The sequence below is a fragment of the Electrona antarctica genome (genome assembly GCF_951216825.1).
Source record: "Electrona antarctica genome assembly, chromosome: 23".
NCBI lineage: Eukaryota > Metazoa > Chordata > Actinopteri > Myctophiformes > Myctophidae > Electrona > Electrona antarctica.
In genome coordinates, this window is record NC_136804.1 from 25,763,017 (window position 1) to 25,884,912 (window position 121,896).

The 121,896-nt window shown below is 43.4% G+C and overlaps 5 protein-coding genes across 11 annotated transcripts; 1 reads left to right on the top strand and 4 right to left on the bottom strand.

The window, feature by feature from the left end:
• Positions 1–49,494: 49,494 nt before the first annotated feature.
• Positions 49,495–53,497, bottom strand: LOC306916438 (uncharacterized protein). Its single transcript, XM_079494286.1, has 5 exons — positions 52,918–53,497; positions 52,090–52,261; positions 51,136–51,259; positions 49,935–50,082; positions 49,495–49,688 (listed from the first exon to the last, which is right to left on the bottom strand). Exons 1-5 carry the CDS (start codon positions 53,289–53,291, stop codon positions 49,535–49,537), a joined length of 972 nt encoding a protein of 323 aa, XP_079350412.1. The 5' UTR covers positions 53,292–53,497; the 3' UTR covers positions 49,495–49,534.
• A 230-nt stretch (positions 53,498–53,727) lies between these two features.
• LOC306916840 (dynamin-1-like protein) lies at positions 53,728–72,570 on the bottom strand. Of its 5 annotated transcripts, XM_079494902.1 has the most exons (19): positions 72,387–72,570; positions 70,708–70,849; positions 69,116–69,162; positions 68,876–68,947; positions 68,505–68,591; positions 67,459–67,621; positions 66,675–66,795; positions 66,116–66,247; positions 64,350–64,556; positions 63,337–63,457; positions 62,231–62,386; positions 61,225–61,314; positions 60,637–60,729; positions 59,422–59,466; positions 58,850–58,930; positions 55,895–56,011; positions 55,485–55,594; positions 54,938–55,097; positions 53,728–54,463 (listed from the first exon to the last, which is right to left on the bottom strand). In XM_079494902.1, exons 1-19 carry the CDS (start codon positions 72,486–72,488, stop codon positions 54,407–54,409), a joined length of 2,103 nt encoding a protein of 700 aa, XP_079351028.1. In that variant the 5' UTR covers positions 72,489–72,570; the 3' UTR covers positions 53,728–54,406. The 5 variants fall into 5 exon arrangements, with proteins under 5 accessions (XP_079351028.1, XP_079351024.1, XP_079351025.1 ...); XM_079494898.1 differs by lacking the exon at positions 58,850–58,930; XM_079494899.1 differs by lacking the exons at positions 53,728–54,463; positions 54,938–55,097; positions 55,485–55,594; positions 55,895–56,011 and adding an exon at positions 56,018–56,160.
• Positions 72,571–73,340: 770 nt separating this feature from the next.
• On the top strand, positions 73,341–76,023 carry stmp1 (short transmembrane mitochondrial protein 1). Of its 2 annotated transcripts, XM_079494922.1 has the most exons (4): positions 73,341–73,614; positions 73,795–73,848; positions 75,569–75,688; positions 75,767–76,023. In XM_079494922.1, exons 1-3 carry the CDS (start codon positions 73,600–73,602, stop codon positions 75,638–75,640), a joined length of 141 nt encoding a protein of 46 aa, XP_079351048.1. In that variant the 5' UTR covers positions 73,341–73,599; the 3' UTR covers positions 75,641–75,688; positions 75,767–76,023. The 2 variants fall into 2 exon arrangements, with proteins under 2 accessions (XP_079351048.1, XP_079351047.1); XM_079494921.1 differs by having other exon boundaries at positions 75,569–76,023.
• smkr1 (small lysine rich protein 1) lies at positions 75,705–80,084 on the bottom strand (the record flags this gene model as incomplete). Its single annotated transcript, XM_079494752.1, has 2 exons — positions 75,705–77,017; positions 80,028–80,084. 2 exons carry the CDS (start codon positions 80,082–80,084, stop codon positions 76,715–76,717), a joined length of 360 nt encoding a protein of 119 aa, XP_079350878.1. The 3' UTR covers positions 75,705–76,714.
• dhx57 (DEAH (Asp-Glu-Ala-Asp/His) box polypeptide 57) lies at positions 79,409–99,033 on the bottom strand. 2 transcript variants are annotated; one of them, XM_079494890.1, is made up of 25 exons: positions 98,816–99,033; positions 98,437–98,628; positions 97,615–98,149; positions 96,527–96,789; positions 95,133–95,245; positions 94,147–94,346; positions 93,527–93,648; positions 92,533–92,728; positions 91,697–91,821; positions 90,644–90,777; positions 90,475–90,529; positions 90,121–90,338; positions 89,218–89,334; positions 88,277–88,373; positions 87,259–87,432; positions 86,223–86,423; positions 85,511–85,787; positions 85,265–85,360; positions 85,085–85,168; positions 84,311–84,448; positions 84,117–84,191; positions 83,374–83,508; positions 82,786–82,986; positions 81,633–81,791; positions 79,409–81,590 (listed from the first exon to the last, which is right to left on the bottom strand). In XM_079494890.1, the coding sequence occupies exons 1-24, from the start codon at positions 98,923–98,925 to the stop codon at positions 81,648–81,650; spliced, it is 4,002 nt and encodes a 1,333-aa protein (XP_079351016.1). In that variant the 5' UTR covers positions 98,926–99,033; the 3' UTR covers positions 79,409–81,590; positions 81,633–81,647. The 2 variants fall into 2 exon arrangements, with proteins under 2 accessions (XP_079351016.1, XP_079351015.1); XM_079494889.1 differs by having other exon boundaries at positions 79,409–81,791.
• Positions 99,034–121,896: the final 22,863 nt, after the last annotated feature.

Below are 121,896 nucleotides of genomic sequence, written 5' to 3' on the forward strand. Positions count from 1 at the left end.
AGTGGCGCAGTGTGTTAGAACGCTCCCACATTATCGGGAGATGGTGAGTTCAAACCCCACTCAAGTTTTTACTTTCAAGACCGATTTCAGAAGAAGAAAACCAACAAAAAAGCAGTGTGAATTGTCTGGAACCAGTGGCGCAGTGTGTTAGGACGCTGCCACATGATCGGGAGATGGTGAGTTCAAACCCCACTCAAGTTTTTACTTTCAAGACCGATTTCAGAAGAAGAAAACCAACAAAAAAGCAGTTGAGTTGTCTGAAACCAGTGGCGCAGTGTGTTAGGACTCTGCCACATGATCCGGAGATGGTGAGTTCAAACCCCACTCAAGTCTTTACTTTCAAGACCGATTTCAGAAGAAGAAAACCAACGACCTATCAACCAACACATTCAAAGGCATATCAATCCCATTAATCCATTTTCTTATCAAGTTGAAGGCATCCCGGATTTTGTTGAGGGTGGGTTGGGTGTTTCACGGTTTCTCATCAACTCCATGTTAAATCACACAATTACCCCCCAACGGACACTAGCCCTAACCCTAACCCTAACCCTAACCCTAACCCTAGTTGTTACCAGATTGGTTACCATATGGTACCAGAACAAAACAAACAAGAAAGCAGTATGAATTGTCTGGAACCAGTGGCGCAGTGTGTTAGAACGCTGCCACATGATCGGGAGATGGTGAGTTCAAACCCCACTCAAGTCTTTACTTTAGAGGCCGATTTCAGAAGAAGAAAACCAACAAAAAAGCAGTGTGAGTTGTCTGGAACCAGTGTCGCAGTGTGTTAGAACACTCCCACATGACCTGGAGATGGTGAGTTCAAACCCCACTGAAGTCATTACTTTCAAGACCGATTTCAGAAGAAGAAAACCAACGACCTATCAACCAACACATTCAAAGGCATATCAATCCCATTAATCCGTTTTCTTATCAAGTTGAAGGCATCCCGGATTTTGTTGAGGGTGGGTTGGGTGTTTCACGGTTTCTCATCAACTCCATGTTAAATCACCCAATTACCCGCCAACGGACACTAGCCCTAACCCTAGTTGTCTGTTACCAGATTGGTTACCATATGGTACCAGAACAAAACAAACAAGAAAGTGTTAGAACGCTCCCACATTATCGGGAGATGGTGAGTTCAAACCCCACTCGTTTTTACTTTCAAGACCGATTTCAGAAGAAGAAAACCAACAAAAAAAATGTGTGAATTGTCTGGAACCAGTGGCGCAGTGTGTTAGGACGCTGCCACATGATCGGGAGATGGTGAGTTCAAACCCCACTCAAGTTTTTACTTTCAAGACCGATTTCAGAAGAAGAAAACCAACAAAAAAGCAGTTGAGTTGTCTGAAACCAGTGGCGCAGTGTGTTAGGACACTGCCACATGAGCCGGAGATGGTGAGTTCAAACCCCACTCAAGTCTTTACTTTCAAGACCGATTTCAGAAGAAGAAAACCAACAAAAAAGCAGTTGAGTTGTCTGAAACCAGTGGCGCAGTGTGTTAGGACACTGCCACATGATCCGGAGATGGTGAGTTCAAACCCCACTCAAGTCTTTACTTTCAAGACCGATTTCAGAAGAAGAAAACCAACGACCTATCAACCAAAACATTCAAAGGCATATCAATCCCATTAATCCATTTTCTTATCAAGTTGAAGGCATCCCGGATTTTGTTGAGGGTGGGTTGGGTGTTTCACGGTTTCTCATCAACTCCATGTTAAATCACACAATTACCCCCCAACGGACACTAGCCCTAACCCTAACCCTAACCCTAACCCTAACCCTAGTTACCAGATTGGTTACCATATGGTACCAGAACAAAACAAACAAGAAAGCAGTATGAATTGTCTGGAACCAGTGGCGCAGTGTGTTAGAACGCTGCCACATGATCGGGAGATGGTGAGTTCAAACCCCACTCAAGTCTTTACTTTAGAGGCCGATTTCAGAAGAAGAAAACCAACAAAAAAGCAGTGTGAGTTGTCTGGAACCAGTGTCGCAGTGTGTTAGAACGCTCCCACATGACCTGGAGATGGTGAGTTCAAACCCCACTCAAGTCTTTACTTTGACGACCGATTTCAGAAGAAGAAAACCAACAAAAAAGCAGTTGATTTGTCTGGAACCAGTGGTGCAGTGTGTTAGAACGCTGCCACATGATCAGGAGATGGTGAGTTCAAACCCCACTCAAGTTTTTACTTTCAAGACCGATTTCAGAAGAAGAAAACCAACAAAAAGCACTTTAGTTGTCTGGAACCAGTGGCGCAGTGTGTTAGGACACTGTCACATGATATGGAGATGGTGAGTTCAAACCCCACTGAAGTCATTACTTTCAAGACCGATTTCAGAAGAAGAAAACCAACGACCTATCAACCAACACATTCAAAGGCATATCAATCCCATTAATCCGTTTTCTTATCAAGTTGAAGGCATCCCGGATTTTGTTGAGGGTGGGTTGGGTGTTTCACGGTTTCTCATCAACTCCATGTTAAATCACCCAATTACCCGCCAACGGACACTAGCCCTAACCCTAGTTGTGTTACCAGATTGGTTACCATATGGTACCAGAACAAAACAAACAAGAAAGCAGTGGGAATTGTCTGGAACCAGTGGCGCAGTGTGTTAGAACGCTCCCACATTATCGGGAGATGGTGAGTTCAAACCCCACTCAAGTTTTTACTTTCAAGACCGATTTCAGAAGAAGAAAACCAACAAAAAAAATGTGTGAATTGTCTGGAACCAGTGGCGCAGTGTGTTAGGACGCTGCCACATGATCGGGAGATGGTGAGTTCAAACCCCACTCAAGTTTTTACTTTCAAGACCGATTTCAGAAGAAGAAAACCAACAAAAAAGCAGTTGAGTTGTCTGAAACCAGTGGCGCAGTGTGTTAGGACACTGCCACATGATCCGGAGATGGTGAGTTCAAACCCCACTCAAGTCTTTACTTTCAAAACCGATTTCAGAAGAAGAAAACCAACAAAAAAGCAGTTGAGTTGTCTGAAACCAGTGGCGCAGTGTGTTAGGACACTGCCACATGATCCGGAGATGGTCGGTTCAAACCCCACTCAAGTTCAAACAAAAAAATAAAGTTCCAGGGTGCAATCCCACCCCAGTATTTACTGTGACACTTTGCTTTCCACACTCACATCAAGTAGCACAGAAAAGCTGTGTTGTAGTAACCATCAGTTAGCTCAGTGTGATGAGAGACTGTCCTTTGGAGCCACAGGTCCAGGTTTCAAATCCCACATTAGTCATAATTGTGACACTTTGCTTTGCACACTGATTTCCAGAAGGACAACTTTAAAGCAGCCCAGAAATTCACCATGATTGTGTGCCGGTAAGTGGCCCAGCGGATAAGTCAGATGATATCCGTAGTATACCTAGTAGAAGTGTGCCGGTTCAAACCCGACATACTCCTAGTAGGCAGTGATGGTTCAAATCACTGACACCTAGAGTAGGAGTGGCCCAGTGGATAAATCAGATGATATCCGTAGAATACCTAGTAGAAGTATGCCGGCCGACATACTCCTAGTAGGATGGTGCTAGTTCAAATCACCAACACCTACAGTAAGTAGGAGTGTGTGCAGTTAAGTGGCCTGGTGGATAAATCAGATAATATCCATAGAATACCTAGTAGAAGTCTGCCGGTTCAAACCCGACATAGGATGGTGCTGGTTCAAATCACCATCACCTAGTAGGTAGGACTGTGTGCCGTTAATTGGCCCGGTGGATGAATCAGATAATATCCGTAGAATACCTTGTGGGATGGTGCTGGTTCAAATCACCATCACCTAGAGTAGGTAGGACCGTGTGCCGTTAATTGGCCCGGTGGATAAATCAGATAATATCCGTAGAATACCTAGTGGGATGGTGCTGGTTAAAATCACCATCACATAGAGTAGGTAGAACTGTGTGCCGTTAATTGGCCCGGTGGATAAATCAGATAATAGCTGTAGAATACCTAGTAGGATGGTGCTGGTTCAAATCACCATCACCTAGAGTAGGTAGGTGGTCAGGTAAGAGTATGTAGGGGCAGAGTAGGTTGAGGTGTAGATAGGGGGAGAGTAGGCGAGGGTTGGTCAGTTAGGGGGAGGAGTAGGTGAGGGGGGTAAGGTAGGGGGAGATTAGGCAAGGGGGGGGCAGTCGAGGTGGAGAGTAGGCGAGGGGGGGGGCAGGCAGGGGAAGAGTAGGTGAGGGGGTGGCAGGCAGGGGGAGAGTAGGTGAGGGGGGCCAGGCAGGGGGAGAGTAGGTGAGGGGGGCCAGGCAGGGGGAGAGTAGGAGAGGAGGGGTGGCAGGCAGGGGGAGAGTAGGTGAGGGGGGCCAGGCAGGGGGAGAGTAGGAGAGGAGGGAGGCCAGGCAAGGGAAGAGTAGGAGAGGGGGGAGGCCAGGTGGGGGGAGAGTAGGTGAGGGGGGCCAGGCAGGGGGAGAGTAGGGGAAGGCCAGGCAGAGGAAGAGTAGGCGAGGGGGGCCAGGCAGGGGGAGAGTAGGAGAGGAGGGAGGCCAGGCAGGCGGAGAGTAGAAGAGGGGAAGGCCAGGCAGAGGAAGAGTAGGCGAGTGGGGCCAGTAGGAGAGGAGGGATGCCAGGAAGGGGTCTTCCTGACTTCTTAAGTTAAAACAAATCTTTTTTTATAAAGATTTTATTATAATGTTTTTATTTTTTCTAAAATTATTTATAAAAAAATAATAGGAAGAGCCCCCCTGCCTACTCTCCCCCTGCCTGGTCTCCCCCCTCTCCTACTCTACCCCTGCCTGGCCTCCCTCCTACTCTCCCCTGGCCTCCCTCCTCTCCTACTCTCCCCCTGCCTGGCCTCCCCCTCTCCTACTCTCCCCCTGCCTGGCCTCCCCCCTCTCCCCCTGCCTGGCCTCCACCCTCTCCCCTGCCTGGCCTCCCCCCCTTCCTGGCCTCCCTCCTCTCCTACTCTCCCCTGGCCTCCCTCCTCTCCTACTCTCCTACTCTCCCCCTGCCTGGCCTCCCCCCTCACCTACTATCCCCCTTCCTGGCCTCTCCCCTCTCATACTCTCCCCCTGCCTGGCCTCCCTCCTCTCCTACTCTCCCCCTGCCTGCCACCCCCTCGCCTACTCTCCCCCTGCCTGCCACCCCCTCTTCCCCTGCCTGGCCCCCCCCTCGCCTACTCTCCACCTCGCCTGAACCAGCACCATCCCACTAGGTATTCTACGGATATTATCTGATTTAACCACCGGGCCAATTAACGGCACACAGTCCTACCTACTCTAGGTGATGGTGATTTGAACCAGCACCATCCCACTAGGTATTCTACGGATATTATCTGATTTAACCACCGGGCCAATTAACTGCACACGGTCCTACCTACTCTAGGTGATGGTGATTTGAACCAGCACCATCCTATGTCGGGTTTGAACCGGCAGACTTCTACTAGGTATTCTATGGATATTATCTGATTTATCCACCAGGCCCCTTAACTGCACACACTCCTACTTACTGTAGGTGTTGGTGATGGTGATTTGAACTAGCACCATCCTAGTAGGAGTATGTCGGCCGGCATACTACTACTAGGTATTCTATGGATATCATCTGATTTATCCACAGGGCCACTCCTACTCTAGGTGTCAGTGATTTGAACCATCACCGCCTACTAGGAGTATGTCGGGTTTGAACCGGCACACTTCTACTAGGTATACTACGGATATCATCTGACTTATCCGCTGGGCCACTTACCGGCACACAATCATGGTGAATTTCTGGGCTGCTTTAAAGTTGTCCTTCAGGAAATCAATGTGCAAAGCAAAGTGTCACAGTTTTGCCTAATGTGGGATTTGAACCCTGGACCTGTGGCTCCCAAGGACAGCCTCTCATCACACTGAGCTAACTGATGGTTACTACAACACAGCTTTTCTGTGCTACTTGATGTGAGTGTGGAAAGCAAAGTGTCACAGTAAAGACTGGGGTGGGATTGCACCCTGGACCTTTATTTTTTTGTTTGAACTTGAGTGGGGTTTGAACCCACCATCTCCTGATCATGTGGCAGCGTCCTAACACATTGAGCCACTTGGTCCAGACAATTCACACTGCTTTTTTGTTGGTTTTCTTCTTCTGAAATCGGTCCTGAAAGTAAAGACTTGAGTGGGGTTTGAACTCACCATCTCCCGATCATGTGGCAGCGTCCTAACACACTGCGCCACTGGTTCCAGACAATTCAACTGCTTTTTTTTGGGTTTTCTTCTTCAGAAATCGGTCTTGAAAGTAAAGACTTGCGTGGGGTTTGAACTCACAAACTCCCGATCATGTGGCAGCGTCCTAACACACTGCACCACTGGTTCCAGACAATTCAACTGCTTTTTTGTTGGTTTTCTTCTTCTGAAATCGGTCTTGAAAGTAAAGACTTGAGTGGGGTTTGAACTCACCATCTCCCGATCATGTGGGAGCCTTCTAACACACTGCTCCACTGGTTCAAGATAATTCACACTGCTTCTGTGTTGCTTTTCTTCTTCTGAAATCGGTCTTGAAAGTAAAGACTTGAGTGGAGTTTGAACTCACCATCTCCCGATCATGTGGCAGCGTTCTAACACACTGCGCCACTGGTTCCAGACAATTCACCCTGCTTTTGTTTTGCTTTTCTTCTTCTGAAATCGGTCTTGAAAGTAAAGACTTGAGTGGGGTTTGAACTCACCATCTCCCGATCATGTGGCAGAGTTCTAACACACTGCGCCACTGGTTCCAGACAATTCACCCTGCTTTTGTTTTGCTTTTCTTCTTCTGAAATCGGTCTTGAAAGTAAAGACTTGAGTGGGGTTTGAACTCACCATCTCCCGATCATGTGGCAGCGTTCTAACACACTGCGCCACTGGTTCCAGACAATTCACACTGCTTTCTTGTTTGTTTTGTTCTGGTACTATATGGTAACCAATCTGGTACCAGACAACTAGGGTTAGGGTTAGGGTTAGGGTTAGGGTTAGGGTTAGGGTTAGGGTTATGGCTAGTGTCCGTTGGGGGGTAATTGGGTGATTTAACATGGAGTTGATGAGAAACCGTGAAACACCCAACCCACCCTCAACAAAATCCGGGATGCCTTCAACTTGATAAGAAAACGGATTAATGGGATTGATATGCCTTTGAATGTGTTGGTTGATAGGTCGTTGGTTTTCTTCTTCTGAAATCGGTCTTGAAAGTAAAGACTTGAGTGGGGTTTGAACTCACCATCTCCCGATCATGTGGGAGCCTTCTAACACACTGCTCCACTGGTTCAAGATAATTCACACTGCTTCTGTGTTGCTTTTCTTCTTCTGAAATCGGTCTTGAAAGTAAAGACTTGAGTGGAGTTTGAACTCACCATCTCCCGATCATGTGGCAGCGTTCTAACACACTGCGCCACTGGTTCCAGACAATTCACCCTGCTTTTGTTTTGCTTTTCTTCTTCTGAAATCGGTCTTGAAAGTAAAGACTTGAGTGGGGTTTGAACTCACCATCTCCCGATCATGTGGCAGAGTTCTAACACACTGCGCCACTGGTTCCAGACAATTCACCCTGCTTTTGTTTTGCTTTTCTTCTTCTGAAATCGGTCTTGAAAGTAAAGACTTGAGTGGGGTTTGAACTCACCATCTCCCGATCATGTGGCAGCGTTCTAACACACTGCGCCACTGGTTCCAGACAATTCACACTGCTTTCTTGTTTGTTTTGTTCTGGTACTATATGGTAACCAATCTGGTACCAGACAACTAGGGTTAGGGTTAGGGTTAGGGTTAGGGTTAGGGTTAGGGTTATGGCTAGTGTCCGTTGGGGGGTAATTGGGTGATTTAACATGGAGTTGATGAGAAACCGTGAAACACCCAACCCACCCTCAACAAAATCCGGGATGCCTTCAACTTGATAAGAAAACGGATTAATGGGATTGATATGCCTTTGAATGTGTTGGTTGATAGGTCGTTGGTTTTCTTCTTCTGAAATCGGTCTTGAAAGTAAAGACTTGAGTGGGGTTTGAACTCACCTTCTCCCAATCATGTGGCAGTGTCCTAACCGACTGCGCCACTGGTTCCAGACAATTCAACTGCTTTTTTGTTGGTTTTCTTCTTCTGAAATCGGTCTTGAAAGTAAAGACTTGAGTGGGATTTGAACGCACCATCTCCCGATCATGTGGGAGCGTTCTAGCCCACTGCTCCACTGGTTCAAGATAATTCACAGTGCTTTTGTGTTGCTTTTCTTCTTCTGAAATGAAAGGAAACGGTTAACAATCAGTAGTGCAAAAAAACCAAAGGCATAATCAGACTTAAGCCGCGTTAACACCAAGGAAGCTAGAAGCACCTTCTTGCTTCGTGCTCATGTTATCTCTATGTATACCAGCTTTTTCGTTTTGAAGCTTGGAATGAACAGCTTTTTTTTGCGTGCTTTTTTTCTCCTGAAAACTCAACTTTGACGCAGCTTTTAAAAGCTGGGTTTTGGCTTCGAGTTTTCACATTTTTCAAATCTGAACAAAAAAAAGGAAAAAAATTGCAAATTTCTGTTTGCTGGACTCAAACAGAATTATACTAAGGCACCACCATTTTTGTGATTTTTCGTTTAGTGTTTTCCCATTTTTCAATTCTGAACAAAAAAAGGAAAAAAATAGCAATTTTCTTTTTGCTGGATTAAATTGAACAAACATACTTATACTAAGGTCCCTTGACCAGTTTTTGTGATTTTTCACAATTAAACGAACAAAAATCACAAATATGTTTTTTATATGTTGGATTCAGATTCAAATAAGGCAATTATACTAAGGTCCCCTGACCCCCATGGCCTCGGACGGCATACTATAGCATGCCGTTTTTCATCATTTTTGAGGATTTGAAAAAAAAGACGAAAATCACTCCGAGACCATGGGCTATAGTCCATTGTCTCGAGTGATTTTCGTCTTTTTTTCAAATCCTCAAAAATGTAGAAAAACGGCATGCTATAGTATGCCGTCTGAGATGGGCTACAGCCCATGGTCAAAAATGATGAAAAACGAGGATTTGAAAATAAGACGAAAATCACTCCGAGACCATGGGCTATAGTCCATTGTCTTGAGTGATTTTCGTCTTTTTTTCAAATCCTCAAAAATGATGAAAAACACCATGCTATAGTATGCCGTCTGAGATGGGCTACAGCCCATGGTCAAAAATGATGAAAAACACGCTTTTTCGTCACGCTTTTCCGTCACGCTTTTCCAACACGCTTTTCCCCACACACCCCTATACAGTTTTTTTCAGGCTGCTGCCCTCGGGGAAGAGGTACCAGAGTATCAAAGCTAACACAAGCAGACTGAAGAACAGTTTTTTTCAGGCTGCTGCCCTCGGGGAAGAGGTACCAGAGTATCAAAGCCAACACAAGCAGACACTTAAAAGCACTAAAGACACCTTTGATGCACAGCACCATTCAAATGCTCTGTACATGATCCCAAGGCCCCATTTGAAAAGTGACACCAAGAAGAACAACTTACAACCTAAGAATCACTGAGAGCTCAGTGGCACCCTTGTTAAGATGACGTCCCTGTGAGCCAGAGGTTGTGAGTTCAAATCCAGCTGAGTTCCTCCTACTTTCACTCTGCAGCATGTTTTGGAGAATAACATCCAGAAGAGAACTGGAAAGAGATGGAAAGCTGAGGAGATTCTCAGAGAGCATGGTGGCACTCTGTGATAAGCTGCTGTCTATGTGAGCCACAGGTTGTGGGTTCAAGTTCAGCCCATTGCCGTCAGACGGCATACTATAGCATGCCATTTTTCAGGCAAACATGTCCACCGTAAGATGAACCTAAATAGGTTTGAATGGGGTTTCTAGGTGTAAGTATGTAGGACTAGTAGCATGCCAAAGTTTGTGCTATTGCCATTGAGAATGCATTGGGCGTTTAAGTTAAATAACTCAGAAACTACAAAACATTTCAAAGTAAAAAGTTCCAGCATGTGTCTCCACAGTAAGCTGAATTTTAAAACGTGTGAATGGAGTTTCTAGGTGAAAGTGATTTTGACGTGCCACTATCTGCCATTATAAATTTCTCACATTTAAAGCACTATATTTCTAAAACTATGAAACATTTCAAAGATTCCTTTTCAGGCAAACATGTCCACCGTAAGATGAACCTAAATAGGTTTGAATGGGGATTCTAGGTGTAAGTATGTAGGACTAGTAGCATGCCAAAGTTATAATTTTTTTCGGACGGCATACTATAGCATGTCGTTTTTCGTGATTTTGGACTTTTTGAAAAAAATATGAAAATCATGAAAAAACGACATACTATAGTTCATGGCTTCGGACGGCATATGATAGCATGTCGTTTTTCATGATTTTGGAGGATTTGAAAAAAAGATGAAAATCACTCAGAGACCATGGGCTATAGTCCATTGTCTTGAGTGATTTTCGTCTTTTTTTCAAATCCTGAAAAATGATGAAAAACAGCATGCTATAGTATGCCGTCTGAGATGGGCTACAGCCCATGGTCAAAAATGATGAAAAACGAGGATTTGAAAATAAGACGAAAATCACTCCGAGACCATGGGCTATAGTCCATTGTCTTGAGTGATTTTCGTCTTTTTTTCAAATCCTCAAAAATGATGAAAAACAGCTGAATTATAAAACGTGTGAATGGAGTTTCTAGGTGAAAGTGATTTTTACGTGCCACTATCTGCCATTATACATTTCTCACATTTAAAGCACTATATTTCTAAAACTATGAAACGTTTCAAAGATTCCTTTTCAGGCAAACATGTCCACCGTAAGATGAACCTAAATAGGTTTGAATGGGGATTCTAGGTGTAAGTATGTAGGACTAGTAGCATGCCAAAGTTATAATTTTTTTCGGACGGCATACTATAGCATGTCGTTTTTCGTGATTTTGGACTATTTGAAAAAAATATGAAAATCATGAAAAAACGACATACTATAGTTCATGGCTTCGGACGGCATATGATAGCATGTCGTTTTTCATGATTTTGGAGGATTTGAAAAAAAGATGAAAATCACTCCGAGACCATGGGCTATAGTCCATTGTCTTGAGTGATTTTCGTCTTTTTTTCAAATCCTCAAAAATGATGAAAAACAGCATGCTATAGTATGCCGTCTGAGATGGGCTACAGCCCATGGTCAAAAATGATGAAAAACGAGGATTTGAAAATAAGACGAAAATCACTCCGAGACCATGGGCTATAGTCCATTGTCTTGAGTGATTTTCGTCTTTTTTTCAAATCCTCAAAAAAGATGAAAAACAGCATGCTATAGTATGCCGTCTGAGATGGGCTACAGCCCATGGTCAAAAATTATGAAAAACGAGGATTTGAAAATAAGACGAAAATCACTCCGAGACCATGGGCTATAGTCCATTGTCTTGAGTGATTTTCGTCTTTTTTTCAAATCCTCAAAAAAGATGAAAAACAGCATGCTATAGTATGCCGTCTGAGATGGGCTACAGCCCATGGTCAAAAATTATGAAAAACGAGGATTTGAAAATAAGACGAAAATCACTCCGAGACCATGGGCTATAGTCCATTGTCTCGAGTGATTTTCGTCTTTTTTTCAAATCCTCAAAAATGATGAAAAACAGCATGCTATAGTATGCCGTCTGAGATGGGCTACAGCCCATGGTCAAAAATGATGAAAAACGTGGATTTGAAAATAAGACGAAAATCACTCCGAGAACATGGGCTATAGTCCATTGTCTTGAGTGATTTTCGTCTTTTTTCAAATCCTCAAAAATGATGAAAAAACGGCATGCTATAGTATGCCGTCTCTCTCTCTCTTTCTCTGCGTCACTCTCTCTGCGTCACTCTCTCTGCGTCACTGTCTCTGCGTCACTCTCTCTGCGTCACTGTCTCTGCATCACTGTGACGCAGAGACAGAGACCATGGGCTATAGCCCATGGCCTCGGACGGCATACTATAGCATGCCGTTTTTCATCATTTTTGAGGATTTGAAAAAAAGACTAAAATCACTCCGAGACCATGGGCTATAGTCCATTGTCTTGAGTGATTTTCGTCTTTTTTTCAAATCCTCAAAGATGATGAAAAACAGCATACTATAGTATACCGTCTGAGATGGGGTACAGCCCATGGTCAAAAATGATGAAAAACGAGGATTTGAAAAAAAGACTAAAATCACTCCGAGACCATGGGCTATAGTCCATTGTCTTGAGTGATTTTCGTCTTTTTTTCAAATCCTCAAAAATGATGAAAAACAGCATGCTATAGTATGCCGTCTGAGATGGGCTACAGCCCATGGTCAAAAATGATGAAAAACGAGGATTTGAAAAAAAGACAAAAATCACTCCGAGACCATGGGCTATAGTCCATTGTCTCGAGTGATTTTCATCTTTTTTCAAATCCTCAAAAATGATGAAAAACAGCATGCTATAGTATACCGTCTGAGATGGGGTACAGCCCATGGACAAAAATGATGAAAAACGAGGATTTGAAAAAAAGACAAAAATCTCTCCGAGACCATGGGCTATAGTCCATTGTCTTGAGTGATTTTCGTCTTTTTTTCAAATCCTCAAAAATGATGAAAAACAGCATGCTATAGTATGCCGTCTGAGATGGGCTACAGCCCATGGTCAAAAATGATGAAAAACGAGGATTTGAAAATAAGACGAAAATCACTCCGAGACCATGGGCTATAGTCCATTGTCTCGAGTGATTTTCGTCTTTTTTTCAAATCCTCAAAAATGATGACAAACAGCATGCTATAGTATACCGTCTGAGATGGGGTACAGCCCATGGACAAAAATGATGAAAAACGAGGATTTGAAAAAAAGACAAAAATCACTCCGAGACCATGGGCTATAGTCCATTGTCTTGAGTGATTTTCGTCTTTTTTTCAAATCCTCAAAAATGATGAAAAACACCATGCTATAGTATGCCGTCTGAGATGGGCTACAGCCCATGGTCAAAAATGATGAAAAACACGCTTTTTCGTCACGCTTTTCCGTCACGCTTTTCCAACACGCTTTTCCCCACACACCCCTATACAGTTTTTTTCAGGCTGCTGCCCTCGGGGAAGAGGTACCAGAGTATCAAAGCTAACACAAGCAGACTGAAGAACAGTTTTTTTCAGGCTGCTGCCCTCGGGGAAGAGGTACCAGAGTATCAAAGCCAACACAAGCAGACACTTAAAAGCACTAAAGACACCTTTGATGCACAGCACCATTCAAATGCTCTGTACATGATCCCAAGGCCCCATTTGAAAAGTGACACCAAGAAGAACAACTTACAACCTAAGAATCACTGAGAGCTCAGTGGCACCCTTGTTAAGATGACGTCCCTGTGAGCCAGAGGTTGTGAGTTCAAATCCAGCTGAGTTCCTCCTACTTTCACTCTGCAGCATGTTTTGGAGAATAACATCCAGAAGAGAACTGGAAAGAGATGGAAAGCTGAGGAGATTCTCAGAGAGCATGGTGGCACTCTGTGATAAGCTGCTGTCTATGTGAGCCACAGGTTGTGGGTTCAAGTTCAGCCCATTGCCGTCAGACGGCATACTATAGCATGCCATTTTTCAGGCAAACATGTCCACCGTAAGATGAACCTAAATAGGTTTGAATGGGGTTTCTAGGTGTAAGTATGTAGGACTAGTAGCATGCCAAAGTTTGTGCTATTGCCATTGAGAATGCATTGGGCGTTTAAGTTAAATAACTCAGAAACTACAAAACATTTCAAAGTAAAAAGTTCCAGCATGTGTCTCCACAGTAAGCTGAATTTTAAAACGTGTGAATGGAGTTTCTAGGTGAAAGTGATTTTGACGTGCCACTATCTGCCATTATAAATTTCTCACATTTAAAGCACTATATTTCTAAAACTATGAAACATTTCAAAGATTCCTTTTCAGGCAAACATGTCCACCGTAAGATGAACCTAAATAGGTTTGAATGGGGATTCTAGGTGTAAGTATGTAGGACTAGTAGCATGCCAAAGTTATAATTTTTTTCGGACGGCATACTATAGCATGTCGTTTTTCGTGATTTTGGACTTTTTGAAAAAAATATGAAAATCATGAAAAAACGACATACTATAGTTCATGGCTTCGGACGGCATATGATAGCATGTCGTTTTTCATGATTTTGGAGGATTTGAAAAAAAGATGAAAATCACTCAGAGACCATGGGCTATAGTCCATTGTCTTGAGTGATTTTCGTCTTTTTTTCAAATCCTGAAAAATGATGAAAAACAGCATGCTATAGTATGCCGTCTGAGATGGGCTACAGCCCATGGTCAAAAATGATGAAAAACGAGGATTTGAAAATAAGACGAAAATCACTCCGAGACCATGGGCTATAGTCCATTGTCTTGAGTGATTTTCGTCTTTTTTTCAAATCCTCAAAAATGATGAAAAACAGCTGAATTATAAAACGTGTGAATGGAGTTTCTAGGTGAAAGTGATTTTTACGTGCCACTATCTGCCATTATACATTTCTCACATTTAAAGCACTATATTTCTAAAACTATGAAACGTTTCAAAGATTCCTTTTCAGGCAAACATGTCCACCGTAAGATGAACCTAAATAGGTTTGAATGGGGATTCTAGGTGTAAGTATGTAGGACTAGTAGCATGCCAAAGTTATAATTTTTTTCGGACGGCATACTATAGCATGTCGTTTTTCGTGATTTTGGACTATTTGAAAAAAATATGAAAATCATGAAAAAACGACATACTATAGTTCATGGCTTCGGACGGCATATGATAGCATGTCGTTTTTCATGATTTTGGAGGATTTGAAAAAAAGATGAAAATCACTCCGAGACCATGGGCTATAGTCCATTGTCTTGAGTGATTTTCGTCTTTTTTTCAAATCCTCAAAAATGATGAAAAACAGCATGCTATAGTATGCCGTCTGAGATGGGCTACAGCCCATGGTCAAAAATGATGAAAAACGAGGATTTGAAAATAAGACGAAAATCACTCCGAGACCATGGGCTATAGTCCATTGTCTTGAGTGATTTTCGTCTTTTTTTCAAATCCTCAAAAAAGATGAAAAACAGCATGCTATAGTATGCCGTCTGAGATGGGCTACAGCCCATGGTCAAAAATTATGAAAAACGAGGATTTGAAAATAAGACGAAAATCACTCCGAGACCATGGGCTATAGTCCATTGTCTTGAGTGATTTTCGTCTTTTTTTCAAATCCTCAAAAAAGATGAAAAACAGCATGCTATAGTATGCCGTCTGAGATGGGCTACAGCCCATGGTCAAAAATTATGAAAAACGAGGATTTGAAAATAAGACGAAAATCACTCCGAGACCATGGGCTATAGTCCATTGTCTCGAGTGATTTTCGTCTTTTTTTCAAATCCTCAAAAATGATGAAAAACAGCATGCTATAGTATGCCGTCTGAGATGGGCTACAGCCCATGGTCAAAAATGATGAAAAACGTGGATTTGAAAATAAGACGAAAATCACTCCGAGAACATGGGCTATAGTCCATTGTCTTGAGTGATTTTCGTCTTTTTTCAAATCCTCAAAAATGATGAAAAAACGGCATGCTATAGTATGCCGTCTCTCTCTCTCTTTCTCTGCGTCACTCTCTCTGCGTCACTCTCTCTGCGTCACTGTCTCTGCGTCACTCTCTCTGCGTCACTGTCTCTGCATCACTGTGACGCAGAGACAGAGACCATGGGCTATAGCCCATGGCCTCGGACGGCATACTATAGCATGCCGTTTTTCATCATTTTTGAGGATTTGAAAAAAAGACTAAAATCACTCCGAGACCATGGGCTATAGTCCATTGTCTTGAGTGATTTTCGTCTTTTTTTCAAATCCTCAAAGATGATGAAAAACAGCATACTATAGTATACCGTCTGAGATGGGGTACAGCCCATGGTCAAAAATGATGAAAAACGAGGATTTGAAAAAAAGACTAAAATCACTCCGAGACCATGGGCTATAGTCCATTGTCTTGAGTGATTTTCGTCTTTTTTTCAAATCCTCAAAAATGATGAAAAACAGCATGCTATAGTATGCCGTCTGAGATGGGCTACAGCCCATGGTCAAAAATGATGAAAAACGAGGATTTGAAAAAAAGACAAAAATCACTCCGAGACCATGGGCTATAGTCCATTGTCTCGAGTGATTTTCATCTTTTTTCAAATCCTCAAAAATGATGAAAAACAGCATGCTATAGTATACCGTCTGAGATGGGGTACAGCCCATGGACAAAAATGATGAAAAACGAGGATTTGAAAAAAAGACAAAAATCTCTCCGAGACCATGGGCTATAGTCCATTGTCTTGAGTGATTTTCGTCTTTTTTTCAAATCCTCAAAAATGATGAAAAACAGCATGCTATAGTATGCCGTCTGAGATGGGCTACAGCCCATGGTCAAAAATGATGAAAAACGAGGATTTGAAAATAAGACGAAAATCACTCCGAGACCATGGGCTATAGTCCATTGTCTCGAGTGATTTTCGTCTTTTTTTCAAATCCTCAAAAATGATGACAAACAGCATGCTATAGTATACCGTCTGAGATGGGGTACAGCCCATGGACAAAAATGATGAAAAACGAGGATTTGAAAAAAAGACAAAAATCACTCCGAGACCATGGGCTATTGTCTTGAGTGATTTTCGTCTTTTTTTCAAATCCTCAAAAATGATGAAAAACAGCATGCTATAGTATGCCGTCTGAGATGGGCTACAGCCCATGGTCAAAAATGATGAAAAACGAGGATTTGAAAAAAAGACGAAAATCACTCCGAGACCATGGGCTATAGTCCATTGTCTTGAGTGATTTTCGTCTTTTTTTTAAATCCTCAAAAATGATGAAAAACAGCATGCTATAGTATGCCGTCTGAGATGGGCTACAGCCCATGGTCAAAAATGATGAAAAACGAGGATTTGAAAAAAAGACAAAAATCACTCCGAGACCATGGGCTATAGTCCATTGTCTTGAGTGATTTTCGTCTTTTTTTCAAATCCTCAAAAATGATGAAAAACAGCATGCTATAGTATGCCGTCTGAGATGGGCTAGATGGGTGAGTTCAAAGTAACCCCACTCAAGTTTATACTTTCAAGACCGATTTCAGAAGAAGAAAACCAACAAAAAAGCACTTTAGTTGTCTGGAACCAGTGGCGCAGTGTGTTAGGACGCTGTCACATGATCGGGAGATGGTGAGTTCAAACCCCACTCAAGTCATTACTTTCAAGACCGATTTCAGAAGAAGAAAACCAACACATTCAAAGGCATATCAATCCCATTAATCCGTTTTCTTATCAAGTTGAAGGCATCCCGGATTTTGTTGAGGGTGGGTTGGGTGTTTCACGGTTTCTCATCAACTCCATGTTAAATCACCCAATTACCCGCCAACGGACACTAGCCCTAACCCTAGTTGTCTGTTACCAGATTGGTTACCATATGGTACCAGAACAAAACAAACAAGAAAGCAGTGGGAATTTTCTGGAACCAGTGGCGCAGTGTGTTAGAACGCTCCCACATTATCGGGAGATGGTGAGTTCAAACCCCACTCAAGTTTTTACTTTCAAGACCGATTTCAGAAGAAGAAAACCAACAAAAAAGCAGTGTGAATTGTCTGGAACCAGTGGCGCAGTGTGTTAGGACGCTGCCACATGATCGGGAGATGGTGAGTTCAAACCCCACTCAAGTTTTTACTTTCAAGACCGATTTCAGAAGAAGAAAACCAACAAAAAAGCAGTTGAGTTGTCTGAAACCAGTGGCGCAGTGTGTTAGGACTCTGCCACATGATCCGGAGATGGTGAGTTCAAACCCCACTCAAGTCTTTACTTTCAAGACCGATTTCAGAAGAAGAAAACCAACGACCTATCAACCAACACATTCAAAGGCATATCAATCCCATTAATCCATTTTCTTATCAAGTTGAAGGCATCCCGGATTTTGTTGAGGGTGGGTTGGGTGTTTCACGGTTTCTCATCAACTCCATGTTAAATCACACAATTACCCCCCAACGGACACTAGCCCTAACCCTAACCCTAACCCTAACCCTAACCCTAACCCTAGTTGTTACCAGATTGGTTACCATATGGTACCAGAACAAAACAAACAAGAAAGCAGTATGAATTGTCTGGAACCAGTGGCGCAGTGTGTTAGAACGCTGCCACATGATCGGGAGATGGTGAGTTCAAACCCCACTCAAGTCTTTACTTTAGAGGCCGATTTCAGAAGAAGAAAACCAACAAAAAAGCAGTGTGAGTTGTCTGGAACCAGTGTCGCAGTGTGTTAGAACGCTCCCACATGACCTGGAGATGGTGAGTTCAAACCCCACTGAAGTCATTACTTTCAAGACCGATTTCAGAAGAAGAAAACCAACAAAAAAGCAGTTGATTTGTCTGGAACCAGTGGTGCAGTGTGTTAGAACGCTGCCACATGATCAGGAGATGGTGAGTTCAAACCCCACTCAAGTTTTTACTTTCAAGACCGATTTCAGAAGAAGAAAACCAACAAAAAGCACTTTAGTTGTCTGGAACCAGTGGCGCAGTGTGTTAGGACACTGTCACATGATCGGGAGATGGTGAGTTCAAACCCCACTGAAGTCATTACTTTCAAGACCGATTTCAGAAGAAGAAAACCAACACATTCAAAGGCATATCAATCCCATTAATCCGTTTTCTTATCAAGTTGAAGGCATCCCGGATTTTGTTGAGGGTGGGTTGGGTGTTTCACGGTTTCTCATCAACTCCATGTTAAATCACCCAATTACCCGCCAACGGACACTAGCCCTAACCCTAGTTGTTACCAGATTGGTTACCATATGGTACCAAAACAAAACAAACAAGAAAGCAGTGGGAATTGTCTGGAACCAGTGGCGCAGTGTGTTAGAACGCTCCCACATTATCGGGAGATGGTGAGTTCAAACCCCACTCAAGTTTTTACTTTCAAGACCGATTTCAGAAGAAGAAAACCAACAAAAAAAATGTGTGAATTGTCTGGAACCAGTGGCGCAGTGTGTTAGGACGCTGCCACATGATCGGGAGATGGTGAGTTCAAACCCCACTCAAGTTTTTACTTTCAAGACCGATTTCAGAAGAAGAAAACCAACAAAAAAGCAGTTGAGTTCTCTGAAACCAGTGGCGCAGTGTGTTAGGACACTGCCACATGATCCGGAGATGGTGAGTTCAAACCCCACTCAAGTCTTTACTTTCAAAAACGATTTCAGAAGAAGAAAACCAACAAAAAAGCAGCTGAGTTGTCTGAAACCAGTGGCGCAGTGTGTTAGGACACTGCCACATGATCCGGAGATGGTGGGTTCAAACCCCACTCAAGTTCAAACAAAAAAATAAAGTTCCAGGGTGCAATCCCACCCCAGTATTTACTGTGACACTTTGCTTTCCACACTCACATCAAGTAGCACAGAAAAGCTGTGTTGTAGTAACCATCAGTTAGCTCAGTGTGATGAGAGACTGTCCTTGGGAGCCACAGGTCCAGGGTTCAAATCCCACATTAGTCATAATTGTGACACTTTGCTTTGCACACTGATTTCCAGAAGGACAACTTTAAAGCAGCCCAGAAATTCACCATGATTGTGTGCCGGTAAGTGGCCCAGCGGATAAGTCAGATGATATCCGTAGTATACCTAGTAGAAGTGTGCCGGTTCAAACCCGACATACTCCTAGTAGGCAGTGATGGTTCAAATCACTGACACCTAGAGTAGGAGTGGCCCAGTGGATAAATCAGATGATATCCGTAGAATACCTAGTAGAAGTATGCCGGCCGACATACTCCTAGTAGGATGGTGCTAGTTCAAATCACCAACACCTACAGTAAGTAGGAGTGTGTGCAGTTAAGTGGCCTGGTGGATAAATCAGATAATATCCATAGAATACCTAGTAGAAGTCTGCCGGTTCAAACCCGACATAGGATGGTGCTGGTTCAAATCACCATCACCTAGTAGGTAGGACTGTGTGCCGTTAATTGGCCCGGTGGATGAATCAGATAATATCCGTAGAATACCTTGTGGGATGGTGCTGGTTCAAATCACCATCACCTAGAGTAGGTAGGACCGTGTGCCGTTAATTGGCCCGGTGGATAAATCAGATAATATCCGTAGAATACCTAGTGGGATGGTGCTGGTTAAAATCACCATCACATAGAGTAGGTAGAACCGTGTGCCGTTAATTGGCCCGGTGGATAAATCAGAGAATACCTAGTAGGATGGTGCTGGTTCAAATCACCATCACCTAGAGTAGGTAGGTGGTCAGGTAAGAGTATGTAGGGGCAGAGTAGGTTGAGGTGTAGATAGGGGGAGAGTAGGCGAGGGTTGGTCAGTTAGGGGGAGGAGTAGGTGAGGGGGGTAAGGTAGGGGGAGATTAGGCAAGGGGGGGGCAGTCGAGGTGGAGAGTAGGCGAGGGGGGGGCCAGGCAGGGGAAGAGTAGGTGAGGGGGTGGCAGGCAGGGGGAGAGTAGGTGAGGGGGGCCAGGCAGGGGGAGAGTAGGAGAGGAGGGGTGGCAGGCAGGGGGAGAGTAGGTGAGGGGGGCCAGGCAGGGGGAGGGAGGCCAGGCAAGGGAAGAGTAGGAGAGGGGGGAGGCCAGGTGGGGGGAGAGTAGTTGAGGGGGGCCAGGCAGGGGGAGAGTAGGCAAGGGGGGCCAGGCAGGGGGAGAGTAGGAGAGGAGGGAGGCCAGGCAGGGGGAGAGTAGAAGAGGGGAAGGCCAGGCGAGTGGGGCCAGTAGGAGAGGAGGGATGCCAGGAAGGGGTCTTCCTGACTTCTTAAGTTAAAACAAATCTTTTTTTATAAAGATTTTATTATAATGTTTTTATTTTTTCTAAAATTATTTATAAAAAAATAATAGGAAGAGCCCCCCTGCCTACTCTCCCCCTGCCTGGCCTCCCCCCTCTCCTACCCCTGCCTGGCCTCCCCCCTCTCCCCTGCCTGGCCTCGCCCCCTTCCTGGCCTCCCTCCTCTCCTACTCTCCCCTGGCCTCCCTCCTCTCCTACTCTCCTACTCTCCCCCTGCCTGGCCTCCCCCCTCACCTACTATCCCCCTTCCTGGCCTCTCCCCTCTCATACTCTCCCCCTGCCTGGCCTCCCTCCTCTCCTACTCTCCCCCTGCCTGCCAACCCCTCGCCTACTCTCCCCCTGCCTGCCACCCCCCTCTTCCCCTGCCTGGCCCCCCCCCTCGCCTACTCTCCACCTCACCTGAACCAGCACCATCCCACTAGGTATTCTACGGATATTATCTGATTTAACCACCGGGCCAATTAACGGCACACAGTCCTACCTACTCTAGGTGATGGTGATTTGAACCAGCACCATCCCACTAGGTATTCTACGGATATTATCTGATTTAACCACCGGGCCAATTAACGGCACACAGTCCTACCTACTCTAGGTGATGGTGATTTGAACCAGCACCATCCCACTAGGTATTCTACGGATATTATCTGATTTAACCACCGGGCCAATTAACTGCACACGGTCCTACCTACTCTAGGTGATGGTGATTTGAACCAGCACCATCCTATGTCAGGTTTGAACCGGCAGACTTCTACTAGGTATTCTATGGATATTATCTGATTTATCCACCAGGCCCCTTAACTGCACACACTCCTACTTACTGTAGGTGTTGGTGATTTGAACTAGCACCATCCTAGTAGGAGTATGTCGGCCGGCATACTACTACTAGGTATTTTATGGATATCATCTGATTTATCCACAGGGCCACTCCTACTCTAGGTGTCAGTGATTTGAACCATCACCGCCTACTAGGAGTATGTCGGGTTTGAACCGGCACACTTCTACTAGGTATACTACGGATATCATCTGACTTATCCGCTGGGCCACTTACCGGCACACAATCATGGTGAATTTCTGGGCTGCTTTAAAGTTGTCCTTCAGGAAATCAATGTGCAAAGCAAAGTGTCACAGTTTTGCCTAATGTGGGATTTGAACCCTGGACCTGTGGCTCCCAAGGACAGCCTCTCATCACACTGAGCTAACTGATGGTTACTACAACACAGCTTTTCTGTGCTACTTGATGTGAGTGTGGAAAGCAAAGTGTCACAGTAAAGACTGGGGTGGGATTGCACCCTGGACATTTATTTTTTTGTTTGAACTTGAGTGGGGTTTGAACCCACCATCTCCTGATCATGTGGCAGCGTCCTAACACATTGAGCCACTTGGTCCAGACAATTCACACTGCTTTTTTGTTGGTTTTCTTCTTCTGAAATCGGTCTTGAAAGTAAAGACTTGAGTGGGGTTTGAACTCACCATCTCCCGATCATGTGGCAGCGTCCTAACACACTGCGCCACTGGTTCCAGACAATTCAACTGCTTTTTTTTGGGTTTTCTTCTTCAGAAATCGGTCTTGAAAGTAAAGACTTGCGTGGGGTTTGAACTCACAAACTCCCGATCATGTGGCAGCGTCCTAACACACTGCACCACTGGTTCCAGACAATTCAACTGCTTTTTTGTTGGTTTTCTTCTTCTGAAATCGGTCTTGAAAGTAAAGACTTGAGTGGGGTTTGAACTCACCACCTCCCGATCATTTGGCATCGTCCTAACCCACTGCGCCACTGGTTCCAGACAATTCAACTGCTTTTTTGTTGGTTTTCTTCTTCTGAAATCGGTCTTGAAAGTAAAGACTTGAGTGGGGTTTGAACTCACCATCTCCCGATCATGTGGGAGCCTTCTAACACACTGCTCCACTGGTTCAAGATAATTCACACTGCTTCTGTGTTGCTTTTCTTCTTCTGAAATCGGTCTTGAAAGTAAAGACTTGAGTGGAGTTTGAACTCACCATCTCCCGATCATGTGGCAGCGTTCTAACACACTGCGCCACTGGTTCCAGACAATTCACGCTGCTTTTGTTTTGCTTTTCTTCTTCTGAAATCGGTCTTGAAAGTAAAGACTTGAGTGGGGTTTGAACTCACCATCTCCCGATCATGTGGCAGCGTTCTAACACACTGCGCCACTGGTTCCAGACAATTCACCCTGCTTTTGTTTTGCTTTTCTTCTTCTGAAATCGGTCTTGAAAGTAAAAACTTGAGTGGGGTTTGAACTCACCATCTCCCGATCATGTGGCAGCGTTCTAACACACTGCGCCACTGGTTCCAGACAATTCACACTGCTTTCTTGTTTGTTTTGTTCTGGTACTATATGGTAACCAATCTGGTACCAGACAACTAGGGTTAGGGTTAGGGTTAGGGTTAGGGTTAGGGTTATGGCTAGTGTCCGTTGGGGGGTAATTGGGTGATTTAACATGGAGTTGATGAGAAACCGTGAAACACCCAACCCACCCTCAACAAAATCCGGGATGCCTTCAACTTGATAAGAAAACGGATTAATGGGATTGATATGCCTTTGAATGTGTTGGTTGATAGGTCGTTGGTTTTCTTCTTCTGAAATCGGTCTTGAAAGTAAAGACTTGAGTGGGGTTTGAACTCACCTTCTCCCAATCATGTGGCAGTGTCCTAACCGACTGCGCCACTGGTTCCAGACAATTCAACTGCTTTTTTGTTGGTTTTCTTCTTCTGAAATCGGTCTTGAAAGTAAAGACTTGAGTGGGATTTGAACGCACCATCTCCCGATCATGTGGGAGCGTTCTAACACACTGCGCCACTGGTTCCAGACAATTCACACTGCTTTCTTGTTTGTTTTGTTCTGGTACTATATGGTAACCAATCTGGTAACAGACAACTAGGGTTAGGGTTAGGGTTAGGGTTAGGGTTAGGGTTAGGGTTAGGGTTATGGCTAGTGTCCGTTGGGGGGTAATTGGGTGATTTAACATGGAGTTGATGAGAAACCGTGAAACACCCAACCCACCCTCAACAAAATCCGGGATGCCTTCAACTTGATAAGAAAACGGATTAATGGGATTGATATGCCTTTGAATGTGTTGGTTGATAGGTCGTTGGTTTTCTTCTTCTGAAATCGGTCTTGAAAGTAAAGACTTGAGTGGGGTTTGAACTCACCATCTCCCGATCATGTGGCAGTGTCCTAACACACTGCGCCACTGGTTCCAGACAATTCAACTGCTTTTTTGTTGGTTTTCTTCTTCTGAAATCGGTCTTGAAAGTAAAGACTTGAGTGGGATTTGAACGCACCATCTCCCGATCATGTGGGAGCGTTCTAACACACTGCGCCACTGGTTCCAGACAATTCACACTGCTTTCTTGTTTGTTTTGTTCTGGTACTATATGGTAACCAATCTGGTACCAGACAACTAGGGTTAGGGTTAGGGTTAGGGTTATGGCTAGTGTCCGTTGGGGGGTAATTGGGTGATTTAACATGGAGTTGATGAGAAACCGTGAAACACCCAACCCACCCTCAACAAAATCCGGGATGCCTTCAACTTGATAAGAAAGCGGATTAATGGGATTGATATGCCTTTGAATGTGTTGGTTGATAGGTCATTGGTTTTCTTCTTCTGAAATCGGTCTTGAAAGTAATGACTTGAGTGGGGTTTGAACTCACCATCTCCCGATCATGTGACAGCGTCCTAACACACTGCGCCACTGGTTCCAGACAATTCACACTGCTTTCTTGTTTGTTTTGTTCTGGTACCATATGGTAACCAATCTGGTACCAGACAACTATGGTTAGGGTTAGGGTTAGGGTTAGGGTTAGGGTTAGGGTTAGGTGATGGACAAGATGGAAGTGATGATGAATGATAATTTTAACTGACAAGAAAGGAAACGGTTAACAATCAGTAGTGCAAAAAAACCAAAGGCATAATCAGACTTAAGCCGCGTTAACACCAAGGAAGCTAGAAGCACCTTCTTGCTTCGTGCTCATGTTATCTCTATGTATACCAGCTTTTTCGTTTTGAAGCTTGGAATGAACAGCTTTTTTTTGCGTGCTTTTTTTCTCCTGAAAACTCAACTTTGACGCAGCTTTTAAAAGCTGGGTTTTGGCTTCGAGTTTTCACATTTTTCAAATCTGAACAAAAAAAAGGAAAAAAATTGCAAATTTCTGTTTGCTGGACTCAAACAGAATTATACTAAGGCACCACCATTTTTGTGATTTTTCGTTTAGTGTTTTCCCATTTTTCAATTCTGAACAAAAAAAGGAAAAAAATAGCAATTTTCTTTTTGCTGGATTAAATTGAACAAACATACTTATACTAAGGTCCCTTGACCAGTTTTTGTGATTTTTCACAATTAAACGAACAAAAATCACAAATATGTTTTTTATATGTTGGATTCAGATTCAAATAAGGCAATTATACTAAGGTCCCCTGACCCCCATGGCCTCGGACGGCATACTATAGCATGCCGTTTTTCATCATTTTTGAGGATTTGAAAAAAAAGACGAAAATCACTCCGAGACCATGGGCTATAGTCCATTGTCTCGAGTGATTTTCGTCTTTTTTTCAAATCCTCAAAAATGTAGAAAAACGGCATGCTATAGTATGCCGTCTGAGATGGGCTACAGCCCATGGTCAAAAATGATGAAAAACGAGGATTTGAAAATAAGACGAAAATCACTCCGAGACCATGGGCTATAGTCCATTGTCTTGAGTGATTTTCGTCTTTTTTTCAAATCCTCAAAAATGATGAAAAACACCATGCTATAGTATGCCGTCTGAGATGGGCTACAGCCCATGGTCAAAAATGATGAAAAACACGCTTTTTCGTCACGCTTTTCCGTCACGCTTTTCCAACACGCTTTTCCCCACACACCCCTATACAGTTTTTTTCAGGCTGCTGCCCTCGGGGAAGAGGTACCAGAGTATCAAAGCTAACACAAGCAGACTGAAGAACAGTTTTTTTCAGGCTGCTGCCCTCGGGGAAGAGGTACCAGAGTATCAAAGCCAACACAAGCAGACACTTAAAAGCACTAAAGACACCTTTGATGCACAGCACCATTCAAATGCTCTGTACATGATCCCAAGGCCCCATTTGAAAAGTGACACCAAGAAGAACAACTTACAACCTAAGAATCACTGAGAGCTCAGTGGCACCCTTGTTAAGATGACGTCCCTGTGAGCCAGAGGTTGTGAGTTCAAATCCAGCTGAGTTCCTCCTACTTTCACTCTGCAGCATGTTTTGGAGAATAACATCCAGAAGAGAACTGGAAAGAGATGGAAAGCTGAGGAGATTCTCAGAGAGCATGGTGGCACTCTGTGATAAGCTGCTGTCTATGTGAGCCACAGGTTGTGGGTTCAAGTTCAGCCCATTGCCGTCAGACGGCATACTATAGCATGCCATTTTTCAGGCAAACATGTCCACCGTAAGATGAACCTAAATAGGTTTGAATGGGGTTTCTAGGTGTAAGTATGTAGGACTAGTAGCATGCCAAAGTTTGTGCTATTGCCATTGAGAATGCATTGGGCGTTTAAGTTAAATAACTCAGAAACTACAAAACATTTCAAAGTAAAAAGTTCCAGCATGTGTCTCCACAGTAAGCTGAATTTTAAAACGTGTGAATGGAGTTTCTAGGTGAAAGTGATTTTGATGTGCCACTATCTGCCATTATAAATTTCTCACATTTAAAGCACTATATTTCTAAAACTATGAAACATTTCAAAGATTCCTTTTCAGGCAAACATGTCCACCGTAAGATGAACCTAAATAGGTTTGAATGGGGATTCTAGGTGTAAGTATGTAGGACTAGTAGCATGCCAAAGTTATAATTTTTTTCGGACGGCATACTATAGCATGTCGTTTTTCGTGATTTTGGACTTTTTGAAAAAAATATGAAAATCATGAAAAAACGACATACTATAGTTCATGGCTTCGGACGGCATATGATAGCATGTCGTTTTTCATGATTTTGGAGGATTTGAAAAAAAGATGAAAATCACTCAGAGACCATGGGCTATAGTCCATTGTCTTGAGTGATTTTCGTCTTTTTTTCAAATCCTCAAAAATGATGAAAAACAGCATGCTATAGTATGCCGTCTGAGATGGGCTACAGCCCATGGTCAAAAATGATGAAAAACGAGGATTTGAAAATAAGACGAAAATCACTCCGAGACCATGGGCTATAGTCCATTGTCTTGAGTGATTTTCGTCTTTTTTTCAAATCCTCAAAAATGATGAAAAACAGCTGAATTATAAAACGTGTGAATGGAGTTTCTAGGTGAAAGTGATTTTTACGTGCCACTATCTGCCATTATACATTTCTCACATTTAAAGCACTATATTTCTAAAACTATGTAACATTTCAAAGATTCCTTTTCAGGCAAACATGTCCACCGTAAGATGAACCTAAATAGGTTTGAATGGGGATTCTAGGTGTAAGTATGTAGGACTAGTAGCATGCCAAAGTTATAATTTTTTTCGGACGGCATACTATAGCATGTCGTTTTTCGTGATTTTGGACTATTTGAAAAAAATATGAAAATCATGAAAAAACGACATACTATAGTTCATGGCTTCGGACGGCATATGATAGCATGTCGTTTTTCATGATTTTGGAGGATTTGAAAAAAAGATGAAAATCACTCCGAGACCATGGGCTATAGTCCATTGTCTTGAGTGATTTTCGTCTTTTTTTCAAATCCTCAAAAATGATGAAAAACAGCATGCTATAGTATGCCGTCTGAGATGGGCTACAGCCCATGGTCAAAAATGATGAAAAACGAGGATTTGAAAATAAGACGAAAATCACTCCGAGACCATGGGCTATAGTCCATTGTCTTGAGTGATTTTCGTCTTTTTTTCAAATCCTCAAAAAAGATGAAAAACAGCATGCTATAGTATGCCGTCTGAGATGGGCTACAGCCCATGGTCAAAAATTATGAAAAACGAGGATTTGAAAATAAGACGAAAATCACTCCGAGACCATGGGCTATAGTCCATTGTCTCGAGTGATTTTCGTCTTTTTTTCAAATCCTCAAAAATGATGAAAAACAGCATGCTATAGTATGCCGTCTGAGATGGGCTACAGCCCATGGTCAAAAATGATGAAAAACGTGGATTTGAAAATAAGACGAAAATCACTCCGAGAACATGGGCTATAGTCCATTGTCTTGAGTGATTTTCGTCTTTTTTCAAATCCTCAAAAATGATGAAAAAACGGCATGCTATAGTATGCCGTCTCTCTCTCTCTTTCTCTGCGTCACTCTCTCTGCGTCACTCTCTCTGCGTCACTGTCTCTGCGTCACTCTCTCTGCGTCACTGTCTCTGCATCACTGTGACGCAGAGACAGAGACCATGGGCTATAGCCCATGGCCTCGGACGGCATACTATAGCATGCCGTTTTTCATCATTTTTGAGGATTTGAAAAAAAGACTAAAATCACTCCGAGACCATGGGCTATAGTCCATTGTCTTGAGTGATTTTCGTCTTTTTTTCAAATCCTCAAAGATGATGAAAAACAGCATACTATAGTATACCGTCTGAGATGGGGTACAGCCCATGGTCAAAAATGATGAAAAACGAGGATTTGAAAAAAAGACTAAAATCACTCCGAGACCATGGGCTATAGTCCATTGTCTTGAGTGATTTTCGTCTTTTTTTCAAATCCTCAAAAATGATGAAAAACAGCATGCTATAGTATGCCGTCTGAGATGGGCTACAGCCCATGGTCAAAAATGATGAAAAACGAGGATTTGAAAAAAAGACAAAAATCACTCCGAGACCATGGGCTATAGTCCATTGTCTCGAGTGATTTTCATCTTTTTTCAAATCCTCAAAAATGATGAAAAACAGCATGCTATAGTATACCGTCTGAGATGGGGTACAGCCCATGGACAAAAATGATGAAAAACGAGGATTTGAAAAAAAGACAAAAATCTCTCCGAGACCATGGGCTATAGTCCATTGTCTTGAGTGATTTTCGTCTTTTTTTCAAATCCTCAAAAATGATGAAAAACAGCATGCTATAGTATGCCGTCTGAGATGGGCTACAGCCCATGGTCAAAAATGATGAAAAACGAGGATTTGAAAATAAGACGAAAATCACTCCGAGACCATGGGCTATAGTCCATTGGCTCGAGTGATTTTCGTCTTTTTTTCAAATCCTCAAAAATGATGACAAACAGCATGCTATAGTATACCGTCTGAGATGGGGTACAGCCCATGGACAAAAATGATGAAAAACGAGGATTTGAAAAAAAGACAAAAATCACTCCGAGACCATGGGCTATTGTCTTGAGTGATTTTCGTCTTTTTTTCAAATCCTCAAAAATGATGAAAAACAGCATGCTATAGTATGCCGTCTGAGATGGGCTACAGCCCATGGTCAAAAATGATGAAAAACGAGGATTTGAAAAAAAGACGAAAATCACTCCGAGACCATGGGCTATAGTCCATTGTCTTGAGTGATTTTCGTCTTTTTTTTAAATCCTCAAAAATGATGAAAAACAGCATGCTATAGTATGCCGTCTGAGATGGGCTACAGCCCATGGTCAAAAATGATGAAAAACGAGGATTTGAAAAAAAGACAAAAATCACTCCGAGACCATGGGCTATAGTCCATTGTCTTGAGTGATTTTCGTCTTTTTTTCAAATCCTCAAAAATGATGAAAAACAGCATGCTATAGTATGCCGTCTGAGATGGGCTAGATGGGTGAGTTCAAAGTAACCCCACTCAAGTTTTTACTTTCAAGACCGATTTCAGAAGAAGAAAACCAACAAAAAAGCACTTTAGTTGTCTGGAACCAGTGGCGCAGTGTGTTAGGACGCTGTCACATGATCGGGAGATGGTGAGTTCAAACCCCACTCAAGTCATTACTTTCAAGACCGATTTCAGAAGAAGAAAACCAACACATTCAAAGGCATATCAATCCCATTAATCCGTTTTCTTATCAAGTTGAAGGCATCCCGGATTTTGTTGAGGGTGGGTTGGGTGTTTCACGGTTTCTCATCAACTCCATGTTAAATCACCCAATTACCCGCCAACGGACACTAGCCCTAACCCTAGTTGTCTGTTACCAGATTGGTTACCATATGGTACCAGAACAAAACAAACAAGAAAGCAGTGGGAATTTTCTGGAACCAGTGGCGCAGTGTGTTAGAACGCTCCCACATTATCGGGAGATGGTGAGTTCAAACCCCACTCAAGTTTTTACTTTCAAGACCGATTTCAGAAGAAGAAAACCAACAAAAAAGCAGTGTGAATTGTCTGGAACCAGTGGCGCAGTGTGTTAGGACGCTGCCACATGATCGGGAGATGGTGAGTTCAAACCCCACTCAAGTTTTTACTTTCAAGACCGATTTCAGAAGAAGAAAACCAACAAAAAAGCAGTTGAGTTGTCTGAAACCAGTGGCGCAGTGTGTTAGGACTCTGCCACATGATCCGGAGATGGTGAGTTCAAACCCCACTCAAGTCTTTACTTTCAAGACCGATTTCAGAAGAAGAAAACCAACGACCTATCAACCAACACATTCAAAGGCATATCAATCCCATTAATCCATTTTCTTATCAAGTTGAAGGCATCCCGGATTTTGTTGAGGGTGGGTTGGGTGTTTCACGGTTTCTCATCAACTCCATGTTAAATCACACAATTACCCCCCAACGGACACTAGCCCTAACCCTAACCCTAACCCTAACCCTAACCCTAACCCTAGTTACCAGATTGGTTACCATATGGTACCAGAACAAAACAAACAAGAAAGCAGTATGAATTGTCTGGAACCAGTGGCGCAGTGTGTTAGAACGCTGCCACATGATCGGGAGATGGTGAGTTCAAACCCCACTCAAGTCTTTACTTTAGAGGCCGATTTCAGAAGAAGAAAACCAACAAAAAAGCAGTGTGAGTTGTCTGGAACCAGTGTCGCAGTGTGTTAGAACGCTCCCACATGACCTGGAGATGGTGAGTTCAAACCCCACTGAAGTCATTACTTTCAAGACCGATTTCAGAAGAAGAAAACCAACGACCTATCAACCAACACATTCAAAGGCATATCAATCCCATTAATCCGTTTTCTTATCAAGTTGAAGGCATCCCGGATTTTGTTGAGGGTGGGTTGGGTGTTTCACGGTTTCTCATCAACTCCATGTTAAATCACCCAATTACCCGCCAACGGACACTAGCCCTAACCCTAGTTGTCTGTTACCAGATTCGTTACCATATGGTACCAGAACAAAACAAACAAGAAAGTGTTAGAACGCTCCCACATTATCGGGAGATGGTGAGTTCAAACCCCACTCAAGTTTTTACTTTCAAGACCGATTTCAGAAGAAGAAAACCAACAAAAAAAATGTGTGAATTGTCTGGAACCAGTGGCGCAGTGTGTTAGGATGCTGCCACATGATCGGGAGATGGAGAGTTCAAACCCCACTCAAGTTTTTACTTTCAAGACCGATTTCAGAAGAAGAAAACCAACAAAAAAGCAGTTGAGTTGTCTGAAACCAGTGGCGCAGTGTGTTAGGACACTGCCACATGATCCGGAGATGGTGAGTTCTAACCCCACTCAAGTCTTTACTTTCAAGACCGATTTCAGAAGAAGAAAACCAACAAAAAAGCAGTTGAGTTGTCTGAAACCAGTGGCGCAGTGTGTTAGGACACTGCCACATGATCCAGAGATGGTGAGTTCAAACCCCACTCAAGTCTTTACTTTCAAGACCGATTTCAGAAGAAGAAAACCAACGACCTATCAACCAAAACATTCAAAGGCATATCAATCCCATTAATCCATTTTCTTATCAAGTTGAAGGCATCCCGGATTTTGTTGAGGGTGGGTTGGGTGTTTCACGGTTTCTCATCAACTCCATGTTAAATCACACAATTACCCCCCAACGGACACTAGCCCTAACCCTAACCCTAACCCTAACCCTAACCCTAGTTGTTACCAGATTGGTTACCATATGGTACCAGAACAAAACAAACAAGAAAGCAGTATGAATTGTCTGGAACCAGTGTCGCAGTGTGTTAGAACGCTCCCACATGACCTGGAGATGGTGAGTTCAAACCCCACTCAAGTCTTTACTTTCAAGACCGATTTCAGAAGAAGAAAACCAACAAAAAAGCAGTTGATTTGTCTGGAACCAGTGGTGCAGTGTGTTAGAACGCTGCCACATGATCAGGAGATGGTGAGTTCAAACCCCACTCAAGTTTTTACTTTCAAGACCGATTTCAGAAGAAGAAAACCAACAAAAAGCACTTTAGTTGTCTGGAACCAGTGGCGCAGTGTGTTAGGACACTGTCACATGATCGGGAGATGGTGAGTTCAAACCCCACTGAAGTCATTACTTTCAAGACCGATTTCAGAAGAAGAAAACCAACACATTCAAAGGCATATCAATCCCATTAATCCGTTTTCTTATCAAGTTGAAGGCATCCCGGATTTTGTTGAGGGTGGGTTGGGTGTTTCACGGTTTCTCATCAACTCCATGTTAAATCACCCAATTACCCGCCAACGGACACTAGCCCTAACCCTAGTTGTTACCAGATTGGTTACCATATGGTACCAAAACAAAACAAACAAGAAAGCAGTGGGAATTGTCTGGAACCAGTGGCGCAGTGTGTTAGAACGCTCCCACATTATCGGGAGATGGTGAGTTCAAACCCCACTCAAGTTTTTACTTTCAAGACCGATTTCAGAAGAAGAAAACCAACAAAAAAAATGTGTGAATTGTCTGGAACCAGTGGCGCAGTGTGTTAGGACGCTGCCACATGATCGGGAGATGGTGAGTTCAAACCCCACTCAAGTTTTTACTTTCAAGACCGATTTCAGAAGAAGAAAACCAACAAAAAAGCAGTTGAGTTGTCTGAAACCAGTGGCGCAGTGTGTTAGGACACTGCCACATGATCCGGAGATGGTGAGTTCAAACCCCACTCAAGTCTTTACTTTCAAAAACGATTTCAGAAGAAGAAAACCAACAAAAAAGCAGCTGAGTTGTCTGAAACCAGTGGCGCAGTGTGTTAGGACACTGCCACATGATCCGGAGATGGTGGGTTCAAACCCCACTCAAGTTCAAACAAAAAAATAAAGTTCCAGGGTGCAATCCCACCCCAGTATTTACTGTGACACTTTGCTTTCCACACTCACATCAAGTAGCACAGAAAAGCTGTGTTGTAGTAACCATCAGTTAGCTCAGTGTGATGAGAGACTGTCCTTGGGAGCCACAGGTCCAGGGTTCAAATCCCACATTAGTCATAATTGTGACACTTTGCTTTGCACACTGATTTCCAGAAGGACAACTTTAAAGCAGCCCAGAAATTCACCATGATTGTGTGCCGGTAAGTGGCCCAGCGGATAAGTCAGATGATATCCGTAGTATACCTAGTAGAAGTGTGCCGGTTCAAACCCGACATACTCCTAGTAGGCAGTGATGGTTCAAATCACTGACACCTAGAGTAGGAGTGGCCCAGTGGATAAATCAGATGATATCTGTAGAATACCTAGTAGAAGTATGCCGGCCGACATACTCCTAGTAGGATGGTGCTAGTTCAAATCACCAACACCTACAGTAAGTAGGAGTGTGTGCAGTTAAGTGGCCTGGTGGATAAATCAGATAATATCCATAGAATACCTAGTAGAAGTCTGCCGGTTCAAACCCGACATAGGATGGTGCTGGTTCAAATCACCATCACCTAGTAGGTAGGACTGTGTGCCGTTAATTGGCCCGGTGGATGAATCAGATAATATCCGTAGAATACCTTGTGGGATGGTGCTGGTTCAAATCACCATCACCTAGAGTAGGTAGGACCGTGTGCCGTTAATTGGCCCGGTGGATAAATCAGATAATATCCGTAGAATACCTAGTGGGATGGTGCTGGTTAAAATCACCATCACATAGAGTAGGTAGAACCGTGTGCCGTTAATTGGCCCGGTGGATAAATCAGATAATAGCTGTAGAATACCTAGTAGGATGGTGCTGGTTCAAATCACCATCACCTAGAGTAGGTAGGTGGTCAGGTAAGAGTATGTAGGGGCAGAGTAGGTTGAGGTGTAGATAGGGGGAGAGTAGGCGAGGGTTGGTCAGTTAGGGGGAGGAGTAGGTGAGGGGGGTAAGGTAGGGGGAGATTAGGCAAGGGGGGGGCAGTCGAGGTGGAGAGTAGGCGAGGGGGGGGCCAGGCAGGGGAAGAGTAGGTGAGGGGGTGGCAGGCAGGGGGAGAGTAGGTGAGGGGGGCCAGGCAGGGGGAGAGTAGGAGAGGAGGGGTGGCAGGCAGGGGGAGAGTAGGTGAGGGGGGCCAGGCAGGGGGAGGGAGGCCAGGCAAGGGAAGAGTAGGAGAGGGGGGAGGCCAGGTGGGGGGAGAGTAGGTGAGGGGGGCCAGGCAGGGGGATAGTAGGCGAGGGGGGCCAGGCAGGGGGAGAGTAGGAGAGGAGGGAGGCCAGGCAGGGGGAGAGTAGAAGAGGGGAAGGCCAGGCGAGTGGGGCCAGTAGGAGAGGAGGGATGCCAGGAAGGGGTCTTCCTGACTTCTTAAGTTAAAACAAATCTTTTTTTATAAAGATTTTATTATAATGTTTTTATTTTTTCTAAAATTATTTATAAAAAAGATAATAGGAAGAGCCCCCCTGCCTACTCTCCCCCTGCCTGGCCTCCCTCCTCTCCTACTCTCCCCCTGCCTGGCCTCCCCCTCTCCTACTCTCCCCGGCCTCCCCCCTCTCCCCTGCCTGGCCTCGCCCCCTTCCTGGCCTCCCTCCTCTCCTACTCTCCCCTGGCCTCCCTCCTCTCCTACTCTCCCCCTGCCTGGCCTCCCCCCTCACCTACTATCCCCCTTCCTGGCCTCTCCCCTCTCATACTCTCCCCCTGCCTGGCCTCCCTCCTCTCCTACTCTCCCCCTGCCTGCCAACCCCTCGCCTACTCTCCCCCTGCCTGCCACCCCCTCTTCCCCTGCCTGGCCCCCCCCTCGCCTACTCTCCACCTCGCCTGAACCAGCACCATCCCACTAGGTATTCTACGGATATTATCTGATTTAACCACCGGGCCAATTAACGGCACACAGTCCTACCTACTCTAGGTGATGGTGATTTGAACCAGCACCATCCCACTAGGTATTCTACGGATATTATCTGATTTAACCACCGGGCCAATTAACTGCACACGGTCCTACCTACTCTAGGTGATGGTGATTTGAACCAGCACCATCCTATGTCGGGTTTGAACCGGCAGACTTCTACTAGGTATTCTATGGATATTATCTGATTTATCCACCAGGCCCCTTAACTGCACACACTCCTACTTACTGTAGGTGTTGGTGATTTGAACTAGCACCATCCTAGTAGGAGTATGTCGGCCGGCATACTACTACTAGGTATTTTATGGATATCATCTGATTTATCCACAGGGCCACTCCTACTCTAGGTGTCAGTGATTTGAACCATCACCGCCTACTAGGAGTATGTCGGGTTTGAACCGGCACACTTCTACTAGGTATACTACGGATATCATCTGACTTATCCGCTGGGCCACTTACCGGCACACAATCATGGTGAATTTCTGGGCTGCTTTAAAGTTGTCCTTCAGGAAATCAATGTGCAAAGCAAAGTGTCACAGTTTTGCCTAATGTGGGATTTGAACCCTGGACCTGTGGCTCCCAAGGACAGCCTCTCATCACACTGAGCTAACTGATGGTTACTACAACACAGCTTTTCTGTGCTACTTGATGTGAGTGTGGAAAGCAAAGTGTCACAGTAAAGACTGGGGTGGGATTGCACCCTGGACCTTTATTTTTTTGTTTGAACTTGAGTGGGGTTTGAACCCACCATCTCCTGATCATGTGGCAGCGTCCTAACACATTGAGCCACTTGGTCCAGACAATTCACACTGCTTTTTTGTTGGTTTTCTTCTTCTGAAATCGGTCTTGAAAGTAAAGACTTGAGTGGGGTTTGAACTCACCATCTCCCGATCATGTGGCAGCGTCCTAACACACTGCGCCACTGGTTCCAGACAATTCAACTGCTTTTTTTTGGGTTTTCTTCTTCAGAAATCGGTCTTGAAAGTAAAGACTTGCGTGGGGTTTGAACTCACAAACTCCCGATCATGTGGCAGCGTCCTAACACACTGCACCACTGGTTCCAGACAATTCAACTGCTTTTTTGTTGGTTTTCTTCTTCTGAAATCGGTCTTGAAAGTAAAGACTTGAGTGGGGTTTGAACTCACCACCTCCCGATCATTTGGCATCATCCTAACCCACTGCGCCACTGGTTCCAGACAATTCAACTGCTTTTTTGTTGGTTTTCTTCTTCTGAAATCGGTCTTGAAAGTAAAGACTTGAGTGGGGTTTGAACTCACCATCTCCCGATTATGTGGGAGCCTTCTAACACACTGCTCCACGATAATTCACACTGCTTCTGTGTTGCTTTTCTTCTTCTGAAATCGGTCTTGAAAGTAAAGACTTGAGTGGAGTTTGAACTCACCATCTCCCGATCATGTGGCAGCGTTCTAACACACTGCGCCACTGGTTCCATACAATTCACCCTGCTTTTGTTTTGCTTTTCTTCTTCTGAAATCGGTCTTGAAAGTAAAGACTTGAGTGGGGTTTGAACTCACCATCTCCCGATCATGTGGCAGCGTTCTAACACACTGCGCCACTGGTTCCAGACAATTCACCCTGCTTTTGTTTTGCTTTTCTTCTTCTGAAATCGGTCTTGAAAGTAAAGACTTGAGTGGGGTTTGAACTCACCATCTCCCGATCATGTGGCAGCGTTCTAACACACTGCGCCACTGGTTCCAGACAATTCACACTGCTTTCTTGTTTGTTTTGTTCTGGTACTATATGGTAACCAATCTGGTACCAGACAACTAGGGTTAGGGTTAGGGTTAGGGTTAGGGTTAGGGTTAGGGTTATGGCTAGTGTCCGTTGGGGGGTAATTGGGTGATTTAACATGGAGTTGATGAGAAACCGTGAAACACCCAACCCACCCTCAACAAAATCCGGGATGCCTTCAACTTGATAAGAAAACGGATTAATGGGATTGATATGCCTTTGAATGTGTTGGTTGATAGGTCATTGGTTTTCTTCTTCTGAAATCGGTCTTGAAAGTAAAGACTTGAGTGGGGTTTGAACTCACCTTCTCCCAATCATGTGGCAGTGTCCTAACCGACTGCGCCACTGGTTCCAGACAATTCAACTGCTTTTTTGTTGGTTTTCTTCTTCTGAAATCGGTCTTGAAAGTAAAGACTTGAGTGGGATTTGAACGCACCATCTCCCGATCATGTGGGAGCGTTCTAACACACTGCGCCACTGGTTCCAGACAATTCACACTGCTTTCTTGTTTGTTTTGTTCTGGTACTATATGGTAACCAATCTGGTAACAGACAACTAGGGTTAGGGTTAGGGTTAGGGTTAGGGTTAGGGTTATGGCTAGTGTCCGTTGGGGGGTAATTGGGTGATTTAACATGGAGTTGATGAGAAACCGTGAAACACCCAACCCACCCTCAACAAAATCCGGGATGCCTTCAACTTGATAAGAAAACGGATTAATGGGATTGATATGCCTTTGAATGTGTTGGTTGATAGGTCGTTGGTTTTCTTCTTCTGAAATCGGTCTTGAAAGTAAAGACTTGAGTGGGGTTTGAACTCACCATCTCCCGATCATGTGGCAGTGTCCTAACACACTGCGCCACTGGTTCCAGACAATTCAACTGCTTTTTTGTTGGTTTTCTTCTTCTTAAATCGGTCTTGAAAGTAAAGACTTGAGTGGGATTTGAACGCACCATCTCCCGATCATGTGGGAGCGTTCTAACACACTGCGCCACTGGTTCCAGACAATTCACACTGCTTTCTTGTTTGTTTTGTTCTGGTACTATATGGTAACCAATCTGGTACCAGACAACTAGGGTTAGGGTTAGGGTTAGGGTTATGGCTAGTGTCCGTTGGGGGGTAATTGGGTGATTTAACATGGAGTTGATGAGAAACCGTGAAACACCCAACCCACCCTCAACAAAATCCGGGATGCCTTCAACTTGATAAGAAAACGGATTAATGGGATTGATATGCCTTTGAATGTGTTGGTTGATAGGTCATTGGTTTTCTTCTTCTGAAATCGGTCTTGAAAGTAATGACTTGAGTGGGGTTTGAACTCACCATCTCCCGATCATGTGACAGCGTCCTAACACACTGCGCCACTGGTTCCAGACAATTCACACTGCTTTCTTGTTTGTTTTGTTCTGGTACCATATGGTAACCAATCTGGTACCAGACAACTATGGTTAGGGTTAGGGTTAGGGTTAGGTGATGGACAAGATGGAAGTGATGATGAATGATAATTTTAACTGACAAGAAAGGAAACGGTTAACAATCAGTAGTGCAAAAAAAAAAGGCATAATCAGACTTAAGCCGCGTTAACACCAAGGAAGCTAGAAGCACCTTCTTGCTTCGTGCTCATGTTATCTCTATGTATACCAGCTTTTTCGTTTTGAAGCTTGGAATGAACAGCTTTTTTTTTGCGTGCTTTTTTTCTCCTGAAAACTCAACTTTGACGCAGCTTTTAAAAGCTGGGTTTTGGCTTCGAGTTTTCACATTTTTCAAATCTGAACAAAAAAAAGGAAAAAAATTGCAAATTTCTGTTTGCTGGACTCAAACAGAATTATACTAAGGCACCACCATTTTTGTGATTTTTCGTTTAGTGTTTTCCCATTTTTCAATTCTGAACAAAAAAAGGAAAAAAATAGCAATTTTCTTTTTGCTGGATTAAATTGAACAAACATACTTATACTAAGGTCCCTTGACCAGTTTTTGTGATTTTTCACAATTAAACGAACAAAAATCACAAATATGTTTTGTATATGTTGGATTCAGATTCAAATAAGGCAATTATACTAAGGTCCCCTGACCCCCATGGCCTCGGACGGCATACTATAGCATGCCGTTTTTCATCATTTTTGAGGATTTGAAAAAAAAGACGAAAATCACTCCGAGACCATGGGCTATAGTCCATTGTCTCGAGTGATTTTCGTCTTTTTTTCAAATCCTCAAAAATGATGAAAAACACCATGCTATAGTATGCCGTCTGAGATGGGCTACAGCCCATGGTCAAAAATGATGAAAAACACGCTTTTTCGTCACGCTTTTCCGTCACGCTTTTCCAACACGCTTTTCCCCACACACCCCTATACAGTTTTTTTCAGGCTGCTGCCCTCGGGGAAGAGGTACCAGAGTATCAAAGCTAACACAAGCAGACTGAAGAACAGTTTTTTTCAGGCTGCTGCCCTCGGGGAAGAGGTACCAGAGTATCAAAGCCAACACAAGCAGACACTTAAAAGCACTAAAGACACCTTTGATGCACAGCACCATTCAAATGCTCTGTACATGATCCCAAGGCCCCATTTGAAAAGTGACACCAAGAAGAACAACTTACAACCTAAGAATCACTGAGAGCTCAGTGGCACCCTTGTTAAGATGACGTCCCTGTGAGCCAGAGGTTGTGAGTTCAAATCCAGCTGAGTTCCTCCTACTTTCACTCTGCAGCATGTTTTGGAGAATAACATCCAGAAGAGAACTGGAAAGAGATGGAAAGCTGAGGAGATTCTCAGAGAGCATGGTGGCACTCTGTGATAAGCTGCTGTCTATGTGAGCCACAGGTTGTGGGTTCAAGTTCAGCCCATTGCCGTCAGACGGCATACTATAGCATGCCATTTTTCAGGCAAACATGTCCACCGTAAGATGAACCTAAATAGGTTTGAATGGGGTTTCTAGGTGTAAGTATGTAGGACTAGTAGCATGCCAAAGTTTGTGCTATTGCCATTGAGAATGCATTGGGCGTTTAAGTTAAATAACTCAGAAACTACAAAACATTTCAAAGTAAAAAGTTCCAGCATGTGTCTCCACAGTAAGCTGAATTTTAAAACGTGTGAATGGAGTTTCTAGGTGAAAGTGATTTTGACGTGCCACTATCTGCCATTATAAATTTCTCACATTTAAAGCACTATATTTCTAAAACTATGAAACATTTCAAAGATTCCTTTTCAGGCAAACATGTCCACCGTAAGATGAACCTAAATAGGTTTGAATGGGGATTCTAGGTGTAAGTATGTAGGACTAGTAGCATGCCAAAGTTATAATTCTTTTCGGACGGCATACTATAGCGTGTCGTTTTTCGTGATTTTGGACTTTTTGAAAAAAATATGAAAATCATGAAAAAACGACATACTATAGTTCATGGCTTCGGACGGCATATGATAGCATGTCGTTTTTCATGATTTTGGAGGATTTGAAAAAAAGATGAAAATCACTCAGAGACCATGGGCTATAGTCCATTGTCTTGAGTGATTTTCGTCTTTTTTTCAAATCCTGAAAAATGATGAAAAACAGCATGCTATAGTATGCCGTCTGAGATGGGCTACAGCCCATGGTCAAAAATGATGAAAAACGAGGATTTGAAAATAAGACGAAAATCACTCCGAGACCATGGGCTATAGTCCATTGTCTTGAGTGATTTTCGTCTTTTTTTCAAATCCTCAAAAATGATGAAAAACAGCTGAATTATAAAACGTGTGAATGGAGTTTCTAGGTGAAAGTGATTTTTACGTGCCACTATCTGCCATTATACATTTCTCACATTTAAAGCACTATATTTCTAAAACTATGAAACATTTCAAAGATTCCTTTTCAGGCAAACATGTCCACCGTAAGATGAACCTAAATAGGTTTGAATGGGGATTCTAGGTGTAAGTATGTAGGACTAGTAGCATGCCAAAGTTATAATTTTTTTCGGACGGCATACTATAGCATGTCGTTTTTCGTGATTTTGGACTATTTGAAAAAAATATGAAAATCATGAAAAAACGACATACTATAGTTCATGGCTTCGGACGGCATATGATAGCATGTCGTTTTTCATGATTTTGGAGGATTTGAAAAAAAGATGAAAATCACTCCGAGACCATGGGCTATAGTCCATTGTCTTGAGTGATTTTCGTCTTTTTTTCAAATCCTCAAAAATGATGAAAAACAGCATGCTATAGTATGCCGTCTGAGATGGGCTACAGCCCATGGTCAAAAATGATGAAAAACGAGGATTTGAAAATAAGACGAAAATCACTCCGAGACCATGGGCTATAGTCCATTGTCTCGAGTGATTTTCGTCTTTTTTTCAAATCCTCAAAAATGATGAAAAACAGCATGCTATAGTATGCCGTCTGAGATGGGCTACAGCCCATGGTCAAAAATGATGAAAAACGTGGATTTGAAAATAAGACGAAAATCACTCCGAGAACATGGGCTATAGTCCATTGTCTTGAGTGATTTTCGTCTTTTTTCAAATCCTCAAAAATGATGAAAAAACGGCATGCTATAGTATGCCGTCTCTCTCTCTCTTTCTCTGCGTCACTCTCTCTGCGTCACTCTCTCTGCGTCACTGTCTCTGCGTCACTCTCTCTGCGTCACTGTCTCTGCATCACTGTGACGCAGAGACAGAGACCATGGGCTATAGCCCATGGCCTCGGACGGCATACTATAGCATGCCGTTTTTCATCATTTTTGAGGATTTGAAAAAAAGACTAAAATCACTCCGAGACCATGGGCTATAGTCCATTGTCTTGAGTGATTTTCGTCTTTTTTTCAAATCCTCAAAGATGATGAAAAACAGCATACTATAGTATACCGTCTGAGATGGGGTACAGCCCATGGTCAAAAATGATGAAAAACGAGGATTTGAAAAAAAGACTAAAATCACTCCGAGACCATGGGCTATAGTCCATGGTCTTGGAGTGATTTTCGTCTTTTTTTCCCAAATCCTCAAAAACCACCATGCTCTCTGAGAATCTCCTCAGCTTTCCATCTCTTTCCAGTGTCCTTCTGAACGCCCAATGCATAGCACAAACTTTGGCATGCTACTAGTCCTACATACTTACACTTAGAAACCCCATTCAAACCTATTTAGGTTCATCTTACGGTGGACATGTTTGCCTGAAAAGGAATATTTGAAATGTTTTATAGTTTTAGAAATAACGAGGATTTGAAAAAAAGACGAAAATCACTCAGAGACCATGAGCTATAGTCCATGGTCTCGGAGTGATTTTCGTCTTTTTCTCAAATCCTCAAAAATGATGAAAAACGGCATGCTATTGTATGCCGGTGGACATGTTTGCCTGAAAAGGAATCTTTGAAATGTTTTATAGTTTTAGAAATAACGAGGATTTGAAAAAAAGACGAAAATCACTCAGAGACCATGGGTATAGTCCATGGTCTCGGAGTGATTTTCGTCTTTTTCTCAAATCCTCAAAAATGATGAAAAACGGCATGCTATAGTATGCCGTCCGAGACCATGGGCTATAGTCCATGGTCTCGGAGTGATTTTTGTCTTTTTTTCAAATCCTCAAAAATGATGAAAAACGACATGCTATAGTATGCCGTCCGAGACCATGGGTATAGTCCATGGTCTCGGAGTGATTTTCGTCTTTTTTTCAAATCCTCAAAAATGATGAAAAACGGCATGCTATAGTATGCCGTCCGAGACCATGGGCTATAGTCCATGGTCTTGGAGTGATTTTCGTCTTTTTCTTTCCAAATCCTCAAAAATGATGAAAAACGACATGCTATAGTATGCCGTCCGAGACCATGGGTATAGTCCATGGTCTCGGAGTGATTTTCGTCTTTTTTTCAAATCCTCAAAAATGATGAAAAACGGCATGCTATAGTATGCCATCCGAGACCATGGGCTATAGTCCATGGTCTTGGAGTGATTTTCGTCTTTTTCTTTCCAAATCCTCAAAAACCTCAAAAAGAGTGCCACCATGCTCTCTGAGAATCTCCTCAGCTTTCCATCTCTTTCCAGTGTCCTTCTGAACGCCCAATAGCACAAACTTTGGCATGCTACTAGTCCTACATACTTACACCTAGAAACCCCATTCAAACCTATTTAGGTTCATCTTACGGTGGACATGTTTGCCTGAAAAGGAATCTTTGAAATGTTTCATAGTTTTAGAAATATAGTGCTTTCAAATTTGAGAAATGTATAATGGGGCCCAATGGCAGCTCTATGGCACATCAAAAAATCACTTTCACCTAGAAGCTCCAGTCACACTTCAGCTTACTGTGGAGACACATTATAAAATAGCTCAAGGCTGTATTGCTGATTACTTAGGTTAGGACCCCCGCAGTGGTGTCCGGTTAGAACTTAAACCAGGATGCTTTGACTTCTGCCTTCTCCCTGAAGCCGACCCTCTATATATTCTCCGACCAGGCTTGTCACGATGACTAAGCCAGTTAGATCTATCCATATATGGTTCTATCCATATATGGTTCTACCATATCTATCGATATCAGCACTAGGTCGGCTCGGGCCCAAATATAGGGATTGTCATACTAAACATGTCATATATCATATAGCCCAACGTCCTAGTCAGAGTCTTCGTTACAGCCACCCCAGATTTCACGTTGAAATCTATACCGCATCCAGAAGACTCAGACAATTGTCCTTTCTTTCGGCTAGGTTCTAACAGGCCAGGCCTGGTAGTTATCCAGCAAGGGAGGCTCTCGAAGATGTTAATCTCTCTCCATTAGTCTGCTGACGATCTGTGTATGCTCACAATCCAAGCTATTTGGCGATCAATGCTCCCTCAATATTATTGACTTGGTTTGGCTGTACGGCAGGAGATACCTCGGAAGATACAGCCACCCCGTGCAAAACGTGAAGATCTCTCATGATTCTGATACGCAACTCTTCAGGTTGACCCCTCAATCCGACCTGCTTGGCAACTGTGTGTAACAAAATGGTTCGCCCCGAACCATCATCCAGAACTGCATATACTTCCATTACTTTGCCACAATTGCAAATTAGAACTTTGCACACCTTTAACATGACATTTCTCCCTTTAGGCGGTGGATAGCCCACATGCAAGGACTCTCCTGCTATAGTCAAGATTGCTGGCTGCGGTAATTCTTCTTGTAAATCCTGTCCCGTCTCGATCTTAGGTGTCCTAGGGTTCCGCAAAGGTTCATCTGCTCTCCGGTTCAACCGGGTCCGGCTCCTATTAATACTGTGAAGAGCCAGAGGGTGCCTTCCACCACATTTCACTCCTAGTCTGTAGTTTACAGTTCCTTGCCTGCATGACGACGTCCATTGCTGATAACACAGCTTCATCTGTCATATCAAATCTCGTTTCGCCATTAAACTCAGTCGTTTGAACCTGCCGCATACCCCAAGATGGTGTGTGCCGCTATTACAGTACTGACATACGGCTTCTTGCCGTCTTGCTGGTTACTTGGTGTACGATCGGCAGAATTGGGTGCTACTACCGTACCATGCATGATGACTGTTCGTCTCCGGTTATGCTCATGGTCATTTCTGCAAGAGTGACCGTCCAGCCTCCTTGCTGGACTACTTCGGTCCCTATGAACCTGGACTTCTGGTCTGTCAGCTTGCACTTTCATCTCGATATCCTATCAGTGAACGAAGCCTCTGCCGTCCTCCGACTGCTCCAACATCTATGGGAGGGTTGATATAGCTCCGATGCCCTTGCATCATCATGCTGTCCAGACAATGCTCTCATGATATCCACCAGAAGCTCTAGGTGAAAGCCTTCGTTACACGATGACACATGAAGCTCTAGGTGAAAGCCTTCGTTCATTGCCACCCCCAGATTTCCCATGGAAATCTGTACCATATCAAGAAGGCTTGAACAGTAGACCCCTCAGGCCACCCCAATACGAGCATACTGAGGCTTGAACAGCAAACGTCAGCCATTCAAGCCACCCCATTGAGGGCGTCCAAGCTTCGCGCTTTCTTCCTTTGATGTTACGGTGGGTCATAAAAACCTCAAGATCAAATCACATGCCACCCATGAAGGGCGTTCCCTGTCAATGGTTGCTCTCTCTCCTGTACATCACCAGTGCTCTGCACATCACCAGTGCTCTCTCTTTCCTGCACATCACCAGTGCTCTGCACATCACCAGTGCTCTCTCTTACCTGCACATCACCAGTGCTCTCTCTTTCCTGCACATCACCAGTGCTCTCTGACTCTAAGGGCCGGGGAGGTCTCACGGCTCCGAGATTCTGGCATCCAGATTCTGGTAACTGGGTGGGTCTCACAGCTTCGAGACGCTGCTGCTCACCTATGGAGCAGCCAGGACCGACAGAGCGTTCATGCTCTGACGGCGACAACTGGGTGGGTCTCACAGCTTCGAGACGCTGCTGCTCACCTAAGGAGCAGCCAGGACCGCCAGAGCGTGGCTCTATTGGCAACAGAGTGGATCTCACAGCTTCGAGACGCTGCTGCTCACCTAAGGAGCAGCCAGGACTGCCAGAGCGTTCATGCTCTGGCGGCAACAGAGTGGATCTCACAACTTCGAGATACTGCTGCTCACCTGCGGAGCAGCCAGGACTGCCAGAGTGTTCAGACTCTGGCAGCAACTGGGTTACCATCTGGTTAGAATCTTGCCACTGAGTCAGGGGTTGGCTACTCAAGGTATATGGGTTGTAGAGAGCACTGGTGATGTGCAGAGTACTGGTGATGTGCAGGAGAGAGAGCACTGGTGATGTGCAGAGCACTGGTGATGTGCAGGAGAGAGAGAGAGAGAGCACTGGATATGATCACCTCCCTGAAAGTAGCCAGGGTTGAAGTGATGGCGTCGTGTTGTAGACGCCAGGGTCGAAGTGGTGGCGTGGTGTTGTAGACGCCAGGGTTGAAGTGGTGGCGTGGTCTTGTAGACGCCAGGGTCGAAGTGGTGGCGTGGTCTTGTAGACGCCAGGGTTGAAGTGATGGCGTGGTGTTGTAGACGCCAGGGTTGAAGTGATGGCGTCGTGTTGTAGACGCCAGGGTTGAAGTGATGGCGTCGTGTTGTAGAAGCCTGGGTCCGAAGTTGTGGACCACCTTTGATACGGTCAAGAGGGCGTTACTTCAAACTGGAACTGCATGGATTGGCTGACTCTGACCCATTGACAGGGAACGCCCTTAATGGGTGGCATGTGATTTGATCTTGAGGTTTGTATGACCCACCGTAACATCAAAGGAAGAAAGCGGGACGCCTGGACACCCTCAATGGGGTGGTCTGAATGGCTGACGCTTGATGTTCAAGCCTCCGTATGCTTGTATTGGGGTGGCCTGAGGGGTCTACTGTTCAAGCCTTCTAGATATGGTACAGATTTCCATGGGAAATCTGGGGGTGGCAGAGTGTAACGAAGGCTTTCACCTAGAGCTTTATATGTCATTAGGGCCAGAAGGCTCTGGTGGATATCATTGTCTGGACAGCATGATGATGCAAGGGCATCGGAGCTATATCAACCCTCCCATAGATGTTGGAGCAGTCGGAGGACGGCAGAGGCTTCGTTCTCCGATAGGATATCGAGATGAAAGTGCAAGCTGACAGACCAGAAGTCCAGGTTCATAGGGACCGAAGTAGTCCAGCAAGGAGGCTGGACGGTCACTCTCGCAGAAATGACCATCAGCATAACCGGAGATGAACAGTCATCATGCATGGTACGGTAGTAGCACCCAATTCTGCCGATCGTACACCAAGTAACCAGCAAGATGGCAGTACTGTAATAGCGGCACACACCATCTTGGGGTATGCGGCAGGTTCAAACGACTGAGTTTAATAGCGAAACGAGATTTGATTGACAGATGAAGCTGTGTTATCAGCAATGGACGTCGTCATCAGGCAAGAAACTGTAAACTACAGACTAGGAGTGAAATGTGGTGGAAGGCACCCTCTGGCTCGTCACAGTATTAATAGGAGCCGGACCCGGTTGAACCGGAGAGCAGATGAACCTTTGCGGAACCCTAGGACACCTAAGATCGAGACGGGACAGGATTTACAAGAGGAATTACCGCAGCCAGCAATCTTGACTATAGCAGGAGAGTCCTTGCATGTGGGCTATCCACCGCCTAAAGGGAGAAAGGTCATGTTAAAGGTGTGCAAAGTTCTAATTTGCAATTGTGGCAAAGTAATGGAAGTATAGGCAGTTCTGGATGATGGTTCGGGGCGAACCATTTTGTTACACACAGTTGCCAAGCAGGTCGGATTGAGGGGTCAACCTGAAGAGTTGCGTATCAGAATCATGAGAGATCTTCAAGTTTTGCACGGGGTGGCTGTATCTACCGAGGTATCTCCTGCCGTACAGCCAAACCAAGTCAATAATATTGAGGGAGCATTGGTCGCCAAATAGCTTGGATTGTGAGCATACACAGATCGTCAGCAGACTAATGGAGAGAGATTAACATCTTCGAGAGCCTCCCTTGCTGGATAACTACCAGGCCTGGCCTGTTAGAACCTAGCCGAAAGAAAGGACAATTGTCTGAGTCTTCTGGATGCAGTATAGATTTCAACGTGAAATCTGGGGTGGCTGTAACGAAGACTCTGACTAGGACGTTGGGCTATATGATATATGACATGTTTAGTATGACAATCCCTATATTTGGGCCCGAGCCAACCTAGTGCTGATATCGATAGATATGGTAGAACCATATATGGATAGAACCATATATGGATAGATCTAACTGGCTTAGTCATCGTGACAAGCCTGGTCGGAGAATATATAGAGGGTCGGCTTCAGGGAGAAGGCAGAAGTCGAAGCATCCTGGTTTAAGTTCTAACCGGACACCACTGCGGGGGTCCTAAGCTAAGTAATCAGCAATACAGCCTTGAGCTATTTTATCCATATATGGTTCTACCATATCTATCGATATCAGCACTAGGTCGGCTCGGGCCCAAATATAGGGATTGTCATACTAAACATGTCATATATCATATAGCCCAACGTCCTAGTCAGAGTCTTCGTTACACACATGCTGGAACTTTTTACTTTGAAATGTTTTGTAGTTTTGTAGTTATTTAACTTAACACCCAATGCATTCTCAATGGCAATAGCACAAACTTTGGCATGCTACTAGTCCTACATAGGCCTACTTACACCCAGAGTAATGTAATAAGAGAGTGGTGACACGCTTTGATCTCGCCGCAAAGCGGGTGCCTATGGGCGATAGTTCCAAACATTGCTCCTATGGCTGGAACTATTCCATTGAGATAGAATGAGAACTTCCGCATTCCATTGTTACAATGAGAGTCAACGGGAGTGTCATTACTCTCTTTTATACTACTCTGCTTACACCTAGAAACCACATTCAAACCTATTCAGGTTCATCTTACGTTGGACATGTTTGCCTGAAAAGGAATCTTTGAAATGTTTTGTAGTTTCCGAGTTATTTAACTTAAACGCCCAATGCATCCTCAATGGCAATAGCACAAACTTTTTCATGCTACTAGTCCTACATACTTTCACCTAGAAACTCCATTCACACTATTTATAATTCAGCTTGCAGTATTAATACTTTTAGTAGTAGCCTAGTATAAAGTAAGTAAAGATTGAGAGTTTTTTGGATAGAACTGTAGAGTTTAAAGTATCAAGATATTTAGTGTGATAAGAATGATCTACATAATATTGTTCAACATTTTTCATTAAAAAAATAAAAGAAAACGATAGCAGATCAACTTGCAACTGTTTCAAATAGCCAGACTATAACAGAGGGGTTAAAAGTATAGGCCTAGACTTCACTCTTTTGAACCAGTGGCACTGACAAGCTTTCCAGAATGAACCCTATGGCCAACAGTGGAGATCCATTATTTTATTTTTTTAATTCCGTTTAAAGGATATTTGACTTTACGTTTGGGTCATTTTATCGTATACTCAGGCTTTTGTGAACACCCAAGACAGTTTTTAAGTTGCTCGATTCAGTATTTCCATCTGAGCTCATGGAGCAAACTGCAGCATGTTAAAGAGCAGTTTGGTGGCTTGAAGAGCTATCCTGCCCTCAAATCCTCCTCACCAGAGCCCTCTGCTGGTGGTTTCCAGACTACTTCATAATAATTCATATGGGACTGAGAAGAATGTATAAAGACTAATACATGGGCAGATTATACCGCATTATCAGCCTTTGACGTCGTATGGACGATTAGACGGTCTGTTGGTTATGTGCTCAGTAGGACAGAGAGATCTGGTTTTTGACGATGACAAAAATAAGATCTCTTTGAAGGTTCCATGATTTGACAATGAAAAAAAAAATCATGAAAAACGACATAGTAATATAGTCGTTTTTCAAGGTTTTCAACGACATACATATTTGAAATTTCACATATATTCTACAGGATAGTGTTATACATGTAAGTTTCAAGATGCTCCAAATCAAGCTTTATTTTATGCTTAACTGCATTGCATGCAATTGTATATTTACCAAATATACTACACTACACTAACAATGCAGTACGTGGTCAAAGTGTGGAGGCCAAACTGAAAGGAAGCACTGTTATTTACAGAAACATATTACTTATTGCATGTACAATTTGCATTTACTTGTCAGGTCCAGACTCCAGATGCAGAGGTTAGTCACCCAGCACTAGCGGGCATATGCCGACGTCATTCACATGGCCTGTGTGATATTCAGGGTCCCAAGAGATGAGGAGCTCATCAGCAATGCTGTCAGTGTGATGCAAACATTTTGGTCACGACATATTTATACCAAACTTCTAGAGCTGAAAGATGCGCACAGGTAGCTATGTGGTTTCATTTTCTGTCAGTTAGTATAAATGATAACAGATATGTCCTTGTTATCGTAACTTAGACAATTAATTTTAATTACATGGATGGGTTGAATTGTTTGTGGAAGCACTGAAATTATCGATATTTTAAACATAGCATTGGTTGTATGAAACTGAACAGAATAAGTAAACCTTAGCATAATTCTTTAACATTTCTGCTAAGGACACATGGCGAGGCATTGCTGGTGGCACTGCCAGCTGCAGTAGTCGTGGCACATCAGGAAGCAGAGGGGGCATCGGAGGTGGGCGCAGCAGAGGTGGTGCCACTGCCAGCTGCAGTAGTCGTGGCACATCAGGAAGCAGAGGGGGCATCGGAGGTGGGCGCAGCAGAGGTGGTGCCACTGCCAGCTTGCAGCGGTCGCGGCACATCAAGTGGTGGCACGGCAAACGGAAGAGATGGGTTGAACGGATGCCCAGCAGCAGAGCAGCACTGAAGTTTCAGAGACCTGGCGACAGTCAATCAACACAAGGTACAGTCAGAATGAGTACTTTGAACAAACCTTTTTTGGCATTGCCTCAGTCCATCTCAGATGAGCTCAGGCCCAGAGACGTCGTGGCATTGTCTTATCTTTGACTTTTATCTTACTCACATTTCCCACAATGTCCCAACTTTTGGGGAATTGGACTTGTAGTTTAAATTTCAGGTGCATACTTATGCTGAAGTTAGGAATTCTTCCCAGGAATTAAATTACCTGTCTTGATTAATGTTGACTAATGCCCCACAGACATGTACAATGCGGTCGATTACAGCATCTCCTCTCTCCTGTCTCTTCGCCATTTGCAGTGGAACTGGGCCATGCAGTATGTGGTACTGATTCTTCAAGACACCGATCATCCTCTCTGCAAATAACATACAAAATAAAGAGGGGTGGCAAAAAAAAGAAAATTAAAATATGGAGATACGTGGTTTCTAACCTCCAGCAACAATAGATGAAAGTTTCTTGCACATTTGTTATCTTGCACATTATCTTATATTGATGTGACAAACAACTACTGTGACTAAATGCTGTTTTAGTACTTTAGTTACTGTTACTATAACAAAGTGTACTTGTCTATGCTGTGGCTGTAGCATATAGTATGCACTTGCTTTTCTACAGATCAGTTGCCTTGAAGTGAGACTGGGAGGTCGGGGTTCCATCCCCAGCCGGGTCATACCAAAAACTCTATAAATGGGAGTTATGGGATCCAGTGCCTCCCTGCTTGGCACTCAGCATCAAGGGTTGAATTGGGGTAAGCCCCTGCGCCATACTAGCGCCATGTCCAGGGGGGTGTACTTAGCCATGGCTTACTACTTACAAATTGCACATTTATAAGCCTAATTGCAACATTGTGCACACTTGTTATGTTGTTATCTTGCACATACTGTATGGTATGTTGATGTGAAAACTATTGTGACTAAGTGCTGTTTTATTAGTTACTGTTTCTGCTAAAGTGTACTTAGCATATCTCTGCTGTCCTCACAACTCCAAAATGTTCATTTTTCAAGAAATTAAGAAAACCTTATATTTTTAAAACAAAGCAATACAGCCTAATCAAAGTTGGTGTTGTAACTTTATATATTGTCAATTACTCCCATGAGAGGGGGAGAGGTGGTGAAGTTAGTTGCTTTAGCAGACATTTTGAGGGTCCAATGAAGTTAAGGTTTTGTCCAAAGCACTTTTTACTACTTTCCATTGGTTCAATATTTTCGAAACAACACACAGACATAAAGATTTATGACAAAAAACATCTAAAACCTCAAGTTTTTGAGTTATGAGGTTTCCTCCCGACAGCAACGATATGCACTTGCTTTTCTACAGCTACATGGCTTATTGCGCCTCATTGCACTTGTGTACCCTTTTTGTACCCTATTGACATCTAATGTGATTCTTTAAAATACTGTACAATACTTACCAACGCTTGAAGTCAAACGAGAATCTGCCACATTATCTTTTTGTCCCCATGTGACAGATGGAGTTATTAGTTCTGCACCAAGAACTGCAAATTCATCCTTCAAACAAGTGTACCCTGCAAGAATCTTAAACACAACACAACACATGTTACTGTTACTACACCAACTCATCTTTATTGTTGCATCACACAGGTTTACAGGTGTAAAACGTTGGTTGCAATTTGTTTACGTGCAAGCCCCATCGATTGTGTTTTCCAGAAAGAAAGTAAAGAAAAGAGGGGGGACACACACAAAGTTAATCCAAAGAAACAAAAAACATATCCACATAGCATATCCATCCGTTCAGTATGCACATGAGGTTTAGACATAAGATGCATGAGCATACCGGCTAGTACGGTATATACTGTTGATGATATAGACCAGTGGTTTTTAACCAGTGGTCCAGGGACCACCAGTGGTCCTTGAGAGGGTTTCAGGTGGTCCCCAGCTAAATGATGGCGAGTTGGTAACCAAATGGCCCCAAGTTGTAGGCCTTTAACTCTTGAGAGCCTAAAATGAAACCAAATGGACCTGTTTCATTTTATGCTCTCAAGAGTTACATTATTGTTAAACATCAGCTTCAGATTTACAAGACGACATCTACATAATTCGAGAATGTAGAAGAATTGTTATTTTGATCCATGTTTGCTTGTTTCTCTCCTAATGGTACCAACAACATCAATACAGCATGGAATTGTGGACAAAGAACGTTTTTGGTCTGAGAGGCTAAATTTCATCAAATGGTGATCCGTGGCTCAAATGCCGAATACATAATGGGCCTTTAGTTGGTATGAAAAGGGTTGAAATTAACCACTGATATAGACATTAAGGTGCAATGTCTGTATCATAAACAGTATACTGAACTGAACATCACCAACAGCGTACATGAGATGAACAACAGAATGTTAAATTCTTACCTGGTCTCCTGCATGGTGGTAGTCCTTAGACAGAAAGCCTGAGTTTCTTACAATGTGAACATCTGATTCTGTCCCACCCCAACCTTTGGAGAGATAAGTGATCCGACCAGGTGGTTCGCATGGGATCCGTACTGCACCCGGTTGGCATGCGATTAAATACTTGACTGTTGTTCTGTGAAGAAAGAGTTTTTGGAGAAAAAAAAAGAGTAATACTGTTATATGTCTTTACTCGTGAAGACTGAAGAGCATGGGCTCGAAACGTTACAGATGTTAAAATAAAATAAATCGAGTTTGCATGTTCTCCCCGTGTCCCCTAGGGTAGGTACCCCCACAAAAAACATGCAGTAATCCTGGTCTCTAAACTGCCTCCCCCTGGCCAGCCGGGGCGCCTGATGGAGGGGAAAGGAACTGGTCGGAATAACGTGTTCCTTCCACGCGCTACGTCCAACCAGGGAAACTCCCCCCTATCAGGTGTAAAGGAGCAACTTGGACACTCAGGCATGAAGGAAGCATGAGTTCAAGTCTGTTGCTCTCCCCATGTCACCCATATATGGGGACTAGGTTGGCGGAGGGTGTGTAGAGCCCAGGATCACATTAGATAATTGACACAGGGGTGAAAAATGGGTTACAAAATTGTGGGATAAAAAATATATTACAAAAAAAAAACTAAACAAAGGGAGGACATACAGTTTGTGGCTCTATATTTTGAAGACATAATATGCAAGATCAGTAGTATTACTCAAAAAGAGAAGGAAAAACAACGGTTTCAAATCAATTCACTATAACTAGCATGAATTGTCATTAGAAGGAAAAAAAACAATATTTCACCTCGTCTTCAACTTCTTTGGGTGTTCAATTGGAATCTCAAAGCAGTCAATGATTGAAGTAAGCCTAGGGTACTGCAGAAGAACTTGAGCTGGTATCGTGTTCTGGATACACTCCCTTTCAGGCCAGGCTATCAAAAACACCAGGTTAGCGTGCATTACATCCAGCCATCGGGAGAACACGCTGAGATAGGTCGTTTCGGCCAGGCCCAATACACGACACATCAAACAGTTTGACGGGTTCTGCCTCAGTTTTACCAAAGTAACAAAGAGCTGGTCCTCTGTTGGCAGCTTGAATTGTGCTTGTGCCCTTGTCTGGAAGAATGGAACCAGGAATTGATGCAGGGACTCAAACAGTGTCCATGACAGACCTGTCATGGTCTTACATGCAGTGTCATCACCTCTCACACAGTTTGCCGAGAATCTCTGCAGTTCCACCTGCCTGGCCAATTCATCCCTCTCCTTCCTGGCCTCATCCCTCTCTCTCCTGAGATTGTAGATCTCTTCGTGAAGTTGTTTCTCCAAAATGCGTGCACCATCTTGAAGAGGGAGGACTGGGGCTTCTGAATGGGCCAATTCTTCAGGTTGTGTTTGGTAGGCGTTGATTCAAAGAAATTCAGGGCATTTATTGTAAAATGAATGCAAGTTTGAGTGCAGGGGGAGTGACCACCTTTATCCTGTAATGAAATGTTTACTTTCTATAATTTCGTCCAGTTTGACCAGTGACAATTGAAAACTGGTGGTGTATTTACAATACTTTACAATGTGCATTACATTCACCCTTTTTTTTAAATAAAATAAAACAAGAACAACATGACAATAAAATCAATTTATTGTTTGGGGGAACCATACAGAATCCACAACAGTGCACCAGAACTTTCACATACCTTACGTAAACAGAATGATATGCCGCCAATGGGCGAGCTATATTGCACAACACTGGCTCCAACTTATAACAAGACACTTAGATAAATGGCAATAAATAAAGATCCTGGTGGTGGGATCACAGGTTATTTTGTTATACACTCTTCTACATACAGTGTGGCCACAGCAGCTTACCAAATTAAAGTGACAAAACATATGTACAAGGCGCAACACTGCTGCAAGACAAAAACAACCTACGCATTATAATTCACTGAACAAATGAAAATATTTCGGATAAAAATAAACATAAAATGCCTCCAAACTCATCTCCATTACAGGAGATATCAGTTAACCACAATCTGTCAAACAAAAAGAGAGTATTTTGCTGTGCATTTTCATATGTACAGTATTACTATTGGCAAATGCAAGCGTATCTGTGAGTTGCTCAACTATCAGTCATTTAGCTGGGGACCTCCTCAAGTTCCCCGAATCCCACATTGAGAATCAGTGCTTATACATTAAACTAAACTTAGTAAACTATCAGAACCCATTCCAGTGCATTTGAAATGGATGGAGTGCAGTCGGTTAGGCATGGTGATCAGATAGCTGATAACAGATGAGTTGGCTTCTCACCACAGGTGGGTTTCCCTGATCTCAGCAATCACCTGACTGGCCCGCTGCAGTGCCTGCAAAACAAGGGACGAAAATGTAATTGAAATAATAACCCCATAACGGGGTGCATATGTCGGTTAGACATACCAACAGTCCTACAGTCATGAGTCCGACAACACGGTGGCTCCCGACATGCGTGGCCGGTTACAAATCACCCGTGGCTCAAAATCGGCCAAACCTTGATTAAAGGCCGATACACACCTAAAAAGGTTGCCGACAGGTGCGTAGGACAAAAGGAGAAATATTTCACACAGGCATACACTGTCTAGAACTTGCAATAATTTGTATTACAGAACGTTTTGGTCAACTTAATCAGGACAAGCATTATATGTTTGAGTGTGTGTGAGAGATATTTCTCTTTATCTATCTAGATAAGATAGATTATATTTTGAAATGTAAAACTTGTCAAGCAGTGTAAATGCAGTCATCCTAATAACTGCATAGTGATGAGACAAGCTAATAATAATAATAACAACAGCTTAGCGTACCTGTAGCATGTCTGCAGACTCCTTGCGTCTCTGAGCCATGTCCTCTGATTCGGTGAGCAGATCGTTGAGGAGGCCGGACTTGTAGAGCTGATGAACCAGCTCACTCTGGAGGCTGTCCTTCACGTGGTTCACCAGGAAGTGCATCACCGCCTTGGGCACGCTGCAGGACAAAGACGATTTCAATTCATATAGGGCAGCGATATTAAATTCTTGTCATGTCCGTGGATGATTTGAACGGTCGCTCGCCTCAAAACACAGTCGCATCGGGCGTTAATCCAGCGGAGCGGTAGAAATTGGTTGTCCCAATTCGATCACGTGATCGGAAATCGGGGCCGATCGTCATTTTCAAACAATTGGAATCGTTTGAAAATGAGCCAAAAAACGTGATCGGGACATCCCTAGTATCAATATTATATCCATATCATGATATTAGGCTGGAATCACTGGATATTATTGTCTGTGATTTGGGATATTGTACTATCGTGATATGGCATGTGTTCTATAAAAATATAAATATCGGATCGGGAAGAATCGGTTAGTTTTGTACCTGTCCTGAATGTTCTTTCGGACAATGAGGAAGTAGGACTTAATGAGCCGCTCTATGACCTCACAGTCTCGCTGCTCCCGTGATGACAGTTTCCTGGCAACAGGTACAGGCTGGTGAGAGACGGGGGAGGAGAACTTGTATTAAACTCATCGTTGGAAGAGACCGACACCGGCCACGTTGGTACATTGGTACTAACGTATGCCCCCTGGCATACGCACAGTACGCACAAACATATCATGCAACATAGGGCCAGCAGCAGGCCTGGAACCTAGCATCTGTCTAAACAACATGCTATCTAAAATAAATAAACACACATTCCGTACATTTGTGATTGAGAAAAACAAATCTACGAAACGAAAACCCAAGAACATTATATGCACAAAACAGGGACACCAGGTTATTATTATTACCACATCAAGCAGATTGATAGCCCCCTTCATTGGGCTCCCGGGGCCCGAGGGTGGGGCCTCCTCTCCCTTCTTCAGCATCCCCCTCCAGTTCCCGTCACCACCCTGCTCACCCTGAGGCTGGAGAAGCATCACATTGTACAACCATAGACAATGGTGAGGATGATGATGACTGCGACGACGAGGATGATGATGACGATGAGGATAATGATGATGCTAAGTAACTCCCACATGCTGCAGGCAGCACACTAACGTTGTTTGAAAGAAATCTGTTTAGAAAAATAGCAAAAAAAGAAATAAGCATAGGGCTTGTAAGTGGTTACAATGCCTGGAAAATGAAGGTCTGTAAGAAGGGTTGCTCCAAGGAAAAAAGTTTGGGAACCACTGACTAGAGTGAAGATTAGCTAAAGCAGCTTGATGCACACACCTGATGTTGAACTCTTTGATTGCTCTAAACTAGGGCAGGCACTTAAAGTGGCATTAACTACTTAAAGCAAACAGACACCTTATATTAGTAGAGGTTTGGTTTATGTACTTTGCCATGATGTAAATCCAAATATTGGTGAGATATCTTGTGCCACTGCTTCGATGAAAAAAAAACTAAAATAAAAAAAACTGAAATATTCAGCCCATTGAGTAACATTGAACATGAAATAGGTCTCAAAGTCACTCTTTTAGCACATGCTTACAAACAATGTGGATTCTGCCAAAGTGTAACACTTCAAAACATGCATTTTATTTGTTATACATTTAGCTCTTATAACTTATATAATCGCGATTAACTCACCGTTATGTTAATTGCGATTAATTAATTAAAGCACAATTAATTGCACTTGTTTTTGCCATTTGGCCTACTATACTTGTCCAACATTGGCTACAATTTTGCTCAATTTAGTTTTGTTTTATTTTGTAGAATCCTGTATGAGGTCCATCCTTTAGTGTTGATGTAAGAAAAAAATATATATTTTAGTGAACCTTATAAATGTGGACAATACAATACTCATATTACTAAGTTAATTTAGCATATCCTGCTACAGCTGCAGCCTGTGTAATGCAGTGCCATTATGGTTTCTTTAGGGTTTTTAATTGTTTTCCAATAAAACATTAACATACAGTACTTTCGCATAAAGCCAGCATATGTTTCCACTCCCATGTAAATAGGGGTATATAAGACTTGAAAATATCCCTCTAAGGTAAATTGTGAACAGATAAAAACTGATGACTTATTTGCGATTAATCGTTAATGTGATTAACTAGATAAATCATGCGATTAATCACAATTAAAATATTAATAAATTAATCGTTGGACAGCACTAATATTTTATATATAAAATATCAACTTAATTTTACCCTATTACTTTAGGAAGAATTAAAGGGATTGTGACATAAAACAAAGTTTTTGTAATATTTCTTAATTTCTTTTAGGTTTTTTGCATCCAAAAAACCTGAACTTTTAACATTCAGTAGATTGGGGTTTTCTGGCTCAAACAAGTGCTCTGATTTTCCTGCTGTTTGTGATGTCAGCCTGCAAATCCCAAAAATGTCAATGGGATTTGCCAGCCGTTTTCACTGTATTGCCTGTTTTCATTGCAGCTCAAAAGGCTCCCAAACCCCAGAGAAAACTCCAGCCACAGAAAATTCAGTGAATGTTCAAAGTTCAGGTTTTTGGGTGTAATTGAGATCATAGAACCTAAAAGAAAAACAAATCACACCCGTGTGAAGTGAGGGGCGCTAATATATTAAAGTCTAACTCATGTTGATTAGGTGATGTAATGGTGATTACATCATTGCCAACAGAAACGCCATTAACAATAAAGAGACATGACAAAATGACATAATGAGGCACAATATGACATAATGAGGCACAATATGAAGTTAATTTTCCCTTCATTGTCAATGGCGTTTTTAAAACAAACATTGAACTAAAAACAAACATTAAACCTGTATATAGAGCACTCAAAAAATTTAAATAAATGGAAATTAATGTCCTTTAATTTAATCCTTTAAACTCCGGAATGGATCCGTGGAGCCTTCAAATAGTAAAATTGGGATTTTTATTTTTCATCTTGGCAGAATTAACTTTTTGCATTCTTTTACATGTATAATATATGCTAAATGATTGACTTTGAGAGCCGTTTCACTGTACAATGTAAGTCAATGACTATTTTGGATGATCAATTTCTAAGCAATGGAGCAACTATTGATGATATCTCACCAATAGGTAACTACACAACCCAAACATTTAGTTTTTGTTTGAGGGCCGGTTAATTTCCTTTTTGCAAAAATACACAATCTATTCTACAAGCTTATAGATTGGCTATCGACATTTTGGGAAATTCTTTGAAAACCTTTCAAAGAAAGAACACATGACATGGTACGACTGTCGACTGTGACTTCGACAAAGGGGCACTAGCTTGTGTCTGGTTAGCAAATTCAGCGTAAGTACAGAAACACTAGTGAGCGAAGGATCGTGAGCATTATTAGTGCAACTGGCATTCAACCAGGTATGTATACGGAGAGACATTAAAGGACAAAACACAGTCTAAACACAGTGATTACAGTTCAGCCAAAGACAACAGCATCGTTCAAGTACAAATAGCCACATCTAGAAGCTCACAACTTCCAGATCAGCTATTTTAGAAAATATTAATGTTATTTATATCGATTATTTTCTGTAATCGATTAAATTGATAAGTTTGGTTAACTGTTGCACCCTTAGGTTTTGGGTTAAAAAAAAGTGGGTGAGGTCAGAACACCGGGGAGACGGACTGTGCAGAGAACACAGTGATAGTTAATGCAAGTAAACACAGGCTGAATTAAGGAAGGCTAGGCCAAGCACACAGCATCAGCACACCAAACAAAATGAGCATGCCCGACACCCATCATGTCTCAACCGATCCAATCCATGCCCTGCACCGACACCAGGCAGTGAGCCAATCAGCCAGTCTAGCTGCCCACCTTGGCAGAATCCATGTCAGCTCCCGGGACGGGGGGGTCGCCTGACACCAGACCCGGGCTGAGCGGGCCTTTGCCAACAGACTAGCAAGGAAAAAAGGACAGCAGGAACGGGACAGAAAGTGGGCTGAGAACAAGTGTGGAAGGAATAAAGGAGGTCGGCCAGAGAGGAGGAGACATCTGTAATTCGTCATCATCTTCCGTCCAGCCACTTGTTCACTCATTTGACTCTGGTGTGTGGGTTCTGTGTGCTCGCGTCGTCGGCTTTGATAAAAGCACAAGTCTGTTCGTTACACTTTACGTAACAATAAACAGAGATCAATCGACACACAGAAATAGAAAGGTGCCAACTGGAACCGAAACTGGTTCTTCAGAGTGACGCCATAGAGAAGAACCATTTTAGCTTGAGGAACCATTTCTGTACTTACTCAAAGAACTTATAAATGGTTCTCTGGAACTATATGAGGAAACACATAACCTTTTAAAAGAACCATTTAAGAAGCAGTATATCTCCTTGTGTATGTGAGACTTTTAAATGTTTTAATTGTAATTAAATAGTAATATGTTGTTTGTACCATATCCCTGGGCACCTCTCTCATCCTGCTCATCCTCCTCTGCTCCTGCAAAGATCAAAGAGCACATGTTGGCATCGTCAAATAGCACAGCACGTATAATAACACGTACACCCCATACAGCAAATTCTTCAGCCTTAATAAAAAATGTAACAATGGGTCCATTTGGTTACATTTCTACACATTCAGAGTTACAATGGATACATTAAGTATAAGCTTAAATTTAAATAAGTAACACGTTTATTAAGGACAAATGTTGCAATACCAATTTTAAAACATACTTTTTGACAGCTTTCTTGGGTAAACGAAAATGCTCTTTGTGTGTTAGAGCTAAATTCTTTCATGAGCATTATAGTGGGTGCTACTAGGCGAAATAAATATTTAAACACCATCTTCAAGACAAAGGTACACACAACGTTTCGATCAGTATAAAAATAAAAACCTGCTCAGTCATTTTAACCCATTTTAACAGCACAAAATTGTATACATGCCCCACTGTGTGCCACCCCCACAAACAGCAGGTGAGACTCATCACCCTTGACCCTAATATCTTTGTGCAACCAAAGGAAATGTTACTTTCTGTTTCACAATACCTCTCTACCTCAAACCCTATGTCCCCTCCCGAGTCCCGCCCCCTCAGGTCCAGTGAAGCCAACCTCCTGAAGGTCCGCAAGGCCAAGTACCGCACCTGGGGGGGGGACAGGGCCTTCTATGTTTCTGCCCCCTCCCCCCTCCCTCTGCACTCCCCAACCATCTCAGAGTTGCCCCCTCCCTCCTCTCCTTCAAAACCTCACTCAAAACAACCCACCTCTTCAAGATAGCTTCCCCCAGCAGAGGTCTTTTTAAGATGTCCCCCCCATCCCTTGTTTATCCTTTTATGTTTTTAACCTTGCACTAATATTGTACTTGTTTTGCTTTGTTTTCTTGAATAAAGTCTGTTCCTAGTGTTTTATGTAAAACGCTTTGGGAAATTTAGAAAAGCGCTATATACATTTGAGCTATTATTATTATTATTATTTATTATTACAATCCTGACAAAAATGTAAAAAAGCCACCGCTCATCTGCCGATAGATTTAGGTGAGGTGCTGGAGTCACAAAAGTATAGAGATGAAAAAATAAACGGAAGCTTTTTTTTTTTGTACAGCACTATATTCTACAGACACACTTTACTTATACACAAAACAATCACCGTCTCAGACGGTTTGGAGTGCACAGACCTCTATGTTGTTGTTCATGACACCGCATGCATCTGCAAAGTCCGGATGTTTGGTGTTGATGTAGGCCAGCTCAATGGCTACCAGGTTATGCACCTGCAACGGGCCAAAACACAACAGGTCAGGGACAGTAGTGGAAAGTAACTAAGTACATTTACTCAAGTACTGTACTTAAGTACAATTTTGAGGTATTTGTACTTTACCCGAGTAATTTCCAACACTTTCACTTCTACTCTACACTACATCTCAGAGGATTTCAATTATTATTACAAAACATACACTAACCAATTCAACCCTATATACATTTTTCGGCCAACTTGAAATGGGACATTCTGCATAGTGAGTGTACTTTCTTTTTTTTATGTACTTTCTACTTTTGGTACTTTCATTACATTTTGAAGCCAATACATTTGTACTTTTACACAGGTACATTTAGAATTCCGGACTTCTAAATTGCAGTATTGATACTTTTACTAAAATGTGAGTACTTTTTCCAACACTGGTTATGGACCTGCAACAGGCCAAACACAGCAGGCTGTGGTGGCGATGAGGCCTCAGGCAGAGTGTCATGGTGCGTATGACGTTAGTTACCATCTCGTTGGTGACGGGCAGTCTCTTTCTGAGGAGGGAGGTGACCACCTCTACTATGGCCTCATGGAGCTTAGGAAACCTCTGCAACTCCTGCGAGACGCACACACGCACGCGCACACGCACACGCACACGCACACACACACAGTAGAGCAGTGACTACATTGCAAGATTCCACATGTCCCCGTGTGTGGTTTAAATCTGTTTACTAAATGCACAGTAGTTGCTCCCACTGAAGGAGCTTTAGTCCACAGATTACATATCAAGTTTGTGGGACTCCTTGACATGACAATGTTGGAGAATCACAATCTTAAATGAAGAGTGAGGCACCGCATCAGTCAACTGTGTGCGTTTTTGTTTTAAAAAAAAAACAAGCCTGGGAGACCCAGGAAATATGGCATAGGAGTGGGAGTGAACCTTGTTATTTCCTTCATCTTGAGAGCGTAAAATGAAACCAAATGGACCCGTTACGCTCTCAAAAGTTACATTATTGTTAAACATCTGCATAATGTACAAGTAGTCTACACAATTAGAGAATGTAGAATCATTTTTATTTTGATCAACATTGGCCTGCAATCTCTCCTACGGTACCAACATCAATACAGCATGGAATTGTGGACAAAATCTCATCCGACGACAACAAAATATTCTATAGTTTTGGGTCCGAGAGGCTAAATCTCATGGTGGCTCCGTGGCTCAAATGCAGAATAAATAATGGACCTTGACGATATGAAAAAAGGGTTGAAAACCACTGCTCTGTGCCAAGGGAAGCTGGGTTCACTTTGAGGCCCTGTACACACATATCAGACGAACATGCTCTGTGCTGTCCGTGTTTCATGGCCGCCTCAATGCTTTTCCAATGGAAGGCACATGGTTTGACCAAACAGTTGTGTGTGATGGGGGAGGGGGGGCAATCAAACAAGTGTTTGGAAAAGCATTGAGGCGGCCATGAAACACGGACAGCACAGAGCATGTTCGTCTGATATGTGTGTACAGGGCCTCAGGCTACCTGTGTGCTATAGTTGCTGCAGTGTTGGATGATCCTCTGCATCTCCTCGTGCACCAGTTCCACACAGCGCAGGCTGGGCTCCTCCAGACGCTTCACCTGCTTCTTCACCAGCAGCTCAAAGGACACCTCTGGGACGAACAGGGACGGCCGAGGGCCCTGCCGTAGAAAGGAGAGAGAGAGAGAGAGAGTCTGCTTTCAGTCCTTTACCGGGGGAAGTAGTCTTCAGTGTTGTTTTTGGCAGAAAGCTTTCATTTTAGTTTTAGTCATGGTCTCTTGAATAGTTTTCATTTAGTTTCAGTCACATTTTAGTCACCTGGAATGTTTTAGTGTAGTTTTAGTCGACTAAATATCAGAAGATTTTAGTCGACTAAATCTACAGTTGATTTAGTCGAACAAAATGTGTTTAGGCGGGCCTTGATGCCGTCGTAATGACAGTTTCTTTTCAGCATGCAACCAATTGTAAAATGACTTGATCTGACTGGATCTCTTGTCCACTAGTCCCTTACTAACATTTTAGTCTAGTTTTTATTTGTTGACGAAAACGTCCGTATATTTAGTCTTAGTTTTAGTCATCATGGCTTAGTTTTCATGTAGTCGTCAGTGGAAAAAGGTAGTCGACGAACATTTTTCGTCTTAGTTTTAGTCGACGAAAACAACACTGTAGTCTTCTCATTGAGAAAGACTTCGTACAGTACGACAGAGTGATGTTTCAAGACACCAGTTACAGTAGTTAGGGCCCCTGGGCTAAACTAAATTTCAGGGCCCCAGTTCACGCAATTCCCGAAGGGTAATTTGGTTTAATTTTGGTGTAATCTTCGGGTACCCAGCCGCCCCATCACAGTAACAGAGATGAGCAATAAAGAAATTGATTTTTATGCTTCTTTCAAAGCCAATACAAACATACTGTGCATGAACATGACATCTAAATATAATTTATGATGTGGAAGTGGTGGTGTGTGCATGTATGTGTGTGTTGTGTGTGTGCATGTAAAATAGCGGACACAAACAGTAGGCGGGCTTTGTCCCTTTGCGTGTGTGTGGGTGTGTGTGTGTGTGGTGTGTGTGTGTGTGTGTGTGTGCGTGCGTGCGTGCGTGCGTGCACTCACAGTAGCGTTCCTGATAGCCGTCAGTATGTCTATGGTAGTGAGTCCTCCCAGTGGATCCACAGACTCTAAGGTTCTGCCGAACGTCTCATGGAATATGTAACAAATTCGGGCTCCACCACACCTGCGTGAAACAACCGCCAGGGGCATTAGCTGTGATGTAATCTCTCAAGAAAAGATTCTGTGCTGCGCTACCGAATCTGTCAGCAAGGCCATTCAGAATGTGTACATACACTGTTGATAGTGGGAATGAAAACACAGGCACACCACAGGAAGTGGAGGGCTGAGGCCGAGCCAAACGGGCCAACTTATACACATTCTACTGGGGCCTGCCCCCAGAGGGAAATTCAAAGGAAACAAACAGCAGAGGGTTTGTCTTTTTTTGCCGATGGGTTCCCAGATTGGCTGTGATGTGAAAACAGAGCCAACACTTTGTGTTGTTTCTCTCTCTGCCTCAGGTTTTCTTTTTAAATCTGTAATGTTTGAACTTACAACATTTTTAAACTACAAAGGCAAATGAACTGCTTTCATTTGTTTCCTCTTCATTTCATGCAACCAACAGCTCCACCCTGTGGCAAACACATGTATTTCTGTTGTCTGTGTCTGGTTTGAAATATAACTTTTTACCAGCTGCTGTGTAAGCAAGCTGGTCAACAAACGCTGGCCGGTGCTTTCGCGCCCATTTTCTGTACTTGTTTTAATGCTATTTAAAAAATAAAAGCCAAGCTGAAAGTGGATGAAAGCAAGTTTTGATTCTGTGCAACTTGTTTAAAATGTTGGATTATGCTCCCCCCTGTGATCTTTGGCGCCCGGCCAAGGGGGGTATGGGGACCAGGCTGGGAAACAAGTAATAATAATAATAATAATAATAATAACTTTATAGCACCTTTCTAAACATGTCACAAAGTGCTGCACAGAACATTTACAAATTAAAACAAAGCAACGGTCTAATCTAATGCATATCAAACTGGGTGAGATTAGAAAGCTGTTCAGAGACAGTACACAGTGGCACTCACAGCTCTGTCGTCTCGATGTACTTGGCGGTGCCCTCGATGGTGTTGCAGTACTCGGCAGCGAACTTGGTGATGAGCTGCAGCAGCGTGGCACTCTGGTCCTCGACGGGCTCGCCGTAGCTGTTGAGCAGGGACTGGTACTGAGCCGCCAGGACGTTGATACGGGTCTTCAGATCGGGCAGACAGTCTCGGATGTGATGCATCAGCAGCCTGTGAAAAAGAAGGCAGTCCGCACACTGGTCTTGAGCTCCCAGGCACTAGTAGAATGAATATTTTAAGTGGCACTAAGGCTAACTATTAAAGACAACATTCTTAAATAGCAAAGTCGAGGATAGGGTGGGACAGAGGTGCAGAAAAATGAGCAGTTAACGGCAAACCAGAAATTGCAAAAAAGAAATAACTCACAACAAAGCCTACAAATGCATCAGCAGCCTACAGTACCATTTTACAATTCAGGCATTTACGTCCGTCGACTATTAAACTATGACGAAAAATGTTCGTCGACTACCTTTTTTCACTGACGAAAACTAAACTAAAACTAAATAAAAACTATGGTGACTAAAACTGAGACTAACTATATTGACAATTTCGTCAACAAATAGAAACTAGACTAAAATGTCTGGACTAGTGGACAAGAGATCCAGTAGAACTAGAAGACAAGTCATTGTATGCTTGGTTGCATGCTGAAAATAGGGCGATCTACAAGCTCTGCGACGCGTTGAGAGCTTGTAGATTATTGGCTGTTTTGTTTATTTTAAGATGAAATTTGTATTTTAAGTGGCCAAACTAGCAATAGAATACATGTTAGGAAGCATCTTCATAAACCTATTATAATGATCTCGATTATTTCATAAAGACAGGTTAAAGCCTCGATCTGCAATTTATTCAACTGGTTGGCTGCAAGAGCATTTAGAATGATAATAGCTAAAACATCATAATTGTACATATTGCATTAATTGTTTAGGAAACGGATCACTAGTTTGGGGACCCCTGTCATGTTGTTTCACAAATCACAGATTAGGACTTGGCATGACAAAAGGTTTCAGTCGTGAGATTTTATTTGTGCTTTATTCCATACACTTAGTAGATGCTCATATGCAGAACGACAAATAAACATGAACTCTAGTCCACAAACAAACAAGGTACATAATCGTGTAGAGTGCAAAGAGGACATTGTAGTGCCTCAAAGAACCTAGAATACCTGATAAACATTAAACAATGAACCTTTCAACCTAGCATCTGTCTACAGTACTAGTCTAAACCAGGGGTTCTCAACCTTTTTGGCCGGGGACCCCCGGAAATGCTTTGGCAATGTCTCGGGACCCCCGCCCCGCCCCCTCCCGACCCCCAATATAAATTGACTGCTACAATAACCTTAACCCATTTTGGGCGGGAACCCCTTTTGGTGTTTTAAGCATTATGTTATAATTTAGCTATTGAAAAATAGCAGATCTACAAGCTCATAGCGCGCCACCGAGTGGCGCGCTACGAGCTTGTAGGTCTGCTATTTTTGAAAAATCGTGAAAAAAAAATAAAAAAACAAAATCCTTTTTTTTTTAAAATAATTTGGGGACCCCCCAAACTAATTTGGCGACCCCCCAAGGGGTCGCGACCCACGGGTTGAGAACCCCTGGTCTAAACAATGGGCTCATTGACATTAAATCCTTTTAGAACCACTGGTGTAGAGAACAACCACATTTATACACAGAGTCACCATGTCGGTCAGATTTGCCAGCAATCATTAAGATATTTCTAAGTTTACGGTTTACCTGTTTAGGGTCCGAGCCAAGTATTTGGTTCCGTTTCTGCTGGCCAGAGATGGGTATTTCTTCTGCAGAAAAGCGTGTTCGTCACGAACGGCGTCAACCACAGACTTCTTATTATTTATGTCCAGTTGGCTCCTGAAAGGTCAAATTCATGGTAAATTTAGGGTTGGGGCTCGGAAAGCATTTACAAATCTGTGTCCTTTTGTATCCCTTTTGGGCGAATTGATAGTGTACAGAATAAAAGGAGGGGGGACATTTTTTTTTTCTTGTGACAATAATCGTTCAGCTGCCTGGTTATGTAACACCAGATAGTCCAAAATTCTATTGATGAGAGATTTGTTTGACTCATCAATCCCCAAACATTCACTGACTCACGACCGGTTCCAAAATGGAACTGTTGTTTCTCAACGTCGGGTGTGGGGACCACCAGGGGTCCAAATAAATAGACGAATAAATAATAATAAATAATTTAACTCTAAGAGTTAAATGAAATGTATCAAACTGTGGCTCAGTGAAATAAAAAAAGGTAGAGAATCTAAGAGAATTGAAGAGAAAGACCCACCTGTTGACCACCCCGATGAGACCCAGCTTGACCGGGATGACCCGGCCCATCAGTGCGTCCATGGCATCTGTACCAGCATCCATTAGGTCCAGTTTGGTCACCACAGCCAATGTCCTCCTTCCTGGATACATAGTCAGTCATAGCTCAGTATGTAACAGCACTGGGCAAAAATGCATGTGTTGTGGTGGCGAATACCATGGACTCAGACAACTTATTTTAAAATGATCTTATTATTACCTATAACTTTAGACAATTCTAAATTAAGGAGTAAAGGGAGGTGGAACAATGTGGATGCAGGTGTCTGTAATCTCTCAGCTATATCTGTAAGGTTGTTAGCAGGAATAAACACAGAAGCACCCAGGAGGAAGTGGACTAAGAAAGGGGAGGAGTTCCTGTTTCTACACACACAAAAAACAAAAGGGAGAAAAATATATTTGTTTCCTTTTTTTTTTTACCAAATGGGTTCCACAATTGCATTGTTCTGCAGACGCACAGTTAAATATAAATATGTTAATTCATATTTTGGGGGAATACACTCTTTGGTTGGAGGCTTTGCTCTTTGGATAGAAGCTTTGCATTAGAATAAATATGAATGCTTGCATTTGTCTTACTGTTTATGTGCATATTGCAACGTAAGTAGGTTCTGGGAATCTATAATTAACATTAATAATAAACATTTTTAACAAGAGAAATGTTCTGGTATGGGGGTCCCTGGCCAAATACATATCCATTTGGGGGGGTCCTTGACATGAAGACGTCATGAGAAGTGAGAGTCATACTGTACCATCGGTGTCGACATCCCGGGCCACCTTCAGGGCCTCTGAGCAGGCCATGTCAGTGTTGGCAGCCGTTACAGCCAGGATGATGCAGTTGGGGTTGGAGATATGCTTCAAGATCAGCTCCCTGATCTGAAGCTCTATGTCCTTGGGCTGGTCCCCCACTGGCACCTACAGGCCAGTCAAACATAATTCATTAGATTTTAAAAAAAATCACACCTGTGTGAACTTGGGCGCTCTTGTCATTATACATCATCATACATCATCTCATGAACAACTGAATTTATGTGATTGGTTAGCGTTAGCCGATTTGCTCGTCTACATATGACGTACATTTTCCCTTCATTGTCAATGAAGGGAAATTAGTGAAGTTAATGAAGGGAAAATGAATGAAGGGAAATTAGGTCAAATGTCCGTCATATTTGGCGGACATTTTACCTAATTTATCCTTTCATTGTCAATGGCAAATATGAGACGTGTGGGGACAAGATTTACGTCATATTTGGCGGACATTTGACCTAATTTCTCCTTTCTTTGTCAATGGCAAATATTGAGACGTGTGGAGACAAAACTGTATATAGGAGGGGCTAGCGCCACTCAAAAATAGCTCAAATAACCGATAATCGACAAGGTTGTGAGCTTGTAGACGGCCATAGCTCAGTGGTTAGTGAGCCCGCCTGGGGAGCCAGAGGCTCTGGTTGTCCCAGATACGATTCCAAGCCAGGTCGGCAATGTGTCGACATGTATCCCCTGGCCGGAGCAATACTCTTAATCCCCAACAGCGTAGAATCACTGCTTTTTATATAGGATGGGTAAGAGGACAAATTTAACATTATGTGCATTGTGCAAATATACCGTGACAAAAAAACACCCCAAGGGGTATATTATCATTAGTTTAGCTATTTTTGCATGACACAGCTGTGCAATAAAGTGTAAATTAGGGCTTATGTGGTAAATCAGACTAATTGATTTAGTCTGTAACTTAAAATATTGCTAGCTTTAGTCATGAGTCAACAGGTGTAATATGCCAGAACACACAGGTATGGGATGCTACCTTGGTAATCCCTGGCAGATCAACCAGTGTGAGGTTGACCACATGAGGAGAGAAGATCTTCAGGTGGATGGGCTCATCGCTGATCCCCTACACACACACGCACACGAGAGAGCAGCACCTATTAAACAGTTCCCGAAAAATCTGACATTGACCCTAAATACACACACACACACACACACACACACACACACACACACACACACACACACACACACACACACACACACACACACACACACACACACACACACACACACACACACACACACACACACACACACACACACACACACACACACACACACACACACACACACACACACACACACACACACACACACACACCTCCCCTCTGTGATATTGAGTCTCACCTTATTATTTCCCGATATTCTCTCAGTTTCATTTTCAATTTCTTGCCTGATTTCATCAAAATCTGTGTAGATCTGGAGAAGTAAATGTCAAAAACAGGCAATACACAGTAAAGACTAGAGTCAGTTCAGAATTAGAATGCCTTTTGTGTCACATTAGTACGACAGTATCGTGCAACGCCCTCAGTGGTATTCAGTTAAAAGTAAGTTAAACATGAAGCTGTGAATATCACAGAAGCATACCTTGTTTTTGGTGTGTAGGAATTTGCCCCATTCCTCCCCTTCCTCACCTATGAAACAAAAACAAAACATAAACATTAGCTATATGGGCATGCGAATTTAAATATATACCAGTTTACAATTTTCTCAAATTGATGATCATACTATATCATGCTAATAATTGCAATGCAAACATTTAAAATATCTGCTGTAGTTGAAAATAGTATTAACATGAAAAGTAGGATATTGTTTCGTCGGGTGGAAACATCATTATGTCCAAAACTGTTTATTTTCAGGATTCAATTCAAAAGTAGCAGAACAAGCTCAAGCTTGTGGATCAATACCTGTTTTGTCCTTTAGTATGTACTACTTGATCCTCAATTTGAACTTTTTGTGATTTTTAGATCAAGGACATACTAAAAATCACAAAAAGTTCAAATATGGAGATCTGCCCGACAGCAACGATATAATATAATACGGTAGTTTAAAATAATAGAACGTGATTCAAATGACTCTACTTGCCACAGCTAGGGTAGGGTAAATGGAGGTGTCTAAACAGAAGCCTAATGGGACACTAACGGAAGGTCACTATACTGTAGATTGGAGAAGAGAGGAGATTACCAGGCATCACAATTATTACCAGTAATGTCTTTGCATATTCTCATATGTGCCTTGTGGAATTTCTATTACAAATCCTAATTGGCAAAACTAATATTTTGTTGTTATGTATAATGTTCCAATGATTTATCCACAAAACACAAAATTGAATTGTTCATCGCAATGATTTGTAGGTCAATTAATCGTCAACTAAAATGTCATGATTGTGACAAACCAAGGCGTAAATTCAGGACAGGAGCGAAACTAGAAGGCTAACTGTAGCTAAGCAGAACTCCACAACACCTTGCCATTGCACCTTTATGAAGCTCAGTGTTTTTTCCACACTCTGGGGTCTGCAGTTGAGGAGACGGTGACATTATCACTTTTCTGGTGTACCAACAGAGTCATGGACCGGTCCCCAAGGGCAGAGACCCAACACAAACACAAAGGCAGCACAGGGACACACACACCAAAAGAACATGACAGTTCAGCTGTCGTATCATTTGTAACAGCCCCAAAAGTCCCCGTGTTTGATCTGTGTCGAGACAGTCTGTGTTCCAGTCAATTAGCTGTCAATAATCAAATGATCAAATTGTCAAAGTCAATACAAAAACTGCTATGAGGACGAAACCATGAAAAGCACTAAGACTTGTTTACATAATTTTCAATTTATCAGAACATTTAAAGACATACAAATACCAAACCAACCATACAAACCAAACCTCTACTGCTCTGCCAAGACAGGATCCTTGCTTGGCTCAAAGGGATATTTCACATTTTCTAACATGTTTGGGATCTACTCTGGCTTTTGTGAACAGACAGTTTTTAAGTTGCTTGATTTAGTATTTAGATATCTGTATTCAATTTATCAGACACAGACACGCCCTGTTCCTATACAAATCCACTGTAACTTCAAACTTCAATCTTCTCTTCAGGGGGTCCCTGGCACAAAATGTTTTCATTTTGACATGAACAATATCAAATGAGTTTGAGAACCACCGTTTAAACTCTATACCCACCGCTGTCATCTCCCATCCTACGGTCCCCTGGGTCCACGTGCACCAGCTGGAGGATGAGAGGTCTCCGGGTAACGACCCCAGTGCCACGCGGCAGCAGGTCTCTGCCCACCAGGCTCTCCAACACAGAGCTCTTTCCACTGCTCTGCAGAAACACACACAGCACAGTGGCATTAAGGGTTTGCAGTTGTCCCGATCCAATCACATGATCGGAAATCAGTGCCGATCACGTCATTTTCAAATGATCGGAATGGGAAAGGGAGCAAAAAATGAAAAAATAATGGGATCGGGACATTCCTATTTCCTAGTATATATATATTATATTATATTGTCTGTGATTTTGGATATTGTACTATTGTGACATGGCATACTGGTACGTGTTCTATAAAAATGTAAATATCGTATTGGGAAAAATGGGTTGAATCTAGAGTTGCAACATCAACAGCCCAAACAGAAAGTCCTGTCTGATAGTATTAAACAACGTTAAAGTCAACAACATTGCAGCTGCACGAAAAGCTTGACTTATCCTCTATCTGCAAAGTGTTCGTTTTAGTGTTTGAGTTTGTAAGCGCTCGTTGGAAATCAAGCAACGATCCTTTGTACCACCTGTTTTGAAGTTGCATGTATGTGTGCAAGCTGACTACTAAATTGTGGCCTAAACGGCTTCTCATAGATAAGTAAACATCCTGCAACCTGAGTCACACACACACACACACACACACACACACACACACACACACACACACACACACACACACACACACACACACACACACACACACACACACACACACACACACACACACACACACACACACACACACACACACACACACACACACACTTTGAGAACCAGTGGTTTACAGAAATGCAGTAGCCAAGCTATACATAACATACTGTACATACATACAGGCATTGTTCATGTCAAACCGATACCACATAAATAGTAAATAACTGCATCCAACATGGGTGGTTGGTTGCACCTGTCTTTCTCCTCAAGGCAGCGATGGCCTGATTTTAATCTAAACATAGGCACTGCAGTGCCTATGTTTAGATCATTCATGAATGATAGAAATAGATATAGCATTCACCCGGCAGAGTGCAGGCTCTGCATACAGTATGTGAAGTTGTGTGTGACTGTGATTCAAGTGTTGTGTACCTAGGCAATATACTCTTATAGCTACATTATACCGAGTTGTATATTCCGTAGTATATTCTGTGGTTGTATTATCCACTTTCAACCTGGCATCCCTGTTTTGAGCAAGTCATAAGTCAAGACATAAAACGTCAACACAAAAATTGCCAAATTTCTTTCATTATTATTATTATTAATTAATATTAGGCTACTATCATTAGGCTATTGTTGTTATTAATAATATGTAGTTTATTTATTTTCTTGGTATAAAATAACGGGATAATGACATGTATGTAAGAGATGCATGCACATATCTATATCTATAGCCCTGAAACGAGCGTGAACCATGGCTAACACACATCAGGATGATCAGGCAGTGCAATGACATTGGGGCCAACATGGAATGATGGTGGATTTCCGCGAGAAGACCAGCATTAGCCCAGTTAACGTCAAATCAAACTGGTTTACACACCCTGGCTAGAGTGATGCAGACGAGACCTTTAACATGCAGATAGAATAAAGTGCAGGTTGTTAATCTTTATTATACCTGGGTCCCTACGACCGCTATCAGCGGCAGCTGTATGATGTCCGCTCCCACCGTGTTAAACACATCCTGCAGCTTGTTTATAACGGGGATAAGAGCCTCCATGTCCGACACGAATAGGAAGGAATTCAGTGTGTATTATGAGGTGATGGAGCCAAAGTCATTCAATGTCCCACAGACACCACCATTGCAGGCGCAGCAGCAGCAACACACCTGACTCTGTGAGCAGTGTTGCCAGACTTTGAGAAACAAGCAACCAAACATGATTGACTGATTAATTGAAAACAGTTTGTAGAATGGGTACAGTTCAACGAAAACAAAACCAGGACTCTTGTTGTGTTGCTTATACAGATGACATACATACAGACATACATACATGTCTGTATTACTGGCCCCCGTAAAATCTGAATCCCCCCCCCGCCCCCCCCTTTTTTCCCCTCACTGTATATATTTATTTTCCCTTTTTACCTCTTTTTTGATGAATTCCTGTTCTGTCTATAGAAGTGTCTATTTGTACGTCTCTAAATGTTTTGATGATTTGAACATGGTGGACCCTGTTGGAAACAAGTGTAATGCTTAATTGGGTCGTCCACTCACAGTTAACAGCCTTTGTATTGAGTTTGTGCTTGAAATGTACTGTAATTCTGCAAACTGTTAATAAATTCTTCAATCAATCAATCAATCAAACATACAGTAAAACAATAGTAAGGGGAATAATGAATCATACATTTGAAGAAGCTTTTCTTTTTTCTTGTTTACTATATGAGCATTTTAATTTCTAAAATAAAGTGAGTAAAATTTGGTACACTTTTGGCGAATTTTTGTACATAAATTTTTTTAACATATAAAAAATTACAATTTAAAGAATTTGACCTATTCCTTTACTCTATAAAACGACGACATGGCAACACTTGTGGATGAGAGTGGTAAGGAGTCTAAGGACGCGGGTACGCTGGGACTTGTAGTTCTCCGTCGGACAGAAACGGGCCTACCGCCACAACCCCGGGTGCGGATAATGACTACATTTCCCATGGCCGACGCACGCTGCATCGTTGGTGCCGTGCGCATGCGTGGAACGAAGTAGTTGTTTGTGACATTTGGCTAGCTAGCCTCCTCCGTTAGCTACACAAGCAAACACAGCAGTTTGTGTTTGTTTTTCACCAAACTGTCAATTTACCTTCTTTGACAACACTTCTACCGACTTTATTATTCCATCATGCTACAATTCCTGGTGAGTTTGAACGATTCTCTGTGCATTTTTATTAGTTTTCCATTGAGTTAGAGGGGATGCTCATAGATAGCAGCATATGCCATGATCCTGAAAGCTTGCCTCTTGGTGGATTAATTACACGGTACTTTTAAAAAATACAATTTAATCAATAATTGTTGATCGATCTGTTTGTGTTTTCAGGCAGGCTTCACTCTTGGGAACGTGATAGGGATGTTCCTGGCTCAAAACTATGATGTAAGTTAAGAATTGTTGAATTGCCATCCTCTTTAGAGTACTCCACCAACTTAATCAAGCTTAATTTATATATAAATTATGGGCACATATGCCAGATTTAGAATGGGGAAAAAAAGTAGATTGAGACATTTTTAATCATTGACATATTTTGACATGCCAAACTCAAATCTATAGGATGGTAACAGGTTAAAGTGGAGTCCCACCAGAGGGGGTAACTTGCCACTTAATCATTTTAGTTGACGACACAATTGAATTCATACTGAATTAATACAAATAACTGCAATCAATGGTTTATTTCTTAGCATTGTAAATTAAATACAAACAAATTTAAAAATATTTGTTTAGGTTACATTACATTTTTCTTTTTTACATTTTGGACAAAATAGCCAATTTTACATTGAGGTGCCCAGATGTCCCTAGTGCCCACGAAGCAAAGCAAAGTTCTTTGTTTACCCAGGGTGAATGGACTAAGCTCGAGATGCTTGTTTACAGCCAGACCTAGCCCGTCTCCGGACCCCCGGGTTGAGCTCCTTTGGACCCCTAACCCGTAGGGTCCGGTATCATCGACTTCAAGCGACATGGGATGCAATCTGACTTAGCCTGATGTACCCCTGTGCTGCGCTGTGGGTGTGACGCTGACATATTCCAAAAGAAGCATATATCTGCTATAGGAGCCAACGGAAACATAAATGAAACTTTCCTTTGTCGCAGAAGCCGTTAAGTATTTTTAAACTGTGCTTGACCATTTTGGCAGCTCTGAAATTCTCTCTTCGGTCCCTCCTTGTTGACATCTCGGTTGGCTAGCTGCGCCTACGAGGCGCGTAGGGAGGCGCAGCTAGCCAACCGAGATGCTGGAGGCGGTACAATGGGATGTCAACAAGAGAGAATTTCAGAGCTGCCAAAACGGTCAAGCACAGTTTAAAAATACTTAACGGCTTCTGCGACAAAGGAAAGTTTCATTTATGTTTCCGTTGGCTCCTATAGCAGATATATGCTTCTTTTGGAATATGTCAGCGTCACACCCACAGCGCAGCACAGGGGTACATCAGGCTAAGTCAGATTGCATCCCATGTCGCTTGAAGTCGATGATAAGGAACCCTACGTAAAGTCATCCAAATGTCAGAAACTTTAACGTAGGGTTCCGAAAGGAGCTAAGCCAGACCTAGACCTAGAATGCCTGTGATCATTTAATTAACTTCGTAAATTTTCATGTATCATAGGCATAGAACGGTCGCTACTGTCCCTGGTTGAATTCAATTGTGTGCGGCCTGAATGTGATAAATGCTCCGTTTGTACTCACCCATTAAATAATTCCAAAAACGTGGAGTGAAATATGGTCCTCTAGTTTTATATCCATGTGAAAGTTCTGGCACAAAACGTGTATTTAGTAAATTATCTCCACTTTTTCAAGAGATGCACACGGACGTCTTTCTCTCCGGGCGAGGGGGGACTGGAATGATCGATGAACTGATTTTAGACGTCATCACCAATTGACAAGGGAAACACAAAAGTTTGGGTCACACAATTGGCAGGTGGTGTGATTAATTACCCAGCACCTATCGCAAGGCACCTGCCAATTGTGTGACCCAAACTTTTGTGTTTCCCTTGTCAATTGGTGATGACGTCTAAAATCAGTTCATCGATCATTCCAGTCCCCCCTCGCCGATTACATGTGATAATTGTGACAGGCCCGACCTTAATGATTCTGTTTTTTCCAAAGGTCCCCAACATCTCCAAGAAAATAGAAGCCTTCAAGAAAGACGTGGAGGCCAAGAAGAAACCATCAGAATAAGCCAGGATGGGACCATGCAGTACCATGTCTGTCTACAGAAACAAAGACTGCACAAAATCTACTTTATGTTTTAAAGATCAACCGCCTGGACCCTATTCTGGGACGAGTCTTTAGCTAAAATGGCCGATCTACTGTAGATTGGCCATTTTTGCCGAAGACATTTGGTGTAGACTAGAGGGAAATACTGGAGGATCTAGTATACAGCCCTGGGGGACCGCGGTCAGATGATTCTATATAGGGTCTAAGTGGTTATTATGGTGTGTAAATAGACAAAAGGCTAACTTGTGTACAATATTTACCTATATCTTTAATATCAAGTGCCTGGGGCAGTGTTTTTTCTACCCCATAATTGATTGGTTTGCATTCTTAAAAAGCCTATATACTTTTGTTTGCTTGGGTTTACTGGCTTTTAGCTCATGGCACACGGTCACACCACTGGTGTCTGTATTTAAGATTTGACATTTGTTTTCTGCACTAAGGCCACAAATATTTATACAGAGTAGTAAAGACTGCACAATTAATGGAAAATCATAGTTATGTTTAACATGTATTTAATTAAAATTGGCATCAATTTCCTCGCCTTTACATAGTTTAACATTACCAGAACATTGTACAGCCCATCTCCATCCACACAAAAGTATATACTTATTTATAAAACATTTCCCACCAAAGATCATGACTTGTTTATGTAAGAGCATTAATCAGTATTATTTTTAGATTTGTGGATTTCCCTTCATAACATCACAATTTGCCAATCAGTGACTACAGTATTCATATTCAAGTGTTGGGAAATTAATCTAATCTACATTGTGAATGGAAAGGGTCACGGGTGAAGTTATTCCATGTTCAAATGCATCCACAAGATGGTGCCATTAATCAAGTATATAATTTTATTTTGGGTCAAAGTTTGTGTGGCTTGTATACTTTAACAGTTTGCAAACAGTAGTGGTACGATTTTACAATGATCACTAAAAGAATAACACAAAAAGCCCTAGGGGTTGGTCCAGTAATAGGATATTTTTCAGACAGGAAGAGAGTAGTGGAGACCTTTTTGCTAAGGTGTTAAGTTCTCAATTACTTTTTCTTCTGTTTCTTGCCCTTCCCTTTCTTCCTTTTCTTTGCATTTGGCCACCCAAAGCCTCTGAACTCCAGACAGTCCACTGCATTGTGGGAAATGTAGTAGACGTTCTCCATGGCAGCTTTGCTGAGAATGTCTACATCTACCGTCTTAGTTGATTTGGCACTTGAGGACGACCTTTTGTTGGATGACTTCTGTCTCACAGGTTTCTTGGCAGGTCGAGCACTGTGGGACCTCGATTTCCTGGACTTTAGGGGCTTTGAACACAAATTAAAAGAGTAAAACAAAAAAGGTATAGGCTACTACTACCCAATGTTTAATTTGAACACCCTCTAACCACTTTCATCCTGTGTCCTCATTTTGGGAATGTCCAATTGCAATTGTTCAGAAATAGATCTATAAGATTGCACCCATTGCAGTGTAACCGACAAAATGAGCTTGCAGGTATTTTCGTGCAACACTGCAATAGTGAGATAATCACTGAATTGTTGCATTGAATATAATTGTATGTGGTACATTCATTTCATAGAAGCACAAACCTCTGCTTAAATATATGAAATACTCACCATGATGTCTTGTTTTTCTTCTTACTTGAGTGAGATCATAGTGCTTCTACACCGCTAAAGAGAATAAATTAATAAAGGCAGTATGTCTCCAAGATAATGGTTGGTTCTCAAAGAGTGATTCGGGGACCCACAGGGGTCCTTCGTTCCCCAGCAAAAGTAGTCGATATGAAAAAGCAGCCAATCAGTTTAACCACTCATATTTCAGCAATACAATAAGCCAAAATTGTAGATCTATTTTTGGAAAAACTATGAAGTGAAAACATTTAATCTTTTAACATGCAGGTCAGTACAGAACATATCAAGGTGGGGGTCCTTGACATGAAAATGTTTGAGAAACGTGATCTAAATAGATGGTCAAGCAGGCCAGTCCATCTGTCCAATCCACTCCCATGGCAGGCCTCCCAGACACTGACCTCTATAGGCTACCAAAATTACATATTAGGCCTACTTATAGCTTTATGAAACAATTTGCTAATTTTGCACACAGTCACACACACATTAATATTACTCATTAAATAGCAAGCCCATCTTACCAGCCCTGGCCTTGGCACACCACACTTTAGCTGGCAGCAGACTTGGTTGGTCTTGGGAGACCGATGCCATTTGTTGACATGCTGTTGTCATAGAGACCCCCTTGTGGTGTGAATGAACAGGTTTGTTAGCGACCGCTCCAAGCCCTGTGAATTCCAATTCTACAGCCCTTTGTTGTCAGACGAGCTACTGCTATGCAGTACTTTAACTCAAGTGCAAATTTGACTGAGGAACTTTCACTCGTAGTCGAGTAATATATGACCAGGGGTATCTATAGTTTCACTCAAGTACTTTGTCCCCGCTGTAAAACAGTGAAATTCTTAGCCAAAATGGCAGGGAAGATCATGGGTATGTCTACACCTCCGATCAGCCCCCAGGTCATCTTTGAGCAGGCCACCATTGGACAGGTTCAGAAAATTGTGTCTGACCCCTCCCATGTACTATACCCTGAATATCGGCTAATGCCATCAGGTAGCAGTACGAGGTCCATGCGTGCAAATATAATAGGTACAAGCATTCCTTTGTCCCTCTGTCAATCACACTCCTTAACAGAGTCCTTGCAGAGGGCAGACAGGGTAGGGGTCGAAGGTTGAGGTGAAGTTCTTCTTCTTTTGCACTAGGTATGTTGGTGTGTGGTTTTTTTAATGTTGTACGGGTCACTGTGTGCCTTTGTTGTCTTGTATTGTGTATTGTTTTGTATTGTACTGTATCTGTATGCTGCAGGGCGGGTCCTTGGGGTCCAAGACACATTTCTCCCTTGGGAGACAAAATAAAGAAACCTTGAACCTTGAACCTAGTCTGGCAGGCAACAGGCTTCTTTTATTTAAAGTGGGAAATTTGGTAGTGTTTTTTATTTAGCATATTTAATTATGCTTTGTGTAGCATGTGACATGTCAAACCAGGGGGTTTTCATGATTCTGAATCCATTCCAAGCATTAGTTTTGCACAAAAAACATTCCTTGGGCTAAAAAATGGCCATAGCCACTTGCCCAAGGGTGCTGACTTGCATATAAAACCCTATAAAACAAATTGCTCAATACCGACAGCCGGTCAGCAAGTGGATTCATGAATGTATTGTATATAGACTATCTTAGGCCAATAAAATTAAAAACTATACCAAATGTCCCACTCCACACTGCCGGCTGCCGGACTAAAGCACCCGATGGTAACACAAGCTGTTGTGTGAATGAATGGCTTAGAGAGCCTCTGAGTCGACCACAACAACATCCTTTGTGGTCTGACAAGCTACAGTAACATGACTACCGCTAATCCAATACAACCCAGACGGAATAGTAGTGCGAGGAAAAGTACCTACCTGATGGTAACACAAGCCAACATGTCAGCAGCAGTAATGGAAAGTACATTTACCCAAGTATTGTACTTGGAATTTTGAGGTGTTTTACTTATATACTAACTTTTTAACTTTCACAGATTTATATTATTAAATCAATATAATTATAAAATATGAAATAGGGCTTTATGTGAAATAGGGCTTTAATGGTAAATGTATTAAACATAAATTAATGATTTTAAGCCCTATTTTATACTTTGTCTATTAGGAAATAAGCAATCAACAAGTTCACAACTTGAGCATATAGATTTTAAGTGGGGAAAAAAAGTGAGTACTTCTTCGCCTCTGCATGCCACATTATTGAAAATCGTTTCCCCTTTTTTATTCTTTCACTGCATCAGAGATTTGTATACAGGCTTTCCAATTATTTGGCAACTGACCAAATTGTGAGTAATTTGATTAGCCCTTTAGGCTTTGATTTAGATTTTTAGATTTTTTTTTTTACATCAACGCAATAAGAAGTTCATACATTCAAGAAATGTAAAGCTAACAAGAAACATGCTGGAGCTCTCTAAGCCCTCGGTCAGACATGCAAAATACATGCAAATCCACATTAATATGTGCAGTCATTTTCCATCTAGGAAATCCAATATGGACTCAAATACGTTTCTCAGTTGTGAGCAGGGACACACGATCCATATTAACAATGAAACGGGGGTTTCCCTGAACTGAAGAAAAATGGCGCAAATGTATACAAATGACTATTTCTATTATACTCGCACCTCTAAATCAAACAATTGTGTCGTACATCATGTGGCAGCATGGAAGTAGTAAACTTTCACTACTGCTTGTCCAGTAGCATTTCATGGGTAGGATTAAGACCGTAAAACATACATCAGTGGGTGTTAATTGGCCATTAACCACACCATCCACTGCCTTGGAGGCAACCGCATACTGCAGACCCATAACCGTTTCCATTGTTCGATCAAAAGGAAGAATCTGGTGCCTCGCAGGCAAGCACAAGATGGCTCATGACAAATGTGTCTACATATTTATGTCTATGGGTGCTTCCTTAATGTCAGGTGTGTAGATCTGCTTTTTAAAAATAAAATAAAGAAATGTGGAAAAACCTTGAATATTTTTGACACATTTTTAACACACATTTTGTATGAGGGTCTGTAGAAGAGAACATTTTTAAATGAGGGTCCAACGGCAAATATATAATTAATTCCGGGGTCCTTAACATAAATACATTTTGAGAACCACCGAGTACCTCAACGTCTGTGACCACTGGACTCCAAAATATTGGGTCTGTAACAAGTGTAGCAAATGTCACCAAATTGGACCCATAAGGGTCCATTTGGTTGCATTTGTACACTGTCAAGAGTTACAGAGGGGGTCCTTGAAGGTGAAATGTAAAAAAGTGACAACTACTGGTGTGAAAAGCGGTGCGTCCATCCGTGCTGTCTGGCTACTGCGTGGTGATGAGTTGGGGACCCCTGGGGACAGGTGCACAGGTCTACTGCGTTAGCCTCGCATAGCCAGTAGTCTGGTCCCTCTCAGTGTTGGCATTTCTTTCCAAGGGGCGGTTACAAAAAGTTTCAAACGTACTCTATTGGTTAGAGTCGTTAGACCTACAATCAATCAGAGCAGCGCAGCCCGCTTGACTGAGCGCTCTGAGGCTCCCAGGCCGTCTCCATTAACTTTTTGCACGGGGTTTAGTGCATCTCAGTGGGGACACAGGGGGCCTGGTGACTGGAGTTTAGTGCATCTCAGTGGGGACACAGGGGGCCTGGTGACTGGAGTTTAGTGCATCTCAGTGGGGACACAGGGGGCATGGTGGACGGGGGAGATCGCGGAACTGCCACAACGCAAAGGTTTAAAAAAATAAATAAAAAAAACACACGTCAAATCAATTCCATTGTAACTAAGATATTCAATAGAAAGTCATAATGTTTTAATTACATATTTAGCCAGCACGAGCACAAATGTCCCGTTTACTGCTATGACGGCATCCGTCTTTGTTGTGGAAAAAGGAAACGAATCTCTTGCAATGTCCCGCCCCATATTTGCATACTGGGCCCTGGTTGGTTATAGCCTGGTTCCAGACGAATCTGCTACTTGGGTTCCGCAAAGTCCTCCCACAATACAATTGAGCGACACCAGACTCAATCTCCCTGGGGCAATTTGCATTGCAAAGACAGTTTTAAGGCCTTTTCAGACGGGGAGTGTGTGACGCAGACATTGTCGCCTGGATCAACGACAGGTCTGCTCATGAGGGGCGCGACTCACGCTGTCGTGGGCGTGTGCACGAAACAAGCACACGAGCGACAATTTCATGGGACCGTGTCAATACACTTGCGTTGTCGCCGGTCAACTTCTCTGCGCGTCCAAAATAAACGCACACCTCTCATTAAAAATGAATTACTACTAGTCACGTCAGACGCTCCCGTTTGAAAAGACCTAAAGGCTGGCTACGCGAGGCTATTTACCCCCCCCCCCCCCCCCCTCCCCTCCGGCGGGGACAGGTGCGCAGGTGGTCTACTGCGTGGTGATGAGTTTGACGATCATGTGGATGATGCGGGACCCCCGGGGACAGGTGCACAGGTCCATGCTGGGGCTTCGGATCTTGTCCTCGAGCAGCTCGTCCAGCTCCCAGCGCAGCTCCTTCACCAGCTCCGCCACCTAGTGGGACACACGTTAGGGCTTTAAGCAACTAGTCGACTATTCAACTAGTCGACTAGTAAATCCACTAGTCGACCTTGCTGGTACTAGTTGACTAGTTGCTGGTACTAGTTGACTAGTACCAGCAACTAAACAAAGTCATCAATGTACAGTTTTTAAATGTACAAATATTATAATACAAAAAAAAACATAATAGGTAGGCCTAGTTAAACAACTAGTCGACTAGTAAACTAGGCAACTAGGAAACTAGGAAAAATCACTAGAAGTGAAAGCCCTAACACACGTGACACAACGGAACAATGCCCGTCTAGTTCAGGGGGTTTGCCATTCCAAAGCTTTTTCTCAGCTCGAGACACATTTATCGTGTCACTCCAGGACTCAAAGTATTGTTTTAAATAAAAGGAGTAGTAAGCCACCCAAAAAAATACTTATTGTCTATCAATTATACTCCCCGTGAAGCCTTGAATTCATGGAGACTTTGTTGTTTTGATTTCATTCCTAAGCCAATCATTTGATGACCGGAAGTTGCTAATGTCTCCGGTAGAGTCTCATATTGAACGATGACCCAGCCATCAAATTATTGGCTCATAAACAAGAAAAATCTCCATGAAGTCAAGGCTTCATGGGGTGTGTAATTGATAGAAATCGTGAGGCTATAGTGACAGCTAAATGCGCAACATAAGCAAAGAAGAAGAGCCCTCATCCGGCCGACCCGGAAGTGATTGCCCTCCAGCGATTGCCGTGCCAGTCTCGCTCGCGGCTGTGTTCTGCCGCTCTGACTATAAATATGCATAGCGCGACCTCAAATTAATGTTTTATTAAGCTCCCAACATCGTACTTTATCCCATTCTGAGCACTGAATACCACAAATGACTGCGTGCACGGGCACGTGCACCGAGCATTGGGATGTAGGCTGTTTCTATCATGGGAGTCATATGGGGTCCAGATGCGAAAAAAATGAAAGAATTTTCATCTAATTTCCCCGCCAGCCTACCTGGTGCGAGGCGGCGGCGAATCGGATCCAGCCGTCGTCCAGGGAGATGATGAAGTCTCCATTGTGCAGTGTGACGTTGACCTGTCCTCCTCCGAACAGCACCAGAGGATAGACGGACACCATGCTGCAGTCTCTGATGAACACGCGTGAAGTCTTCACCTTCTCATGGTACACCAGGTAGGGGCTGTCGTAGTGACGCACCTGGAGGGAGGACGGCAGAACACACAAATGTCTAGGTCGGAGTTCAAATCCTCCACTGCGGCGCATCCGCCTTTGTCGAGTCACTGTCTCTATACGAACACAACAGGCTCTATTGCACAGCAGCCATATTGAAAAGACATTTGGGCCTCTTCCTTACAGTACTTCCTTCACAGGTCTTACCAATTAAGGCCACTTTGGCACTTAATTGGCGGTGGCAGTGGTTTGCTCTTTACCGCGGCTTGTGACGTCATGTTGTAGTTCGGTGGCCATTAGGATACAACCGTAGTGCCAAGCAAAGGGGGAGGAATTAAATAAAGAAAAGAGAAAACAATTGCAGGCAGCCCTATAGTTTGGAATGAAACATGACGAGGGTTCCGGCTTTCTCACCGTGTAGTTGATGGAGGAGGGATGTATGTTGACAGCGCCATCATTCTTGGTCATGAAGCGGAGCTCGGCTGCGTTGGGCTGCATCTTCACGGCCCCTTTACTGGTCTGTTTGTACTTCCCCTGTGGAGAGCGCACCTGGCCCAGGGAAACACGCACACACATTATGAGATTATTAGAGAGACACCGATTACCTTGTTTTGACTGATATTTTGTCCAAAAGTGCAACATTTTCTAACCTATTCATGTACTTTCAGGTACAAGCGCACAACCCTACATATTATCTATCAAAAAACATACTGTATGCATTTAATTCTGTGTTCGCGCATGTCCATTTGGTTTCCATTTGTACACTCTCAGAGTTACAGACCCGTACGGGCCACTTGGACCCCACCCAAAGACACTTTGGCCCCATTTACACTGGCAGACAAATCTAGCCTGAATCAGATCTGTGCCACATCAAGATTGAAATCCGATTGGTTTAAATGGTCACATGACTCATTTAGACAAATCAGATTCCAATATGGATGTGGCTCAGATCTGATTCAGGCTGGATTTGGCTGCCAGTGTAAATGGGGCCTCTGAGACCCACTGGTGTAGAGCCTTCATTAGTATAATCGGTAACACCTGTGAAGGAAATAAAGAAGCGGCCCACGTTCTTTCCAAAATGGCGTGTATGCATAGAGCCCTGACAGTTGAAGCTCTACCTGGAGTGATGCTGAATGAATGAGTGAGTGCGTGCTCACCTGGACTACGTTGGGGTAGAGAGCAGCACAGAGCATGGCAGACATCAGACGGATGTTGTCCGAGTTCAGGTTGGCCTGGTGGCAAGGAGGAAAGATGCTCATCTATGTTGTACTTATCTTTGGCATCCATACAAAAAAATAAACGTACTGTAATTGATAGCTGTGTGTGTGCGTGCGTGTGTGCGCGCGCGTACCTCAGGTCCTGTAGCCTCCAGAACACCATCGGTACCATTGGAACACATTCTCTCTATGACTCTGGCCCGCAGTCCCTCCTTCACAAAGCCAATGTCCGACAGCAGCTCCGTAAACTGTCTCTTCAAGCTGGCCATCTCCTGCATGGACAGAACAATGACATCCTACTTAAGACCTGATTCTGGACTACATCAGTGGTGCTCAAACATTTTCATGTCAAGGACACACAAAATTATATGTATTTGGCTGCGGACTCCCATCTAAAAATGTTTTATATTTTTTTGAAATATCTTGAAAAAGACATGATTTGGAGATTATTTTGACATTTATTAACACAATGTTCTCTTCTGGGCGTCCCTGGCATAAACGATTATATTCAGATTGGGTTCCGTGGCCAAATCTACATTTGGGGCTCCTTGACATGAAAAAGTTTGAATACCACTGGTTTGTATAATATGCCAAGTGTATACAATACATACATTACATACATTGCGCATACGCTGATCAATTCTTTTTTTATCCCATGTTTTGGCCTTGTTTTTCTCTCTTTTCTTCACTTAATTATATTATTATATAATGCTATATTGTCTGAAGGTAGCCGAACAAACAACTCTTATGTATCTGTGCACAAGATGTAACAATAAAACAAAACCTTGAACCTTCAAAAAAATACACAAAACCTTGAACCTTCAAAAAAAGACACAAAACCTTGAACCTTCAAAAAAAGACACAAAACCTTGAACCTTCAAAAAAAGACACTTCACATAAAGTCTCACCTGCATGCCTCGGCAAGACAGGAAGTTCTCCCTGCAGTACCGGAAGCCGGCTTGGTTGCCGTTCTTTACCGCGTTGCACCATCCCTGAAACAGAGAAGACAGAGAATCAGCCTTTCGACACAAAGTAGAGTATATGTTTTTTTTTTAATGAGTGCTCCAACACAGAAACTCTGTTAGAACCTTATAAGCCTGCAGAAGAGCCAAATGGTCACTATTGGCCAGAGCATAGCCCAACTTCTTCTCATTGGCCTCCTCTCTCTTGTCCCACGGCGACACCTGCAGGAAGAGAAGGGAATAGAAGAAAGAACATAAGAAAAGGAGCGGAAAACGTTATACTCTGGCTAACAAACTGAACTGGGGTGATCTGTGCTCAGCAACCTTCCCCTGAGTAAATAAAAGGACAAAAAAACGAAAGTGTTTTCTTACAAAAGGTGATTTAAAGGCCAGGCTGGCGGCGATGGTGAGGCACGGGTCTAGGCAGCGGAAGATGGCTCCGAAAAGCATGAGCTTCCCGATGCGCACGTCCACCGGCAGGCAGGCCAGGTGGTAGCCCAGCGGTGTGAGCTTTTCGTCGCTGGTCAGAGCCCCGAGGTCCTGCAGGCGCTGCTTGGCCGCCTCTAGGCTCTCCATGGCCGGAGGCTCGATGAGCCGCGAGAAGACGGACTCCAGGGTGCACTCGGCGAACAAGTCCAGGATCTTTATTCTAACAGACAGACGTGGTGAGAGAGAGATGAGGTCAGAAAAGATCATAGCAGTGTTGTGAGATTTTCTTCTAATTATTTGTTTAGCCCAAAAAACAATTGGGCTAAATTTGTCAACTCGGCTGTTGGCTTTGTCCGAGGCTTAAATTGATTGATTGATTGAAATATTTATTAACAGTTTGCAGAATTACAGTACATTTCAAGCACAAACTCAATACAAAGACTGTTAACTGTGAGTGGACGACCCGCATTACACTTGAATGCCTTGAATGCCTACGTCTATGGGAAAAATTAATGGAGAATTATTTCCTGGTGCCCTCGTCGTTCTGAAAGGGAGTGGGACTGCGCCGCTCTATAGAGAACATACTGGCTGCTGTGGAATCCCAATGACTGAAATCAGTCGTGGCGACTGAGAACTTGAATCCATGCGTGGGTACCTCAGACAGAGCTGCTCCAGAGGAACCCTCTGGATTTCGGGGAGCTGCTGCTCGGCCAGCTGGTGCTGGAGACAGTGGCTGGTGAACAGGTGGAAGCAGACCCCCGAGGCCACACGGCCCGCTCGCCCCTTCCTCTGCATCGCGTTGGCCCGCGACACCCACGAGTCCTCCAGGCTCTCCATGCTCTTGGACGCGTCGTACCTGAGAGCCGACAAACGGCGGAAAAAAAGAACAAACAAAAGAAGAAAACGCTTTTGTTGTGAATGCAGAACAAGGGAGTGGACCACATTATTTATCACATTCATTTACATTTCATTTACAGTTAGTTAATATTTTTAATGCTTCAGTTGATGTTTATACTGTGCTATTTACTATTTTACGAACTTGAAGCTGAATTTTAACAATTATTAATGGAATTTGTATCAGTGGTTCTTAAGACATTTTTGTATTTTATTTCACAGACCCCTATAACTCTGAGTGTACAAATGGGAACCAAATGTACCCGTAATGGTCCATTTGGTTCCATTTGTACACTCACGAGTTAGACCTGTAAGGATCCATTTGGAAACCCCCTCACCGAACCCACTTCGAGAACACCTGCCCAAGGGTTTTTTTCCTTTTAATGACACATTAGACCTGAGGACGCATCTGTGTCGCCTTAGCTTTTAACCCCTTTTAACCATTATTGTATACTTTACCTGTTGAAAAATAGCAGATCTACAAGCTCATAATGCGGCACAGTGTGCTGCGCTACGAGCTTGTAGATCTGCAATTTTTGAAAAATCGTGAAAACGTGTGCAAATCTTTGATGAATATATATTCTTATTTTCTTTCACAGGCTAGCGAACGTTTTAAAGTCATATCTTTGCTGGAACAACATATTTTCAGAAGGGGGTCGACAGCCAATTACATTGACTTTGTCATGAAATAGTTTGAGAACCACTGACACAGAAACCTAGTTTTTTTCAGAAAACTGTCAGAATTTATAAGACATTTGTAGAATCGGGTCTCTGGTCTATAACCGCATAATAATGACCTCTTCTCCTTCATCTTGCCGGTGTCGATGACGTACACCACGTCGTCGATGGTGACGGAGGTTTCGGCGATGTTGGTGGAGATGATGATCTTGGTGACTCCTTCTGGCGGCCGATTGAAAACCGCCTGCTGCTCCTCGTTGGACAGTGACGAGTGGAGAGGGTACACCACGCACCTGCCCATGGGAAACGAGAAATAATTATGATTTATGTACAGTATATACTGGATATTTGGGTTTTTTACATCGAAACACAAATGTAAAATGATTACGCTTTGGAAACAAATTGCACGGGGCAGATGTGACATACATATTTTACTACTAGTGTAGCAGAGTGGCTCACAGCCTCAGCCTGATGGCCTCAAAAGTCTAATATCTCCCCTGAGCCATAGGCCTTTGGCTTAGTGGTTAAGTTGGCTTTCCACGTGGGAGGCCTGGGTTCGATTCCTGGGGGTTGCACTTAAATATACAAAGACATGACTGACTATTACCAGTTGCAATAATCAAAATAAAATAGCACAGCCTAGACAGGCCATATTTAATAGTTTGAGCTTGTATATGGATGGCAGTGGTGCAGGGGTAGTGCGGCCACTTGAGAACTGGAAGGTTCCCAGTTCGATCCCGGGATTCCCCAGAGTTAGTGTCGAAGTGTCCTTGAGCAAGACGCTAAACCCCTAAGTGCTCCCGATGAGCAGGTTGGTGCCTTGCATGGTTTCCTCTGCCATCATTGTATGAATGAATGTGTGTGAATGGGTGAATGTAATGCACAATCTATAATGTAAAGCGCCTTAGAAATGCTATTTCAATTTATTTTATGTTTGAAAATGTATGAACATTTGTTTGATGAATGGAAGCGATTCTGAAGATTATGCAAAATAATTGTGATTATCTCATAAAATTGCGTACAACAATGTATCTTGTGAGGACTGAGGAGTCGGACCAGGAAAATGGTCCCGATTTCTCAAATTCTACTACAGTTGTGGGCATGCACGCACACACACAGTGGCAACAGCACACAAACCTGTTTCCTTTCCTGTTGTTGAACAGTCTGTTGGATTGGAGCTGCTCGTATAGCGTCTTAATCTCTGCCAGACCTGGCATGAATACCAACACAGCACCTACACAATACACAGGGATCTGGAGGTTAATAGTGTTGATTTTGACAGCAAGTTTAGTCAGTTTAGTTTAGTCATAGTCTTTTGAATAAAACTTAATTTAGTTTTAGTCATATTTTTGTCATCTGAAATGGTTTTAGTTTAGCCTTAGTCTAGTTTTAGTTGTCTAAATGATTTTCATAAGAGGGTCACATCGTGTGTGCTTGACTGTAGATCTGCTATTTTCAGCATGCAACCAAGCATAAGATGACTTGTCTTTTTAGTTCTACCTGATCTCTTCTCCACTAGTCCCTCCGGAATTTTATATTACAATTTATTACATGGCTTGGTTGAATGATTGATTCGGATTGGTCAATCGCTGAATTCAGCTGTGTTATTTCTTGATAACAGTCCGCTCCGCTCTATAACAGACCGCTGCCTAATAGTAATCAAACCCTCTGAGCACCAGCTGTGCGGCTGCGCCCCGCTTGATTTACTGCTGTTAACAACATGACAGCCATGTAAACACACACACAAACACACAATGAATGTCATTTACAGCTAAACATTTGAGCGAGAAATGGACATAGCAGTACCCGAAATGGATTCTATTTGATCAACTCACTTCCTTGTTTTCCGACAGTGCTCCAGCCCTGCAGCTGGGCAGACGCAGCCAGCGCGAACTTATGGAATACTTTTTTTTGTTGTGCAAATAAGCGGGATAATATCTGGCTAGGTGGTCATTGTCGGGATATAATTCACCTTCAGGGTGATTAACCACCTCAGCGAGGGAATTATCTCCCGACATTGACCACCTAGCCAGATATATCATCCCTTACATACTGTATACAGCAGGGATTTGTCCAACCTGGCGGGTAGCTGTGGTCTCCATCTACAATCCACTCCAGCAGGCTCTCTACCAGGTCCATGTTGATCTTGTCCAGATCCATCATGGACATGGTCTTCAGAACGGACTTCTTGGTGTCTGCAGAAAAATAAAACATTTCTTAATTTAACCCATTTTTGGCAGGAACCCCTTTTGGTGTTTTAAAGCATTGTTATACTTTAGCTATTGAAAAATAGCAGAACTACAAGCTCATAGCTCAAGCTCATAGCGCGGCACCGAGTGCCGCACTATGAGCTTGAGCTCCCCTTATCCCTGAACTACTTTGCCTTGTGAGCTTGTAGATATTTTAACTATTCAAAATAGTAAAAAAGGCAAAGTAGTTTAGGGATAAGGGGTTTAGCATGGACAAAAATAGAGCCCTTGTCCAGTCCACAGACAGACCCGTACGGCCAGACAGATACAGACGTCGCGGTTTTTGAGTTTGCCCGAAATGCCACTTGACAGCACTGCACAACCCCAGGGTCATCGTCAGAACACACACCAAGATTGAGGTCAATCGGTCGTTCAACAGCGGCAGTGGCTCAGGGGTAGAGCGGCCGGATGGGAACCGCAAGGTTCCCAGTTCGATCCCGGGCTCCCCAGGAGTTAGTGTCGAAGTGTCTTTCTTGAGCAAGACTCTAAAGACTCCCGATGTGCAGGTTGGTGCTTTGCATGGTTTCCTCCACTATCGGTGTATGAATGCGTGTGTGAATGGGCAAATGTGATGTACTGTACAATCTATGTAAAGCACTTTGGATAAAAGCACTATATAAACGCACCATTTACCATCACCCAAATGATGCCCGAGGTAGACAGACACATATAGTCAGAAAGAGATTCAGTGAATTTAGAGATAGATTAACACTAGTTCATTTCCTAGTTCACCTTTGTATCTCATAGTGAGCTCCTGCAGGCCGAGCTGCTGGTCAGGGATGTTGTCTTTGACGAAGTCACTCCTGCAGAGGGACATGAAGTTCCACATATCTTCTCCCAGGTCGTCCACCACACCCTTGGGCACCGCTTTGCCACCCCGTGGTGCACTGTTGGAGTCCCTCTGTTGTTTTCCTGAGCGCATGTAAGGGCTGCCGTCCTCAATCACATATCTGGAGGAACAGCCAAATGTACTGCTTGGTTACTGGTATATTATCATCATCATCATCATCGTCATGCACTTGCAGTGCCAGAGCACTGGAGCCTGGTTACTTAGGAATACAGACATAGGAATACAGACATACTAACCGGGTTTTTTCTATGGCATCTTCAAGGAAAAACTGATCAACTGGGAAAGTACGACCTGGGAGAAAATTAAGAAGAGAGGGGAAAAAATAAACGCAGTGCAGTGTTACTATAATATCATTGCTGATGGTCAGAATTCTTGTATGTGTGCGATGTGTGTGCGTGCGTTTACCTGGTATGTGGATGGTGTTACAGTTATAGAAGTAGTCGGAGAACAGGTCGGCGTTCAGAGTGGCACTCATCAGGATGATCTTTAGGTCTGTCCTCTGCACCATCAGGTCTTTGAGAACCATCAGCAGGAAGTCACTGAGGTGGGAGAGAGAAAAAAAACATGCTAAAAAAACATGCTACTCATACCATGACCTTGTGGTCCAAAGGCGAGCTCTACCGACTGAGCTACCCGGACGCTAAACAAAGTGGCGGCCCCATAAGCTTGTTGGTTTTAATGGGTAAATATATACTGGTCCAATATGTATTATATCCACATACACTACACTCTTAAAGGACCATTTCACCACTGGAAGAAACTGCAATCACTCAATGTTGCACTCTATTGCCAGACAAATTATGAAATCTGTGTGTTTGACTAGGGTTTGAGTACAATGACATAATGCTTTGGTGCACTTGTGATTGGGAGACACCCCATGTGGGCTGTCTTACTGAGACAACATGTAGTCCAGAAAGGAAGTGAGACCACATTTTCCATGACAAATTTTGATCATGAACATGGCGTCATAACTAAAATATCTAGAAACACATCTTGCACACATAAAAATAACCCAGGAAAGTGTTTCTTGTGTCCTATACACATCATTAAAACTAGATCTGGTTGCAAAAGGGGTGAGGTGGCCCTTTAACCCATTCTGGGTGAGAACCCCTGTTGGTGTTTCAAGCATTGTTATACTTTAGCTATTGAAAAATAGCAGATCTACAAGCTCATACCGCGGCACAGAGTGCCGCGCTACGAGCTTGTAGGTCTGCTATCTTTGAATATATATTCTTTCAGCATGTTTTTAACTCAAATCTTTGCTTCTGGGGAGGTCCCTGGAACAACATATTTTCAGATGGGGGTCGGCGGCCAATTACATATATTCTTGGGCGTCCTTGACATGAAATATTGAGAACCACTGATGTAGAAAACTGTCATGATTTAGAAGACATTTGTAGAATCTTTTCTCAGGTCAAAATGGGTTAACCACTGTCACATGAACAAACATCTCCTCACCTCTCCTCGGTGCGTTCGTGCACCTCATCCACGATGACGTGCGTGACACCTTTGAGGTCGAACTCTCCCTCCAGTCTCCTCAGCAACACTCCTGTGGTGCAGTACAGCAGCCTGGTGGCCGATGACTGGAGAGAGCAACACGTAATCCAACACATAAATTTCATCCATTATAAATAAAGGAGGAAAAAAAGATTAAATCGCTTTTCAAAAATAGCGCCGTGTTGTGAGCTGTTTTTGACCCTACGGATTGCTTATCTTTTGCCGTTTCTGCATGACATTGTTGTACAACTAAGGCAGTGGCTCAGGGGTAGAGTAGCCGGCAGCGCGGCCAGATGGTGAACCGCGAGGTTCCTAGTTCGATCCCGGGCTCCCCCAGAGTTAGTGTCGAAGTGTGTGAGCAAGACACTGAACCATAGACTTATAAAAAGGTAGACATCTTCCGGCTCTGGGGCGTGTGTTCTCGAGAGGGGGTAACATTTTCCCGAGATTCCTTGCAAAGCATGAGCGGAAGCAATAGTGGAAGCTTGGCAGCTCTTGGTTGCATGCTGAAAATAGCCGATCACACGACGCGTTGTGAGCTTGTAGATCGGCAATTTTCAGCAAAGAGCAAAGTGTAATTTCGTCGACATCAAGGCCCGCCAAAATACAATGTAGTCAACTAAATCAACTGTAGATTTAGTCGACTAAAATCTTGTGATATTTAGTCGACTAAAACTAGACATAACACTAAAACATTGCAGGTGTGAAAACTATTCAGAAGGCTATGACTAAAACTAACTTTCTGTCAAAATCAACACTGACTGCAGGGTGTATCATTGGATGTGCGGGCATCATACCCTGACTGTCTCCAGCCGTATCTGGTATCCCACGGAGCTGCCGAGGCGCTCCGCACGCTCCTGGGCCACCCTCTGGGCCACGGAGATGGCGGAGATGCGGCGGGGCTGCGTGCAGATGATGTTGGCGACATGCTCGGCAGGACCGGCCAGCGTCTCGTCCAGAATGAACTGAGGAACCTGGGTGGTTTTACCACACCTATGGGATTTAATACACAAAGTGAAAACCAAGTTAATAAAGAAACGCAATTCGTTGTTGTTTTTTTATTAGGTTTTTTTATGGGACCACCAGGGGTCCCACTAGTCCTTTACAGCAGTGGTTCTCAACCTTTTCAGACCGTGACCCCCCAAAATAATCATATTTGAACTGGCTAGGAGTTGAGGTGTTCAATTTTGTTTGACTCGGTTACACAGATAAATACTGTGAGCCGATCTACAAGCTTATATGTTCACAAAGTTTGCCTTTCTTCAATTATTTGACAATTTGGCCAATATTTGACCAATTGTTGGTTACTTTTGAAACAGTAATGGTTACATTGTATGCTCTTAAGAGTTAAAGATCTATAAGGGTCCATTTGGTTACCAACTCGCCATCATTTAAGCTGGGTACCACAAGGACCACTGGTTGAAAACCAGTGTACTAGAACAGGGGTTCTCAACCTTTTTGGCTGGGGACCCCCGGAAATGCTTTGGCCATGTCTCGCGACCCCCGTCCGGCACCCCCTCCTCACCACCAATACAAACCGACTGCAAAAATAACCTTAATAGAGAAAATATATCATAAATGAATACTGAAACCAGATATAATCATTAAGTTTGTGCATGCACCAAGTACTATGTAAACTCTTAATTTCCATTATCCAATTTCCAAAACAAAAAAATTGTGGTCCCCCCAAAATATTTTGGCGACCCCCTTAGGGGTCGCGACCCACAGGTTGAGAACCCCTGTACCAGAATATGTGCTGCTACAGTACAGAGTGGATTGTGACTCACTCACCCGGTCATGCCGCTGACCACCAGCACCTGACAATTGTCCAGGAGGTCCAGGATGTTGTCCCTCTCCTTCCAGGCTGGCAGCTTCTCCCTCTGACGTAGCATGGATAGGAAGCTCCTGGAAGACTGCCAGGGGAAGAGGAACGTTACAACATGACAGCTTCTCCCTCTGACGTGTGCTCCGAAAGCCTACGTGGGTTGTGCAAGGACGTGCTGTGATTGGCCAGTAGCCACTGCGAGTGGCAGTCGGGGCAAACGCTCTCACCAGAGCAGATTTATGCTGCATTCACATGGGATCAGGCAAGCGGTAGACAGCAAACCGGAAGTCATTTTCATGAGCGGGAGCAGGACGGTAAATGGAACAGGACGGCACGGCAGCCAGAACCGGCGACGGTAACGGCAGACGGCATCAATGTTAAAATATTTAATCTTTTTACCGTTCCGTGCCGTCCAGCAGGTTTTGCCGTTTGCAGTCTACCGCTTGCCTGATTCCATATGAATGCAGCATTACTATTCTCTGCCTATCGGGTCGCAACTCGAACGGCCCTGAGTCGGAGAAGAAGAGCGTATCGCTCAGTTTGTAACAAATACGTGTTGTTATTATAATCGACGGCCATCTTTTACCTGTTTCCTCTTGAACTCTCGGCACAGCTTGCCGTTCTCCTGCAGCAGGTTTTCGTTCTTCGTCTCGTGCCTCCTCACCATGGTCTTCCTCAGGTTGACGTAGCTCTCAGTCTCCACGGGGACGACGGCCTCGTCGTCCTCCTCATCGTTGTCCTCCCTCTCGTCCAGATTCTCCTCGGGGTCTACCGCCGTCTCTTTGGCTTGAAAATGCAAAGAGGACAGGTTAACGGTGGCACGTGAGCAAGAAACAGGCTGTCAGGTTTTTAGATGCATGTATCCAACATTACATTCCATCGCCTGTTCGCACGTTTGCACCTTGGTGTTCACAATCACGTGGCCAAGTCATAAACCGTGGCGTACGCGGAACTGCCGTTTACTCCTCTGCTCTGACGTCATTCAGTTTACCTCTGCGTTTTCAACCGAGCTTCTGCCGTTTCCGTTTCCATGCTGCGCTTGCAGCTTCCGTTTCTCAAATCCAGTCACTGCGTCCATCTAAAACGTTACTCGTCTTCAGAAGCGTTAATGTTGTAACCTCGACACAACAGCACATCAGAAATGATCCCAGAACGTCCTTGTTGTGTTTAATCGCCGAGGATGGCGTCTAGATTACGAGAAAACGGCCCAGAAAAAAACAGTACTCCTGTGCTTCCTTTTTCCTATTCATACCCTTTTTCCTATTCATAGTCTCTTGGCACAGAGTTGATTGTTTGACTAAAGTTAGCTGCTAAGCTAAATGGCTACAGATTCCAAAGCCATTGCCAATCGCTTCCCTGATCATTTACTCCACTGCTGTTCAAACACAACCCTAAAATATTCAGATTGAATATGGTCGATAGTGTCACAGGCCCACGATAATATTGAGACATTTTTGTTCTTGCTAGATCACGGATAATAACACCGTTACATACCTGTGTACAAATGTAACCAAATGGGCTTGTACGGGTCCATTTGGTTACATTTGTAAATTAGCCCAGAGGGTGTCTCACCATAGACGCGTGTGCGGCTGCTTGCGCTGCAGTTTGTTGGATTGGCCCTCGGGTTGCTGGTGTGATTCCCACTGCTGCTCCTGCTCTCCTGAGGCGACGCGTTGCTCTTCACACTAGGGATGACAAGAACTCATCAAAATCTAAATTCTATTGAATATTCTACTGCTCTAGATTTTCAACTATTTGTTCATTATAAATGAACAAATATATATATTTTTACATTAATTCATTATTTATATCAATTTTGATTTGGAGACAAATAATAATAATAATAAATAATTTTCTTTGGCATCCATTTTTTTCTCTTTCTTTATTTGGCAAAAGGCAGTTAAAAAAGAAAAAGAAAAAAAATAAACAAACAAGTTGACGTGCAAGAAAAGGAAGAGGCTTATTTCTAATCCTTTCCTTCATGGAAAAAATCCTTACATAATGTGGATACAATGTTCAATAAGAAAAAAGGGTCACCAGCATTACAATCGAGGATACCATTTTAGTAACCTTGCGTCACCAGACCTTTCACCTCGGAGGAAAGTCTGGTCTGTGTTCCTAAATTGCCTGTGTGATACTGTGATCCTGTCTAGGCGTGGTTTAGAGTAGAACGGATGATAAAAAAATTAAATAAAAACCTTGGCATCGCTTTGTTGCAGACAGTCTATAGAGTTATGGTCCCCCTCGTTTTTTTTTTGTCTCGCCAGTCGCTACAACTTGGAATAAAAGATGGATATACCAAACAAACTATTCCAAGAAGTACTTGAATAAACTTCTTACGCCACATCAAGGCTTTTATTGGATAGGATAGGGTAGTTTGTAGCCTGATGACTACAAACTAGACTACAACATGAAATGGTATGCCTAACAGCATAGACATATATACGTAGACGCCCTTTCCGGCTCTGAGGCACGTGTCACCATTGAAGGCACAATTTTCCCGACATTCCTTGCAAAGCATTAGCGGAAGCTTGTCAAGCTTCCGCGTGCGTAACATAAGTCCCGGAAAAGACGCGCTGTGATTGGCCAGTAGTCACTTGAGTGACAGCGAGAGACATGGAGGAGAGACATGGAGGAGTGTCTGCCCAAGTGAGTGACGTCACTTGGGCAGCGACGCAGTCGCCTTCAGCAAATGCCTTCAGCACTTCTAAATAAGAAAGCTGCGGAGAACTGTTGCTTTGTGTTCACTCTTTAATGTTTTCTGTTAGTAATCTAATCCCCCCTGGCTCTGATGTTGTATTGTTAATAACTTTGTTGTTTGTTTGTCTTGTTTTGTATTGTAATGTAATGTATATTGTCCGCCTTCATTGGGATACACGTCGCTCCAATGAACTGCAACGGCCAGTGAGGCATCTATTTCTTATAATATCTATGCCTAACAGGCTACCATTTTAGTGTCCCCTTACCTCGCACTCCTGCAATTGGCCGTGGCGAGAGGAGGGGGCGGAGCTGTCGAGACCACGGGCGGCATGCTGCTGTACTTGTGATGGCTGGCGGACAGCAGCTCCGTCACGGCGTCCTCGTCCTCGCAGAGGGTGCTGAGTGTGTACACCACGGGCTCGGCACTTTTGGCCGCCGCCAGTGCCTCTTCAAACAGCCTCTCTGTGAGGCACAGTCTGCCCGCGGCTCCCACGCGGTCGTCGTTTGTGCTGAAGGCCACGATCGGGGCCTATGGAACCACAAAGTTATTATAGTTAAGCATTTTTCATTCTTTTTTTTTTTTCTTTTTACTTCAAAACTTTAATCTTTAACCCGTTAAGACCTGAGACCAGATTCTACAAAATGTCTTCGGTGGTGCTCAAACGTTTTTATGTCAAGGACCCCCAGAATGGTATGTATTCGGCCGCCGACCCCCATCTGAAAACATGTTGTTCCAGGGACCCGCCAGAAGCAGTTAAAAATGTTCGCTGTGAAAGAATATATGTGACCAGGTCTAGCAAAATGGTCCTCATCTCGCCTATAATGAAAAGGCAGAAAATCTAAAATAAACTCGATTTTTATTTTTTTGTGATTTTCGTTTTTTTTCATATTAACACAGTTTGAATGTTGAAGGTTTTCATTCCAACAGATTATTGATTTGGGCAATTAAATGTATACATTTATAAGTCAAAGTAGGCTAGCCAGCTCTAGGTGTTGAAATGTTGTGAACATTCAAAGGGGATTTTCTCAGCTTTGGGTAAAACGGCACAATCATTTTAAAATGGTCATATCTCCTTCAAATATTTTCCAATTTCATTGAATGATACATCATATGAAAGCTTACATTCTGTACTTTAATAATCTGTAAAATTGAAAAATTACTCTGGTCGAGATGAGGGCCTATTTGCCAGACCCGGTCACATATATAGATTCGGGCCACATTCAATTTTCAAAATGGGTTAAGGCATCATTTTTTTTAGTGGGGGGGTTTCATCATAATATGGGATATTTATCAGGGACGAAATTAAAGTAATGTCAGTTGTTAAGTTTTAGTTAACTATAATAATAACCTTGCCTGGAACGGGTATCGGTTCCCCTTGGGGAATCGGATCTCCAGCTCGTACTCGGACGGGTCGTCGCTACTGAAGCCAGGCCGGCTGGGTCCTGTCAGGTCCGGAGACCCGGCGCCAGACCTGCCTTTGTCGGAGAGCTTGTGGCTGAACTTGCACTTGTCGCCAAACTTGCAGCCCTGGCCTTTCAGGTAGAAGTTGCAGATTTTCCTGGTGCTGCCGGAACTACTGCTGGCGGGTCCATTTCGACTGACGTTTTTGACGGACCCCAGAAACGGGATGTCCAGGGTCACCGTCCACACGGCGTTGGCAATGCGCTCGTTGAAGCGCTCGCCGTAAATGGCGGCGAGGGCCAGGGCCTCCTCCTGCCTCTGGTTCAGACACTCGTCCATGGGTGTGGACTGAAGGCCATCGGGGGAGACGGCTTTGTGGCCGTAGCGCTCTGCAAACACCTGCTGGAGGAGCTGTTCCAACGTGGCGCCGAATTCCCCTCCGCCAGACTCCAGGGCCTGCCTGCTGCGCTCTCGGTCAAACCCATACCTACAAACCGAGACAAGTTTGAAGACACGGGTAGATGAGCAACGTATTCACAGGAGAATGACAGAGAAGAACATTATGCGCAAGGCGCAGTAGCTTTTAGAGTTAACAGCGCAGGGAACTGAATTCCTCTCAGTTCTTCATTGCTCAGTAGTTACAAATGTAACATTTCAACCTAGCCAAACATGTATAAATACTCATGTATAAACGTTTACGTTTTCACACTAAACTAAATATCTTGGACGCTAGTGTTCCAGTGGTTAGGCAGTTAATTTCCTGCACACATTCACCTGCACAGTTTTCCTATGGCGAATAAAGAGATGACAGGCTCGGGGGTGCTCCTCTCCTCCTCCAAGTCAGACTCGTACACAGGGCTGTCTGCTTTGTCCACAGGCTCGTCATGGGTGGTCCAATACTGGCCTTCCTCGCGATGGTCCAACTCATCATAATCCTCTTCTTCCAAGTAATCCGAATCAGACTCACTGGAAAAGAGGAATGACACTGAAATACTTTTTCCAGAGAGACTTCTCTGTGGAAAAACGGCTCAAAACAACATTTCACAGTTTACTAACAATTCTAAGCAGTACTTCATCAATTTAGTAGTATCTAATATTTTGGACAGTTTGGATTCCAGGATATACAACTGCCCCGGTGAATCAATGCACTCACTCGTGGGGCTTGTCAAACTCGTGCGTCTGCAGCTCCCGCAGCAGCTCCTTGACCAGCTCCTGGTTCTCGTTGGTCATGAAGATCTTCTGCATGGGCATGGAGCTCATCATCTCCGGCTTGAGGCGAGGTTCGCTGCTGTCCGGGGCCCGGGGCCGCGGCCTCTCCGTCGCCAAGGACCTGGGGAGCCCCCTGCCGCCCCTGCCACCTCCTCTCTTGTCTCTGTCCGAGCCCCCCCGTCCCCCTCTTCCTCCTCCTCTTCCTCCTCCTCTTCCTCCACCTCCTCCTCGACCTCCGCCCCCACCTCCGCCTCCGCCCCCGCCTCCGCCCCTGCCCCCAATTCCGCGACCGCCCACACCTCGCCCTCTGCTCGAGGCAGGCCTGGGGCGTCAGGAATGGAGAAAGTGAGTGAGTGAGAGAGAGAGAGAGAGAGAGAGAGAGAGAGAGAATGAAGCATAGGAATGTGATTTAAATATCCATTATGTCAGTGATTTGAAAATCACATCATTTAAACTCCAACTATGTTTTTCTATGGACCTTGAGTCTGCAATAAAGGCATTCATTCATTCAACTCCAAGGACCTCCAGTTTGATATCGGATCCTCATTTTATGCCGATTTCGATTTCTGGGACCCCAATCTACACCATAACATCCTGTATTAATTTCACTCAAGAGTGTACAAATGGAACCATAATTGGTTCCTTTTGTACACTCTCAGTTTGCTTATCAACTATCAATCCTTTAGCTAGTAGAGACCCCCTTAGAACCGGAGAGCTGGGCACCTTTTCCACCAAAACAACTTTGGTTCTAGAACTGATTCCGTTCTAGATTTTTGGAAACTTTGGTGCTTTCACGGAAGCAGTGGCCATTTTTTGTTTCAGTTCTGAACCAACCTTTAGGGTTCTGAACCTATTCATTTTCAGTGGAAACACTCTAGACTGGTTCAATATTAGGCGGGAAAAAAGAACTGAACCGGTTCAACCCGGTGGAAAAGGGGCCGCACGTTGAGAACCAGTGAGTTAAATATCCATAATGTCGTTACATCGGATCATTTCAACGTCATAATTTGCCAGCGTTACCTGCTAGAGCGACTGGGCCCGAGATGGAGGCTGAAATCGTCATCGTCATCCCAGCCACCCGCTCCCTTCCTGCCTCCTCCTCCTCCTCCTCCTCCTCCTCCTCCTCCTCCTCCACCTCCACCTCCACCTCCACCTCCACCACCACGTCCTCCTCCTCCTCCTCTTGGCTTGTTGAATCTTCCTCCCCCCCTGTTGGGTTTCCCTCCTCTTCTCCTCGCGCTCATTTCTCTGTGTCCTCTGCAATAAGAAGTGGATCATCACTAAACATAGGTTCAAACAAAGTAAGCCAGCGCTAAAACAGCTCTGCAAACCACACATTACATTCTCCATGTCCAAGCCAGGATTCAGAACAGGCTCTTCCGCACGAGAGACCACATTTCTACCTACCTACTGCTCAATCAAGAGGCAATCTCTGCTTGGCCTGGGAAGATAGTGCTTATGAGCTTCAGGCAGTACCACTACAGTGATGTAAATAGGTTTTCAATGGAATGGGTCCCAGGACCCAGGGTAGTCTTTTAGATGGGTCCCAGGGACATTTTATGAGTCCCACTTCAGCGACGTTAGGAGTCATATTTAGATTGTATTTTTATTGCAGCATTTAACAAGCATTTATCAAATAGCACCGAAAGAAATAAAGCAAAATAAAAGTAGTAAGGGTGGTGATTGCGTGGACATGATTGCGTCCTTTCTTAATTTAGTGCGTCTATTACCGTCTAAGGATGCAGGCTATTTGCATCACTGTGCCACAGCAAACAGTACGTGTCCTAATCCAACATCAGGGTCTAAAATGTAGAGACCCTTGCTTACATATCTCAGTGGAAGACTCCCGTCCAATCACTACAGATGTACTTCAATTTAGTTAATTCTACTATACTGTAACATACCATTACAGATTTGTTTAAAATAATGCTTTTTCATTCAAAGTTGACGACAAAGACACGGCTATTCACCTTTAATCAGCATCCGTTCGTGTTGGACACCGCCCCAGCCTGTGGAGACAAAAATTGCTGCCTGAATTAAACGACCTACATAGATGGGAGAGGAGCATGAACAATCCAGGACGAAGATACTCCAGAGATGGTGGCTGCCGACACGAGATGTGCAGGGAGGGACACACACACACACACACACACAAACTCGACAGTTAATTCAACCCTGAGAGCGTACAACTTTGTACCCTTGGCCCGTGTTCCGGGAGCGTGGGGTATATTTGTCACTGCACGTAATCCTATGGGCTGGGGCGGCACCTGTCAGCAGGGAGTGCTGGGCCTGGGCGGGAGGAGTAGTCTACGTCCTCCCGGTGGAGGACACAGGTGAGTCAGTAGGATACAACAGCAGTGACTGACAACATCCAATGTGCGGAGAGGAAAAATTGGCAGCTAAATTGGGGAGAAAAATGGATAAAAAGCACACAAAAAAAGAGAAATGTGTGCCCGTTCATTGACCTGTAACAGGTCTGCATACGTTGATTAGACATACTTACAGTATGACAGCCATTAGTCCAATAACACCGTCGCTCCCAACATGCGAGGCCGGTTACAACTAACCCGTGGCTCCCGACATGTGTGGCAGGTTAAAACTAACCTGTGGCTCCGGACATGCTTGGCAGGTTAAAACTAACCTGTAGCTTCCTGTGAGGTTAGGTTTAGGGTTGGGTTTTGGGTAGGGTGTCGGAACTAATGCCTGTCGGACTGTTGGTACGTCGGACCAAACACATGCACCCGTCTCAGTGGCACATAAACATACTGTATTACAGTACTACTGTTTAGCACAGTGGTTCTCAAACTGATGGTACTTGAGGCCTCCTCTCTGGTGGTACTCAGAGTGTACTGTGCAATATTAATTATACAAAAAGTAGGTACTCAGGGCATTCCCCTGAGTACCACCAGTAGTCAATCAGTAGAAGCTTTATACTTTTACACAGACACTTAAGCCCCGTTTCGTACTAGCTTGTATGTGCGCTATTTTTGAACAATTGTGAACAATTTTGTTTAAGATTTCATGACCAAAACATGGACGCAAGGTTGAAAGGGGAGCGTATTCTTTGTTCCTCACTAAAACTAAACCAGAAACCTAACCTAGTAATTCTAGTAAGACAGTATTTTAGCAACTTAGTCTTAGCGTTACTTTTAGTAGCCAATTCTGATTTAAGCTCAGTCTTTGAACAATCCATTGAACTTTAGGCCTGCCTAGGCTACTTAAACTATCTAGTCTAAAAATTAACACAGGCATAAAATAAACTAAAACATAATTGCTCAGACTCTTCAACAAAGATGGCAAAAACAAACATTCTTTGTTCTGTACTTGTACATACAATTGTATAGTACAAAACACTGAAGTCCTTAAACCAGAAACCTAACGCTAACCCTAAACGTAGCCCCTTTCGGAACCCTCGGTTAGATTTTCGGAAGTTCGGACGTCGCTAGCCCTAGGGTCCCTTATCGGTTATTAAGCCCTCCATGGGATGCAGATGTACATACCCTCCGTTCACGGAGAGCGGTGCGCCGCTTGAGTGTTGGTGAGATGTTTCAAAGATGCATAACACAGCTATAGGAGACAAAGGAAACGTGTACCAAATTGCATTTTTTTTAAGTTTTGGCTTCTCTGAAATTCTCACTTCCTTGACTTCCTTATTGACTTCCCATTGTACCGCCTCCCAAGTGGCGACTGGCTAGCTGCACGTTCTAGTTACTGCCTCTGATTGGCCGACCGCGTGCATGTAGGATGTTTATAATGCTGTTGTGTCGTGGGAGGCGGAACATGGGAAGTGAGGAAGAGAGAATTTCAGAGAAGCCAAAACTTTAAAAAAAGATTAAAAATACTTAACGGCATCGGCGGTTAATGCGATTTGATACACGTTTCCGTTGTCTCCTATAGCCGTGTTATGCATCTTTGAAACATCTCACCAACACTCAAGCGGCACGCCGATCTCCGTGAACGGAGGGTATGTACATCTGCATCCCATGGAGGGCTTAATAACCGATCAGGGACCCTAGGGCTAGCGACGTCCGAACGTTCAGAAAATCTAATAGAGGGTTCCAAAAGGGGCTAACCCTAAACCCTAAGTGGGGAACATAGAACCTGGGGAACATAGAACCTGGGGAACATAGGGATGAATTCCTGTTCTGTTCTTTGACTATATAGAAGTGTCTATTTGTACGTCTCTAAATGTTTTGATGAATTGAACAAGGTGGTCCCTCTTGTAAACAAGTGTAATGATTAATTGGGCTAGAGTAGTTTTCCATACTATTAAACCTCTAAGAATATAAGCACACGTGTGCCAACATAACTTTTATATTATTATTATTATTATTATTATATTTTGTCCATGTGTTGTTGTTTTAACCGAGTTAGCCAGTTAGCCAACAACGGCTATCAGCATAGTTAAATCACAGACAGGCCTGGCAGGGTATGATGATAATAAATAATATATATTTATGACAATAATAAATTGATATATTGAAAGTAAGATATACATTCAAAAAGCTAGATAATGAACAGAAACAAACAAACCTGAAACAAACACAGCTGCTGCTCTAACCTCGCGTCTCTCTCTAGGTTCTCCTCCAGCAGCAAGTAGCCTTGTTTCTATTTGCAGCTTAGTGGTCAGATCCTGTCTAGAGCCCGCCCTTCTGTATCCGGTCATTCCCACGCACACACGCATGCACGCAAAGTTTCCGTATCCGCTCCGGACCTCTGGACCGGATCTGCCGTTCCACAGCTACTCAGAGTGACGTCAGCTCACCGGTAACCGGTGTGTGTTACCGTCTGTTTGATTGGTTACAACAAAACCCTTCTACTTCATCTCAGTAGACTCAGGATCCGATCGGAACCAACGTCTACAGGGGCCTAGCGCCACTTACTGCTGGGCTGCCTGGGCCTCTTGGACCTAATAAGGACATTTCTGTCCTGTACTGGCTTGAACCGTGCACTTTTTGTAAGAATTTTCAGCATAGACTTTTTAGTAGGCTACCATAATATTATTTTTCAGATGTGGAGGGACGTCAGATTTGAATCAAGTAGGCGTGCCATAGATATATATAAATCTATGAGGCGTGCGACTGTGTGTGTGTGTGTGTGTGTGTGTGACCTATCCCACTTTCACTCACTCCTCTCTGCCTTCTCCCTCTCACTAACCACTGCTAAAACCTCTTTCTACCACACCAAAATCCAATCCTGTACTTCTAACCCAAGGAAGCTCTTCTCCACTTTCTCCTCCCTCCTTAAGCCCCCTCCCCCCACCCAACCTTCATCCCTCACTGCTGATGTTTTTGTCAACTACTTCGAGAAGAAGGTTGACGATATCAGCAGCTCATTCCCCCCTCTCCCCCATAAAGTGGCATCTGACTCAACCAACACTAACCCCAACACACCATGTATGTCCTCCTTCTCTCCTCTTTCCCCAGACGAGGTCCTACAACTAGTGACTTCCACTAGACCTACCACCTGTCCTCTCGACCCTGTCCCGTCTCCAATCTTCCAGACCATCGCACCTGATCTGCTCCCCTTCATCACCTCCATCATCAACACCTCAGTAACCTCAGGCTGCGTCCCATCTGCCCTCAAGTCAGCCAGAGTAACACCACTCCTCAAGAAACCAACCCTTGACCCCTCAGATGTCAAGAACTACAGACCGGTATCACTCCTTTCATTTCTATCAAAAAGCATTGAACGTGTTGTCTCCAACCAGCTCTCTCTCCATCTCTCACATAACAACCTGCTGGATCCCAACCAGTCCGGATTCAAAAAGGCCCACTCCACAGAAACTGCCCTGCTGGCAGTCACAGAAGCACTACATGCTGCCCAGGCTGCTTCCCACTCCGCAGTCCTGATTCTCCTAGACCTATCAGCAGCATTTGACACAGTGAACCACCAGCTGCTCCTAGACACCCTAGCGGATCTAGGCATCGGCGGGACGGCACTAAAGTGGTTCTCCTCTTACCTCACCGACCGGACCTACCAGGTCTCCTGGAAAGGTCTGCTATCATCCCCCCGAACCCTCCAAACTGGGGTCCCACAGGGATCTGTACTTGGTCCCCTCCTTTTCTCACTGTACACAAAATCCCTTGGCACTATCATCTCTGCTCACAATATATCCTATCACTGTTATGCCGATGACACACAACTGTTTCTATCCTTCCCCCCCTCTGCCACCCAGGTGGAAGAGCGCATCACTGCTTGCCTGGCTGACATCTCACAGTGGATGTCCTCCAACCACCTCAAGCTGAACCCAGACAAGACTGAGCTTCTCTTCTTCCCAGCTAAGTCCTGCCCGATGCGGGAGCTAACTATTTCCGTAGACAACGCCCTGGTAACGTCTGTCCCAACAGCCAGGAACCTTGGTGTTGTCCTGGACAGTCAGCTCTCGTTCAAAACTCACATCACAGCTGTCACTCGATCCTGTAGGTTCACACTCTATAACATACGACGAATTAGACCGTTCCTCACCCAGGAATCATCCCAGCTCCTAATCCAGACAACAGTCCTGTCAAAACTTGACTATTGTAACTCTCTCCTTACTGGCTTACCGGCATGTGCACTGAAGCCTCTCCAACTGATCCAAAATGCCGCAGCTCGCTTGGTCTTCAACCAGCCAAAATTCTCACATGTCTCCCCCCTGCTCCGCTCCCTGCACTGGCTCCCGGTCGCTGCCCGCACAGAATACAAAACTCTGATGTTGGCATTTAAAGCAACCAAAGGTATGGCTCCCCCATATCTTGCCAGCATGATTGAACCCTACAAACCCTCCCGCGCACTCAGATCAGCCAACGCAGGGAAGCTGGAAGTACCCTCACTAAAAACGCCGGGACAACGCTCCACACGTCCCAAACTCTTCTCCCTTCTGGCCCCAAAACTGTGGAATGCACTTCCCGTTGCAATCAGAACTGCAGCATCACTCCCGATCTTCCGCCGTAGTCTGAAAACCCACCTTTTCAGACTCCATCATGGCCCATAGCACTTACCCTACCCCCCTTAGACAGCACTTCTTAGACTTATATAGCATTTGAAACAGACTTATAGCATGTCATGTAGACAGCACAATAAGTGCATTGTATGTAGTCATAGCACTTCATAGTATATAGTGTATAGTAGTCATAGCACTTCATAGTATATATGTACAGCATAGTATAGCATATGTGTAGTTTATATGTATAGTGTCATTATATAGATATGTTCTAGTTATAGTTTATATGTATAGTGTCAATATATAGATATGTTCTAGTCACGTTCTTAGCTTACGCATGTTTCGCGATAAATGCTTTTTACATATGTGATGTATTCCCATGCTTTTTGTTCTTGCTTATTGTAAGTCGCTCTGGATTAAGAGCGTCTGCTAAATGCCTAAATTGTAAATTGTAAATTGTGTGTGTGCTCGACCGGATTGTTGACCTAGTGTCTGATGCAGTTCGAAAATATGTGCCATAGTGCAGCAATGTAGCCTATAAACATTCGAGAGTGTTACCAGATTGGTTTAGCTGTTCATGCGATGTCTTTGTTAACATCCCAAATACACCTGATGTTGTTTTTGTTGACACCAGTCACAAGGAGGTCCTGATTCTGGAGGTGGGCTGTGTCTTTGATTTGTAGGCTACATGGACCAGGCATTCCAAGATATACATTCTAAGTACCAACAATGACTTGGAATTATAACAAACCTGGGGTATCGATGTAGATTTGCCATATATTCGGAAGCCTGGGCCATGTGCATAAACTGACCATGAGTGTGTGTGTGTGTGTGTGTGTGTGTGTGTGGCTTTCATTTCAAAATTGTCTGATCAGTTATGTCAGCAATAACTCACAGTCTATCAGTGACATAACGACCATGAGAGAGAGAGAGAGAGAGAGAAATTGAGGTTTAAACTAGCCTACTGATTTTAAATGTAGTCCCCCATAACACTATAAGTAATTATACTTAGCATGATGTGGAAAATAATATTGCATTAGGTGTGAGGTCTCATCACTGACATGCTTGATGTGGCCAACTACTTAAACATCTTCTTTACAAACATATACAACAACGCTGGTCAACAAACTGACCTCCCACTCTGGGCATTTGGTGTAGAGCACATCAAAGCCTTCTACAAAAACCTAGGTGTGTGTAAAGATGGTTATGGTAACAACAGACGAGGGACTTAAAAAAGTAGTGCCCTCCAACCCAACAAGGCCACTGGCCATGACAATATTCCCTCCAAATTTCTCTGAGACTCAGCCATCTCTATAGCTCCAATCATCACCCACATAATAAACCTCTCCATCAAACAGGGACAGGTCCCCCAAAGATTTCAAACTTCCCCTCCAGCACAATAAAGGGAGCAAATTAGACCCCGGCAACTACCACCCTATTTCTATTCTAAGCTCCATCTCGAAAGTGATGGAGAAATAGTCTATGAATTCCAATCTGGCTTCAGAACATCCCACTCCACTGACACATGCCTCCTCTATTTGAGCGACCGCATCAAACACGCGGTGGATGCTGGCGAATACTGAGACATTGTCATGCTGGACCTCCAAAAGGCTTTTGACACCGTGAACCTACTGGTTAACAAGCAAAATGCAATAGTTTTTTGCCCTTTTCCTCCTCACGTGTGCTTTGAAGAGCCTTGGCTTGTAAGTTTTCATGATTTAGTTGTACTTATACTGTTGCATTTCTGTATTTTGTGCGAAAGTGCATTGAGAAATGTGGCCTTGTTTCTGTACATATTTCTGTACAGATTTCACCGTCTGTCCGCTCTGCTGTAGTGCTGACATAATGAAGTGACATTATTCTGATAGAGTGTCTCAGCCCTGCGGTCGCTTCTCGCCTTTAAGGCGTCTTACTGGTGACGCTACACGGTGTGAGAGTGCTCTGTTTATCCTGAGGTCCGGGGGCAAATACACACACAGAGATTGCCCACTACCCAAAGCTTTGATCTTCTAAATCATCCCACCGTACAATGAAAGGCAGAACTCAGTGTTACCAATTAGCCCCACACTGGCATATATTTTATTGGTTACATGGGGGCACTCCCCTAAGATGAATAAGAACAGCATTTGAATATGAGTAACATATATACGACCTGTTATTTCGCGAATCATATTCGCTCCATATCAGCTCGACGGTCGGGGCCCCTGGAAGCAGGACAGAAGGCTTGTTCTGTCATGGAGAATTCTGACGTGTCTCTACTTTCTCAGACCCTATATAGAAATCTTTCTGTCGCTCTGTGACCTTGCTTGAGCACATGCAGCTAGGGTGCACACTCTGTTAATTAATGGTACTGCTTAAAGGTCTACTTTATACCACCAGCCTCTCTTGGTCATGAGTAATCAATGACCACACACATCAATAAGTAGACATTTAACCTGGTAATATCATGCGTTCGAGGGGCACACCAATTAGGGACTATAAATCACTGAATTAAATTGTAAGCATGATAATACGGCTGGGACATAATTTGAGGTGTTAGTCAAACATTGAATTCCAAAAGATAAAAATGAGAATTATGACAAACATTAATTAGGTCAATCATATGAATAAAAGTACATGGAGTCACTTATGAAAATCAAATCAATCATAAATCAATGCACTCACGTCAACGTACATATTATGTATATTAAATATACACATACGTACATATCAAAATTCTTGTAGTTTCTTTACTCAGTACCAGTCATTGTTTACGTCCCAGTGGATTACACGTGTGATTAGGAAAACCAATTTGTTATGTTGTTATATGTGAAAAAACCTGTGAAACAGGAAAAAACGCCTTCATTGATCTGTTAATTTTGGGGAAAACCTTCACTATGAACCACCCCAGGTCCATACCATTTGGCCATGTTCCACTTCTGCACAATGACTGACATTCGTAAAACAATATAGGAATTTTGGGTCCCACATAACCCACACACACTATTTTGTAACATTCCCCCATGGGGTAAAAGAAAACATTTTTATCAAAAAATTGTACTCCCAGATGCAGTTCCGTATTGATTCCCTTGGGGGGCAGTGTTCACTCGAAAAGTGGGATAGGCAATTGTTTTTTCTTTTAGATTTGCCCGTAATCCTGTTGGGTGTAATTGTTATGACCATCGCGAGTCACAACACGACGTATAGGCCTTGATCGGCGGCCATAGCGATCCAGATTGCAAGGGTGGGAAAAAATGGGGGGGTTTGTTCTTTCAACTAGAACAGATCTCCATGGGGGCTTTTGGTTCTAGCCTTCCAGCAAGAACAGGTCTCCTTGTTTTGAAATTGATTAGGCCCCGTTATTCACGGCAAAAGATCCCCTACTGTTGTTGATCAGGTGATTTTAAGGCTAGCCTTGTGTCACACATTCGAAACAGAGACATGATCCGTCTCTGTTCCGGGGGCAGGAGCTATGGCGAGCTCGGATGATGCAATGCTCCTCATTTCGCCGCGTCATCCCAGGTGGAAGTTGTTATGGCATGTCACTGGCCACATCAATGGTATTTTGGGAATATGGACTCCTCATGGCATAATCGATATATCTGTCTGATTACCATTCATCTGTAGTTAGGAAACAAACTCACACAAAGGTTTCCCCTCCCCCCTTCATTGACAATACATTTTTCTAAACATAATATTCTATAATTCCTGGTCTGTCTAATATTTAAATATTTGAAGTTCAACACTGGTGTAGCTGTGCGTGTTTGTTTTCATACTTACCCCTTCCATTTTGTTATATTTATTTTAACACTGTAGAGGAACCATAACAAGGTGATAACAGAAGCACACATTTATTTTTACATGCAAGTATATTCATTCAATATGTTAGTGCATGATTATGTTAGTAAGTTAGTTATTTAGATTGCATTCGGTTTGATTGACATACACAGAATCACAGTTAAATGTAATTAGAAACAATAAAACAAATCTTCCTGTACCAGGTCAATTGACATTATTCTTGGCCCTCTTCCAAGGGTGTATACCCTTGGAGCAGATCTGTCATCCACTACATTGATTTGTTCCCCTACAACTGCACTTGGTATAACATGCATATAGGTGTCCCTCCTGGATATGACTCCTTTGGTCTGTAGTCCACTTAAGTCAAATTTGGAAAGTCTGGGTCAAATCTCGGTGTTGCATACTGACCTTGTATGTGAGTGTCGCCTGTGCTGTTACTCTGTGGAACTGTTCGTTTACACTTCATACACACACACACACACACATTTGGACACTGCTCCTGTGGAGAATTTATTATGGTTATATTTTGCTTAATTCTTCGTCACACCCTCCTTGGTGTTCTATCGTATCATTCTTGTATTCTCTCCCTCCTTCATGGCAGTGACCTCTGACATGACACAGTACAAACATATTATTGACACCTAAATCTTTCAGGTCTCCCTCCTTGTCCGTGGACACCTCCTTTGGGGCAAAAATTGTTAGTTACTTTTGATTATACATTTATACGTTATCACACTTGCAGCTTGTCACACTTGACTGTAAAGGAAATAAAATGAATCAATCTGTTAGGGGGAAATGGTCACTTGATTAAAATACTGCAGACCAATTATTCAAAGACGTGAGCTTCCCTCATGATCTCAGTCCCTGGTGTCAACCCCAAACTTTCTTTCAGTATTTGATTTTGTTCACTATTTTATTGTGTTATTTTCTTGTTTCAGTTGGTATTTGTGGTTTTGTTTTCTAATTGTTCTTTAATCCGAATCTAATTCCTGATCCTTTGAAGTAATGTTCATATAGTCCAAAAAACGGGTCATCTGTTGTTCAGCTGAACCCTGACCACCAACTCTTTGTACGGTGGTCTCAGTACCCCACGGGTAAACCGCGTAACCTACTTGTGCAGCTGTCTGCGGACCGTGGGAGTGGAGAATCTGGGATGGTTCCGTCGAGGGGCCTGTAGGGCCTCCGAGGCTACGTTGAGTAAGCCGGACGGGGAGTGGAGTTCCAATGGATGATGGAAATAGGCATCCGCACCGAGGACAGGTCACGTCAGCCCCCTCCGCCTGGGATACTGGTGATGCCGTCCGCCTGGAAGTCCCTGGTGTAGCGGGGTTGTTGTGCAGTGGAGACGGGTGACGAATTGGAGATCTGCTCCTACTCCGTGATGACCTTCGGTCTGGAGTTTTAGACACCCGTGTAGTAGACTTGTTCGATCCGAGTAGGCTCATTTTACATATGTATGTAGCTCCATAGAGGGAACATTTTCCGAAAATAGCAGCTCTACAAGCTGCCGCGTTAACATGGCATTATAAGTGATCAACAGTTCACTTAAATCCTCCCTTGGTTGTTTCTTTCCTGCTGCTGCCCAAGGACAGCGGTAGAAGGGTAGATAACAATGTTTCAAAACAATTGGCCACGTAACTGGGGCCCATCTATTAAATATCTGCACAAGTGATGGTTCACAGGTCAACTGCAAATGTCATTCCCACGTTCATCATAATGTAATTAAAATTCTAATTTTGGATTCCCCACTGCTCCAAGAACAGGACAACATACAACACCATACAATAATAACCTTGACCAGGGGTCTGCATTGTCCACAAATATAATATTTTCTTCTTTTTTAAATATTTTCTTTCACGTTGTTATAATGACCAGTTTTCTGCTTCTAAGTCCACTTTATCCCGACAGCATTTAACATCACCTTATAAGTGCCACTTAAGTCCTTCGGACCTCCCTCTCCTCTCTTCCAGGGCGCAGTCCCGGGCTAGACCCCTTTCCCCTTGAGGTCTAACCCCCCAGGCTACCCTGGAGAGAAGATTTCAAGTCTCCTTGCTTCCCGGCGGCTCCTTTTCAGAGCCAACCGATCACAAAGAGCACTGCTCGCCTACTAACTCATTCGCTTTTGGCTTACAGTGGCCTGACTGTACATTGAGCTGAGCACGACGGCCATCCGTTGGATCTGAATGGACTTACTGTCTTTTGTGGCTCAACCGACCGGTGACGCAGTCGATAGCAACCCCTGACCCCGTAGTGAGTGTTGGTCACCCAGGGAGGAAACTGACGGTCTGATCCGGACCCCACTTGGCTATGGGCTATCCAAACTTTGACCGTTTTCACCAGCCTTGCCTGTTCACAGAGTCCGTCACTTCTAACGGCATCTCTGCTAGGTGTGGACCGTCATCCACGTACCACGCGTTTACCCAACATCATATACATGTGACAAAGGTAATTTATTCCATTTTACTCTTGACACTCTTTGTCATTTACTCTTTGACCTTTTCTCTGGTCATTTCACATATACACATCACATGGACCTCTCTTCTTGGAGACCACATGAAACCCACACGTTTGTCCGATGTATACAATGCGACAAAGGCGCCGACTAGGGGATACCACAGTAGGGTGTAAACTCACCCTTCACTAGACACGGGGGCCTTCAGTCCTCCCCTGCACTATAGAACGTATTTAGCGTGCCCTCGGAACCTCGCGGTCCCACTGTCCCCTGTTTGAGACTAGGTTTGGGGAGCCCAATCCCCTTCCCTAATCTCAGTTCTTATACCAGTGCTACTCAACCTACAGCCTGTGGGCCCCATGCTGCCCCTGCTTAATGTGTCTGTGGCCCACCCTGGTCCCCACTTAAGTCCCACTGTGTTATGTGTCACTTTGTGAACAGATTGTCTACTTAATTGAGTAAGCACTATTTATTCATCCATTTCCACTTATTGTGCATTATAATTGTTCTCTTCACTTGTTGTGAATGACCTCATTTTGTAACTTAATTGTGATTCACTGTATTGCTGGTCATGAACTGCTGTGGCTTTGTATTCTAATCTCAATGTAAGGTCAAGGGGTGGTTCTGGGATCATAGGTTATCACATTATTACAAAATCCATCAGGGGCGTGAGAAACACTTGCTGAGTAATACATACATACAAGGATCCCAAACTAGGAGGAGGAGGTGGAGGGATATTTCAAAATCAGGGGTGAAATATGAACCATTTTGCTGTCTTGCATTCTGTTATTCCACTGCTCCAATATCTATATATGAAACACCAACTTCACTGTCTGGCTGGCTGCAACCACAACCATAGTGCTCAGCGTAAACACGCCATGGGCTGCTCAACAGTGTGGCCGAATGGCGCCCCAATCAGCTACTGTGGATCTCAGTACAACTAACCTTAAGGGAAAATATGTCAGAGGGTCAGAGTAAAAAAATTAAAAATGTACTGAACCTAAACTCAAGTCTGTCTTATGTAAATAAAACACTGGTTGGCGCAGTTGAATGCACTAATGCGACAAACTTTTAGTCTTTCCAGATAATTTAATTATTTCTAATTCACTCACTTGTCTGCAACCACTGTACTCTTCCATTTAATATATATGGAATGGAATGGGGGTTTATTGTCATTGTTCAATGAAGTACAACGAAATTATGATGTGCTGAATGAATACACGGGCCGCAGCAACATGGGTCGCGCCGCCACTAGCTTCTCTTTACATCAGAAAAATAAGAAAAGAAGAAAAAAGAAGGATAGGGGGGGGGGGGCAGAGTTGGGGTGGGTGTTTTGACAGAGAGGGAGGGGGGGACGGGTGTAAACATCACATCACATTACATTACAGTTGCATTGTATCGTGTGGGCACAGAATGTTCTTGGGTGGGGGGCAGGGCGGGTTGTAGGTCTGTACACCGATCAAAAAGCACTACTCTCACGCCGCTCTTCAAGTTGGAAGGGCTGCGTGCGCGTAGGAAAAAAAAAAAAAGGGAGCACAGCCGGAGCAGCAGCGGGTGGGGCTTGGGCATCATCCAAGGGGGGGGGGGGGGGAGGGCGGCGTGTGGTGTAGGAGTGTGTGAAGTGTTCGTTAAGTTCATTGTTTATGTTTGTGTGTCCTGAGCTGTCCTCCCGGATTTGGATCTCAGGTCGCGCTGTCTCAAAGTCCAGATAGTGAGAGGAATAACACAGCAAGCTGTACAGACTGCGTGGCCTTGGTTTCCAGACGGGAGCACTTTCAGATGCTGTGTGCGGGGGGAGGTGGGGGGGGTGCGCGTGATCTTCTCCACTGCATTCGCCATGAGCCTTTTTCCAGATTATGCGAGAAAGGGATTCTTATTTTATTCAGAATCATCTCTCTCGAGTTTTGCCCTTAGTAACATCCCTTGTATCGCAGATAGACGCTCCAGGCAGATCTCAAATCTTCGCTCGAGGCCAATGAGTCTCTCAGAAAGTTTTTCAAAGTTGGAATCATGCTTTCGATTGAGCTCAGCTATAGCCACAGCGAGGCCTCCCGTCACCCTGCACAGTTCAGTTACCATGGTGAGCAGCTTGGGCCCACTTCCGACGTCGTCGACTGCTCCCCTCGAAATTTTCCGGTAGATCAGACTCCCGCCTAGGCCTGATAGCACCAAGCCTGCCACCACGAGTCCAATTATCCATAGGTCTTCCACATCCTCTATGGAAAGCACGGTCAGACATAACATCCCCCAATTAAGGCGATAAGGGTCTCTCACATAACCAGCAGGAAAAGATCCCGGTGGGCATGTCGGCTCCCCCGCACCGGAATGTCTGTCCGAAAAAATCTTGTCGAAAGCACTTAATGACCAGCTAATTAACTCCATTTTTAGTCAGAGATTTAGACGAGAGGCAGTGTAGAGAGACACGTAAGCAGGGAGAGAGGTGAGAATAGACAGGGAGGGATATATGACTTTCCTGTGCGGTTAATTAGTACTGTAATAGCATAAGAGAGAAAGCTAACCTAAGGGTGCAAGTATATGAAAGGATGAGCCTATACCCCTTTCCAAGTGTCCCACTTAATGACTATTGTATGAAATGATTACTCACAGTAAATGTAGAATAATATAGTATTTGTTTTTTGCTTAAGATTTTCACTTTTTTGATTTCGCGTTTCTCCTATACTAGAGGTATTAGACACTTTGGAGTTATGTTGAACTTATTGAAGACATTTACATATTGTTCATTTATGTTATCTCACTTATTGTTTTGACTAAACTATAATGTTTAACTGTTGTTATGAAGAGATTGGCGAAACACTACATTGACACAAATTGTGTATTTAAATATTTCCACTTATTTATTATTTATTTTGCTAAAAGTACCCACACTTAGTTCCATAAATGTATTTCATGAAGTCCGTGTATATATCCTATATACTGTATAGGCCTTTAAAGGGTGCGGAGGGGAGGGGTAGGGGGATGATTCTCTGTTCAATCAATTACTTAACACTTTCACTTCCCTATACATAAGATACAAGGTGTGAGTATTTGTGCTTGGACCAATGTTGCCCATAAATTCGCAATGTCGCATAATTTGACTCTCACTTACTGTTTATATACGATTATCATGATAGTGAGTGATTCCAAATATACTATACTTCTGCGGAATTACTCGAATCACAACTGTGGCAGGTCCAATATTTGATTTTAAATGGCTTTGGGCCTGTAGCATGGGCAGACGTGGTGCAGGCATTGCACCCCAGGCCCATCCTTGAGCAGTGTGGTCACAGTGTCTCTTTGTGAGTGTCTCCCCAACACTGTTCTTTTTCACTGAACAGTTCTTTTCTCCATAGCATTGTCTGGCGGTTGTGTGCGGGCTGCCTTGTCGGTTCATGTTGACGTTGAGCAGTATGGTCAGTTCAATGTCTCTCAGTGAGTGGCCCCCCCACCGCTCGGAACAGGTTTTTGTTTGTGGTCTTGTGCTGGCTGGTGGCTTATCAGTAACATTCAGCAACAATGTCTCTTGGGTGGAACAGAGTATACAACTGTCTATGAAGACACGACATAGTAGGCTGCTGCATATGAAATCAAATATCCTCCCACCTTTGTTGTGGATTTAGAATAAGACCTTTATGTTCAAGTTTGACAATTCCTTCCTGGTCCTATGTTAAGCTATGTGTACATGTTGTTGCTAGTTTGCAACATTTCTATGCAACATTGGTACATACACAGGACGACTAATGGATCTGTCCCATACAGTGTTTTGCCTTTCGCCGTGACACTGCATCACTATGTCATTTTACCTCTGTCCCTCCTCCCGCTCCTATAGGCTACTTAGTGTGGTCTTGGCCTTGTTCGGGTCTCTGAAATGAATGTGCACAGTTTGCACACGCCACAATTTGTCTTTCTCATAGTTTTAGCGTTTAGCCTTGATGGGGGAATGGGGGGGTTTTCAGTGAAAATATTGTACTACTATCGTACTTTTGTTTTGGGAATGGGGTACTCCTGTGCTGTCTATGCAGACTCTCCAGTTTCAGTTAGTATCAACACACTTTAGTGCATAATTGGTGTAATACCTTTAGATGTGGAAAGTAAATAAGTGCATTAACCAAATATTTTGGAGGGCCGGCCCCAAAGGCTGAACTTAATTCACTTAATATCAATTTTATTTCTATATAATTTTTTTTTTTTTTAAAACAGTAAATCACTTATGATGATGTACAATAAGAGCGCCCCTCATTTCACATGGGTGTGATTTTTCTTTAACTTTCTACTTGCATGCATGAAAACCAACCAGTGATAGTATTGTTGAGTCTTGGCAGCCTGGCAGGCATTGATGTGTGTGCACGTTCTACCAGATTTACTTTGTGGTACAACGGTGTCGACTGTTTGCCGAAAGCAGATGATCCACAAGCTCAGGGTGCATCGCCCAACCGTTCTGACCTTCGAAACATGCCACATTCGGGGCACAACACTGCCGTATGATATGGGGGGGTGAAGGAAGGAAAACTGATGTGCACTGTGAGAATACCTGGGCTTCAAAAATAAAAGCAATGCGGTTTTCGTCCCAGCCATATGGTAATCAAAGTATGTTTTCTTTTCTACCTAACAATTAATCTTACGCGGGCCGGTCAGAGTCAGCCGGCGGGCCGTAGGCCTACAATGCCCAGATCTGGTACTGTCACTTAAGTGAAACTGTAAGATACTTCTACATAGTAAGATAGTTCTACATAGCACTTATCCTACCCCCTTAGATAGCACTTTTTAGACTTAGATAACATTTGAAACAGACTTATAGCATGTCATGTAGACAGCACAATAATTGCATTGTATATAGTCATAGCACATCATAGTAGCCTACATATGTATAGCATAGTATAGTATATATGTATAGTTAATATGTATAGTGTCATTATATAGATATGTTCTAGTTACGTTCTTAGCTTACGCATGTTTCTTGATAAATGCATTTTATATATGTGATGTATTCCCATACTTTTGTTCCTGCCTAATGTAAATCGCTCTGGATTAAGAGCGTCTGCTAAATGCCTAAACTGTAAATTGATTGTAAATTGTAGCTTGAGTTATTCCAATTTCTTTCACACTTAAGTCTTACTTCACTACATGATTTACAACTTTATAGTTCACTATAATCACTTTGGTTATTACTGCACAACATCTATTGCTTCTCACTTTAGTACTTTTACTAAGTATATTTTGAATTGCGGACTTGACTTTTACCTCAGTGGGTCTCCAATGCTGTATTTGCTGTATTTGAAACAATTGAGTACTTTTGTTCCCCCCCCCCCCCTACAAATAACACATACCTAGTACAAGTCAGCTCTCTCACTCTGTTACAGTCTCATATTTTTGTGAACTGCCTAGCCATGATTCCAACTAAGTGTAAGAAGTCGTTGCTCTCTCTTCTGAAAACACACCACTGTGATCGCAATCACTTCTCCAAATTATGAGAACAAACAAACAAACAAAAATGAAAATAGCTGCTCCACAAGCTCTCTCTCTTCTGAAAACACCACTTGAGTTACAATACTAGTCCACTTTTATGAGAACAAACACAACAAACACGTTCAATTCGGTCTCACTTCCTAAACTGACAACTGTCACGGGGCAGGTTGTTTTTTTCCTTTTTTATATATATATCCTGCCTCCTAACCAGGCCATTAATCCAATTGAGTAGGGCTGAAATATGCTGTACACTGACAGACAGTTCTGGATAAGCTACTAAATGGTTTATTGCTTTGCATGTGATAACGGCCAGGTGCCATTTTGTCCTGATCACTTCAGTCCTTCATATACACTATTCAGGGGGGGGGGGGGGGGGGGGGGTCCACTTTTCGACCGGGGCAATTATCTGCCACATATGTGGTATCAACTAACCTTTAAATCAACCCATAGCCCCCCATAGTTATTACTTAACTCTAAGCAATAACTAAATATCTACAGCCACTTTTTTGTTGGCTATCCCTTATTGTTATTCTATCAGATCAACCTACAGTTATTTAGTGGTGGGAGGGTCCCCTCCCATGCGGCTACTGTCCACGACCTTGCTGCTTCGTGCTCTTGATTGGTGGGGGGCATGGATCTTCTTGGGGGGGTGTATGTGCCATGTGCCTAGTTATAGAACTCCGTGTATAGCATACAACTGAGTGTAGCTATGGGACTTATTGAATTATCAATGTTCCCCAGGGACGCAAACAAGGACCTATCTGCCTCCCCTCACCCTCCCGTTTAGCAATTTTGCTGAGACTCTGTGAGAGGAAACTGATCTGTCCGATATCTTCTCGTCCCAAGGGGAACATCAAGATTCCAAATACTTTTATCACATGTAATAACCTGTGATCAGACAGTATAACCATACTATATAATGATAATTCAAAATGTTAGCCTTTTTGTTTGAATTGGCTGTGTGGAACATCCCTGTACTCTAATGAAAGGGATTATTTTAGATCCACTGTGAACTAAACTATACAGACAACGTCATGACCCTGTCCACTTTTACTGACCCACAATATCCACTATAGAACAAACAACAGGCCTTCAGTCAAGGCCCTCCATCTTCTGCCTAAAGGTTCTATCCGCCTCACCAATACACAGACATGATACAATGCTCACAAATACTGGTCTATAACATGAGTCATAAACTATATAACATTTATAACAAACAGACAACAGTTCCCACAACTCAGTGCGCGTCCACACTAACCCGTACCCACTCGCACACAACAAACACAAACTATGACATAAATCTGGCTGATCCCAGCCAAACCACACAAGCTTTCACCACACACTTTCACACACAAATGGCCACGTCTATGAAAGCAAACGCAAATGAAAGTAGCTGATCTACAAGCTCACAGTGACACTGTGAGCTGTACATCCGTCATTCCTTCCTAAATTGATAATATTATTATTATTTTTATTTCACAGCACAGCCCCACTTAATTGATTATTTGGGGTTTTTTGTGTTTTTTTGTTTTTTTTTAAAAAATCTGCCTATAACCTTTTTTGTAGAAGAGCACAAAAATGCACAAAAGCGCAGTCTTTTTGAAGAAGAATACAGCAAAAAGTATTCTATATGCATGTGGGCGTGGCCTATCTGGGGAAATGGCCAGGGAACACTTGAGAAAAAGAACTTATGATTTTATGCCTCCCGGTTCAATAGTTATAAAGCAAAACATGAAGTAGGCTGTTACCGGGCCATCGTGTGGCCACCTTGTGCAATTATTTTTCAATTAATTTTCATAATTATTATGACACTTACATTTTTGTAACTATGGCGCTTACGGTTTCCAAGGGAAAAATGTTTAAAATACTTGAAACGGTCACGACAGGGGTTATCAAAGAGTTAAAATGAAATACATACTCAAGTTTGACACATTATCTCTACACTACTGATCAATGGCTGCATACTGATCAATGCCTGTATGTATGCACAAACAGCTCCACGTGCTCCGGGAGAGGGGGGGGGGGTTGGTGTGGGGGGAGGTGGAGTGGGGGATGGGGGGGTGTTTGGGGAGCTGTGGGTGTACCAGTCGAGTCGGGCCACATGCTCTATTCGCCCAGAGACAGATAGCATATTATGAGAGAGTTTCTTACATGAAATGTAAACAGCCGATTGTAGATGCATTTTTGGACCCAATTCACTAGACCTCATCTGCCTTCACTTAGCTACTTTGCATTAATAATTTCACCATTTACTCTCTGTTCGGACAGTGTAGGCATGGCGTAGGCCTAGTCAAAATCATACAGTAGAACAGAGTTATGCTAACTCCGTAACCTTCATGGCCTGGGGCCAGTCTAATGGCGGCTCTCCTACATAGCCTTCTATTGAGAATGGGGGCAAAGAAATAGGAACATGTCCTGGACCGGAAATGGGCATAAAAGCTCAAACTCCAGCTTGTCCCTTTCCAGGCTGCATAAACAGTGCTCGAGCGTTCCGTTTCTACCCACTCAATGTCGCAAATTTCTATCAGGTGACTGTGTGTTCCTTCATTGTGAAAACAACACAGGCAGAGACACAACAAAAAAAATTCCATCCCTGACTCACAGCACACACGCACACACACATGCATCGCACGCACAGAGACGCACGCACACGCTGCACGCACAGAGACGCACGCACACACATTTACTCTCACAAGCTCTTGCACAGACACGCACGCACAGTCGCACACACAGAGACGCACATTGCACGCACAGAGGCGCACGCACGCACATGCACTCTCACATGCCCTCACACGCACACAGCCGTGCATGCCCGCCCACACACACGTATGGGAATGAATAACAACATTACAGCGAGCTCTAGGCAGCTTGTCAAAACCCAAACTTTCCAACAATCGCCAGGGTTTGCCCAGCAAAGCATCAAAAATCAACAGAGCTATATGAGCCCCATTTAGTTATTTAAACATAACACAGTTGGCAACAAGCAGAGCATAGGCATGTCAGTGTTTTTATGTGTATTGTATTTATTATTATTATTTTAAATTGAATTGCTGGAAACTGGAAATGACGTGTTTACACTAGTTTACAAAATGTATACTACACATACTACATGCATACAACACAATCACACAACAGACCTGTCAATATGGTATCACACCCAATTATCACTATTATTTTAGCATCTAGCATAATCTCTGGCATATTTGGCTCTTATAGTTGATTATTTTAGAACTTGGTATTCATATTTTAGAGAACTGTTAACTTGAATTATCAAGTTTTTATTTGATCCCTGCTGCATCATGTCAAATGCAGTTTGTCTCAAACATTCTGAAATGTCTTTTCCCTTGTCATAAGGAAAACCATTGAGTTTGATTTTACAGTCATCATCACTGTCAGTGATGTTAATTTGGATTAATTACAAGTGGGACTTTTACCTGCTAATGTTAGAAATCTAAACTATGGTTTGTTGAATGAAACCTCTGCCGTTCTTTGTTGAAGGACAACTCGGCCATCTTTCAAGCTAGTCTCCCTTTAGGACTGCAATTTTTATTAATGTTCTTGGCAATACCCTTGTGAGAAATGTATAATGTTTATAATCTATTACACGATTTAGTCTGATAAACCACCAGGATACAGTGTCTCTTCCCTCCGATATCAGAACTTTTCCAGTTCACTTATTATTTGTTTATTCAGTTTCCCACTGGCCAGGTGAGAAACGGAAAATATTATACCAGAGGGGAGAGAGACGAAGTGGGGGTGGGGACGTGTATCCGACCAGATGTTATTATGAGAATTGATGTTAACCTGAATTCAAACAACACATTCACCTCTTTATCTGACTCCAAAGAAATAAAAATTGAGAATGTGTTCGTAAGGTAATAACTGAACTAAAAGAAAAGAATGGGTGTAGTAAGAAACTTTACTGTTTCCTTGTGCCCTACTGGGAGAGTATTTTTACTTAGTTACAAATCTAAAGTACTTTAATGGCGGTGAGCTGGGGCACCACGTGGCAGTCCGTCTCACATCAACCTGCCTGGCTCTTCCCCTCTAGGGGGCCTATTAAATATGCTGATCTACAAGCTCAGCAGTGTACACTGTGAGCCTGTACATTTGGCATTTTTTCTAAATTCCTGTATATCAGTATCTGATGTATGTACACGTACGTTTTACAGAAGGGATGAGTTAAAATGTACAGTAATCAATTACACATTTATGATCAATTATACTATCTCCCCGAGACAGTGAGCATGCTCCTTACTTGGCCATATACCAATCGATCTATAGTCGATTAACTTTATCAAACACTAGCCTATAAGATACTCCAGTGGCCCCCCCACCTCTGGTAAAAGGCCTGGGGGCCCCTGAGATAAACTAATCGACCCCGAACTCCCATGAGTGGGTGTGAATG

What these genes read in the sequence shown, in the direction of transcription:
- LOC306916840 (XM_079494902.1), bottom strand. Translation starts at nt 72,488, where the DNA reads ATGGAGGCTCTTATCCCCGTTATAAACAAGCTGCAGGATGTGTTTAAC. An exon ending in TCCTACACACCAAAAACAAG is followed by an intron (nt 68,948 to 69,115) that starts GTATGCTTCTGT and finishes TTACTTCTCCAG; the next exon opens with ATCTACACAGATTTTGATGA. An exon ending in CCGGGATGTCGACACCGATG is followed by an intron (nt 66,796 to 67,458) that starts GTACAGTATGAC and finishes CTATGTATCCAG; the next exon opens with GAAGGAGGACATTGGCTGTG.
- dhx57 (XM_079494890.1), bottom strand. Translation starts at nt 98,925, where the DNA reads ATGATGAGCTCCATGCCCATGCAGAAGATCTTCATGACCAACGAGAAC. An exon ending in GCCAATTGCAGGAGTGCGAG is followed by an intron (nt 95,246 to 96,526) that starts GTAAGGGGACAC and finishes TGTCATCCCTAG; the next exon opens with TGTGAAGAGCAACGCGTCGC. An exon ending in CCTCCTCCATCAACTACACG is followed by an intron (nt 82,987 to 83,373) that starts GTGAGAAAGCCG and finishes TCCTCCCTCCAG; the next exon opens with GTGCGTCACTACGACAGCCC.
- LOC306916438 (XM_079494286.1), bottom strand. Translation starts at nt 53,291, where the DNA reads ATGACAGGTCTGTCATGGACACTGTTTGAGTCCCTGCATCAATTCCTG. An exon ending in CCAAAGAAGTTGAAGACGAG is followed by an intron (nt 52,262 to 52,917) that starts GTGAAATATTGT and finishes CTTTCTTCACAG; the next exon opens with AACAACAGTCAAGTATTTAA. An exon ending in ACCACCATGCAGGAGACCAG is followed by an intron (nt 51,260 to 52,089) that starts GTAAGAATTTAA and finishes GTTGTGTTTAAG; the next exon opens with ATTCTTGCAGGGTACACTTG.
- stmp1 (XM_079494921.1), top strand. An exon ending in TCCTGGCTCAAAACTATGAT is followed by an intron (nt 73,849 to 75,568) that starts GTAAGTTAAGAA and finishes TTTTTTCCAAAG; the next exon opens with GTCCCCAACATCTCCAAGAA.